This window comes from Salmo salar, chromosome ssa18 (assembly GCF_905237065.1).
Source record: "Salmo salar chromosome ssa18, Ssal_v3.1, whole genome shotgun sequence".
NCBI classification, from domain to species: domain Eukaryota; kingdom Metazoa; phylum Chordata; class Actinopteri; order Salmoniformes; family Salmonidae; genus Salmo; species Salmo salar.
In genome coordinates, this window is record NC_059459.1 from 9,834,155 (window position 1) to 9,978,333 (window position 144,179).

The window sequence follows — 144,179 nt, forward strand, 5'->3', positions numbered from 1 at the left end:
ACACCTTCAAAACTGGAAAGGCATTCCTCATGAAACTGGTTGAGAGAATGCCAAGAGTGTGCAAAGCTGTCATCAAGGCAAAGGGTGGCTATTTTGAAGAATTTAAACTATAAAATATATTTTGATGTGTTTAAGACTTCTTTGGTTAATACATGATTCCATATGTTATTTCATAGTTTTGATGTCTTCACTATTATTCTACAATGTAAAAAAATGTAAAAATAAAGAAAAACCCTTAAATGAGTACTGTACATACAGTAGCTGCCTCAATCACCTCATATCCCTGCACTTCCACTTGGAACTGGTACTCCCTGTAAATAGCCATGTTATTTTTACTTGTTATTGTTATTACACCCTAATCCTAATTCTGTTGTTATTCACTTTGTATTTATTCCCCATGTCAGTCTGCCCAAACAGCTTTGACTTCTAAACACTGAGAGGAAAATCATCCTGTGCTCTTGAAAGTTTACTTTCTGGAGAAAACTCATTAACATGCTAACTTGAGCTGTATATTCCCAATACAGTACTTCCCAAAAATATTTTGATTAAAAACTCTCGCACAATTTTAGGCAGTTTATTTTATTACATTAATCAATATTGAAACATCAAATAAACATGCAAAGTATAACTATCTATTTACAACAATTTCAGCAAACAAAATGTCTACATTCAAATGTTACAGTGTGAACACATTTTACAGGAAGATGTCCCAAGAACGTTGACGTCAATAACACAACATCACCTTGAACATTTTAGGAAAATAGGTTTCTCCAACGTTGGCCAATCAGTCTGTCAGAGGCAAGTGGGTAGGGGAGGGAATGTAGAATAGTACACTCTCATTGGTCAGGTTGGTTGCTTGGACTTGCAGTACCTGGACATGTGTCCTGTGTATCATGTATCCTGCCATTGCGGATATTTATCCAATACTGTGTCCATTCACTGCAGCAAAACAGATCACTAATTATGTAGTTACATCTTGGGAGAGGAGACATTGAGTCTGGAGTCCAAAAAGAGGGGCTCACTTGACAACATTATTAAATAGCAAACACATTTGTTGCAAATCCACAGTAAAGGGAAATTGGGAATGGGAATTTGTGGGATTCTCGTGAAACAAAGGGAATATTTCCTTAGTGGTTTGATTTAGTGGATTATTTTGCTCCATTTTGGCACTGGCTACAGTAGCGTAGGGGATATCAGGGGACCCAACACAATGACCATGTAACATACACTGTAAGTTGACCGTCATGATTTAGCACTGATCTACATATATTAGTTCAGTGCATTTTTCTTCTTTACCATAGACCAGATTCTAAGAGATCAAACTTTACTTATAAAGTTGCTCTAGCAACATAGAGAAGCATTTTGTATCAAAACTGTAGTAAGTTCAATATAAGTGTACATTCAATGTAAGTAACATCTAAGTTTGGTCCCCAGTGACAGTATAATTGAGGGCAGTTCTCTATAATATTAGATTTTTAGATAGCCTCCGTTTGTATTGCATTACAATCAATACTTATCTTCCCTAGTCTAGCAAACAACCCAATGAAAACCCAAAACAAGCAAAGAAACAGAAAGCAAAATAAAGTTATTGGTAACCGTGCAAAACAAAACCGAAATAATTGTCTTTCTATTTTCATCAGTAGTTAGCTCATTATCAAAGATATTTGATATTTCATTCTATTGCACTGAACAAGACCATGTTTGGCAGAGCAAATGCATTGGATTGCATTTTAGAAAAAGAGAAGGCTAGAAGAAAACCCTTATGGCGAAAATGAGATTAACACAAATGTTAATGTTGCATTCTGGCGAATTATTTCAAATATAAACTTCCATTATGTACATTAATTAAGAGAATGCATTACGATGATCAATATCATCATCATGAAACAAATCATTATGTTGTTATTCTATGCTCTGGACAACCTACTTGTCAATGGCTTTACGGAAATGGGTGAAAGCATTGTAACAGAAAAATGCACTTAATATTTAGGATATAAACAAACATGCATAGATTGTGAGACTGTGTCTGTCTGCACAGGACTATGGAATGTTGCAGTGTTCCTTTTGCATGCTGATATAGCATGCTATTACCTTCGATGTAGGATTTTTCACGCAGCAATGGGAACTAAGAATTAATCATTTCAAAATGTACGCAACAAAGTCAAAAGAGAACCATGAAGGATTACAAATCAAATTGAAATCTTTGGTCCTTTGGTTACTTAAATGTGAAAACATTATCGGGAATATATGACATTCGTCATCACACACAACACTCACACGACAGAGAACAAGGACATTGACAAAAGATTGAGGAAGCTTTGCATGTTAGTTCAACATGCAAAGCTTCCTGGATGATGAAACGATGATTGATGATGACATCCTGTTAAAATACAGTAGAGGTTTCACCTCTATTTAAAATGTCCTAAAACATCTAATACAAGGTACTAGCTTAACGATTAAGATGGCATGTATCACAAAGCACAGTGGAAAATACTATTTACCAGCTCCAATGAAACAATACGGCATATATCACTGTTACTCGCGTGTCCAGTAGGAGCTGTGTATCCACACCATTCTATTGCATTATTCCAGTTAAGGTGCTGGCAGTTGTGTCCCTTGTAAAACATACTGGAAACAGAATAGTATGATGAAAAATTAAATAAAATAGTTTATAGGTGCCTTTGAGAGTAAATTTCCATAATGTGGTGGAGAGAGGAAATGGTAGCGAGGGGGGTGAGAAAGAAAGAGAGTGGATGAGAGAGAGAAAAAGAGAGAGAGTGAAATGTCTTTATTCTTTTGAACTTTTGTGAGTGTAATGTTTACTGGTAATTTTGGTATGTTTATTTCACTTTTGTTTATTATCTATTTCACTTTCTTTGGCAATGTAAACACAATGTTTCTCATGCCAGTAAAGCAACTTAAATTGTTTTGAGAGAGTATTCAAGGTTTAAAAAGGCTTCTAAAGTTTGACATTTGTACTTTAAAATGTCACACTTGATTTGCAATAATGAAAAATGTATCAACCCCTACAAAAAAAGTAATTATAGTCCATATAATAATTCACATTTCATGTTGCTGCAGGATAATTTTCCTGCTGTAGAAAACTGGCTCATATTAAGATCCTACATCTGTAGGTCGTCTATGACCATCAGCAGGCGAGAATAAAATAACAACATGGAAATCAATCAATTATGAAAGCTGTAATGAGCTAAATAAGGTATAATAAATGTGGCATGGTTGACTGTACACTATGCCTCACTCATAACATGAATGTAAAAATGTGCATTGTTTAAAAAAAAATAAAAAAAACACATGTATGAATCACAGACAGAAACATACCCAAACACACTCCCACACCCCTGTGATTACAAGTACAGGTAGTATGTCCAATAGAGGAGGTTGACGAATACAAAGGAGAGGGGGAAGGTCATCCTGGAGTAATTGTCTATTAAGTGGGGATTCTCCACATGGCAACAGTTTGCAGCTTTGCGTAGGACCTTGCGGAGGAGGACCAGGACAATGAGGCATCGGTTGGGGGGCTCCTCAGGGGCCTCAGGCTTGGCACTGCCAGTGGGGCTGGAGGGGCAAAGTACCAGCTCAGCTGTGGCCGCTAAGGCCGCTTCATCTACAGCAGCTTTCTCCTTACGCCTCTTGGCCCTGTTGTTTTCAGCGGCGATGGTGGTGACCATGCCATTCATCTCCTCGTCAAAGCCTCCCATCTGGTGACCGTACTGGAGGAGAGGAGGGAGAGAGAGAGAGAGAGACAGTGAGAAGAGGACTGAAGAGTCGCCCCAATCAACTGATGTTCTCATCTGAAATAAACAGAAAAATGGTGGAGATACTTACATCCATACAGTACGAGCAGATGAAACATGGCAAAGGTGATGAAGATGATGATTCTGATAATGATGGGGATGACGATGACGATAATAATAATGCTGATGATGACAATGATCAAGATCATGTAAATTATTGCAATGCTAATGATGATGAACATGACAATAATAACCGCATGACTGACGTTAACAACACTGAAGGCCTCACCATGACAATGTTGGCGTCGGGATGGTTAAGGGTGCAGAAGTGGGCCACGGCGTACTCGATCAGGGCTCCAAAGATGAAGCTGAAGCAGATGCCCAGGTACACGTCGATGGCTTTGATGAAACAGTTGGCGTTAGGCAGGGACGTCCTGGCACCCATCATTAATGTGGTCATGGTCAGAACTGTGGTCACTCCTGTCACAGTACACAACACAATGGTTGGATGATTCATTAAATTTTTGAAATCATCAAGATGTCCAGTGTCCTGAAGTTTTCATTTCAATTCACATATAACAACACAAACCCTAAGGCTTAATGACGGACTACATCTGTAGTCACTCCACACATGAGGAATTCAGCTTGAGTTGACTTACCTGACATTAATACATTGAACAAAAATATAAACGCAACATGCAGCAATTTCAAAGATTTTACTGCATTACAGTTTGTAAGGAAAATCAGTCAATTGAAATGAATTAATTCGGCTCTAATCTGTGTAACCCTCTCACCAGGCTCGAATATGACTCTCACAATATTAACTTATGCAGAGTATCTCAGCAGCATGGGATGTTAGGTGAGAAGGACATCTCCAATAAGAATTCCTATTGTAAACTATCTTGGGTTATGACAATAGGGTATTAATTTCAGATTAAAAGATTATAGGTTTCTGTTATTGAATCAGGATAAACCATCCCATGCATTAAATTAAATTGAAACAATCAATGACTCCACCAAGGCAATATACATAACGTTCCATATGTGTATTAAAACCTTTTCAAACACAAATACATTTTCAGACACAACATCAAAAGAAATAAAAAATAATCCCCAATGAGTCGTGCACAACCCGTGTCCAAATTATTTCAAGTTTGCTTGAATAAACCGTTGGCGCGCGTTTGAGCTAAAATAAAATGAAGACACCCAAAAATATCCTGAAGCACCTCACGTTGTGGTTACTCACTACTTGGTCGATATTCCCTCAGCGAAGTATGGCAGTTCCATGCAGGTTTCCTCACAAAGTCCAAGGCAAGCACAGCTACCCATGCAGACAGTACTCCTTAGCCGTAACCGATATCCCATGGGAACACGAACTCGTTAAGCTTCCCAAGCCATTATCTCCCGATGTCACTCGATGCTAGGCTAACCTCAAGGCAAATACCTCCACGACGAGACGGTAGCTTCAGTCTTTACTAAGTTTTAACAAAATTATAACAACTCTTTTATAAAATAAAACATGTATTTCCCTTCATACCTTAGTAGGTATGGGTTTTGTTCTAGTTCTGTCGTCTTCTTTTATAATTTTTCTTCACCAACCTTCCTAAGGTAAAACGTCCATCCTTTCATCAAGGTCTTTTTCCCTCTCTTTTTTCCCAGGCCTCCCGTTAACCAGATCAACTCCCATTGGCCACAACTTAACAAGCGACCGTATTGGTCAAAACTTAAACTTCAAAATAAAACAAACTATTCATTTATACATTAAATAAATATTTCTTCAAAAAGCATAATGCATTAACAACATTACAGTTTAGGAGCAATTCAATCATCTTTTAAATATAATACCAATTAATTATAACAAATAAACTCAATACCTGGTTCAAACAAGGGTATTACATATGGATTTCACATTACTGGGAATACAGATATGCATCTGTTGGTCACAGATGCAGTACCTTAAAAAAAAGTAGGGGCGTGTTGTTTGACAAAACTGCACACTTTAGAGTGGCCTTTTATTTTCCCCAGCACAAGTGCACCTGTGTAATGATAATGCTGTTTAATCAGCTTCTTGATATGCCACACCTGTCAGGTAGATGGATTATCTTGGCAAAGGAAAAATGCTCACTAACAGGGATGTAAACCAATTTGTGCACAACATTTGAGAGAAATATGTTTATTGTGTATATGGAAAATATCTGGGATCTTTTATTTTAGCTCATGAAACATGGGACCAACACTTTACATGTTGCGATTCTATATTTTTCAATGTACATCAGGCTAGATGTATAAGTAATATTACAGTTATGTGAAGGTAAGCTAACAGGAGTATGAGTCACTTGTGGAACAGTCTGTTTTCTCTAACCGCCTGCATTCTACAGATGAAGGATCTCAATTTGATCACCCTTTTGCAGGATAACCTTCCTGCAATGCAGGAACATTTTTTACTTATAGTATATTTTAGGTTCAAAACAACAAGCTCTCACAGTCTCACGTCAGAATTAGACATTCTTCCATGTTTCTCAAACGTCAAATTTCAAAATTGTTTCAAGTGTTTGGTTACTTCTCTGTATCATTCCAAGTTTAAGTTAAGGCATTAACTCCGAATTCTTAAGGTTAGGAATGAACTCCGAATGGTTAACCTGTCTGGGCTAGGGGGCAGTATTTTCACGGCCGGATGAAAAACGTACCCAATTTAAACAGGTTACTACTCTGGCCCAGAAACGAGAATATGCATATTATTAGTAGATTTGGATAGAAAACACTCAGAAGATTCTAAAACTGTTTGAATGGTGCCTGTGAGTATAACAGAACTCATATGGCAGGCAAAAACCTGAGAAAAATCCAAGCAGGAAGTGAAAAGTCTGAGAATTGTAGTTCTTTTTATTCTCTATCGAAGCTACAGTGTCTGTGGGGTGACGTTGCACTTCCTAAGGCTTCCATTGGCTGTCTAAAGCCTTCAGAAAGTGGTTTGAGCATTTTCCTGTCACTGGGCAGATAATAGGAGCTCAGTTACTGAGTGGTCTGCCTGGCAACAAAGGGATTGGATATGCTCGGTCCCGCGAGCGCGCCCCTCCTTCTTTTTCTTCTTGAATGAATATGCTATTGTCCGATTGGAATATTATCGCAATTTTACGTAAAAAATACCATAAAGATTGATTTTAAACAGCGTTTGACATGCTTCTAAGTACGGTAATGGAACATTTTGACTTTTCGTCTCTCGTTCCGCACTCGCGCGTTATTATGCCTTTGGATAAGTGATCTGTACGCATGAACAAAACGGAGGTATTTGTACATAAATATGGATTATTTCGAACAAAAACAACATTTCTTGTGGAAGTAGCAGTCCTGGGAGTGCATTCTGATGAAGATCAGCAAAGGTAAGAGCATATTTCTAATACTAATTCTGAGTTTAGGTTGCCCCGAACTTGGCGGGTGTCTGAATAGCTCACTGTGATGGCTGAGCTATGTACTCAGAATATTGAAAAATGTGCTTTCTCCGTAAAGCTATTTTAAAATCTGACACAGCGGTTGCATCCAGGGGTAGTCTATCTATAATTCTTAAAATAATTGTTATATATTTTGTCAATGTTTATGATGAGTATTTTTGTAAATTGATGTGCACATTCACCGGAAGTTTTGGTGGGAATACATTTTCTGAACATCACGCGCCAATGTAAAGTGCTGTTTTTGGATATAAATATGAACTTTATCAAACAAAACATACATGTATTGTGTAACATAATGTCCTAGGAGTGTCATCTGATGAAGATCGTCAAAGGTTAGTGCTTCATTTAGCTGTGTTTTGGGTTTTATTGACACATGTCCTTGCTTGGAAAATGGCTATGTGATTATTTTTGTCTATGTACTCTCCTAACACAATCTAATGTTTTGTTTTCGCTGTAAAGCCTTTTTGAAATCGGACAATGTGGTTAGATTAACGAGAAGTCTATCTTTAAAATGGTGTAAAATAGTTGTATGTTTGAAAAAAGTTGAATAATGACATTTTGTTGTTTTTTTCCCACGTAACCCATAGAAGTTAACCTGTTAGGGCTAGGGGGCAGCATTTGCACGTCTGGATAAAAAAAATGTACCCGATTTAATCTGGTTACTAATCCTACCCAGTAACTAGAATATGCATATACTTATTATATATGGATAGAAAACACTCTAAAGTTTCTAAAACTGTTTGAATGGTGTCTGTGAGTATAACAGAACTCATTTGGCAGGCAAAACCCTGAGACATTTTCTGACAGGAAGTGGATACCTGATGTGTTGTATTACCTTTAAACCTATCCCATTGAAAAACACAGGGGCTGGGGAATATTTTGGCACTTCCTATTGCTTCCACTAGATGTCACCAGCCTTTACAAAGTGTTTTGAGTCTTCTGGAGGGAGATCTGACCGAACAAGAGCCATGGAACGATGATGTCCCATTAGACACCTGGCGCGCGAGTTCATGTTGGGTACCCTCGTTCCAATACGTTATAAAAGAGTATGCATTCGTCCACCTTGAATATTATTCATGTTCTGGTTAAAAAAGGCCCTAATGATTTATGCTATACAACGTTTGACATGTTTGAACGAACGTAAATATATTTTTTCCCCTCGTTCATGACGAGAAGTCCGGCTGGCTTAGATCATGTGCTAACAAGACGGAGATTTTTGGACATAAATGATGAGCTTTTTTGAACAAAACTACATTCGTTATGGACCTGTGATACCTGGAAGTGACATCTGATGAAGAGAATCAAAGGTAATGGATTATTTACATAGTATTTTCGATTTTAGATCTTCCCAACATGACGTCTAGTCTGTATCGCAACGCGTATTTTTCTGGGCGCAGTGCTCAGATTATTGCAAAGTGTGATTTCCCAGTAAGGTTATTTTTAAATCTGGCAAGTTGATTGCGTTCAAGAGATGTAAATCTATAATTCTTTAAATGACAATATAATATTTTACCAATGTTTTCTAATTTTAATTATTTAATTTGTGACGCTGACTTGACTGCCGGTTATTGGAGGGAAACGATTTCCTCAACATCAATGCCATAGTAAAACGCTGTTTTTGGATATAAATATGAACTTGATAGAACTAAAAATGCATGCATTGTCTAACATAATGTCCTAGGAGTGTCATCTGATGGAGATTGTAAAAGGTTAGTGCATCATTTTAGCTGGTTTTATGGTTTTGGTTACCCTGTCTTCGAATTGACAAAACATTACACACAACTCTTGTAAATGTACTGTCCTAACATACTCTAAATTTATGCTTTCGCCGTAAAACCTTTTTGAAATCGTAAAACGTGGTTAGATTAAGGAGATGTTTATCTTTCAAAGGGTGTAAAATAGTTGTATGTTTGAAAAATTTGAATTTTGACATTTATTTGGATTCAAATTTGCCGCTCTTGAAATGCACCTGCTGTTGATGGAGTGCACCACGGGTGGCACGCTAGCGTCCCACCTAGCCCATAGAGGTTAAGGTAAGGCATCTGCCTGGTGGGTGTGCTTCCTGGTTTGAGAAGCAGTGGTTTACCGATACAGATCCTTGCGGGGACAGAAGACTGGCTGATCCAGAAAGAGACCCAGGAGAGGACCACCAGCAGGCTGGAGGGAACGTACGTCTCCAGGATGAAGTACAGGATGCTTCTCTTCAGCTCAAAGTGGAAGATCAGCTTGGGGTAGTGGCCTGTGAGAGAGAGACAGAGTGAGATGACAGCACAGAGACATGAGAACAAGTGTGCAAGTAGAACCCAAAGGTTCCTGAAGGTTTCAATTTACTACCAACCATCAATTTAAAAGATGAACGTGGCTAACATTTATTGGTAGATTATAATTTATGTTGAGTTGCTTGTCATGCCCATAATTGCCAAAAGCTTCTTGCTGCTAAATATAATTTTAGGCACCCCTAACTAAATGTGTCACGCACGCTAGTGTTTCATCTGTCACAAGAGACTAAAACTAAACAGTAGCCAAACGGTAGTATATGTGTGAAAGGATAATGTTAGAGGTAGGACGTGAAAGTTGAACCTGTTTCATAGATGGCCTCAGACGCAGAGGTGTAGTGGTCCTCTACTGTGTACTGAGCCAGACGCAGAGTATCCAAACCACTGACCGACTCATTCCCTCTGGTCCAGTAGAACATCACATCATTGATGTTGTAGCCCCCTGTATAGAGAGAGAGGGAGAGAGAGAGAGAGAGAGAGAAGAGAAGAAAGATGATGTCAAGTCAAAAACAGCAAGATAGGTAATGGGGATCTATTGCACTAAGTGGCTATATGTTTTGAAATAGCACTTTATCACACATACCAATGTACTACTTATGCATCTAAAATACAAACTACCATCCATAAAATTATTAATAAAGGTTAGCTGGTCACTGAGCTGTAAGTGTGCGACAGCCACAAGCAAGCTTTACAATGTTAATGTTTTATTCAAACTACTTTTTATTAAATATGTTTATTTAAGTAACGTACAGCAACAGCCCTCCATTGCACATTGTGAAGAACTGTGACAGTAAGACTGAATAGGAAATGCTAATTCAAATGCAGGGCAAAAGAAGGGGGAAAAAAGAAGGCCCGAAGGAAAGAACGGCAATGAGGACATCACTGCTTTAACAGTTTCCTTCCTGCCTAACACGACAGCGGGTGATTCATACATATTTCACGTCTTATATATATCAGGTGGAAAAAGTACTCAATTGTCATACTTGAGTAGAAGTAAAGATACCTTAATAGAAAATGACTCAAGTAAAAGTGAAAGTTACCCAATGAAATACTACTTGAGTAAAAGTCTAAAATGTACTTAAGTATCTGTCACACCCTGATCTGTTTCACCTGTCTTGTGATTGTCTCCACCCCCTCCAGGTGTCGCTTATTTCCCTGGTGTATATATCCCTCTGTTTCCTGTCTTTCTGTGCCAGTTCGTCTTGTATGACTTTCAAGTCAAGAAGCTGTTTTCCTGTACTCCTGCTTCTATTATCTTTTGCTAGTCCTCATGGTTTTTTACCCTTGCCTGTTTTCTGGACTGTGTACTCGCCTGCCTGACAATTCTGCCTGCCCTGACCTCGAGCCTGCCTGCCACTCTGTACCTCCTGGACTCTGAACTGGTTTTGACCTTTTGCCTGTCCATGACCATTCCCTTGCCTACCCCTTTTGGATTGTTTAATAAATATCAGGAGTCAAACCATCTGCCTCCCGTGTCTGCATCTGTGTCTCGCCTTGTGCCCTTATAGTATCAAAAGAAAAAGTCTAAACCATTTAAAATTCCTTATATTAAGCAAATCCGATTGCACAATTTTCTTTTCTTTTTTTATTGATGGAAGCCAGGGGCACACTCCAACACTCAGACATGATTTACAAACAAAGCATTTGTGTCTAGTGAGTCTGCCAGATCAGAGGCAGTAGGGATGACCAGGGATGTTCTCTTGATAAGTGTTTTCAATTTTCCTGTCAAAATGTAATGAGTACTTTTGGGTGTCAGGGAAAATGTATGGAGTAAAAAATACATCATTTTCTTTAGGAATGTAATGAAGTAAAAGTTGTCAAAAGGATAAGTAGTAAAGTACAGATACCCCCAAAAACTACGTAAGTAGTACTTTAAATTAATTTTACTTGAGTACTTTGCCCAACTGCATAATCCTACAGTCCAGCTTACATAGGATTTAGAAGAGCTCACAGTGACACTTTATAACAGTGCACATAAACATTTGTTGTAAAGTGCTTACTCAATGTATACTGAAATCTGGACAGAAGGTTCAGGAGGGCAACTTAATTCCCTTCAATATTATTTATTGCTGACACGTTTTAGAGCAAGCTGTTTACTTTAATTGGCCTACATTTATAAGGAATAAAGTCATAAGCTACATAGGATCAACATTTCTTCCTGATAATATAGCTACAGCGCCGAAACAGAAAAGTCTCAAAAGTTCAAAGCCCAACCACCTGGCACTTCAGGCGGGCTAAAGCAAACACTCAAATGATTTTAAATAGCATTTGAACCCAGGTCTGCTCCGAAATACACGTTTTCTATCCCCACGTCAACCTTGTCTTTAGAGATTCATTATGAGACGTAGTTTAGTAATTGACCTGCAGAGGGAGACGTAGAATAAGAAGCCCTACGACACGGCTGTGACTGGAGGAGAAGAAATCTCCATTAAAACGGGACACACAGAATCCCCATTTCCTGTGTGCTTCATTACATTAAATACTCATTATCTTATGGCTCTTACTCTACCCTCTCACCATCTCCCGAGAGACAAAACATGTGTGAAAATCCAGGGAGTCATAAGTTATTGAGGAAAGTGTGTTTAATGTAATGCAGAGCACCCCGATGAAAAGTAACAGAGACATTGAAGCCGCTGAGGATCTCTTGTTGTAACTTTTTCAGTGTTATGTTTTCCCTATTACCAACGGATTGCAGAACTCATGATATTGTGACTGCCGGGTCAGGGCAATGTGCAAATTTGGTATGAAGCATGTGCCGGCGCCGTGGTCCTGTGCAATAGCGCGGAAATGGTTACATTAGGAAATTAGGGGCTGTCTTAAAGTGCTCTGAAGCCTGAAAAGTGTACTGCACTGCAGCCTGGAGAGATGAAAGCTTTTGCCTCTTAAAATATCCTGCTCACTGAGACACTGAGATGAGGGCATCTTAAAAAATGTCTGCATACAGACTTTTAAAATCTTCAAAACCAAATCTCGCTACAGTGTCCTCCACTGTGGTGAGCGTGGTCTCCTCATTAAGCAACAATCAAACATGGCTGTGAATGTCTTCCGACTCCAGGCCTTTTCTGCTGTCAGTAGCCACTAAAATATGTCACCGCCATATCTATCTAAACACCTGGTGCTCGTCTTGTCTTTAAACTTCCTTGTTGGAAGTAAAGTGTGGGCTGTGGAGAGAGGAGGAGCGGGGTGCAATGTTACATTTTTGGCAGCACATTAAAAAGAATGAAACCTCACAGTCTGGCTCTTTTCAGTGTGCTGCTGAAGCAAGGCTGTGGAAGTCTGGGATGCACAGTATACGTTTAACCTGGCAGTAATGTAAAGGGGAAAATCCTTGACTTACCTCGACATGTATTGAGTGGGATGAGTGGGACAGGAGCTCCCTCTGGTTGAGTTTGTTGTTGACATGATGTTCGAAGTGTTGCTTTGGCAGCGATTTGGCTATAGCTTAGCACGACTTGCTGTCATTAAAGAGTGTGGAGGTGAGCGAAGAAGAGGGAGGGAGAGATAGTGGGAGAGAAGGATGAAGAGAGAGAGAGAAAGAAAGAGAGAGAGCGAGGAAGAGAGAAATGAAGGGAAAAAGAGAGACTTCTGCTCTAAACCCTTTGCGTTCCTCCCTTGCTAGCTCCCTGCTGTTTTGAGCTTATGTAACACAGAGCTACAGCTAGAGCTGAGGCTGTATCAGAGACAAGACAGGCGTGATCCCAATATGTGGATGGCTGGTGAGGGCTGGTGACTAGTGTGAAGAGGGTTTTGGGGCCAGCCAAGGATAAGAAGCTGGGCCGACGGGGGCAGACACTGTCCCTGTTTCCATGAGTTACAGGCAGCTTTGGGTATGACCCAGTTTTGCCTTATGTATAATAAAATAAATGGGGAAAGTACACCTACACATGAACACACCCCTGCTCGCTTTCTCTCTTTTTCGCACACACACACTCTCTCTCTCCCTCTCTGTTTTCAACAAAACCATCAAACCTAATCAAGCCCAACAGCTCCTTTCCTTAGTATTACAGTTGCCAAGGCACCCTAGTAGCAGCTTAGGCAGAGAGCTCTGTACATTTTCTTACTATTTATTCACTTTCAAGTGTTTTTCTGTTTGAAGTCTAAGTCTATTTGTTTCCTGCCCGTGAATTCATGGCAAATCAGCTTTCTTAAAATAATAAACAACAAAAAATAGGCGTATTCCAACCGAATGAAAACACACTAGCTAGCCAACTAGCCAACTAGCTAGCTTGGTAGCATTACTAGCTAGCTAGTGTGTTTTGATTTGATTCTAATACACCAGTCTATTTTTTGTTGTTTCTACACTCTCCTCGCTGACAGTGATGATTTCATTGCTCAGGAGATTTCCTCTAAAGTTATGTAGTAAGCTGACTTTCATCATTATCCTGAGTGTATGGAGAGCTCAAAAACGTAATCTCGTTTTAAAAGACCAGAGAGAGTCAACGGCTACAGAGAAGTCGCAGTCAGACGGCGGGGACGGCGAGGCACCGGTGAGACACCTTGAATGGAGAGGGAACTGTTTTGACCATATACTCCCTCTGCTCAAGCTATGTGGTTCCCTCTTGACTGTTGCTCCATCTGATGGAGGCTTCAAACACTCAAAACGTTCAACTGTTGGCTGACAATCATAGTCCAGACCTACTCTGTCATGTAGCTGTTTATTTTTTCAATGTTTTAATTTTGCTTTTTCAAGGGCTTTGAGATTCTTTCTGTAATGAAAAGCACTTTAGAAGATGAATAAATTATTATTATTATTACTATTATTAGACAGCCACATGTTTAGCTGTAGAAGTTCATCTGAAGTGAAATCTTACAGCTCTCCAGTTGCAGAGTGCAGGTCTGCTTGTCCATGGGGTACTTGGTCAGGTCCATGTTGCAGGCCACAGTGGTGGTGATCCTGGAGAGATGAGAGAAAAACGCAGGTCAACAGTTGTCAACCTCAAAGGTTTCTTTCCCCCTGGCCGAACCACCTCATTGTTTACCCATGTATTCCTTCTGGCCTACCTCTGAAAGAACTACTACAACTGTTTCTGTCCCTGGTCTCTCCTCAATCCTAACCTTCGTTTTCAGGTATCTAATTTAACCTGTTGGGGGTAGGGGGCAGTATTGACACGGCCGGATAAAAAACGTACCCGATTTAATCTGGTTACTACTCTTGCCCAGTAACTAGAATATGCATATAATTATTGGCTTTGGATAGAAAACACCCTAAAGTTTCTAAAACTGTTTGAATGGTGTCTGTGAGTATAACAGAACTCATTTGGCAGGCCAAAACCTGAGAAGATTCTGTACAGGAAGTACCCTGTCTGACCATTTCTTGGCCTTCTTGATCATCTCTATCCAAAACAGGGGATCTCTGCTGTTACGTGACACTTCCTACGGCTCCCATAGGCTCTCAGAAGGCGGCAAAAAGCTGAATGGTGGCTTTGCAGGCCCTGGCTGAAAAACATTAGCGCATTTTGATAGTGGTCGATCAGAGAACAGAGACTGGAGGCGCGTGCACGAGGCGACCCCATGTTTTTATTCTTTCGTCTTTGAACGAAAACAACGACTCCCGGGCGGAATATTATCGCTTTTTTACGAGAAAAATAGCATAAAAATTGATTTTAAACAGCGGTTGACATGCTTCGAAGTACGGTAATGGAATATTGACAAATGTTTTGTCACGAAACGCGTCCGGCGCGTAACCCTTCGTCACCCTTGGATAGTGTCTTGAACGCACGAACAAAACGCCGCTATTTGGATATAACTATGGATTATTTTGAACCAAACCAACATTTGTTATTGAAGTAGAAGTCCTGGGAGTGCATTCTGACAAAGAACAGTAAAGGTAATCAAATTTTTCTTATAGTAAATCTGAGTTTGGTGAGGGTCAAACTTGGTGGGTGTCAAAATAGCTAGCCTGTGATGGCGTGCTATCTACTCAGAATATTACAAAATGTGCTTTCACCGAAAAGCTATTTTAAAATCGGACACCTCGATTGCATAAAGGAGTTCTGTATCTATAATTCTTAAAATAATTGTTATGTTTTTTGTGAACGTTTATTGTGAGTAATTTAGTAAATTCACTGGAAGTGTTCGGTGGGAATGCTAGTTCTGAACGTCACATGCTAATGTAAAAAGCTGTTTTTTGATATAAATATGAACTTGATTGAACAAAACATGCATGTATTGTATAACATAATGTCCTAGGCGTGTCATCTGATGAAGATCATCAAAGGTTAGTGCTGCATTTAGCTGTGGTTTTGTTTTTTGTGACATTATATGCTAGCTTGAAAAATGGGTGTCTGATTATTTCTGGCTGGGTACTCTGCTGACATAATCTAATGAAATCGGACAGTGTGGTTAGATAAAGGAGAGTCTTGTCTTTAAAATGGTGTAAAATAGTCATATGTTTGAAAAATTGACGTTTTTGGATTTTTGAGGAATTTGTAATTCGCGCCACGCCTATCATTGGATATAGGAACAGGTGTTCCGCTAGTGGAACGTCTAGATGTAAATTAAACAAATTTTAGATTCTTCAAAGTAGCCACCCTTTGCCTTGATGACAGCTTTGCACACTCTTGTCATTCCCTCAACCAGCTTCATGAGGTAGTCACCTCGGATGCGTTTCAATTAACAGGTGTGCGTTGTTAAATGTTAATTTGTGGAATTTCTTTCCTTCTTAATGCGTTTGAGCCAATAAGTTGTGTTGTGACAAGGTAGTAGTTGTATACAGATATCCCTATTTGGTAAAAGACAAAGTCCATACTATGGCAAGAACAGCTCAAACAAGCAAAGAGAAACGACAGTCCATCATTACTTTAAGACATGAAGGTCAGTCAATCTGGAAAATTTCAAGAACTTTCAAAGTTTCTTCAAGTGCAGTCGCAAAAACCATCAAGCGCTATGATGAAGCTGGCTCTCATGAGTGCCGCCACAGGAAAGGAAGACCCAGAATGACCTCTGCTGCAGAGGATAAGTTCATTAGAGTTAACTGTACCTCAGATTGCAGACGAAATAAATCCTTCACAGAGTTCAAGTAAAAGACACATCTCAACATCAACTGTTCAGGGGAGACTGCGTGAATCAGGCCTTCATGGTCAAATTGTTGCAAAGAAACCACTAACTAAAGGACACCAATAAGAAGAAGAGACTTCCTTGGGCCAAGAAACATGAGCAATGGACATAGATTTTTTATTTAACCTGGCAAGTCAGTTAAGAACACATTTTTATTTACAACGACAGCCTAGGAACAGTGGGTTAACAGTCTTTTTCACCTTAGCAGCTTGGGGATTCGATCTAGCAACCTTTCGGTTACTGGCCCAATGCTCTAACCACTAGGCTACCTACCGCCCCATTAGACTGGTGGAAATCTGTCATTTTTTCTGATGAGTCCAAATGTGAGATTTTTGGTTCCAACTGCCGTGTCTGTGTGAGACGCAGAGAATGTGAACGGATGATCTCTGCATGTGTGGTTTCCACCGTGAAGCATGGAGGAGGAGGTGTGATGGTGTGGGGGTGCGTTGCTGGTGACACTGTCTTTTAATTATTTAGAATTCAAGGCAGACTTAACCAGCATGGCTACCACAACATTCTGCAGCGATACGCCATCCCATCTGGTTTGGGCTTAGTAGGACTATCATTTGTTTTTCAACAGGACAATAACCCAAAACACACCTCCAGGCTGTGTAAGGGCTATTTTACCAAGACGGAGAGTGATGGAGTGCTGCATTAGATGACCTGGCCTCCACAATCACCCGACCTCAACCCAATTGAGATGGTTTGGGATGAGTTGGACTGCAGAGTGAAAGAAAAGCATCCAACATGTGCTCAGCATATGTGGGAACTCCTTCAAGACTGTTGGAAAAGCATTCCAGGTGAAGTTGGTTGAAAGAATGCCAAGACTGTGCAAATCTGTCATCAAGGCAAAGGGTGGCTACCTTGAAGAATCTAAAATATATTTTGTACAATTTAGAAAATAGTAAAATGAAAAAACTTGAATTAGTAGGTGTGTCCAAACGTTGGATTGGTACGGTATGTGCTCACTCACATGATACAGAACAATGCAGTTTATCATTGATGGGGGTTGTGAATCAATTAACCTGTTTGGGCTAGGGGGCAGTATTGAGAATGTTGGAAAAAATATGTGCCCATTTTTAACTGCCTCCTACACCAACTCAGAAGCTAGAATATGCATATTATTGTTCAGGTTTGGATAGAAAACACCCTAAAGTTTCTAAAACTGTTTGAATGGTGTCTGTGAGTATAACAGAACTCCTATGGCAGGCAAAAACCTGACAAGGTTTCATGCAGGAAGTGGCCTGTCTGACAAGGAGTCGTGCGTCTTGCATCTGTTTATTGAAGAGTAAGGATCTTAGCTGTAACGTGACAATTCCCAGGGCTCCAATAGGCTCTCAGAACCCGGGAAAAACCTGAACGATGACGAGGCAGCCTCTGGCTGAAACAGATTATCGCCTTATCCAAGTGGCCGATCAGAGGACCATTGAATGAGGCGCATGCACGATTCGCCCCCGTGGAGAAATTTCATTCGGCTGTTTAGCTTATTGCAGATTCCCGGTCGGAATATTATCGCTTTTCTACGAGATAAATGGCATAAAAATTTGTTTTAAACAGCGGTTGACATGCTTCGAAGTACGGTAATGGAATATTTAGACATTTTTTGTCACGCCATGCGCCATGCGCACGACCGTTATTTACCATTCGTATAGTGTCTAGAACGCACGAACAAAACAGAGGATATTTGGATATAACGATGGATTATTTGGGACCAAACCTACATTTGTTATTGAAGTAGAAGTCCTGGGAGTGCATTCTGACGAAGAACAGGAAAGGTAAGAACATTTTTCTTATAGGAAATAGGATTTTGGTGAAGGCTAATCTTGCCGGGTGTCTAAATAGCTAGCCGTGATGGCTGGACTATGTACTTAGAATATTGCAAAATGTGCTTCATCCGAAAAGCTATTTTAAAATCGGACATATCGAGTGCATAGAGGAGTAATGTATCTATAATTCTTAAAATAATTGTTATGCTTTTTGTGAACGTTTATCGTGAGTAATTTAGCAAACTGTTAGTAAATTCCCCGGAAGTTTGCGGGCGGTATGCTTTTTCTGAACGTCACATGCTAATGTAAAAAGCTGTTTTTTGATATAAATATGAACTTGATTGAACAGACATGCATGTATTGTATAACATAATGTCCTAGGTGTGTCATCTGATGAAGATCATAAAAGGTTAGTGCTGCATTTAGCTGTGGTTTGGGTTTTTGTGACATTATATGCTAGCTTGAAAAATGGGTGTCTGATTATTTCTGGCTGGGCACTCTCCTGACATAATCTAATGTTTTGCTTTCGTTGTAAAGCCTTTTTGAAATCGGACAGTGTGGTTAGATTAAGGAGAGTCTTGTCTTTAAATAGCTGTAAAATAGTCATATGTTTGAGAAATTGAAGTAATAGTATTTCAAACGATTCAAAAATCGCGCCACTGAATTCAGGTGGCTGTTACGTAGGTGGGACGAATTCGTCCCGCTTTGCCCATAGAGGTTAACAGAAGCCTTGGGCTACTGTCCGTTCAGCACCAGCATACCAGTCTAAACAAGTCATCACCACAGACAGCACCTACAGTGGGGGGAAAAAAGTATTTGATCCCCTGCTGATTTTGTACGTTTGCCCACTGACAAAGAAAGGATCAGTCTATAATTTTAATGGTAGGTTTATTTGAACAGTGAGAGACAGAATAACAACAAAAATATCCAGAAAAACGCATGTCAAAAATGTTATAAATTGATTTGCATTTTAATGAGGGAAATAAGTATTTGACCCCCCTCAATCAGAAAGATTTCTGGCTCCCAGGTGTCTTTTATACAGGTAACGAGCTGAGATTAGAAGCACACTCTTAAAGGGAGGGCTCCTAACCGCAGCTTGTTACCTTTAAAAAAGACACCTGTCCACAGAAGCAATCAATCAATCAGATTCCAAACTCTCCACCATGGCCAAGACCAAAGAGCTCTCCAAGGATGTCAGGGACAAGATTGTAGACCTACACAAGGCTGGAATTGGCTACAAGACCATCGCCAAGCAGCTTGGTGAGAAGGAGACAACATTTGGTGTGATTATTCGCAAATGGAAGAAACACAAAATAACTGTCAATATCCCTCGGCCTGGGGCTCCATGCAAGATCTCACCTCGTGGAGTTGCAATGATCATGAGAACGGTGAGGAATCAGCCCAGAACTACACGGGAGGATCTTGTCAAAGATTTCAAGGCAACTGGGACCATAGTCACCAAGAAAACAATTGGTAACACACTATGCCGTGAAGGACTGAAATCCTGCAGCGCCCGCAAGGTCCCCCTGCTCAAGAATACATATACATGCCCATCTGAAGTTTGCCAATGAACATCTGAATGACTCAGAGGACAACTGGTGAAAGTGTTGTGGTCAGATGAGACCAAAATGGAGCTCTTTGGCATCAACTCAACTCGTCGTGTTTGGAGGAGGAATGCTGCCTATGACCCCAAGAACACCATCTCCACCGTCAAACATGGAGGTGGAAACATTATGCTTTGGGGGTGTTTTTCTGCTAAGGGGACTGTACAACTTCACCGCATCAAAGGGACGATGGACGGGGCCATGTACCATCAAATCTTGGGTGAGAACCTCCTTCCCTCAGCCAGGGCATTGAAAATGGGTCGTGGATGGGAATTCCAGCATGACAATGACCCAAAACACACGGCCAAGGCAACAAAGGTGTGGCTCAAGAAGAAGCATATTAAGGTCCTGGAGTGGCCTAGCCAGGCTCCAGGCCTTAATCCCATAGAAAATCTGTGGAGGGAGCTGAAGGTTCGAGTTGCCAAACGTCAGCCTCGAAACCTTAATGACTTGGAGAAGATCTGCAAAGAGGAGTGGGACAAAATCCCTCCTGAGATGTGTGCAAACCTGGTGGCCAACTACAAGAAACATCTGACCTCTGTGATTGCCAACAAGGGTTTTGCCACCAAGTACTAAGTCATGTTTTGCAGAGGGGTCAAATACTTATTTCCCTCATTAAAATGTAAATCTTTTTATAAAATTTTTGACATGCATTTTTCTGGATATTTTTGTTGTTATTCTGTCTCTCACTGTTCAAATAAACCTACCATTAAAATTATAGACTGATCATTTATTTGTAAGTGGGCAAACGTACAAAATCAGCAGGGGATCAAATACTTTTTTCCCCCACTGTATACCCCTATAGAAAATTCAAGGTGTGTCAATAAGCAGAAGCAGAGACATGCTGTTCGTTCAGCACCACCCCATCTGGGGTGCGTTCAGTTCGCTTCAACGTTTGCCTTGTTGCGTGACGGTTTGTACTGAACAACACATTTAATTTGAGGTACATTTGCTCCTGCTTGGTTGGTATGGTGAGGCGTGGCCTGATCAATAATGGTTTGACCATCTGAAATCACAAAACTGCTGACTGTATCTGCCATCTGGGCCACCATAATCACGTTTTTCAACTGATCGTTCAGTACAGTGCTGTTTCCGTTGAATTCAATGTTGTACACCGCTCTGTCGTACTGAACGCAACCCAGTGTAAACAAATCTTTGTAAATAAACATTTGTTGTTAATTTCCCTGCCTAGTAAAAAAATTGAATAAATGAAAAGGGGACCTATCTAATTCCAATAGTTCAAGGACTTTGCATTGTTGGATCCATCTGTGTGTGTGTGTGTGTGTGTGTGTGTGTGTGTGTGTGTGTGTGTGTGTGTGTGTGTGTGTGTGTGTGTGTGTGTGTGTATGTGTGTGTGTGTGTGTGTTTCTCCCACCTCAGGGCGTAGAGCACCGTTCCATTGGGGAAGATCCTGATCAGCCTGTTCTCCACAGTGATGTCATGGAGGAAGGACTTTTTGGAGTCTACGATGAAGGTGTCTGGTACCCAGAGCAGCTCCACCAGCCTGCCGTCCAGACTCAGGCTCTTGTTACCCTCAAACACCAGGCGCTCGTCTGTCCAGCGCTGACGCAGGAAGATAGTGGCCGTGTAGTCCTAAAGTTCAATTCCAAAGGTCACCATAGTGCAGTGGTACTGCAATAACATTACAGCTTCAAGTCTAAACACTGATTATGTAACATAATAAACATACTGGAATGTAATATGTATTTTATTATCACAATGTATAATGTGTCATATGACACAGGAAGTTGTCTCACCATGTTGATCTCTGATATGGTGTCAATGCTGGCAATGTCCAAACTCATGCCCACAGTCACTGGCCCATCTACAGAGATGAGAGATCGACACACAGAGAAAGGGTGAGAGGGGAAGGAGAGAGAGGAATAACAGACAGAAAGAGAATAGAGAGAGAGATGTCCTTGCTTTACTTTCCGTGTCAATAAAGTATACTGAATTGTACTCAACACAGAGAGGGAGGGACAGAAAGAGAGAAAGAAAGAACAAGGGAAACTGAACAAGACATGAAAGAGAGGATTCAAAACACCGTGAGGAATCATAAAAGCAGTAAAATGAAAGTACTGTTATTCAAAATGCCTCAAGACAAAAAAATAATCATGTTTAAGAAACTTATTGCTGAATACTTGACATCAGTGGCAACAGCAAGAGTGTCGCATGCAGCCCCACACATATATGAATGCTCCTCTTTTCCCCCTCTCTCGTTCCCTCTTTTTCTTTCACTTACCCACTCACATTCTTGTACTGTATAACACTGTAGTATTCCTGCTTTTGCTTGCCAAAAATACGGTTGCCTAACCTTTGCGCATGTGTAATCCTGTATGTATGTATGCATGCATGAATGGGTAAGTCTGGACCCCAGGAAGAGAAGTGGGTGCGATTGTAACAGCTAATTGGAATCCAAATAAACAAATACTTGCGTGCATACCAAGCTCACCTACACTGAGGACTCTGTAGAGAGAGAGAGAGAGAGTATGTGTACGTGTGTTTGTATTTATGTGTGTGCATTTCTATCCTTTCCAGGAAGCTGCCCTCTTGTGTGGGGTTCATGGCAATCAGGAGTGCACTCATCTCTGCTAATTACGTTTGCTCTGATTCGGTTCAGTCTCAGCGATCACTAATCAAACGGTAGGCACATTTAGAGGGATTCTCTGAAGCAGCAACAATGACAAGGGATTTGTGAGAACTACAAACACTGTGCGGAGGATCAAAGGCTACAATACCTTTATGTCACTGTCTCGAGGTTACACTGTATGTAAGGGATTCCGTAATAGGAAGTCACACTGAGTATGCATGGGAATTGTGTCTGCTCAGACAAATAACATACTTTGTCAGCTGCTTACTCTTGATATTAATAGCTTAGCCCTATGAATCAAATCACCATCTGTGTTTTGTATCATGTATTTATTAGTATTTAGTAAAAGCGAATGTTCGTCATTCACATACTGTGCATTGGGAATGAGATTGCTTCCATCTGCCAGGTAAAAGCTCAGGGAGATTTATGCTTAGCCAAAATATGGTAATATTGAAATTAATATTGGAATATGGTAAGCCACACAATCACACAGACAAAAAAAACACGCACGCACGCGCACACACACACACACACACACACACACACACACACACACACACACACACACACACACACACACACACACACACACACACACACACACAGCTCCTTTGAGCCTCATCTCATTTTCCAGGGATGTGTGCAATTTCCCTTACTGTCAAAAAAAGGCCTGAGGTACTTGTTGTATCCTTTCATCAGCTTCTGAATGGTGGGAGGCAGAATCTCTCCCTCTTTCACTTCAGCGCTGAGCAGCGAGTTCTCCAACATCCTGAGGAGAAGAAAAGAACGGCAAAAGAACAAATTCAATAATTTTGTGTCCTTCCCCTCAGTGCATTTATCCTCAGTGCATATCAAATGGTTCCTGCTATTCAGCCTGACTATCCTATCTCTGTGCTTTGCCAGTTGAGCTCAACGGTACTTTCTGAATAACTTAAGCTGTGGTAAGAGAAGCACCAGATTAAAAGGCCTCCAAACAACTTGGAATGAAAAGGGAGAAAAGAACAAAACCTCTTTTTCATAATTGGTTTACTTCGATCCCAAATGGGTCAGAATACTTGAAACATTCCATCATCAGCAATCTTCAACTCCCCCCTCTTCCTCTACACGCTTGAATCTGCTCATCTCCTGAGCTCAGATCAGCTTCCATATGCAGTTCCACTGATTGTTCTCCTTAAAGGCATGTAGCGTTGTAGGGAGATGATTATTTCACCAGGGATTGAGGGGAGAAGAACACTGTAGAACACATTCATGCACCTTCCCCCGTGGTGGTGCTGTCCGTTTGTGCATAACAATCTGGAATCAAAAAATGCTCGCAAATGGATGAAGCCCTGGAGCTTAGTTAGCGATGTAAGCAGATTAGGCCAAGTGTAGTAGGCAGACACAGTACATTCATCTTCATACGCTAGCAGGCATGTATGTGCCCTAATTGTGCTCACAGTCAACAGCCACTCATTTTCAGTCACTTGAGTTAATTATCTGTTCAAACAAGGTTAAAGGATTTTACTCATGAGTCCAAAGAGCATTCGTTGCTGTGTTGAATTTAAAGTCTATTTGTAGACTTTTCAACACTGCCACAGTTTCAGAAGTTCACATAAAACTTGATGAACGCATACAGACAGTGACTTGTAACGGCAGTAGCGTTTGACACTATCTGAGAAAACTGGACTGTTTATAAGTTAAAAGGGATCTTAACTAGCTTTAAAAGCCTCTAGTAAGTGACTTTTTTAAGTGTGCTTTAGCTTCTAGTAATCAAATTCCCTACACAACTCTCAGACTCAACCATATTCTAACAATGCAAAGACACGTCATGAATCCAGATGAACTTAAATGCATTCAGGACAGTCTTTAAATAAGAATGACTTTAAGAGTGACTTTTTTTTAAATTGGCAAGACAGGAGCACATTCACTCATAACACCCGAGACTTGTTCTACCTGACCATGTCAAAATCGTTTACAGGATTCCGTGAGCAAAGTATTGATGAAACCCTTCCAGGAATGTGTATGACAGGCAGGCTTCACTCCAGCCCTGGAAAGGAAAAGTCATATTTGTGACAGGGCCCTTCATTATGAAACTGGGTCACCTCGAATGACCCATACCTACACACACACAGTGTAAATGAAGGGGAGGAGATGGGTTAAAGAAGGATTTTTAAGCATTGAAACAGTTGAGACAAGGATTGTGTATGTGTGCTATTCAGAGGGTGAATGGGCAAGACACAATATTTACAGTAAGGGCCTTTGAACAGGGTATGGTAGTAGGTGCCAGGCTCACCAGTTTGTGTCAAGAACTGCAACGCTCAAGTTTCCTGTGTGTATCAAGAATGGTCCACCATCAAAGTACATCCAGCCAACATGACTCAACTGTCACACCCTGATCTGTTTCACCTATCTTGTGCTTGTCTCCACTCCCTCCAGGTGTCACCCATTTTCCCCATTATCCCCTGTGCATTTATACTGTGTTTTCTGTTTGTCTGTTGCCAGTTCGTCTTGTCTCGTCAAGCCTACCAGCGTTTTTCCTGTACTCCTGTTTTTATTTCTAGTCCCTGTCTTCTAGTTTAGCCAGTTTTGACCATTCTGCCTGCCCTGACCCTGAGCCTGCCTGCCGTTCTGTACCTTTCGGACTCTGCTCTGGATTACTGACCTCTGCCTGCCCTTGACCTACTGTTTGCCTGCCCCCTGTTTTTGTAATAAACTTTTGTTACTTCGAACTGTCTGCATCTGGGTCTTACCCTGAGGTCTGATATCAACTGTCGGAAGCTTTGGAGTGAACATGGGCCAGCATCCCTGTGGAATGCTTTCGACAACATGTAGAGTCCATGCCCCAATGAATTGAGGCTTTTCTGAGGGCAAAAGGGCTGGAGGTACAACTGAATATTAGGAAGGTGTTCTTAATGGTTTGTACACTCATTGTAGTCTGCTGGGATCTATTATTTTGGAGTGAGATGGGGAGAGAAAGAAAAACAGGATGACAAAAAGAGAAAGCGCACAGTTACGTGAAAGGTTCTGTCTGTACAATGAGAAAAATGCTCATGATGATTAATCCTAGAAATCCTCTAGAGTCCACATCAACATTATGAGATAATAGATCATAAAATCATAAGATTGTTCTCCCATTAGATTTATTCCCCACCAAACCTATAACCTATTTCAGACCCAATTTCAACCCCTTTGAGGGGACGAAGGTGTGAAAGAATCCCACTACTGCCCAAATGTCTACACTATAGAAACACTGGAGGAAGCATTCTCTCTCCTACCTGCCAAACAGTCTTTAGCTTCATCCTGTGAGCTCTGACATTGTATACAGAGAAGTGGACCTTTGAAGGCCCCCAAGGGATAGTCTGGAGAATCAAAGGTTAATATTCCAAAAGGATTCTTCGGCTGTCAATATACAATAACCTTTTCTGGTTCCAAGTAGGGTTCTACATGGAACCAAAAATAGTTATTCAAAGGGTCCTCCTATGGGGAAAGCTGAAGAATCCTTTTAGGTTCTAGAAACTAGCTTTTTTTCTGACTGTGTACCAACACATACCCGCAGCATACTATGGTACTAGTGGGCATTTTATCTACTCAATCATTCGCTATATTGTTAGTGTGTAATGTGTGTGTACTGCCGGCAGAGAAGTCAGGCGCAGGAGAGCAAAGACTATGTACAACGGTGCAGTTTAATAATAAAACCACCGTGAACAAACACAATAAATAAATACAATGGGACAAAACCCTTCGCACGCCAGACATAACATGCACAAACTCTTACAATCAACAATACCGGACAAGGGCATGTGGGGAACAGAGGGTTAAATACGCAACATGTAATTGATGGGATTGAAACCAGGTGTGTGGGAAGACAAGACAAAACAAATGGAAAATGAAAAGTGGATCGGCGATGGCTAGAAGACCGGTGACGTCGACCGCCGAACGTCGCCCGAACAAGGAGAGGGACCGACTTCGGAGGAAGTCGTGACAGTAGCGTGCCGACACTGGCCCCGGGGACGACCCTAACCCTAACTCTCGTGTGGTGGGAGGGCGGTGGAACTCCTGCAGCATTGAAGGGTTCAACACGTCCTCGACCAGAACCCAGCACCACTCCTCCGAACCGTAACCCTCCCACCACACGAGATACTGAAGGCCCCTCGCCCGGCGCCTCAAATCCAGTATGGAGCGAATGGAGTACGCCGGGGCCCCCCCGATGTCCAGAGGGGGCGGAGAAATCTCCCGCACCTCAGACTCCTGGAGCGGACCAGCCACCACCGGCCTGAGGAGAGACACATGGAACGAGGGGCTAATATGGTAATCGGGTGGAAGTTGTAACCTATAACAAACCTCGTTCACTCTCCTCAGGACTTTAAATGGCCCCACAAACCGTGGACCCAGCTCCCGGCAGGGCAGGAGGAGGGGCAGGTTTCTGGTCGAGAGCCAGACCCGGTCCCCCGGTGCGAACAACGGGGCCTCACTGCAGTGGCGATCTGCGTTCTCCTTTTGGCGCGTCACAGGGGAGTATGGGAGTGGGATCCATGGGCCGCTCCTCTGTGTCATACAGCCGAGACAATGCGTCTGCCTTCACATTCTGGGAGCCTGGTCTGTAGGAAAGGGTAAGGGTAAACACAAAACGGGTGAAAAACATGGCCCACCTTGCCTGGCGAGGGTTCAGTCTCCTCGCTGGCCGGATGTACTCCAGATTACGGTGGTCAGTCCAGATGAGAAAAGGGTGTCAAGCCCCCTCAAGCCAATGTCTCCACGCCTTCAGGGCCTTGACAACAGCCAACAGCTCCCATTCCCCCACGTCATAGTTTCACTCCGCCGGGCTGAGCTTCTTCGAGAAGAAGGCACAGGGGCTGAGCTTCGGTGGCGTACCCGAGCGCTGAGAGAGCACAGCTCCTATCCCAGTCTCGGACGCGTCCACCTCCACTATGAACGCCAAAGAGGGATCCGGATGGGCCAGCACGGGAGCCGAGGTAAACAGAGCCCTCAAGTGACTAAAAGCCCTGTCCGCCTCAGCTGACCACTGCAAGCGTACCGGGCCCCCCTTCAGCAGTGAGGTAATGGGTGCCGCTACCTGACCAAAACACTGGATAAATCTCTGGAAAACCCTAAGAACCGCTGCACCTCCTTTACCGTGGTGGGAGTCGGCCAATTACGCACGGCTGAAATGTGATCACTCTCCATCTCCACACCTGAGGTGGAAATGCGATACCCTAGGACGGAGACGGACTGCTGGAAGAACAGGCATTTCTCAGCCTTGACGTACAGGTCATGCTCCAGCAGGCGACCAAGCACCCTGCGCACCAGGGACACATGCTTGGCGCGTGTAGCGGAGCATATCAAAAATGTCATCAATATACACCACTACACCCTGCTTGTGCAGGTCCCTGAAAATCTTGTCAACAAAGGCTTGGACGGGGTACTCATAGTGCCCTGAGGTGGTACTGAAAGCAGTCTTCCACTCGTCTCCCTCCCAGATACGCACTAGGTTGCAAGCGCTTATGAGATCTAGTTTGGTGAAGAAGCTTGCCCCGTGCATTGACTCAATCGCTGTGGCTATGAGCGGTAGCGGGTAACTATACCTCACAGTGATCTGGTTCAGACCCCAATAGTCAATACACGGGCGCAGACCTCCCTCCTTCTTCACAAAAAAGAAACTCGAGGAGGCGGGTGAAGTGGAAGACCGAATGTACCCCTGATGCAGGGATTCGGAGACATATGTTTACATAGCCTCCATCTCCGCCTGTGAGAGGGAATAGATGTGACTCCTGGGAAGTGCAGCGTCTACTAGGAGATTTATCACACAATCGCCCCCTCGATGGGGTGGTAATTGAGTCGCCTTCTTTTTAGAGAAGGCAAGAGCCATATTCAGGGGGAATGCACACGGTAGAGACCTGGTCTGGACTCTCCACCGTAGTAGCACCAACGGAATCCCCTAAACACCTCCCTGAGCACTCTCGCGACCACCCCATGAGAGCCCTCTGTGGCCAAGAAACAGTGGGGTTATGAAAAGCTAACCAGGGTAGGCCTAGCACCACAGGAAACACAGGAGAGTCAATAAGGAAGAGACTAATTCTCTCCTTGTGACCCCCCTGCGTCACCATGCCCAGAGGAGCGGTGACCTCCCTAATCAACCCTGACCCTAATGGTCGACTATCTAATGCATGAACGGGGAAGGGCATAGCCACAGGAACAATGGGGATCCCTAAACTATGGGCGAACGCTCTATCAATAAAATTCCCAGCCGCGCCTGAATCGACAAGCGCCTTATGCTGGGAATGCAGGGAAAACTCAGGGAAAGTGACATACACAAACATATGTGCAACAGAGGGCTCTGGGTGAGAATGGTGCCGGCTCACCTGGGGTGATGCCAGAGCGCCCTGCCTGCTGCCTCGATACCTAGACAAACCAACCGGCACCGACCGGCAGTGTGACCTGCGGCCACAGATGGTGCACGAGCTGGAACCCCCTCCGGTCTCCCTGTGCACCGCCCCTCCCAGCTCCATGAGTATAGGAGAGGGGGTGCGTGGGGATGGAACTAACAGACACCGATCTGAACGTCCGCGGGTAGCCAGCAGGTTGTCCAGCCGGATAGACAGGTCCACCAGCTGGTCAAACTTGAGGGTGGTGTCTCTGCAGGCCAACTCCCGACGGTCGTCCTCGCGCAGACTGCAACGATAATGGTCGATCAGGGCCCTGTCGCTCCATCCCGCGTCGGCAGCCAGGGTCCGAAACTCCAGGGCGAACTCCTGGGTGCTCCTCATCCCCTGCCTCAGATGGAAGAGGCGCTCACCCGCTGCTCTACCCTCGGGCGGGTGGTCGAAGACGGTGGGTGAACTCCACAACAAACTGGTCCAACGCCGCATCTCCCTCTCTCCACACGGCATTGGCCCACTCCAGGGCTTTCCCGGTGAGGCACGAGACGAGGGCGGACACCCTCTCACAGCCCGAAGGAGCCGGGTGGACGGTTGCCAGGTATAGGTCCAGTTGTAGTAGGAACCCCTGTCAGTTCGCAGCCGTCCCCTCATATTCCTGGGGAAGGGAGAGACGAATCCCACTAGGCCCCGGAGAAGGAGGGGCGTGTAGTGGAGACACCGGTTGTGCTGGTGGAGGCGCTGGGAGAACTCCCCGCAGGAGAGCAAAGACTATGTTGCAACGGTGCAGTTTAATAATAAAAATCACCGTGAACAAACACAATAAATAAATACAATGGGACAAAAACCTTCGCACGCCAGACATAACGTGCACAAAGTCTTACAATCAACAATACCGGACAAGGACATGTGGGGAACAGAGGGTTAAATACACAACATGTAATTGATGGAATTGAAACCAGGTGTGTGGGAAGACAAGACAAAACAAATTGAAAATGAACGTCGTCCAAACAAGGAGAGGGACCGACTTCGGAGGAAGTCGTGACAGTAGCCCCCCGTGGAGCCGCGCGCTGACACCGGCCTCGGGGACAACCCGGAGGGCGAGGCGCAGGGCGATCCGGACTAAGATGGTGGAACTCCTGCAGCATTGAAGGGTCCAACACGTCCTCAACCGGAACCCAGCACCTCTCCTCCGGACCGTACCCCTCCCACTCCACGAGATACTGTAGGCCCCTCGCCCGGCGCGAACAAGGAGAGGGACCGACTTCGGAGGAAGTCATGACATTGTGAAAAAGGTCAATAAAAATACAATATTAATATACACCAGTCAAGCACTTTTCCCTAGATGAAAGCCTTGCCTCTGTGTAGTGAGAAATCCCAGCATGCACTCTGACAGACCTGGTACACCTGCCTGCCTACTGCTTCATCAGCTGACACAGTAAGGCAATAGTCATGCTGCATTCATAACCAAGTGGCAAGTGTGAATTTCCCAGTTGTGAAGTCATAAATACCAGTTGGATACATTCATGTGCTTTGAACTCGCTGAGAAATGCATATTGGCTGATGGCCAACAAGCTGCGTCAACCATAATCTAAAAGTACAGCTTTCATGCTTGTAAAAATGTAACAGTTCAAAAACCAAATTATAGATAGAATTTTATAAATAATATTTCGTTGTTACATTTAAAGGACAATTTTGCTACTTTTCAAACTCATATTCATTTTCTCCAGCACCATACCAGTGTGCATATACAGTGGTTCCTTAATTAAAAGTTACGAGCTTATGCATTGACTGTTTGTGGTAGATGGTGGCATTCTGTCATTGCACCACACTATCACAAGGGGGAGTTAGAACGCTGATCTATCAGTAGTCTAAACTGTGGCAATTAATGGAGGCGTTTTCGGTCTGAGTATCTCCTTTGGCACTAGAGTCCTGCATCAGGCAACAACAACAAAAACTGTTGGTGGTCCTGGAGTTAAGAGAGAACGTGGGTAAATACAATGGGGGAATTTCACTTGACATGTGGACTGACAATTTTCCAAAAAATAGGCACGGTGGGCTTTTGGTTTCTCTCCCTCTAAAAACAGAAATAAATAATAAACTGGCTTTATTTACAAATTAGTAAGAATGTCTCAACCCATGTTCAAGAATGGCCTTTTTCCATATTTTCAGATTACAATCGCTTACTATCGATTATTTGAAATGAAATAATCTCCAAAATATCGTTATTTTTTTAACAAAGTGATTATTATTATTATTAACCCTGCATTCTAATTATATAAAAGCCCCTTAAATATTCTCACAGATCAGATTTGCCCTAACAAAAAATGCCCCTTAGATATTCATTTAGAATCCTCCAATCCTCTAAATTTTATAATTGGCGGAGTCACATTTTTAGATATACTGTAGGTGACATGAGTCTCACTAGTGTTGAGTAATGTGCTGTTAAAAGTGTTGTAGGTCTTATTTATTTCTTTTTATTTTACCTTTATTTTACTACATAAATGTCTACTTAGTCTGCTGTTGTCTTGACCCAGTTTATGCCCTCATTTGCAATGCAAACCATAACGAATTACTATGGGAATAAATGGATAGGCAAGTGGAAGGGGGGAAAAGTAAGGAACTTCTCTGTCGGCCCAGGAGGCCTTCTGAAAATGTTTTGTCATTGTTTCTGTGACCAAAATGTTTATTGACATTTAAATTACATTCTTTAAGAGTCTTGTTTAAGTAGTATTTTAGTATTTTGATACTTTGTGCAAGGCAATTGATAAGCATGAAAAACTTTGGTGATGGGGCCTCCCGAGTGATCACTGCACCTGTACATAGCCCATCTATAATTTAGCCCAAACTACTACCTCTTCCCCTACTGTATTTATTTATTTTATTTATTATTTTGCTCCTTTGCACCATATTATTTATATTTTAACTTTGAACTTTCTTCAAATTATAATTCTACAATTCCAGTGTTTTACTTGCTATACTTTATTTACTTTGCCACCATGGCCTTTTTTTGCCTTTACCTCCCTTATCGCACATCATTTGCTCACATTGTATATAGTCTTATTTTTGTCTATTGTATCATTGATTGTATGTTGTTTTACTCCATGTGTAACTCTGTGTTTTTGTATGTTGTCGAACTGCTTTGCTTTATCTTGGCCAGGTCGCAAATGTAAATGAGAACTTGTTCTCAACTTGCCTACCTGGTTAAATAAAGGTGAAATAAATAAATATAGAAATAAAATAAAAGTGGGGCAGTTGTCTAAGACACTGCATCACATTGCTACAGATGCTGGTTCGATACCCGTGCCGGCCGCGACCGGGCGACCCATGAGGTGATGCACAATTGTTCCAGCATCGTCCGGATTAGGGGAGGGTTTGGCCGGCCGTGCAGTGGGCTTTTGGTTTCTCTCCCTCTAAAAAACAGGGAGAGAAAACAAGCATAGCAGGCTGAGAATTCTGCAAACAACATTTCTAGGATGGGCTACCAGCAGAACAATTCGATTTTTTCCTTTTATTCAGATTACAACCGCTCACTTTCGGGTTATTTGAAAACAAAATAATCTCCAAAATATCATTATTTTTTAAACAAGGACTTGAAAATGAGATCTGCAAACAACATTTCTAGGCCGTGAATGACAATGGTAAATGACTGTAATTAATACATTCGTTCAATACATTGGAATACAAAATAAGCCGTCCATCCACCCATTATGGGCTATTAGCAGGACAATAGACTCTTGCCAAGAAGGAGGGTAGGGGGAGAATTGTATCGTTAAGGATGAATGTTTTCAGTTTATGTCAAAAAAGTTTGATCGGGTTTAAATCAGGAGACCTACATGTAGAGATGAAAAAAACATTTGTTTAGATATACTGTAGGCCTTCCGTAGGTGTTGTAGGTCTTTAATTTATTTTGATTTTTATTTTGATGCTACCCGTTCGAGGGTAGGGACTGTAACCACCAGAGGACTTGAAAATGAGCCGGAGCTGAGAGGATCACCAAAACTAAAGGTATTTTGGTATTAGTACATTTTCTTTAAAAAAATGTATATAGCCTATCAATGTGTATGCATACTGTGTAATAAAATCGATAATTGTGTACTAAAAATGTGAATATGTTTTTGCAGAGCATACAATTATGCCGACAACCATCCGTGGAGATCAGTGGACGAAGGGCTGGACAACAGGCCGCACAGAAAAAAAGGCATGGTTCCACAGAATACCAACTGGGATGGATCCCGAGGCAAATGTGGCTTCTTCATCAACATCTTTATGCTTTCGTTAATAAAATAATTATAAAAATACTCTCGCCAGCTTTGATCCATGCCTGGGCCTGCAGGACGCACATTTCTTTTTTTGTCAGACGAATCATTGGGTAGAAACTACAGAACAGTACAAACAAGAGAACACGCATGGTTATGTAATGTTCTGAAAAAAAATAAGATATATTGGTCATATTGGGCATGGCTCCCAAGTGGCGCAGCAGTCTAAGACACTGCATCTCAGTGGTTCAGTCCCTGGTTCAAATCTAGGCTGTATCACATCTGTCTGTGATTGGGAGTCCCATAGGGTAGAGCACAATTGGCCCAGCATCATCGGGGTAGGCTGTCATTCTAAATAAGAATTTTTTCTTAACTGACTTGCCTAGCTAAAAAAAATTGTAATGTGTTTCGTTTCGTAAATATGAATTCACATTTGTGGTGCCACTAAATAAACAATGAATTATTTAAATCAATATTGTCAATATTTTTATTATCATTCAAAAAATATATATAATGGAGGGAGGTGGGACAGGGAGTTAAAACCTGTTACGGCTAGACGGTAGCGGAACGTTTCGACAACATCCGGTGAAATTGCAGAGCGCGAAAATCAAATTAAATTATTCAAAATATTTAACTTTCATAAAATCACAAGTGCAATACACCAAAATAAAGCTTAACTTCTTGTCAATCCAGCCACCATGTCAGATTTCAAAAAGGCTTTACGGCGAAAGCAAACCATGCGATTATCTGAGGACAGCACCCCACCATACAAACACATGAAAATCATATTTCAACCAAGCAGGTGCGACACGGAAGTCAGAAATAACGATATAATTCATGCCTTACCTTTGAAGATCTTCTTCTGTTGGCAATCCAATATGTCCCAGAAACATCACAAATGATCCTTTTGTTCGATAAACTCCTTTTTTTATATCCCCAAAATGTCCATTTATTTGGCGCGTTTGATTCAGAAAAACACCAGTTCCAACTCGCCCAACATGACTACAAATTATCTAATAAATTACCTGTAAACTTTGTTCAAACATTTCGAACACCTGGGAGGGTGGCTTCGGCTCTCGTCCAAGCTCGGATCCCCGCATCGCCATGTCGCCTGGGTTGCGCCCAACCGGCTCCATCCCCCCCTTTCCCCGTTAGGCACGGCCGCATGGCACACCCCCTTTCCCCAATTAAATAGAGACTATTTCCCACTGGCCTACACACAATACGCCATAATGTCAAAGTGGAATTATGTTTTTGTAATATTTTACAAATTAATAAAAAATGAAAAGCTGAAATGTGGAAAGCCTAAATAATTTCAGGAGTAAAAATGTCTAAAACCATTTTTCACTGTTTTCATTTTGCGGTATTATGTGTAGATGGATGGGAAAAAAATATATTTAATCAATTTTGAATTCAGGCTGTAAAACAAAATGTGGAATAAGTCAAGGGGTATGAATGCTTTCTGAAGGCACTGTATGTTAAAACTGCATGTTTCAATGATCTGCGGTTATAAATATAAGGTCCTAAAAATTGATTCTCTGTGACATCACATGGTAGGATTAAACGTAAGGGAGGATATTTTCTTGCTCCCTACGTGGACGTGAATCTCAATGTTTGAAAATCAGTTTTTTTATATGTTTTAACTTTTCATAATGTTATCGGGTAGAACTTTTTAACGTAATATTTTTTATACAAAACCTATAAATGTGTCATTTTCACATATGTAATACACTGGTATTGTGCTGGAGACAATGAAAATGATTGGAATTGCCCTATAACTGCCGAAAATGCTGTTATCAAGGTATTTCCGTAGTAGGTGACGTCAGAGGTCTGCATGTGGGAGAAGTCGGGGTTCAGGGATGATAGATGAGTTTCCCACTAGTAATTATCAATTGGTGGGCCGTCCAAGTGGATTTTTCCCAGTCATATGTGGTAAATACCCACTTCCCACTTGGTTACGAATGCAGCATGACTGATATAATAGTGCTGGGCAGCTGGTCCTTTCCAGCATTATTGGAACATACAGTGATCCCAATAACTGAAACAATGACAACACTGCTGTTAGGAATTGGGGATATTGGTTGATTACTCACTCTCTCTTGCTCTGGCTTTTGTGATCTCTAATCTCTCCCCCACTTCCCCCTCTCGCTCACTTTCCTTATCTCTCTCAATGCTTCTGCGGCATTGAGAGAGGCATCCTCCACAAAACATCTCTGCAGAGAAAATTATTTATCTGTAAAATACCAAATCACACTTATGGCCAGTGAAATGGTTCTCAAAGACCAGTGCCACAGTGGGACTGGTCATTGAGTGGGGCCGGTTCTAGGACTTTAACGACCGTCATAAACTTTCTCTCTCTCTTGCCTTTGCAGTTTCCAAGAATGGAATGTCTGAGTGGTATAGAGAGACTCTTGCCCAAAGAACTTCAACATCCAAAAGTGGATAATGAAACAATATTTCTAAACATAAAGAATGTGGGAAATGGTCAGTGGGGATCCAAATAATGATTATGTCGTATCATTTGTGATGTCATTAAAGATGGTATAACGGAAACATTGTAACTTTAACCTCTACGGGATCGGTCACCCCGTATTGTATTATCTTTTACTAGATCTTTTACTAGATCTAATGTGTTATATTCTCCTACAATGATTTCACATGTCCACAAACTCCAAAGAGTTTCCTTTCAAATGGTATCAAGAACATGCATATCCTTGTTTCAGGTCCTGAGCTACAGGCAGTTAGATTTGGGTGTGTCATTTTAGGCAAAAATAGAAAAAAAGGGTTACAATCCTGTTAAGAGCTTTCACAATGTATATGTCAGAATTACATCTAAATGTTGTAAAACGAACGTGATTAAATATGAAACTATTTGTGAGAAGATGTAATGTGATTTTAGATTTTAGAGATAATTGTTTTTCATGTAAAGTTTTACCCAGTCAGTAACCACGCCCATGTGAGCACAGACATTATGCCAAAAGGATGGAATGCCCCTTTTACCAGTTTGCTTATAAAGGACTCCAAAGAATTAACACATTTGACCAGAATATGCTGGGTTGCTGCCGGTGTGGAAAGTGGTTATAGCAGTACCCTGAATAATCAACCATTGAGACCAGAAAATGTGGAGGGTGGCTATGCGTTGAAATGGTTGCAATTTAAATATAGACCAGTACATTCACGGGTTGCTACTGGCGTGTAAAATTGTTTAAAACTACTAGACAGTAATACAGGCAGCGCGAGCTGAATATTTAACAAATGGTCTAAAATTACAAGACCCTCTGAAACTCGACGAGTGAAGAAGACTAAGACATGCACTGCTTGCAACTCTGCATTATTTTGTTAGTTAGTAATAAATAATTAAGCCAATTTGTGTAAACCGAGTCATCATGTAGACTAGGGTTCGTGCAGATTTATAGAATATTGCGACATTCAGAATGAGACTGATATGAGGTAAAAATACATTAATAAGTGACTGTTATCTATAGATATGAATATATCTTACAGGAGTTTAATTTGGGAGAGTGTAACTCGTTAAATACGTTTTCCCATGGTGCCCCAAGTTACTGTAGAGAGGGGATGGGGGGTTGAGGGGATGGTGATGCAGTGTGTTGGGGTGGGGGAGTCAACCCCATGTGGAAGCCTCCTTTTCAGATCTTGTTTCAGTGTAATAGCGCTTCCCGGGGTCCCTGCTCACACAGAGATGAGGCCGGTGTCAGCCGAGGCAGTGCTCACGCATTTCACAACAGATTAATTCAGTCCAGCACAGCCCCTGCAGAGATCTGAGTAACACTTTCCACAGCCCCTCTCCCTCCTCCCTCACTCCTCATCCCGCCCACTCGACACCTGCACACTTCCATCAAAACCGCTCTCTACCTCTTCCATCTTTTAATGGCAATCCCACTCCCCCACTCTCCTGTCTTCTCCCGTAGGAACAATCCCTCTGGCGTATGGCACGACATTCCAATCCCGCTCTACAGCAAGAGGAATGGGATACATCTAGATCACTGTAGATCTCTGTATAATTTATTTAAACTATTCTTTTTCCAATCATGCCAAATATGGCGAGGGTTTGGTGCCCAGAAGATGTTATGTGAAGCAGTGTTGGTGTAACTGCAATCATTGTACATATCAGAATACACAAGTCAGAATCGGGATACAAATTAGACCACGGAAGTTAATGTTTCAAGTTTTATTAGTGGCATGTATGGGATACACATGGTACACACCATCCAACAAAATGTAATCTATATTCAAGGCCATAGTGCCTAGTAGACTGAGTAGACTGTTATGCATGAAGGATCCTTGCACCTCAAGGTAAAAATGTAATCATGCAACTTAATTTCTCAAATGCCAACTAATGACTTTTGAAATTCGATGAACTGTTTCAATGTGCCCTTTTGAGTGTACACTTTTGACCTCCTCCCCCAGCCCAAGGCTAAGTCAGAAGAAGCATTCATTCCCCAGTGACAGGCAGGAAGGGAGAACAGGTGAAAACAAATGGCATCAGCCACATCCTCAGTGTGCAGTTGAAATGTTAGTTGGCTGCGCACTGGATGCTTCGCCTGTCAGGTCAAATTAAAAGACATGTTTTTTTTCATACTCCTGAGAATATAAATGTTTCTGCTGTGAAATGGGATTTGACGAAAGACTGTGCTGTTCTCTTACGAGATTATTCATCCCCGCTCTGTTGGGACTTAAGCAATGTCCTCAGACCTTCACCCACTCGAAGACATTGAGGATGGCACAGCAAAAAAAGTCTGTGTCTGAGGCGTTCAGATAAAGAAACTGATGTTTCTTTCTTCCCTGCTATCCTAGCTCCCAAAGCTCTTTGACTTATGGTTGGAGAGGAAAACTCTCTTGCCGAATACTTCATACTTCCTCTCCCAGGCTACTGTGTTTTGAATTCTAAACATGAGTCCCCTAAGTACCCTGAGCGTCAAACTTATTCTCCAAATGTGCACCTTCAGCTGTTTTACCCAACTTAGCAATAAAGTTAGAAAAGTTATTTTAAATAAATTCATATTGGTCAGCATAAAATCAGCACCAGATAATGCATGGGTATTCTTTGGCAGCCATGTATTTCATGCGCAGTGTGCAACCTTTTATTGGCACCTATTGCACCTATCTCTGTCTACCTGTCATCTTGGGCTTACTAGCACATGACATACAATGGAATCTTACATGCCAAATATAATATTTCAGATACATTTCTGCTATTTATTTCTACCTGCAGGCTGCAATGTTTTATTCATTGGCTTTATTTATTTTACCATTATTTATCTAGGCAAGTCAGTTAAGAACAAATTCTTATTTTCAATGATGGCCTAGGAACAGTGGGTTAACTGCCTTGTTCAGGGGCAGAACAACAGATTTTTACCTTGTCAGCTTGGGATTCAATCTTGCAACCTTTCGGTTACTGGCCCAACGCTCTAACCACTAGGCTATATGCTGCCTAGCCAGCATACAGCATTGGGATTTTATGACCAGTTTTTTTGTAAAAGAGCCACTAAAGCCTACTGTATCTCTGTGTGTGTGTGTGTGTGTGTGGCTTGCTGATTGTCTGGGAGTCTTTTCTATGTGATTTTCCAGCCTATTACCCATAGATAATTAAGCTGACGTATTGCTAACTTGGCAGCTACAACTGTCATGGCCTCTGCAAACTCTACAATGACGTACAATGAAATATTCAAGCACGGTTGAGCCACCCTCAATCAACTGGCTTTTTCCTTTATTTTGTTAATGTTTTTACAAGATTTTTTAACATGGTGGTTTGATCATGTAGGATCTCATGTTTATAATACAATATGTATACATTACACTACTCCCTCTCCAGAGCAAATGTTCACCGTTCAAGTCAAGAACTTACTACATACAGCGAAGTTGTAATACTTGTGAAAGTCAATACATGGTCGATACTAGCTTTGTGTGCAAAAACACAACATGCTACTGTAAGGATTTTAATGACACATTTTACATTTTAGTCATTTAGCAGACACTCTTGTCCAGAGCAACTTACAGTAGTGAATGCATTCATTTCATACATTTTTTTCTCCGTACTGGTCCCCCGTGGGAATCGAACTCACAACCCTGCCGTTGCAAACACCATGCTCTACCAACTGACCTACACGGGACAATGATGGCAAAATGATGGCAAAATGATGGCAAAAGCTATATCTTCCGCCCCTGCTCAACAGGCCACCAAACAGCATACAATGCTACCCACAACAAAAATAGATTGTTCTTGAGTTACCCAAGACAGAATCCCATTGACATTCAAAGGGAAACTTAGTGATTAACCTGTCTGGGCGAGGTGGCCACCCTAGTCAACAGCCAGTGGAATCGCGTGGCGCGAAATACAAATACCTCAAAAATGCTATAACTTCAATTTCTCAAACATATGACTATTTTACATCATTTTAAAGACAAGACTCTTGTTAATCTAACCACATTGTCCGATTTCAAAAAGGCTTTACAGCGAAAGCAAAACATTAAATTATGTCAGGAGAGTACCCTGCCAAAAATAATCACACAGCCATTCTCAAAGCAAGCATATATGTCACAAAAACCAAAACCACAGCTAAATGCAGCACTAACCTTTGATGATCTTCATCAGATGACACTGCTAGGACATTATGTTATACAATACATGCATGTTTTGTTCAATCAAGTTCATATTTATATCAAAAACCAGCTTTTTATATTAGCATGTGATGTTCAGAACAAGCATACCCACCACAAACTTCCGGTGAATTTACTATATTACTCATGATAAACGTTCACAAAAAACATAACAATTATTTTAAGAATTATAGATACAGAACTCCTTCATGCAATCGCGGTGTCAGATTTTAAAATAGCTTTTCGGCGAAAGCACATTTTGCAATATTCTGAGTACATAGCTCGGCCATCACGGCTAGCTATTTTGACACCCACCAAGTTTGGGGCTCACTAAACTCAGAATTACTATTAGAAAAATTGGATTACCTTTGCTGTTCTTCGTCAGAATGCACTCTCAGGACTTCTACTTCAACAACAAATGTTGTTTTGGTTCCAAATAATCCATAGTTACATTCAAATAGCTCCATTTTGCTCGTGCGTTGAGGTCACTATCCGAAGGGTGACGCGCGAGCGCATTTCGTGACAAAAAAATCTAAATATTCCATTAACGTACTTAGAAGCATGTCAAACGCTGTTTAACCTGTTGGGGCTAGGGGGCAGTATTTTCACGGCTGGATAAAAAAACGTACCCGATTTAATCTGGTTACTAATCCTACCCAGTAACTAGAATATGCATATACTTATTATATATGGATAGAAAACACCCTAAAGTTTCTAAAACTGTTTGAATGGTGTCTGTGAGTATAACAGAACTCATTTGGCAGGCAAAACCCTGAGACATTTTCTGACAGGAAGTGGATACCTGATTTGTTGAATTACCTTTAAGCCTATGCCATTGAAACACACAGGGGTTGATTAATGTTTTGGCACTTCCTATTGCTTCCACTAGATGTCACCAGCCTTTACAAAGTGTTTTGAGTCTTTTACTGTGAGATCTGACCGAACAAGAGCCATGGAACGGTGATGGCCGATTAGACTCTGGCGCGCGAGTTCATGTTGGGTACCCTCGTTCCAATACGTTATAAAAGAGAATGCATTCGTCCACCTTGAATATTATTCATGTTCTGGTTAAAAAAGGCACTAATGATTTATGCTATACAACGTTTGACATGTTTGAACGAACGTAAATATATTTTTTCCCCTCGTTCATGACGAGAAGTCCGGCTGGCTTAGATCATGTGCTAACAACACGGATCTTTTTGGATATAAATGATGAGCTTTTTTGAACAAAACTACATTCGTTATGGACCTGGGATTCCTGGAAGTGACATCTGATGAAGAGAATCAAAGGTAATGGATTATTTACATAGTATTTTCGATTTTAGATCTCTCCAACATGGCCGTTTGTCTGTATAGCAAAGCATATTTTTCTGGGCGCAGTGCTCAGATTATTGCAAAGTGTGATTTCCCAGTAAGGTTATTTTTAAATCTGGCAAGTTGATTGCGTTCAAGAGATGTAAATCTATAATTCTTTAAATGACAATATAATATTTTACCAATGTTTTCTAATTTTAATTATTTAATTTGTGGTGCTGACTTGACTGCCGGTTATTGGAGGGAAACGATTTCCTCAACATCAATGCCATAGTAAAACGCAGTTTTTGGATATAAATATGAACTTGATAGAACTAAAAATGCATGCATTGTCTAACATAATGTCCTAGGAGTGTCATCTGATGGAGATTGTAAAAGGTTAGTGCATCATTTTAGCTGGTTTTATGGTTTTGGTGACCCTGTCTTTGAATTGACAAAACATTACACACAGCTATTGTCAATGTACTCTCCTAACATAATCTAACTTTATGCTTTCGCCGTAAAACCTTTTTGAAATCGGACAACGTGGTTAGATTAAGGAGATGTTTATCTTTCAAAGGGTGTAAGATAGTTGTATGTTTGAAAAATTTGAATTTTTACATTTATTTGGTTTCAAATTTGCCGCTCTTGAAATGCACCTGCTGTTGATAGGGTGCACCACGGGTGGCACGCTAGCGTCCCACATAGCCCCAAGAAGTTAAAATAAATTTTTATGCTATTTTTCTCGTAAAATAGCGCTAATATTCCAACCGGGCGACGTTGTATTCATTCAAAGTCTGAAAGAAAAAAATGGAGTAGTCTCGTTACCGCGCATCTCAGTCTCACTGTCCCCAGGCTGACCACTTACAAACTCTGCTGTCTCTGGGCGAAGAACAGCAGGAGACACCCCATTCCACTTTCTGGTGGCTTTAGAGAGCCAATGGAAGCCTTAGAAAATGTCACGTAACAGCACAGATGCTGTAGCTTCGATAGAGATGCAACAGAAGGACAACAAATTGTCAGACAGGGCACTTCCTGTATGGAATCTTCTCAGGTTTTGGCCTGCCATATGAGTTCTGTTATACTCACAGACACCATTCGAACAGTTTTAGAAACTTTAGAGTGTTTTCTATCCAAATCTACTAATTATATGCATATTTTCGTTTCTGAGCAAGAGTAGTAACCAGTTTAAATCGGGTACATTTTTTATCCGCCCTAGCCCCAACAGGTAGGGCCGAGCAGTGAGAAAAAGAAAATCTCTGTGGTTGAGCCATTCTCTGTCTGATGGATCCATCGTTCACAGTTATCCTGTTAGGGCTAGGGGGCAGTATTGACACGGCTGGATAAAGAACGTACCCAATTTAATCTGGTTACTACTCCTGCCCAGTAACTAGAATATGCATATAATTATTGGCTTTGGATAGAAAACACCCTAAAGTTTCTAAAACTGTTTGAATGGTGTCTGTGAGTATAACAGAACTCATATGGCAGGCCAAAACCTGAAAAGATTCCATGCAGGAAGTGGCCTGTCTGACAATTTCTTTCCCTTCTTGATTATCTCTATCCATTACAGAGGATCTCTGCTGTTACGTGACACTTCCTACGGCTCCCATGGGCTCTCAGAAGGCGGCAAAAAGCTGAATCGTGGCTTTGCAGGCTCTGGTTGAAAAAAAGTAGCGCGTTTGGGTAGTGGCTGGTTACAGTACTGTGAGACTCAGGCGCGTGCCCGCGTCGACCGAATGCTTTGTTTTCTTTTGTCTGTTTACCTAAACGCAGATTCCCGGTGGGAATATTATCACTTTTTTATGAGAAAAATGGCATAAAAATGGATTTTAAACAGCAGTTGACATGCTTCGAAGTACGGTAATGGAATATTTAGATATTTCTTTTCACGAATTGCGCCATGCTCGTGACCCTTATTTACACTTCGGATACTGTCTTGAACGCACGAACAAAACGCCGCTATTTGGATATAACGATGGATTATTTTGGACCAAACCAACATTTGTTATTAAAGTAGCAGTCCTGGGAGTGCATTCTGACGAAGAACATCAAAGGTAATCAAACTTTTCTAATAGTAAATCGGAGTTTGGTCAGGGCTAAACTTGGTGGGTGTCTAAATAGCTAGCCGTGACGGCTGGGCTATGTACTCAGAATATTGCAAAATGTGCTTTCACCGAAAAGCTATTTTAAAATCGGACACCTCGATTGCACAAAGGAGTTCTGTATCTATAATTCTTAAAATAATTGTTATGTTTTTTGTGAACGTTTATCGTGAGTAATTTAGTAAATTCACCGGAGGTTTGCGGGGGGTATGCTAGTTCTGAACGTCACATGCTAATGTAAAAAGCTGTTTTTTTTATATAAATATGAACTTGATTGAACAAAACATGCATGTATTGTATAACATAATGTCCTAGGTGTGTCATCTGATGAAGATCATCAAAGGTTAGTGCTGCATTTAGCTGTCTTCTGGGTTTTTGTGACATTATATGCTAGCTTGAAAAATGGGTGTCTGATTATTTCTGGCTGGGTACTCTGCTGACATAATCTAATGTTTTGCTTTCGTTGTAAAGCCTTTTTGAAATCGGACAGTGTGGTTAGATTAACGAGAGTCTTGTCTTTAAAATGGTGTAAAATAGTCATAAGTTTGAGAAATTGAAGTAATAGCATTTCTAAGGTATTTGAAAATCGCGCCACGGGATTACACTGGCTGTTGCGTAGGTGGGACGATTTCGTCCCGCCTAGCCCAGAGAGGTTATCTGGGCGCTCATATCGCCTAGTCACTGCTCAGAGAATCAGGCATGAGTAATTGATTGGATATGTGCAAAGACTTCTTCATGGGTTCAGCTGGGGAGTACTTGATGCTGTGTAGGCCAAGAGAGAGTAGTGCCCCATGTTTCGCTCCTCTCCTCTCTCAAACAATGACCGAAATAATGTCCTGTGCAATAATGCAATTCCCATGGAGTGCAAACAGTGATGCAAATTTGAATGCCTCCAGTCCTGAAGAAAGGAAGCAATTGACAGGAAGTATCTTGATACATCCCTGACCCTTCCAGCAGCCATTAAAGGCACTGCAGACACAACTCGACAACCTCAAGAAAAACCTATTGACAGGATTCATACATAAAATATATGCTTTTAATTGTTGGAATATGTCTGCTTTTGTCAGACAGTACTCCATTTAATGCCTAGGAATCTTTAGGGACACAAGATATGGAATTCACAGGAAGCTAAGCAATGTCTCCCAAACCTAAATCGGGTCTGGCCAAGTGTGTCTCTTCAAATAGGTCTGGAATTGTATGTCTGGCAAATGCCCATGTGTCTATATCTACAACTTTTGGTTCAGCCACTGTAAGTAAATTGGAAGGGTAACACTTTACTTGAACACCCAGCGTCATAACACGTTATGACATGGTCATAACCAGCTGACATTACTTGTCAAAACCTGTCATAATATGGTGATAACACTGTCATGACCCATATATTTACACCTGTTGTGACATATATTGTGTTATTTTAAGGCTGGTTATGACACCTGTAATAGAGTCACAAAACCCACATTTATTCAAATGTATTTTTTCCTTCCAAAGAAGATTCCTTTCATTGGAACATTTTTTCTTAATTCTTAATTCATTCTTTACAGTCATGTTTTTTTCCCATCATATTTGAAATAACTAACATTAGGCTCTAACTAGAAAAGCAAACGGCTCTGGGAAACAAATAATAACATCAGCTAGGGAGCCAGGCAGCTAACATTAGCTAGCTAGCTAACAGTACACTTTAGCTTGAAATAAAACCACTTTCTTTCAAAATTAGAAATGTGTAATATATGAAAATGCAGCTAGCTAACGCTAGACTAACTTACCTATATACATCAACATGCATCATGGTCGCATCTCCCTATCAGGAATGCCATACCATGGTTGCCCTTAGTTTGATGATGTAATCCGGAGACAGGTGTTTTCTCCATCTCTTTAGCTAACATACTCTAATTCCACTGATTTCAATACGTGATCCTCCAGAAAATGGAGAGCAACACTTATGCAGCTCCACTACATTAAAAAGTCGCGTTTGACAGGATTACCAATGCCTTCAATATGGCAGACCAATCCGAACTCCTCTCTCGGCATGTCCGCCCACTCATTATTTCAGCCAATCATGGCTAGTGGGAAGGTTGCTAACTTTTTCTGTGGCTTAACCGTCAAGGATCGTAATTTAACAATTTTATTCGTATGTACAGATGGCATACAAGTTTGTTATTAAGGCGGATGAAAGTTCACATGTTCGAGAAGGCATTTCTGCCAAAAAATGCATTTTGATTAAAAAAAACATCTCTCCTGTGAAGTCGTGACTAGCGACATACGCCTAGTTTCCTGAATTGGTCACAAATGTACATTTTGTGTTTCCTTGGGAGCAGCAGAGCCTGAGGAGGATATGAGAGGAAGCGAGACAGTAATTAGGTAAGTGGCTTTGGCTATATGGAAGATGACTCAGGGGAGGAACAGAATACAGAGGACGTGAGGTGCTTGTTAGAATCTAAGGTTCAGTCCAAACCCTGCATTCCCCTGTCTCCAGGCTGGTCTAATTGCTGATGCAGACAGTAGAATGTGCTGCTTTGCTGAAAATGTTTTTTTCCTCAGCAAAGGAAAATAATTTAAGGGACAATCATCAATTTTTGGATTGAGACAAAGCTGGAACTACCAAATAGATGACCTGGGACTTGAACTTATCTCAACAGAACACTACTTTAGAGATGTATAAAAAAACATCTGATTTTGGAGTGTAATGTACCTTTAAAACTAAACTAAACATCTAAAACAGAACCATCAAATATAGATGTTTATTAACGCAATCTATAATTACTCTTTACAAACTTTCCATCCCATTAGTGCACTAATTGACTTGTTGGGGGGAATGGTTGACCACCCAGAAAAAGACACTCAATAGGAGAATTACTTTGGTTTCTTCCACAACACTGGATAAGACATAACAGGCATGTTAATGAGAACCTGTATAAAAAATAAAGATATACAAACAACTTTGTCTTCCTGAGGGGTACACCATGAAGGAAGCGAGATCTACTCAAGGTTTTCTAAAGCTAGCCAGCTTCACTTAGCTTCACATTCCAGCTCAGGCTTCATTCGCACTATGACAGTGGATATTGCTCGTCCGCCTGCCGCCAGTGGTGTAAAGTACTTAAGTACAAATACTCTAAAGTACTACTTAAGTCGTTTTTTGGGGTATCTGTACTTTAATATTTATATTTTTGACAACTTTTACTTGTAGTCGACTACATTCTTAAACAAAATATTTATGTATACATACATTTCCCACTGACACCCAAAAGTATTTGTTTCATTTCGAATGCTCAGGCAGGACAGCAAAATGGTCTAATTCACTCACCTATCAATATAACGTGTTGTCATCCCTACTGTCTCTGATCTGGCGGACTCAATAAACACAAATACTGTGTTTGTAAATTATGTCTGAGTGTTGGAGTGTGCCCCTGGCTATCCGTAAATTACAAAAAACAAGAAAATTGTGCCACCTGGTTTGCTTAATGTAAGGAATTTGATATAGAGCATTTGCTTTTACTCAAATATGACAATTTACTTTTTCCACCACTGTACTTACAGTAAGTGCATTTAAAACCAGACACATTTAGACTTTTACTCAAGTAGTATTTTACTGGGTGACTTTACATTTTTCTTCAGTCATTTTCTATTCAGGTATCTTTTTTTACTCAAGTAGTACAATTGAGTAACTCTAGCAGGCTTGTAACTGTACATGCTTGTCACAGGTTTTCATTGAAAGCAATGAAAGAAAAGTTATCTTGGAAATTCAGCAGGCTACGGTGGGCAAATAGTCTTTTAGAAGTGGCGCCTTTATGATATTGCTTATCGTTAATGGCATCTTTGGTGCGTTTTGGTGTGCTGATCATTGCATAAGCACCTTTTTTTCCCACTCCCATCGATAAAATAATTGTATTAAGTCATACAAAGCTGTACTGTGCATTAAGTTTCGAATGCATTCTGTCACTACTAAATGTGTAATATAATAGGTATTTTAACGTTACTATTTTTAAACACACAAAAAACATTTGATAAAAATATTTAATCAGTCATCTTCATCAAATTAAGGGGATGATGATGCAACCTTTGCAAGAGGGAGGGAATCTGATAGCATTGTTCATCAACTCGAGACTCAGACACTTCATTCAGGGTAAATGGAGTTAACCCTGAGTTAGCCTGCCCAGGAGCAGGTTAGTTTTGAAGGTTTCGTTTCCATTGAAATGTACCTGGCTAAAAGGTGAGCCACTTTTGTGGTACCGGTTATCCCAAGTTCAACTCAGTTGACCAAAGTTACCTTGGTACCTCCTCAAACCTGATTCATAGTATAGGGCTCTGGTTTTGACTAGCCAAGCAAAATGAAAACAACTGTGAAACAGTAGGCCTGCACACCAGAGATTTAAACAATTTGGGCAGTACATTTCACTATGAAAATTACCACTTTTTGGTCTGTCTAGCAGACAGGAGTATACAGTGCGTTCGGTAAATATTCAGACACCTTGACTTTTTCCACATTTTGTTACCTTAAAGCCTTATTCTAAAATGGATTTTAAAAAAATCTCATCAATCTACACACAATACCCCATAATAACAAAGTGAAAACAGGTTTTTAGAAATGTTTGGGAAATTATTCAAATTATAAACATAAATACCTTATTTACATAAGTATTCAGACCCTTTGCTATGACACTTGAAATGCTGTTACCATTGATCATGCTTGAGATGTTCTACAACTCTATTGTGGTAAATTCAATTGATTGGACATGATTTGAAAAGACACACGTCTATTTAAGTTCCCACAGTTGACAGTGCATGTCAGAGAAAAAAACAAGGCATGAGGTCGAAGGAATTGTCCGTAGAGCTCCGAGACAGGATTGTGTCGAGGCACAGATCTGGGGAAGGGTACAAAAAAAAAATCGGCAACATTGAAGGTCCCCAAGAACACAGTGGCCTCCATCACTCTTAAATGGAAGAAGTCTGGAACCACTAAGATTCTTTCTAGAGACGGCCGCCTGGCCAAACTGAGCAATCGGGGGAGAAGGGCCTTGGTCAGGGAGGTGACCAAAAACCCGATGGTCACTCTGACAGAGCTCCTCTGTGGAGATGGGAGAACCTTCCAGAAGGACAGCCATCTCTGCGGCACTACACCTATCAGGCTGTTATGGTAGTGGCCAGACGGAAGCCACTCCTCAGTAAAAGGCACATGACAGCCCGCTTGGAGTTTGCCAAAAGGCACCTAAAGACTCTCAGACCATGAGAAACAAGATTCTCTGGTCTGATGCAGCAAGATTGAATTCTTTGGCCTGAATGTCAAGCGTCACGTCTGGAGGAAACCTGGCACCATCCATACGGTAAATCATAGTGGTAGCAGCATCATGCTGTGGGGATGTTTTTCAGTGGCAGGGACTGGGAGACTAGACAGGATTGAGGCAAAGATAAACAGAGCAAAGTACAGAGAGATCCTCAATGGAAACCTGCTCCAGAGTGTTCAGGAACTCAGACTGGGGTGAAGGGTCACCTTCCAACAGGACAACGACTCTAAGCACACAGCTAATACAACTCAGGAGTGGCTTCGAGACAGGTCCCTGAATATCCTTGAGTGGCCCAGTCAGAACCCGGACTTAAACCCAATCGAACATCTCTGGAGAGACCTGAAAATAGCTATGCAGCAACGCTCTCCATCCAACCTTAGAGAGCTTGAGAGGATCTGTAGAGAAGAATGGGAGAAGCTCCCCAAATACAGGTTTGCCAAGCTTGTAGCTTCATACTAATGAAGACTATGCTGCAATTGCTGCCAAAGGTGCTTCAACAATGTACTAGAGTAAAGGATCTGAATACTTTCGTAAATGTGATATTTCAGTTTTTGGAATTAGCAAACATTTCTAAAAACCTGTTTTGGCTTTTGTTGGGGTTCCTTGTTCCTTGTCAATCATTGGCTTATTGGTGAAATCAGCAATCAGACAATATCTTTAATTAAATCAATCAAACCTTTATTAATGCAATTGCAGACAGAAGTTGACAACGGGAACATAGCATGCATGTTTCCGAGGAAGTTCTGCAAAATAGGAAAGGTCCAAGTTACTTCCAATATGTTTGCAGTCAACCCCTAGTGATTTAACTGCCTACGTCAACACCTTCTACTCATGAGACCAAGCCCATGCATATACAGTTATACAAACTTGCAGAAGAGAACAATAGTCCAGTGTTTTCTAAGGGCTCAGCAGTAATTTTCCACTCCCGTGTGGCTTACAGTGGTATGTCTGACTTGTCTCTTATCTCTTTCACTCCCCTGCAGGGTTCTGTCTATGAATCTCTTTTAGCCTTGAGGCGCTTTCTCACAGACACCCTGTTTTGACTGCAATAACTCACACATCTCTCAGACCATTTCTTATAAGAGAGACTAGAAAATAACTGTGGAACAATATTAAACCTTATAATGCATATATATATATAGCTAATCTGTGGTCCAGGACCCTATAAATGTATTTGGGGAGGGGTCTTACAGCACTTCCCCTTCTATTAATACAACATAAGCATAATCAATTATTATAATACATCAATCATTTGGTGCAACCCCTATCATGACCCCAAGGTGACCCCATCCCTTTGTCATTATGGGGTATTGTGTGTAGATTGACGAGGAAATAAACACAACAAAATGTGGAGAAATTCAAGCGGTCTGAATACTTTCCGAAGGCAATGTAATCTTGAATCTGCTTTTTTACGTGTCTTCTCAAACTCAACCCCACCTAGTTGCTTCTTTTCTCTTGTGAAGGCAGCTATCAACAGATGCGCCCATCTTGAGGTGTAATACCACTGTGTTATCGTGTTTGTAGGAGTATAAAGACTGTGCATTAGCTTTCAGATTTGATAGACATTCTATAAATATCTCAAAGCAATCTATTATGACTGTGACTGATATGCGAATGTTCCTTCTAAAACCCATAGGCATGGTGTTCCGTAGCTGTTCCCTATTTGGCCAGTAGATTAGAGATTTCAAGTAAAAAAAGAGCACATCGACATTACAGGAGAATGTTTGGGACACAGTGGATACAGATACTCTAAACATGTGGCTTAAAAGTTGGACAGGTGTATTTAGCCTGTGGCGCATAAAGAGCAACATGAGTCCCTGGAAGGCAGTGAGGTATGACCTTGCTCGGGGTAGACCTGGCCACACAATAATTAGTCAAACCTGTGAAGTAGAGTACTTTCACATCAGAATCCTGAAAAGACTGACGTAAACATGAAGTAATTTACAGTAGACTGTAGTGTATGGTTTTTCATTTCATTCATTGTCTCAATGTCTGATGCTGTCAAGTTTGTCCAACATCACCATCCCTCTCCACAGCATATAAAGCCTGTGCCAAGGCCACATCTGCTTCTTCACATCTCTTCTTTTCTCCTCAGCCCTCATCTGGGTCCTTTCATATCTGGAAAAGGACGAAGTAGTAGAAGCAGAAATTGATGCTGCTGCAGCATTGCTCATCTTCACAGTGGGAATCCAGTCGACATGGATGTCTTGATAAGAGGTCAGCTGGTGAACCTACAGTACATAGACAAATAATAAGCACACCTGGAGCTCTATTTTAACAAACCTATCGCAATAGTAAATCTTAGTGCTGGCGATAGCATTATAGGTTTGGGGGTGTGTCAAAAATATTTTTGTTATTTTCACAACCGGAATAATGAGCGCAATAGCTGGCGGTGGTGCGAAAGGGCTGGGTTCTGATGAATAAACATAGGCTGTAGCATTCGCACTGATTTAAGGGCTAGGTCTATTGTAAATTGCAGTCTCGACATGCCAAATGCCACGTTTTGACAATAAGAAAGATTAAATTCACTAGGCTATTGATAAGGCCTGAAAAGACAGTATAACATTTGAATACAATTCTAATAAAAATGAAACAACTTGTTTTAAATAAGCTGTGTTTATATACAGTTACAGGCACCATGATTGATCCCCATGGGCGTATAATACAGACAAGGCAACTTAGAGTATGGAGGGTTACACGCAAATAAAACTTTTCACGGGAGCTGGATAAAAATCCAATATAAAGAGAAAAGAGGAATGCCCACTCACCGTTACATTTCTGCCAAATGTAATGTTTTATGTACATCATGGAACCATCTTACAGGTCATATTTGTACTTCTCCAGAAACAGCAGACAAAATTGTACTGCATTCGAGCCATGTACAATCTCACCATAAACCCATGGATGGTGAATCTTTCAAATAAGTTTAGTTTTTTAAATTAAATGAACCTAAAAACAATCATTTTTTAAACTAATATTACTAAAAAGGTTTGGGTTAAGAAGCAAGATATCATAAATCACTTGTCTAGTTCCATGGCACTGTGTTCACACAGTGAACACATACATGTCTTAATACGCATAACATTCACACGTACAAAATACTAGGCTCCTATAAATTGTATCGTTGCCTTAGAGCAAGGCAAAAAAAAGAATAAATCTGCCTTTGTTATGGCATTATAGGAGGACTGAATAGTTCGCAGAAGCATGTCTTTGGTAATCAGATGAGGGACACTCTGAAAATGGATCTGGATCGCCTACTTGAACAAGATAAATGCAGGTATGTGAATTGTGAATAATGAAAATGCATGAAAGCAAAAACCTCAAATATTTCAAAGCACTCTCAGTTGACCAATTAAAACTATTTTATTCATAGGCTACTTTTGTCTGATGGCCAGGATAAAAATATGCACTTATCCAAGCTGCTAAACCAGCCTTGATTAAGGGGAGGGTAGGCAATGCTTGGTTTTTAATTAAATGAGGGGAAGCCAATTGATTTTTAATGCTTCTAAATACGAGATTCACTAGCACAAAAGGCACATCTCTCCTTCAGTGGGCACTGTGCATCATGGCTGGATGGGCTGCGTTTCCCCTCTCCAAATTCATTCCATTATCAACTGCATTACAGTTAAGACCTGCTTTTTGTGGGTCTTAAAACTTCCCATTAGCTCTTGATTGTTTGGTTGTTTAATTCATTCAGGTGTTTTAGTGTCATATAAAGATTACATCTATTGTTGGGCTGGAAAAAACAGCAGGTTATCCTATCCCATTGAGGCATTTGTCCTATGCTGTAAAGTCCATCCATTATCCTTCCTCTTATAAAGTTCTCAACCAATTATTTCCATTGACTTACCCGTGATGAAATGATCAGAGCAGACCCTGCACTGACTGCTGTCTGAGTTCAGGTGTCTTCGCTTATCTGACAGTTCTTGCATCTTATCTCTTTACATATTTTGCATTACTCATCTCATATGCATATACTGTATTCTATTCCACTGTATCTTAGTCTATGCCCATCTGACATTGCTCATCTAAATATTTATGTATTCTTAATTCCATTCCTTTACTTAGATTTGTGTGCATTGTGTGTATTGCTGTTAGATATTACTTGTTAGATAATACTGCACTGTTGGAGCTAGAAACACAAGCATTTCGCTACACCCGCAATAACATCTGCTAAACAATACAATTTGACCAATACAATTTGATTTGATCTCCTTGGTGTTTCATGATTGTGGGTAACCTGTTTTTTCCTGTTGTCTTCCCTGCCTTGTTCGAGCAGCCAAATACGGTACAGAAATTGACCATAGTGATGAACCATTTCGTTTTAGTCATGGTGTAAGGGGTGCGTAACTGGTGGCAGGGAAGTCAAACGCAGGAGAGCAGAACTTGGTGAATAGCCGGAGCAGTTTAATATATAAAACTAACGGCATACAAAAACAACAAACACATGGGTACAAAATCCGTAGCGCATCAGTAACACATAGCACAAGTACTTACAAATAAACAATTCCTGACAAGAACATGGGGGAAACAGAGGGAAAATATACAACATGTAATTAGGGAATTGAAACCAGGTGTGTGTGAAAACAAGACAAAACAAATTGAACATGAAAAATGGATCGGTGACGGCGACTGCCGAACACCGCCCGAACAAGGAGAGGAACCGACTTCGGCAGAAGTCGTGACACATGGTTACCATACAGCTTGGGATTGCTACTCAGCTGTTGTTGTTGGAAGAACTGATTTAGTGGTCTTCCACCATGGCCGCCAGGAGGTGTCGTACATCACTTGGCAACTCTCTATAGTGGGCTACAGCAGTCATATTTTTATAGTACAGTAAAGTGGTCTCTTAACACCCCACATAAACAATACTACAGTTTACAATAGAATACTATAGTACTTACTATACAATTCTGTAGTAAACTTAGCCTGGTTGCCATCTCTATTCAGCTATTATGTTCCTCTCCTTGCCACTCCTCTCATTTGCCAAAGAAGACTGTCCTTTCAGCAATCTTCAAATGTGAACATTCTATCATTAATGAGCTTGAGATCAGAGGATTTGATCCTGATTCGATAACCCTCACAGCTATCATCCAATCACAATGTTTATGCAAATTAGACTGATAGGAAAACGTTCTAATTTAATTCATAAATTTGATTGGAAGCATTCTAACATTGGGCATTCTGATGTAATACATTTCGTTGTAAACATAAACATTGGGCACAAGGAGAACAGAGGATTCCCGTTTATTGCATTTTTACCAACAACCAATGTGATCACATTACACCAGAGCTCTCACCATTCAAACTTCTCAGTCAGTTCATTGTGAATGCTGTAGCCTATTTTATATCCTGCAAGCAAGAGTAAGATGCTTCTGTCCTCGAAAATACTCTATATATTTTAATTGCTCAAAATAAGTGAGCAAACTATACTGCTACTTCTGGGACATGCATTGGACTAGGCTGGTTCAAGAGCTATACAAGGAATAGAGAGAGGATGGAAGCGAGAGAGGCCAGTGGAGATGCCAGCGGAGATTAATGAATTGCACAAGAAGGGAACAGCGAAGACAGAGATGTGTAAGTTAGAAATGAATTCAAAGGATGGGCTATTAATCCACCATTTGTAGGCTAGCCTACAGTATATATTAGGCCTACAGTGAATTTAGGTGACCACCACCTGTGCTATACAAGCCAGGGACAAAAAATATATATTTATCTGACGCACATTTTGTGAATTGAAGTTAAACATTGACAAATGCTTCAGTTTAATTAAATGTGCAATACAAAAGTACAGTGCCAAGGCCTATTTAATAAAACCCTGACTTTTATAGCATTATGCTATAACACTTTAATATGCAGCTCAACTGGGTGGTTGAGCAAATTTTGACAACCAATTTTAAATTAAATCAAACATATGAGTTTTGTTTGGTATATTTTATCATCTCAACCAATGTCAATTAGTAAAACGATCATGTGGTTTTAATTATCGGACTCCTGTATTTTTGGGTAAAAACCAGGAAGTGAATGTTAGCAAAACCGAAACTCATTAATTGCACATTTTTAGTACTAATTGTGTATAAAATGGGATATTACAAGAATGTAAAATGTTGTTGACTTCTAAAACATCATTTCGGAATGATGAAATTATTAAAATGTTGTTTTAAAAAAAAATTTTTAGGAACTCTTGAAAAATATATGTTCTACCAGCCAGTTGATTTGCCCATTTAAAGGAATGCTATTTAGTCAAAGGTAGCTATTATGGACAAATATTATTCAGGGGTTTTTATTTTTCTGTGCAAATATAAAAATCTTTTCATATTCATTTCAGTATTTACTGTCTCAGGCCCTGAAGCAAGGATATGCATATTCTTGGTACCATTTGAAAGGAAACACTTTGAAGTTTGTGGAAATGTGAATTGAATGTAGGAGAATATAACACAATAGATCTGGTAGAAGAAAATACAAAGAAAAAAAACAACTGGTGTTTTTTAACCACCATCTTTGAAATGCAAGAGAAAGGTCACTGTTAAAGGAATGCTATTTAGTCAAAGCTAGCTATTATGGACAAACATTATTCTGGATTTTTTTTGTCTGCGCAAATATAAAAATATTTTCATATTCATATCAGTATTTATTGTCTGCCTGTTGTCTTCAATATGTTTCACAATATTATTCAGTACATGTCATTTTACAGAGATTATGAGTATATGAACAGTAAACACGTTCAGTTACATATATTTTTATATGAATAATATTTGGAAACAAAAGTATCATATTTTATATTTCAAATCGTCCTCATTTAACCAGGCCTGTCTGGTTTAACCAGGCCTGTCAAGTAACTGAGGCAGACATAATGTTAACTAATATTTAAAAAATAGATGAGTTTATCCTAACTGGGACACTGAACCAGCTGGTTGAGATGTTTGCGATGCCTTATCTATCAAATTTTAAACATTAATTGATGGCCTATACTAAGGCTATTCTTCTGAAAAATATTTTTCTGATATGCATTTCTAGGTGTGCCAGTTAACCCTTGTGTTGTTTTAAGGGTCAAAATATGACCTGCCACTATGTTTAACAGCAGAGAAAAACCCCTAAATTATATTTTTTCAACTTGAAATTTGATTACTTTTCCTAGAGTGACCACAACATTATAAAAAGTGAAACATTGCCTTTGTTCATATTTCAATGAAAGCTGTACACCACCGGGGTACAAAGATTGTCTTAGGGTCATATCTGAAAAACCCACAGACACACAAACATACACAATGGGAAATTGAGATTATGTGTGCTACTGATTGAACTCAGCCAGCAGCTCCTGAAGAAGATCACCATGGTTTAGGAAGAAGAAGTCTGAGCAACAAGGGGGAGAGAGGCCTTCTCATCAAAGTTTGCCTCCACCCCCACCACCACTCTAGTATCTTACCTCCCAAAGAGGAACAAGAATGTGGTCCTCCTGAGCACACTACACAAAACGGCTGAGATTAGTGATCATGAGGACAGGAAGCCAGCCATCATCCTGGACTACAACCACAACAAAGGACAACCTGGAAAAGGTGATTGGAACTTAAAGCTGCAGGAGGATGACTGCCCGCTGGCCCCTGGTCATCTTCCATAACATCATTGACATGTCCTCATACAATCCCTTCATGATATGGAAGAAGGTCAACCCTACCTGGTTGCCTGAAAAGCAGAACAAGAGGACGGTGTTCCTGGAGCAGCTGGGAAAGGCACTTGTAACCCCACACATTCAAAGAAGGGAGCGCCTCCCCGGCACAGCAGCCTCTGCAGCACTTGTGAAAGCTGTTCAGGGGGATGAATCTTGTCCTGATCCACCTGAGGCTGCAGCTGGGGCAGGCAAGAGGAGGAGATGCCAATTCTGCCCCCCAAAGAAGGACTGTAAAATAAATACATCTGCAAAGTCCATGCACACACACTTGCATACTGTCCTACATGTGCTAATTAGAGTTGAATGATTTATGTTCTTTACATTTATGTTTGTATCTACTTTATTTTATTCTTGTTTATTGTTGTTGTTTATACACCTTGTGGGTGGGGGCAATGGTTAAAAAAATGGGAGAAGACTAGTATTTTGTAGTTGAATTCCTCATTGTACAGTATATAAGAATAAATCACTATGTTGCCAAAAAAGTTCAAGACTGTTATTAATTCCCTTCAATAAAATGCATTCAAAATTACTTTCTTACTTTCTGCACATTTCTGCTACTTTCTTAGGCTTTGCAAGTGCTATCTCTTGCTAAAAAATATGTTTACACCTATGCAGTACCTTTTAGCAATAATAATAAACCTCTACTTTAGTAAAGAAAACAATTATGACAGGTGTGTTGTAATAAAAACGAGTGGTGTCCACTGATTAAATGCAGTCTTTCTGCATTGTGATGAGGGAAAACCCATATATTCACAAAATTTGTGATGAATGACAGGTTGTTTCTTCATGCAAAATAGATTTGGGGTTTAAAATTAAATTAAGCCGTTTTGTTTTAGGGCTTTAGTGAAGGCGGGTCATTTTTTACCCTTGGGACAAGGGGAGTATACAGAATGTTAAGACTGCACAAGGGTTAAAGGATAATGTAGCCTACATTCTGATGGGCTACAGCCAAGATTTGAGCCTAGGTTTTGAACACTTTTTTAGGAAAGGATTTGATTGATGGATCATTTTAGGATGTGTGTGTGTGTGTGAGTTCGGTTATTCTCTCTGTCTATTCAGAACGTTTCCTAAAGTAACCTGTTATATTCCTCGTATAGCTCAAAATTGAAAAAAATGTAAGCAAGTCATGATGACCAGCATATGTGCGAGGAATGACAACATGTGACAATTTTATGTTTATTTCCTCTCATTAATGGGATGCAACTGAAGCAAACGTAGCTCGATTAACTCTTGTAGGTTAATATTTTCTGTATAATTATTTCACTCTCATTAGGGAGTCCTCTCTAGCCGCTTTGCACAACATGATCTTGCATTGACACTGCCTTCTAACAAGGGAATGACCGCAGCAGGACGTAACGAAATTGTTAAATGTTGTTCTTAAAATTCAAATTCTTTATTGCGCAAAATTTGTGCACACCCCTGTTCCACAACGTTGTCATGGAAAATATAAATGTTGTTTCAAACTACCAATCAACAACTGCGCCGTAAATCCGGCTGCATATTGAACGTTGATATTGCTGAAAGGCCAGTCTCTCTGGCAAATGACAGGAGTGGCAAGGAGTGGAATGTTAGCTAAAAAGACTGGTACCCAGACTAGAGTAAACTGCAGTATACTATACTACACATTGTAGTATCCCTCGATCATGTGTAGTACTTACTATATAATTGTGTAGTATACTGTAGAATACGATTCACTGTATTAATATACTAATATAACATGTGCATATGCCCCGCCCAATCCTGGCCCTCATATCCAATATGTGCCAGCCATGACTGAAAAACATACATGCCAAGTATAGACCATATAGTGTTCCCTACAGGTTATACAATTTAGTTGAAGCTCTGAACTAAACAGTTCAGACCACAAACCTACTTACATACAGGTTATGGACAATTTGCTCTTTTAGTGTTTGTCTATTAAGTTCTCAAGGAGAAAGTCCAAAAAAGATACAAAAATCTCATTAAAAAGATAGTAAAACAATCAAATAACACTACAGAAAATAATACAGTATACTACAACAGAAAACACAACAGTGAATACTGTAGTTTAATACATTGCCTTCAGAAAGTATTCACCCCCCTTGACTTTTTCACATTGTTGTGAACAGCTTAACTTTAAAATTGATTAAATTGAGATTTTGTGTCACTGGCCTACACACAATGCCCCATAATGTCAAAGTGGAATTATGTTTTTAGAAATGTTTACAAATTCATTACAAATGAAAAGCTGAAATGTTTTTAGTCAATAAGTATTCAACTCCTTTGTTATGGCCATCCTAAATATGTTCAGGAGTAAGAATGTGCTTAACACGTAACATAATAAGTTGCATGGACTCTGTGTGCAATAATAGTGTTTAACATACATTTTTTTATGACTTCCTCCTTTCTGTACACCACACAAATAATTATCTGTAAGGTCCCTCAGTTGAGCAGTGAATTTCAAAAACAGATTCAACCACAAACACCAGGGAGGTTTGCCAATGCCTCGCAAAGAAGGACACCTATTGGTAGATAGGTAAACATTTAGAGAATCAGACACTGAATATACCTTTGAGCATGGTGAAGTTATTCAATTCACTTTGGATGGTGTATCAATACACCCAGTCACTACAAAGACATAAACATATTTCCTTACTCAGTTACTGGAGAGGCTGTGATTAGAGAAAACTGAGGATGGCTCAAAAACATTGTAGTTGCTCCACAATACTAACCTAAATGACAGAGTGAAAAGAAGGAAGCCTGTACAGAATAAAAATATTCCAAAACATGCATCCTGTTTGCAATAAGGCACTAAAGTAAAATTGCAAAAAAAGTGGCAGAGAAATTAACTTTATGTCCTGAATACAAGTGTTATGCTTGGGACAAATTCAACTCAACACATCACTGAGTACCACTCTTCGTATTTTCAAACATGGTGGTGGCTGCATCATGTTATGGGTATGAATGTCATCGGCAAGGACTAGGGAGTTTTTTGGGGGATAAAAAATAAACGGAATAGAGATAAGCACAGGCAAAATCCTAGAAGAAAAGCTTGTTGAGTCTGCTTTCCAACAAGCACCAGGAGAGAAATTCACCTTTCAGCAGGACAATAACCTTAATCACAAGGCCAAATATACACTGGAGCTGCTTACTAAGAAGACATGGAATGATCCTGAGTGGCCTAGTTACAGTTTTTACTTAAATCTAATTGAAAATCTTTTGCAAGACTTGAAAATGGCTGTTTAGCAATGATGAACAACCAACTTGAAAGAGCTGGAAGATTTTTTTAAAGAATAATGTGTAAATAATGTACAATCTCAGTGCGCAACTCTCATAGAGACTTACCCATAAAGACTCACAGCTGTAATCACCGCCAAAGGTGATTCTAACATGTATTAACACAGGGTTGAATAATTATGTAATCAAGATATATTGTTTTATTTTTTACAAATGTTAGAATTTTTATTCCACTTTGACATCAGAGTAATTTGTGTAGATCGTTGACAAAAAATTACAATTCAATCCATTTTAATTGATTTTTTTCTTTCTTAAAAAAACGTGTCACAAGCAGTAGAACTGCAAATAGGTTCTGATTGACAGTTGGGTTATTTGATGTAATAGATGGATAAATAAAGGGTGTGGGTTCCGTGATAAATGACTCCAACTGGGAAAATAGATAGCCTTTGATCTTTATGTGATTGTCACAGTTCATACACATGTTTAATACATCTGTTAGATATAGGTTTCAGACATTAGACAACTTTAAATCAACAATTGATTTCCCAGTCATAACAAAAGGAATGGCACGGCTACACAGTTACACAGTACCTGTTGCATTATTTGAACATCTTCTCCAAACATGTCTGTTTTTTCAAGTCACCCAGCTGTGATCCAGCCTCTCCCCTTGATTCTCTCGCTCTTCGTTCTTTCCAATAAGAGGATAATAAAACACTGTAGGGAAGTTGCTAGTGCTTTCAAGGGGAGTCACAGGGACATGAGAGGAGGGCAGACTGACTGACACTCAGACATTACCTGTCTTCATCTCCATTGTGAGGTAAGGTTTTGTGGCTCTTACTGTAAATGTACCTCTATGGTTGAGAACTATGACCTCCATAATGCTTGTGTGTCCTATTTCTATTATGATATGACACAGGCCACAGTTAGGGCTGGGCGATATATCGATATAAAAAATATATCGATATATTTTAAATGTGATATGAAATTAGACCATTTCGCATATATCGATATAGTTCAAATTTGCGCTTTGATCCTTGCTCCAAGCAAGCTGCAGACCCGGAGCTCTCTGCGCTGCTCCCCGCGCCTCCTCTTTCATGCACAGAGGGGGGAGGGGCAGGAACAGACACTTCAACAAACATGGAGGAAGCAACAGCGTCTGCGGAGCGTTTTGAGGAGGAATTGGTTAGTAAAAGAAAAAGCATTGGCTCAGTAATTTGGAGATGGTTCGGATTCAAAGTATCATATGAGCAACAAAATCACATTATATGTAGGCAGTGCCATAAAAATGGAGTGGAAGCACTACAAATCTTTTTCACCACCTAAAACAGTGGCACAAACTGCAATACGAAGAGTGTGTGAAACTGCGCGCTGCAGAAGCCCCAGCCGCAAGCCGTCGACAACCCGAAAAAGCTCCAGCCCCGAAACAAAGCTCACTGCAAACTTCATTTTCCCGCAGTGTGCCTAATGTCTACCTCAAGACCGCATTACTGTTTATCAAAGTAAAAAAATAGGGGGGAAATGTTTATTGAGTTGATAGTCTGTTTCTTGTGCAACTGGTTGAGGCTGTTCAGATAAGAATGAGGCTGATGTTTAAAAAACATTTTCTCAAACTGAGCACTTTATTTTGTTCTTTATTTATATATAATTGCTGCCCTTACTAGGGTTTGTCATATTTTATTATTTTGTAATGTTCGTTATTTGCATCTGTGGATTTGTTAGAAAGGATAAGAAATCTGTAATTTGATTTTAATAAGCCATTTAAAGTTGTCAAACTAAAAAAAAGTTGACTTTTCTCATAAATATATATAATATTTATTTCTGAAAAAGATAGGCCTATTTTATTTTATAGGCTATTTTTGTTTAAGATATTTTTATTTATTTAAATGTGCACCTTATGGAGCTTTGATTTCAAAAAAGGTACTCCTGTTGTTATACAGTGTTTATGTTTACATGTTATTGTTATTTGAACAGCTGAGCATTTAATCTGAACCAGGTGAAGAGCCCTGTTTATTATTTATTCATTTGATTTTTCAACTGTTCACTGAAATAGCCGCTTTCAATAAAACTACTTGAGACATGTCATATCTGGCTTTGACTTTGACTGAACATTTGCTCTCACTTTGCGGAAAAAATATCGGGATATATATCTTATATCGATATTCAGCCTAAATAAATTGGGATATGACTTTTGGTCCATATCGCCCAGCCCTAGCCACAGTGTGAAAATGTGTTTGTTTGCTATTGGGAAATGACCTCGGCAGAGTTAACATTGTCAGGGTCAAGGGTCATATTTGTATGGCTGCAGCTCATTCCTTGTCATGGTTGTTGATATGGTTGTTGGTGCCATTATGCTCCGGTGGCCCTTCTATAAATAGCCCTCTTTCAAATCACCTGGGTAACGGTGAGGGTGACGGTTGTCACTTAGTTAAGTCCATAAAATACACTGGGCTACACTGAGCTGAGCTGCCCTCTCTGCAATGATAGAGATGAAGCCATTGGATCTGTCACTGCGTCATCGAGAAACATGCTACAAGCAGAACTGGAGGTCATGACGCTCAAACAATCTGCTAATTACTGCCCTGCTAGAGCTACCCCGGTCAACTGTAAGTGCTGTTATTGTGAAGTGGAAATGTCTGGGCGCAACAAGGGCTCAGCCGCGAAGTGGTAGGCCTGACAAGCTCACAGTGCTGAAGCGCGTAGCGTGTAAAAAATCATCTGTCCTCGGTTGAAACACTCAGTACCGAGTTCCACACTGCCTCTGAAAGCAACTTCAGCACAATAACTGTTCATTGGGAGCTTCATGAAATGGGTTTCCATGGCCAAACAGCAGCACATAAGCTTAAGATCACCATGCGCAATGCCAAGCATTGGTTGGAGTGGTGTCAAGCTCGCTGCCATTGGACTCTGGAGAAGTGGAAACGTGTTCTCTGGAGTGATGAAATACGCTTCACCATCTGGCAGTCCAATGGACGAATGTAGGTTTGGCGGATGCCAGGAGAACGCTATCTGCCCGAATGCAAAGTGCCAACTGTAAAGTTTGGTGGAGGAATAATGGTCTGGGGCTTGTTAGGGTTTGGGCTAGGCCCCTTAGTTCCAGTGAAGGGAAATCTTAACGCTACAGAATACAATGAGGTCCATACAGAAATGGTTTGTCAAGATCGGTGTGGAAGAACTTGACTGGCCTGCACAGAACCCTGACCGCAACCCCATCGAACACCTTTGGGATGAATTGGAATCCCAACTGTGAGCCAGGCCTTATCACCCAACAGCAGTGCTCAACTTCACTAATGCTCTTGTGGCTGAATAGAAGCAAGTCCCTGCATCAATGTTCCAACATCTAGTGGAAAGCCTTCCCAGAAGAGTGGAGGCTGTTATAGTAGAAAAGGGGGGACCAACTCCATATTAATGCCCATGATTCTAGAATAAAGAAATGTTCGACAAGCAGGTGTCCACATACTTTGGTCATGTAGTGCAATAGAATTGGGGTTACCAATTAGAGTTGTATTTGATACCAATTAAATGTCAATCAAGACACTAATTAGCTACTCTTTAAAGTAACTAATTGAATGGAAAAAAGTATTTATACTGTCCAAAAACTCCTACGGGCAGTAGAACGCTGAAGGGCAGCTGAAGTTGAGCTGAGAAGATCCAATGCCCAAAAACGAATGATCTTTCATTTCATAATTTAAATAATCCCTCCAAAATTTGGCAAGTAGTGAAAGGTTTGGCGTGCAAAAAAAGTTACACAGCTTCCCAAACAATTGTTGGTAGACACACAGATTGTAACTGAGATAACCTCTATTCTGAAAGCCTTAAAATCAGCATTTTCTAGATGCAGGCAGTTTATATGAAAAGGTCAAAGGTATAAATAAAACAGCCCCTTATGAATTTCCCTTACACCCCTGTGCACTCCTCCGCCAGGTTCTCCTTCTCATCCTTCTCCGTTCCAGAAGTGCGTAAAGGCTTGAAAGAATTTGATAGAAAGAAATCCCCTGGCCCTTAAGGTCTAGATCTCCACCTCTACGCCTCGCTGCAGACATCAATGCTCCCCCTTAACATGTATTTTTAACCTCTCGCTTGACGTTAAGGAAATCCTGAAGTTATGGAAATGTGCTTTTGTACTGCCTCTCCTGAAAGGTGGAGATCCTTCGCTACTTGACAACTATCGACCCATGTCAACACCGTCTGTATGTAATGTGGTCTGTGTGTAGCTTGTGTAGAGGAGTCAGGTGCAGGACAGCAGATATGAGTAAATAAATGTAATATACTCAAAATAGACAAATATAATACAATAAAGCGAGCCCACATAACGGACCGTCTTACATACAAACAATTACTCACAAACAAACATGGGGGAACAGAGGGTTAAATAATGAACAAGTAATTGGGGGATTGAAACCAGGTGTGTAAGACAAAGACAAAACAAATGGAAAATGAAAAGTGGATCGGCGATGGCTAGAAGGCTGGTGACGTCGACCGCCGTACGCCGCCTGAACAAGGAGAGGGACCGACTTCGGCGGAAGTCGTGACACTGTACTGTCTAAGGTACTGGAGTCCATAGTTAGTAGGCAGCTGAAGGCCTACCTCCAAGAAAACAACATGTTAAATGGAGTGCAATTAGGTTTAAGGGGTGGCCACTGCACTGTTTCAGAAACATTGAAGGTTTTAAATGACATCCACTGTGCTCTTGACAAGAAGTTACATTGTGTGTCTGTCTTTCCTGATTTGTCGAAGGCATTTGACACCGTGGACCATGCTCTGTTGGTGTAAAGGTTAAAATGTTGTGGAATTACTGTTCAATCTCTAGATTGTTTTATAAATTAGTTAGCAAATCGTGCACAATGTGTAATGGCGGATGGTTGTAAATCTGACTCCATAGAGTTGTGCTCAGGTGTTTCGCAAGCTCCTATTTTGGGCCCACTGTTGTTCATTTTGTATATCAATAACGTTAGGGATCACATTGAAACAGATGTTCATTTTTATGCAGATGATAATGTTCTTTATTCAAATGGTAGCAGTTTATCTTTAGCTTTTGAAAATGTCCAAAGATAATTTAACACCATTCAAAATAATCTGTATGATCTGAAGCTGATTCTGAATTCGGGTAAAACAAAATGCATGGTTTTTCAACTGCCAGGCATGTTACTAATAATGTCATTGCTACATTGGATGAACATACTATACAGCAAGTCAAAGTGTATAAATATTTAGGAGTGTGGGTAGATGACAAGCTGAGCTTCACTGTTCATGTGGAGAACTTGATAAGGAAGCTCAAACTGAGAATGTTTTTATTAATGGCATAAGGCTTGTTTTTCTCATGAGCCCAGGAAGGAGCTGGTACCATATACATTACTGGTGACCTTTAGATTTTAGTTATGTTATCTACAGTACCAGTCAAAAGTTTGGACACCTACTCATTCAAGGATTTTTCTTTATATTTACAATTTTCTACATTATAGAATAATAGTGACGACATAAAAACTATGAAATAACACATATAGAATCATGTAGTAACCAAAAAAGTGTTAAACAAATCAAATATATGTTATGTTCTTCAAAGTAGCCACCCTTTGCCTTGATGACAGCTTTGCACACTCTTGGCGTTCTCTTAACGAGCTTCACCTGGAATGCTTTTCCAACAGTCTTGAAGGACATATGCTGAGCACTTGTTGGCTGCTTTTCCTTCACTCTGCGGTCCAACTCATTCCAAATCATCTGCTCCCGAGTGGCACAGCGGTCTACGGCACTGCATCTCAGTGCTAGAGGCGTCACTTCAAATCCTGGTTCGATTCTGGGCTGTATCACAACCGGCCGTGATTGGGAGTCCCACAGGGTGGCGCACAATTGGCCCAGCGTAGTCCGGGATAGGGTTTGCCCGGGGTAGGCCGCCATTATAAATAAGAATTTGTTCTCAACTGACTTGCCTAGTTAAATAAAGGTTAAATAAAAAAATCTAATAAAAATTGGGTTGAGGTTGGGTGATTGTGATGGCCAGGTCATCTGATGCAGCACTCCATCACTCTGTGTTGGGTCATTGTCCTCTTGAAAAACAAATTATAGTCCCACTAAGAGCAAACCAGATGTGATGGCATATTGCTGCAGAGTGCTGTGGTAACCATGCTGGTTAAGTGTACCTTGAATTCTAAATAAATCAGACAGTGTCACCAGAAAAGCACCTCCACACCTCCTCTTCCATGCTTCACGGTTGGAACCACACATGCGGAGATCATCTGTTCACCTACTTTGCATCTCACAAAGACACCGCGGTTGGAACCAAAAATCTCAAATTTGGACTCATCAGACCAAAGGACAGATTTCCTCTGCAGCAGAGGTAGCTCTGGGTCTTCCTTTCCTGTGGCGGTCGTCATGAGACCCAGTTTCATCATAGCGCTTGATGGGCTATCTTCTGTATACCACCCCTACCTTGTCACAACACAACTGATTGGCTCAAACACATTAAGAACGAAAGAAATTCCACAAATTAACTTTTAAAAAGACACCTGTTAATTGAAAGGCATTCCAGGTGACTATCTCATGAAGCTGGTTGAGAGAACTCCAAGAGTGTGCAAAACTGTCATCGAGGCAAATGGTGGCTACTTTGAAGAATCTCAAATATATTTGTTTAACAGTTTTCTGGTTACTACATGATCCCATATGTGTTATTTCATAGTTTTGATGTCTTCACTATTATTCTACAATGTAGAAAATAGTAAAAATAAATAAAAACCCTGGAATGAGTAGGTGTGTCCAAACTTTTGACTGCTACTGTATATGCAGGCCTCGATCACTACCCTGAGAGCATTTGATTCAGTATATCATGCGGCCCTCCAGTTCATTACAAATCAAAAACGTCCAACACATCATTGTGATCTCTACAGCACCGTTGACTCGTCGTCATTGATCTAGCGTAGGCTTAAACACTGGTATACACTGATTTATATGGCCATATTGGGTTAAATGCCACTTTATCTTAATCAGGTCAGTAAATAAATATAATTTACGATTCCATTCTCATTTGCTTTTAACAGTAGCAAGAATTAGAACATGTCATGGTGGAAATAGTTTGAGTTAGTCAAGTCCGTGGTCCTGGACATTAAAACATTTGATGATCTAGTCACGTTGGTGGAGTTTAAACACTTGGTCGATGTAAATATCAGAGAAGAGTGTAATTGTCTTTAGGACAGCAGTTTTTTAGTTATGACACTTGTGTTTCTTCACGTAATATGTAATTGTTGTATTGTATGTGTGTCTATAGTTTTGTTCAATGTTGTGTCAGTGTATGTCAGTTGTTTTGTCTGAATCTGTTCCCCCTGTGGCTGTTGGACCAGGTCTCTCTTGAAAAATAGATTTTATCTCAATGAGAAAAACCTGTATAAATAAAGCTTAAATAAACAATTAAAACAATTATCTGTGTGCATGAATGGACAAAGACTGTGTGGGATGGGACACTGGACCAAAGCATCTGTACCCAAAGCATATAACACTCGACACCACTGACTTCCAGGCCTCCTGCTGTTATGCTAATCTCAGAGGGGATGGGGCCAGAGCTAGTGTGCCATGGGCCAACATTTTATGGCAGAATAAGGTGGTACCCAGTGGGTTGGACTTTTCGAAGTTGTGCATGGAGGATATTGTGCCTGCAACAAAATGGACTGGCAAGAACAGGATGAGTTCCTGTCACGGTAAGTGTCAAATATGCACCACAACATCCCATCATCCTCTCTGCATGACCCCTGAAGGCATTAGCACAACCGATTTGACTCAGTGCTTGGTGCATGTGGTGCTGAGGGCTGCCTCACTGGTGCTGCACCGTGGCAGTGTCAATATGAATTTCAATGCTTCTGTGGAGAATTCCAATGCTTCTGAGTAATGCGTGGGGAGTCATGATTGAGTGTTGATGTGCCTCAGTAAAACAACAAATGGCGAATTGCTTTGTCACACACACACACACTCAATAAATCCTTCACACTGGTCCCAGTAACACCTCATTTAAAAAGTCTCATACTGTCGTCTGACTTTTGTAAAATCACCATTCATACATACCCACAGGTTCCAGGCAGTCACTGTAACGCTTCTATTGTAAGGTATCTTACCTGCTAATGAGGAGCATGACGAACACTCTCCCTCCAGAGCGGAGCACAGCCATCATTGCTGGAGGTGTGGAGGTGTCTAGTGGAGTCTATCTGAAATAAGAGGATACAGAGAAAACTAAATCCATAAACATAGGTATACTCAGTCTGTTGTGTTTTGACGAGTACAGTTTGTACCAGCATTTTCAACGCACGCACTACTTCACATATGTTCATCTACTGAATAATATTTAGTTCAGAACCAGTGAAAATTACTCCCAAACCCCAGTCTTTTCAGGTGCTGTTTTCAAACTCAAATTAGCTGAGGGGCATCACAGATGTTTCTGAGCCTTCTGTGTTGTTTTTGTAACAGCACACTGTCGACCTCCTTGGTCATCCTATGACTGAACTGACATATATCATCCAGATTCCCCCATTTGTCTTGTGCTGTTATACAGAGAAGTCAGCACATCTTTGGCTGGAAATCATCCTCCCAACAACCAACTCACTAAGCTACTAACATGACCGCAGGGCTTCATTTGAACTGCATAATCACATCACAATAATGACTTATCTGAAACGTCTACTCAAGCATTAAGCTCTCGGTTTAGGTAGAGACAATGAAAGATATTTCATTACTACCTTCCTTAGAAAGCACTCCCTTTAAGGATTTTGAAATGACTGCACATTTAGCTGTTTGGTGAAAAGGAATGTAGCTGCAAAATGATATGCTACTGTAGGTATCATCAACTGCAGCGTTACCTAGTAATGCTTAGTGACAGAAATTTGCTCTCTTTTTACTGGATTTCATTAATAAACAGATTGTTACAAACCCCTTTGGCCCTACAGTCTACGGGGATGGAAACAAGACCCGTAACATATCTCATGCAAATCATAATAGTGAAAAGGAACAGTGAGAACTAAAAGAAATCCACAGACAACTTAAACCTACCGTCAAACACTTCTGGTTTATTTTAAACACACGGTAATGGGGTGTGGGAAAAAGGGGCTGAGCTGGACCCAAGGAAAGAAATAATAAATATCCAAAAACCCCTAAGCTAGTCTTGCTTCAAGCACAGCTAGCTAACTAACCAATAAAATACAGTGGGTGGTCTAACTAGGTTTCTAAGACAAAGTAGGGTACTTAGACAAAGTATTCCAACGGGCGACTTGGCTTTGTACCCCCTTTTCCCACCAACAGTCATGAACCACAACAATACATACTCACATAATTACGGACAAAGTGAGATAGAGAGAGAGAGAGAGCGATAGAGAGAGAGAACAACTGACTGGGTTTTTAAACCAAGGGGATGTGATTGGGTAAGGAAAAGGAGAAGGCGTCTTCAGTGGCGACTGATTGGCGAAACCTGTGACTAGGGCAGATGGAGAGAAAACAAATACACACACAGGATACCTATATCCGTAACACAGATGCATTGTGTTATTTTATACAACGGGTGGGTCTAATCCTGAATGCTGATTGGTTAAAAGCGCATTCCAGCTGGTGGCTATTTCACAAGTTACCACCGGCTAAACCTATGACGTTAAAATGCGTATTTACTGTGTTCCATCTGACTGTGCAATCCAGCCCAGCCAGGCAAGTTATAAACTTCATCTCCACTATAAAAAGCTTTTAGACATTATCTCACATTTCTTTTAGACTTACATTTAGTTTTCAACAGCTGAAATTTGTATAAACCTTTGTCTGGCTCTCCGACAATTGCAACATTGTTTCAATATTCAAATTCGATCTCCAGCTGTCCCATAGTAATGAACGTGTGGGGGTCGGGAGTTGGCAGGGAACAGACAGGCAGGCAGCGTTTCTCAGCCAGTCGAAATCACGAACAGCTGACATCATTTTTATGGATATATACAAAGAAATGTCAACTGAAAAAGGTCAAAACGAAACGAAGTGCGGATAGTTTGCAGTCTTTCCACCTTCAGTTTGAAGTGATTGTGTTAGATGTGTTGTTGGCAAGCCCCTCTTAACATCAGTGTCCTGACGAGTGAGCAAATGTTCGATGACAGGCGAAATCACACCTCATTAGGTTATTGGTATGGATGTACCCAAATAAATGTAACTAGAAAACAGCTTGAACAAATGCAAATGCAGCTACTTTGCTGTTATTCTGGCTGCATCCTTTTTTACATGAATTTAAGTTAGCCGTAGTTGGCTAGCTAGCAAGGGATAAGAAAGTTGCCAGCCAGTATGGCAATGAAACATTTAGAACAAACGACTGGGTCGCTTCTATAGATACAGAAAAAAAAGACTGAACAACTGGGTCGAGTCTCTAGCAACTGAACCGATAAAACGAACGACCAGCCGGCTTGGGTAACAACCCTAGATTTGTGTTGGAACTATATCTTGTGTAAGGATGAAATAGTATGAATACATTTATAGAAATAATGTTTTTAATGAAAATATGGCAATCATTATTTGAATATGTTGGTGACCCGTTATACAGTTTGGAGGTTGATTGGAGTCATTAATACTTGTTTTTCAACCACTCCACAAATTTCTTGTTAACAAACTATAATTTTAGCATGTCGGTTAGGACATCTACTTTGTGCATGACACAAGTAATTTTTCCGACAATTGTTTCCAGACAGATTATTTCACTTATAATCCACTATATCACAATTCCAGTGGGTCAGAAGTTTACATACACTAAGTTGACTGTGCCTTTAAACTGCTTGGAAAATTCCAGAAATTATGTCATGGCTTTAGAAGCTTCTGATAGGCTAATTGACATAATTTGAGTCAATTGGAGGTGTACCTATGGATGTATTTCAAGGCCTACCTTCAAACACAGTCCCTCTTTGCTAGACATCATGGGAAAATCAAAAGAAATCAGCCAATTGTAGACCTCCACAAGTCTGGTTCATCCTTGGGAGCAATTTCCAAACACCACGTTAATCTGTACAAACAATAGTATGCAAGTATAAACACCATGGGACCACGCAGCCATCATACCACTCAGGAAGGAGACACATTCTGTCTCCTAGAGATGAACCAACTTTGGTGCGAAAAGTACTAATCAAACCCAGCAAAGGACCTTGTGAAGATGCTGGAGGAAACAGGTACAAAAGTATCTATATCCACAGTAAAACGACTCTTATATCGACATAACCTGAAAGGCCACACAGCAAGGAAGAAGCCACTGCTCCAAAACTGCCATAAAAAAGCCAGGCTACGGTTTGCAACTGCACATGGGGACAAAGATCATACTTTTTGGAGAAATGTCCTCTGGTCTGATGAAACAAAAATAGAACTGTTTGGCCATTATGACCATTGTTATGTTTGGAGGAAAAAGTGGGATGCTTGCAAGCTGAAGAACACCATCCCAACCATGAAGCACGGGGGTGGCAGCATCAGGTTGTGGGGGTGCTTTGCTGCAGGATGGACTGGTGCACTTCACAAAATAGATGGCATCTAGAGGAGGAAAACTATGTGGATATATTGAAGCAACATCTCAAGACATCAGTCAGGAAGTTAAAGCTTGGTCGCAAATGGGTCTTCCAAATGGACAATGACCCCAAGCATACTTCCAAAGTTGTGGCAATATGGCTTTAGGAAAACAAAGTTAAGGTATTGGAGTGGCCATCACAATGCCCTGACCACAATCTTATAGAACATTTGTGGGCAGAACTGAAAATGCGTGTGAGAGCAAGGAGGCCTACAAACCTGATTCAGTTACGCCATCTCTGTCAGGAGGAAAACAATTCACCCAACTTATTGTGGGAAGCTTGTGGAAGGCTACCTGAAATGTTTGACCCAAATTAAACAACTTAAAGGCAATGCTTTATGTAAACGTCTGACCCACTGGGAATGTGATGAAAGAAATAAAAGCTGAAATAAATCATTCTCGCTATTATTATTCTAACATTTCACATTCTTAAAATGAAGTGGTGATCCTAACTGACCTAAGACAGGGAATTTTACTAGGATTAAATGTCAGGAATTGTGAAAAACTGAGTTTAAATGTATTTGGCTAAGGTGTATGTAAATTTACGACTTCAACTGTATAAAAGTGATAATGCCCTCGACTTCGTCTTGGACCTAACAACATCCATGCCAATATATCCTCCAAACTCACTTAAATAATCACAGATGATGAAGACCTAATATTTGCATCTCATGAAATTTATTTTGATTGGTTTATTGGACAGTCCTTGGTCTTCACTCAGCAAGTACGAAAATAAGATTAAATTAAATGTCAAATAAACCCATTAACGAGAGACAAATGGTTCGAAACACGCAGCCGAGGACGGATTCTGGAAATTATGCAGTCTTTATCAATAAAACAGAGATGTTAAAATTTGAAAAAGTCCACGATAATCATTCCTCATCTATGGTCAAATTTTGCTTTATTGGAATTCTTTGTCAGTTCATGTGTAAAGAAGCACTGGACTGATCTGAGGTTTACTGGACTAATCTGTGGGCTGAACACAGCTGAACACATCAATAAATGTACATGAACGTAACATAACCCTTTTAATCAATTTCTCAGACAGCTGTCAATCATCCAGCCCGCAATGCTAGTGTCACCCTGCCACCAGAGGGTAAACGTCACCCCAATATTACAAAACATCCAATCAATGCAAATGAAGGCACACAACCTCACGAACACTGTACATCCTAAGATTGCACACTTAAATTCAGATAATCACACTCTTGCATACACTGAACAGACTAGCATACAGCACCTTCATTAAATGTGTTGAAGTCAAAAGTCAATAAAGCTTTTCAGTCATCTCCAAACCACAAAGCTCTAGCTATTTTAAGATATGAGGCCATACATATTTATGTCACTGTCTCAATCATTTTCAGTGTAGGGGCCTGTTGCCTAATCTGCCCTGTCCAGCTGTGCTTAATCCAGGGTGGTCAGCTGTACATTATGTCTGTCAGCTAAAATTCTACTTGTCACCCACAAATCCACTGACCACCCTCAAACAGACAGCAGTGTCTAATTAAACCTCTCAAGAGAAACCTCTTTCAGCCATATTTCAGAATCCTGTCATCTTGTCTACCATTTGATTTTAAGCTGACTTGAAAAGGGCAAAAGTGTGTGGAAAAAATATATATGTTTGAGTTACTGAGCACATGATCAAATGTTCTGCCCTTTTCTGTGTTTTCTCGCTTCCCGCCTGGTGTGCTTGGTGAGTCACCTCTTTGTCAGACCCCCTCGTGGTCTTGATTTTTAATTTTTTTCCCTGTCCTGTATCCTGACTTGTTCCCTGACCTCTTAAGGCAACTGGGACTGAGACCCTGACCACTGACTTATACCATTTATGCACTACCGGCCAAGCGCAACCAAGTCAAGCCGGGCTGTACTGAGCTGGCCAGTTTACGCATCCACCACAGTTGCTGAAAAGGACAGTGTGGAAAAATATCAGAGTCAGCAGAGTTTGTTTTGGGTCGGTGTAACGAACGTGAGTAGGGTTCACGGTCTCGTGATAAGATAACCCTGCCTGCGACATCAAAAACAGTGTCACTCTCAGCCCAAGACTGATATACAGTACCTCTTGGTGTAATGGTCAAACGTTGCTTTCTCCCATGGGAAACAGGTATTATAGTACGCACTACATCCCACACTGCTGTAGCATTTAGAGCTGAGCTGATTTTATAAATATGTTCCACCAGCCCAGCTCGCCTCTTACAGGCACAGCAGGCCCTGAGGACTTTGTCTGAGCAGTCGGCTAACCACAGCGGATCCCTCTCCTATGCAACACTCTGTTTCGTCTGCGAGTTCTGATGTTTTGATTTGGGCTCTAATTGACTTATCCTCCTCATCATTCCAGACAAGTTTCTGGCTCCAGTTGCCCTGCATCAGCGTAGGGATGCTTGTGACCTTGCCTTCGCCTCCTAAAACATTACAGGAAATCTGCAGGCTTTGAGTGGATATGAATGTGGTTGGAAAGGAGCTTGCATTTTGAGATGGTGGTGCAGGTGTAGGCGGTACTGATGAATAAGATGATGATAATAATAATAATGATGATGAAGATGATAACGATCAAAGAAGAAGAAAATGAAGAAGACAATCAAATATTTTTTGTTGAATAAAATATCACTCTAAAAACAGTTGATCTGAATGTACATCTGGACACTCTGACAGCTTGAGGGACTGGTTGGCTACATCAGGACAATTTTTGGCATCAGACCTCATCCCAGATGAGTGATGACAGTGCCACTGCAACATCCCAAGTCAGACAGGGCACAAAGGGCCACACGGATGGGACAGCCAGGTCAGTCCAAACCCAAATGTCCCTGGCCCTCACTCCCATGATGCACCTGGGCCAGAGAGTGGGTGGTTGGGAGATGAGGCCCATCAATCTGAATCAGGAAGGAGGGATGAGCCACCTGGTGCTCTGTGCCACCCTCCAGGTCCCAGCTGCACCCATACCTCATCATCTCATAGCACTGCCTGTCTGCCCAACCACCAATTCTGCAGAGTAATGTTTGCACAGGGCATAGTCTCTACCCACACAGCATGTAACGAGCACAGCAGGGAAGAAAAAGGGGAGATATACAGATAGAAAGGAGTTTCTTACCACTGTGCATCATCCAATACATGTTTGTTGCCTTTGGATTACTTTTTAAAATGTGTTAAATCTGCTATGTTGTCACTGGGTGGGAAGAGGAAATGACATTCTGAACTCTGGAGTTTCCTTGCTTGGAAAATGGCTGTGTGGTTTTTCTTGTCTAGGCGCTGTCCTAACATAATCTAATGTTATGCTTTCACCGTAAAGCCTTTTTGAAATCGGACAATGTGGTTGGATTAACGAGAAGTGTATCTTTAAAATGGGATATAATAGTTGTATGTTTGAGAAATTTGAATTATGAGATTTTTGTTGTTTTGAATTTGGCGCCCTGCTATTTCACTGGCTGTTGAATAGTGTGTCCCGCGCATCCCACATACCCCAGAGAGGTTAATCACATTGACTTCTGGTCCCTACTTCCTCTTTTAATATCATGCTTGACTGGGAGCTAAATCTGCTGTGCAAATGGTTTAAGCATACTGCGGTGAGATTTGTTGAAACACAAAAATATAACAAAATAAATAAGTAACATTGTGTTTTTTTACAGAGCTGCACCAGAACAGAGACAGTTGTCTTGGCTGTTTCTCAAATCACACAAATATACACATACACTGCTCAAAAAAATAAAGGGAACACTTAAACAACACAATGTAACTCCAAGTCAAACACACTTCTGTGAAATCAAACTGTCCACTTAGGAAGCAACACTGATTGACAAATTTCACATGCTGTTGTGCAAATGGAATAGACAACAGGTGGAAATTATAAGCAATTAGCAAGACACCCCCAATAAAGGAGTGGTTCGGCAGGTGGGGACCACAGACCACTTCTCAGTTCTTATGCTTACTGGCTGATGTTTTGGTCACTTTTGAATGCTGGCGGTGCTTTCACTCTACTGGTAGCATGAGACGGTGTCTACAACCCACATAAGTGGCTCAGGTAGTGCAGCTCATCCAGTATGGCACATCAATGCGAGCTGTGGTAAGAAGGTTTGCTGTGTCTGTCAGCGTGTCCAGAGCATGGAGGCCCTACCAGGAGACAGGCCAGTACATCAGGAGACGTGGAGGAGGCCGTAGGAGGGCAACAACCCAGCAGCAGGACCGCTACCTCCGCCTTTGTGCTAGGAGGAGCAGGAGGAGCACTGCCAGAGCCCTGCAAAATGACCTCCAGCAGGCCACAAATGTGCATGTGTCTGCTCAAACGGTCAGAAACAGACTCCATGAGGGTGGTATGAGGGCCCGACGTCCACAGGTGGGGGTTGTGATTACAGCCAAACACCGTGCAGGACATTTGGCATTTGCCAGAGAACACCAAGATTGGCAAATTCGCCACTGGCGTCCTGTGCTCTTCACAGATGAAAGCAGGTTCACACTGAGCACATGTGACAGACGTGACAGAGTCTGGAGACGCCGTGGAGAACGTTCTGCTGCCTGCAACACCCTCCAGCATGACCGGTTTGGCAGTGGGTCAGTCATGGTGTGGGGTGGCATTTCTTTGGGGGGCCGCACAGCCCTCCATGTGCTCGCCAGAGGTAGCTTGACTGCCATTAGGTATCGAGATGAGATCCTCAGACCCCTTGTGAGACCATATGCTGGTGCGGTTGGCCCTGGGTTCCTCCTAATGCAAGACAATGCTAGACCTCATGTGGCTGGAGTGTGTCAGCAGTTCCTGCAAGAGGAAGGCATTGATGCTATGGACTGGCCCGCCCGTTCCCCGGACCTGAATCCAATTGAGCACATCTGGGACATCATGTCTCGCTCCATCCACCAACGCCATGTTGCACCACAGACTGTCCAGGAGTTGGCGGATGCTTTAGTCCAAGTCTGGGAGGAGATCCTTCAGGAGACCATCCGCCACCTCATCAGGAGCATGCCCAGGTGTTGTAGGGAGGTCATACAGGCACGTGGAGGCCACACACACTACTGAGCATCATTTTGACTTGTTTTAAGGACATTGCATCAAAGTTGGATCAGCCTGTAGTGTGGTTTTCCACTCCAAATCTAGACATCCATGGGTTGATAAATTGGATTTCCATTGATTATTTTTGTGTGAAATTGTTGTCAGCACATTCAACTATGTAAAGAAAAAAGTATTTAATAAGATTATTTAATTCATTCAGATCTAGGATGTGTTATTTTAGTGTTCCCTTTATTTTTGAGCAGTGTATTTGGGAGAGAGGGACATTTCAAAACCTCCAGCCTCCATGAACAGGTCAAGTGTTTCTATTTTCTTTCGAGATAAGATCAGACCTGACTCCTCATTTGTATACACTACTTGATTACATGAAACAACATCAATGTACTCTAGAGCTGTTTGGTGCTTCAGAACTCTTGCCAACCGCTGATAGCTATCTTTAATCTGATAGGCTTCATAGCCTGAGGGTAGCAATAGGCAATGTGCATCTCTCCTTTCACAAACAGTTCGATACGCATCTAGATACATTGGGTCCTATATGGTGCGTTTCGGTTTGATTAGGGGAACGAATTGATACGATTCAGTTTGATTCGATACACTAACATTTTTTGCATGAACATATTCATTTTCCATTTTAAATGAATATCTGCTGCTGGATCTGTCTGAGATGACTTCTCTAAGATGAGTGTGTGTGTGTGTGTGTGTGTGTGTGTGTGTGTGTGTGTGTGTGTGTGTGTGTGTGTGTGTGTGTGTTTGCACCTAAGCTTTGTCATGGCAAGAAGGGATTCATCTTTTGTCAGATTACTGTCAAAAATCGCATTTTAAAACCCTAACCATTATTTCGACAAAAGCTGGTTCCCTTCCAGCCATTGACCCTGAGCTGAGCCATAGGGCAGGCTGAGCATCTACCACCCCACTATCAATTTATGCCCCCCCCCTATGCCAACATTTATCTTTTGAAATTAGCATGACATTTAGCCAATTAATATAATGCAACTTTATAATTTTACACCCATCTCAAAAGCCAATAGTTTAGACATTCGGGAATTTTACTGGAGAACTTATCCGGCTTTTTCTAATAAATGCCAGCACGCACAACTCGCAGAAATGATTGATGTACTTTATGAAATTACCTGTTATTTTAAAAATAACCAAATATAAATACTGACTGTTTAAAGCAAAATTATCAAAATATGTTTTATTGCGAACCTGAAAAATCTAAATAAAATCGGAATAATTGAAAACCCCAATCAACAGTTGGATATGAGTTGCGTCCACTCCGATTAGCTATGGTAAAACATAATTTTCTACAGCGCATTTGGTAATGGTAACAAATGTCCCTGCAAATTACATTGGTTGTCATTCAACTAATAAAGCCTATGATTTGATATTGCAAAAGCCATTTCCTAATCTGAATGCTGACGGTGCCGAGCAGATGTACGAATAGCCTAGAACAGAGATAGACCTACCTTGTTGGCGTGATTAGCTGTCTACCGCACTGTGCGACGTGCGCACGCACAGTTATCAGACAGTCACACGCAGATACATGCGTACAAGTTCAGTGGGCTACTGAACTGAAGGAGGACACATCAATTGTCACAACAGATAAGAAGAATTTTCGGAATAAAAAAATATGAGTGAAAAACATTAGTGAACCGGAGATTCGTAATGTTTTAATCGTTTTTCTGACCAATATATGCTTCATTTGGATGGGTTTGGGCTCCAGCGGACAGATGAACACGGACCGATGAGTTTCGGTGAATCGTTACATATCTTGAAATTACCCCATGATAAGAACAATCAATGAATTGTATGCATCAAATAATGATTAGCCTGCATTACATAATAATGAATAACCATATTAATCCTCCACTCCATCAGCACATGAACACCCACTTCCACTATAACGCGCACACATCCACACATGGATGCAGGTCTACATATATCATGTGGGGCTGTATGAAATGTGTATATGACCTTCACCTGGTGTGAGCGCTGCCATTCCTTGACACTTTAAAATGCCCGTTCCCAAAAATAATTCAAGTGCATAAAAGGTGATGGCAATTTGTCGAGGTCTTGACCCCAACTAGAATGTTCTAATTAACCGCAATGGCAAAGTGAATATTGCACTCGGTAAGAGTCAATCAAGCATTCAACATAAAGCATGGCTACCCATACAGTAAATTATAGTTTAACCACACAGCATCCTTTCTTTAAGTGGAACATGTACACACGACCTCCAATCTTTAGGAGCGCAACAGTCACACAGCCTTGATATCCACAAAACTGGATGAATATGACACGTTCACTCAATCCCTATAAAGTTGTTTTCACCCTATACACAAGATTATAATTACATTATTATCGGATAGGCTATTGTTCAGTGCTTCACTTTTATATGACACAATGTGATATTGGAGATATTTGTATAATTTTTTTTTTTTTTTTAAAACATGAACCTACATATGTTATTGAACAATTGTTTATTAGGCTACTTTTCATATTCAAAACATAAATTAGCAAACCATTTAAAAACCATTGGAAGTCTACGAGGCTTCAAGTCTACGAAGCTTCAGCGTACTGACTGCTGAAAACAAACCAATATGCCCAACAAACGAAACATGTTCCTTTGATTGAAGGTAGGTTTACTCAACCATATTAAAACATGTAAAACGTAAATACAAACCATAGAATCATTCATTGTACATGCCAAACTTCATGGGTGGTTGTATCATATTGCAAAACAGGCTACTACAAAGTTAAAAGCACGTAGGCACATTCTTACCTGTAGTGATTGGTGGCCGAGCGCATACCATACATTTCAGCTTATACTAGCGATAAGAGTACGTGTCATCGAATTTTCCTTAGCATTAAAATTAAAGTTGTAACCGGTAGCCCACTTCAGTCGCCAACATCTGCCTGCGAAAACAACTGGTGCTCTGTCAGCGAATTTCCGTCAACAAGGAGAAGCCGCTTGCCTTGTGCACAATGAATCGCAATGGTCCAACCAACCAACCCTACCGCCGCTTTGGGGTCTCTAAAGACAACGCACGAGATGAATGTCACCAACAATGACTTGGCCCACTCAGAACAAATTAATTTATTTACACTATTTATATAATTCCCTTGATGGAAAAACTATTAACATTAAGAACACCATTGGATGATGTGATACATTTTGTTTAAAAAAAAAATTCATTGGGAAGCTACATTGACAGTGGCAAAATCACCTCCCATTTAACACTGGGACAAAGTCGTTGTAGAACAAAGCATAGTAGCCTGTCAATTATTGAAGCCCAAAGGAACCAATCGCAGAGGAAATTAATGTCATTTCTGGGATGGCAACATCCAAACGTATTGGAAGACATCCTATTCTTAAATTAGCCACCCCTTTACATAACAGCTTATAAAATGTATGTATTCCATTAACTTTTTAAGGTATAGGGGGAAGTATTTTCATTTTCAGATGAAAAGCGTGCCCAGAGTAAATTGCCTAATACTCGTGCCCAGAGTCAAATATTTGCATATTATTAGTATATTTTGATAGAAAACACTCTGAAATTTCTAAAACTGTTTGAATGATGTCTGTGAGTATAACAGAACTCATATGGCAGGCAAAAACCGCCTTTAGAAACGTGTTTCATCCTTCTCCTGTTACTGGGCAGAAAATAGGAGCTCAGTCAATGAGTGGACTGCCTGGAACCAGTGAATTGTTTATTGCGCGGGCCCGCCGCTCCTACTTTTTCCACTGTAATGAAAAAGCTATTGTCCGGTTGGAATATTATCGATGTTTTATGTTAAAAAATACCCTAAGGATTGATTGTAAACAACATTTGACATGTTTCTACGAACGGTAATGGAACTATTTGACTTTTCGTGTCTGGATTTCCGCTCGCGCGTTATGCCTTTGGATAGTGATCTGAGCACGAACAAAACGGAGGTATTTGGACATAAATATGGAGTATTTCTAACAAAAATAACATTTCTTGTGGAAGTAGGAGTCCTGGGAGTGCATTCTGATGAAGATCAGCAAAGGTAAGAGAATATTTATAATACTAATTCTGAGTTTAGTTGACCCCAGAACTTGGCGGGTATCTGTATAGCTTGCTTTGATGGCTGAGCTATGTACTCAGAATATTGAAAAATGTGCTTTCTCCGTAATGCTATTTTAAAATCTAACACAGCGGTTGCATTAAGGAGAAGTATATCTATAATTCTTTCAATAACTGTTGTACATTTTATCAACGTGTGCTCATTCACCAGATGTTATGGTGGGAATACATTTTCTGAACATCATGCGCCAATGTAAAATGGGTTTTTTGGATATAAATATAAACTTTATCGAGCAAAACATGCATGTATTGTGTAACATGAAGTCCTATGAGTGCCATCTGATGAAGATCATCAAAGGTTAGTGAATATTTTAGCTGTATTTTTGTTTTTTGTGATGCATGTCCTTGCTTGGAAAATGGCTGTGTGGTTTTTCTTGTGAAGTTTAGTTCCTAACATAATCTAATTTTATGCTTTCGCCGTAAAGTCTTTTTGAAATCGGACAATGTGGTTAGATTAACGAGAAGTTTATCTTTAAAATGGTGTAAAATAGTTGATTGTTTGAGAAAATGAAATTATGAGATTTTTGCTGTTTTGTATTTCGCGCCATGCTATTTCACTGGCTGTTGAATAGTGTGTCCCGCAGGTGGGCTAGCGTCCCACGTAGCCCATAGAAGTTAAATGTAGTCCTAACTAAACTTTGAAACTCGACAAAAAAATATGATTTGTGGCATATTCTCATAGTTATAATTGGACCTTTGACACAGCCTGTAATGTGCCTTTGCTGATTTATTGGTACTCTGAAGTAATGAAGTGAAAATAATCCTGGCAGTGCTAGTTTAAAAACGGTTCGCCTCACTACAGAGAAGTAGCTACACACATTGAGTGAGTCAGTGACATAGCTTTCACCTGTATTCTCCTGGTCAGTCTATGATCCCTTATTGATGTCATGTGTTAAATCCACTTCAATCAGTGTAGATCAAGCCGAGGAGACAGGTTAAAGAAGGAATTTTAAGCCTTAAGGACCATGAGACATGGATTGTGTATGTGTGCCATTCAGAGGGTGAATGGGCAAGACAAACTATTTAAGTGCCTTTGAACCAGGTATGGTAGTGGGTGCCAGGCACACCGGTTTGAATGTGTCAAGAACTGCAACTCTGCTGGGTTTTTCACACTCAAAGGTTTCTGGTGTGTAGGGCTGTGGCGGTCATGACATTTTGTCAGCCAGTGAATGTCAAGCAAATAACTGCCAGTCTCACAGTAATTGACCAATAATTAACATAAACAAGTTTAGCATCTCCTGGCTTCCATGCATAGTCTATAAGCCACTGATGCAGACCTGTTAAAAAGTCTAATAAATCCATGATTTATTTTAGACAGGTCTAAAGAAACATGATATGAAGAAAATGTAGTCTATTTCAGAAGAACATAATAGCATTCTCTGAGTTGTCCTTATGTTAAGCCCTGATATGGCTATGACATATGGCTGTGGGCTACACTCAATCAATCACATATATTTTTAGCACTTTTTACATCAGCAGATGTCACAAAGTGCTATACAGAAACCAAGCCTAAAACGCATTATCAGAGCTTCTATAACGTTTCGGTTAGCGTTTAGATCGCTATTAAACACTTTGTTGCCCTCGTTACGCTTGTTACCCTTGTCTCCTGACCCTTTGTGAGGGTTAGGTGGAGGGACGTAGCGGCCAGGTCGATCTCTACGGGACCTGTTAGGTTGGGGACATTCATCATAGCTATTGTCACTGCGGTGGTTACTTGGTAGCCACCCCCTTTGTGCGTAATCTTTTACTGCACCTGCACCTGATGCCGCACCTTCCAATTGGAGTAATGGTTCCCGCCCAAGCTCGAAAATCGAGCTGTCCCAGCTCTTAGCCCAGCTGTCTTTTTGATGCTTCAAAAGCGGTGCATGCAAGCTCTCGGAGTGTCGAGGTCGGCAAACTAACGTGGACAGTAGGGCCCAAGTAGTTGAAGTTGGGAGACTTGTTTGACAGAAACAGTTGTTTGAATGGTAATAGGTCTTCCATTCCTGTTTCAGTGAGCATGCCAAAGTAAACTGAACGACACCTACGATAGTAGGCTTGTGGCTGTTCATTTCGAGCTTGTTTGATATTGTTAGCCAATGAGCTAACAGAGAGTAGCAGTGGCGTAAAAGAGGGGTTGGTGGGTGGTGGGTGGTGGGACACAAGGCAGATAGCCCGGTTAGCCAATGTGCGGGAGCACTGGTTGGTCGGCCCAATTGAGGTAGTATGTACATGAATGTATAGTTAAAGTGACTATGCATATTTGATAAACAGAGAGTAGCAGCAGCTTAAAAAGAGGGTTGGGGGGGCACACAATGCAAATAATCCGGGTAGCCATAGCCACAGGAGTCTTATGGCTTGGGGGTAAAAACTGTTGAGAAGCCTTTTTGTCCTAGACTTGGCGCTCCGATACCGCTTGCCATGCAGTAGTAGAGAGAACAGTCTACGACTGGGGTGGCTGCGATCTTTGACAATTTTTAGGGCCTTCCTCTGACACCGCCTGGTGTAGAGGTCCTGGATGGCAGGCAGCTTAGCCCCAGTGATGTACTGGGCCGTACACACTATCCTCTGTAGTGCCTTGCGGTCAGAGGCCGAGCAATTGCCGTACAAGGCAGTGATGCAACCAGTCAGGATGCTCTCGATGTTGCAGCTGTAGAACCTTTTGAGGATCTCAGGACCCATGCCAAATCTTTTTAGTTTCCTGAGGGAGAATAGGCTTTGTCGTGCCCTCTTCACGACTGTCTTGGTGTGTTTGGACCATTCTAGTTTGTTGTTGATGTGGACACCGAGGAACTTGAAGTTCTCAACCTGCTCCACTACAGCTCCATCGATGAGAATGGGGGCATGCTCGGTCCTCCTTCTCCTGTAGTCCACAATCATCTCCTTAGACTTGGTTACGTTGAGGGATAGGTTGTTATTCTGGCACCACACGGCCAGGTCTCTGACCTCCTCCCTATACGCTGTCTCGTCGTTGTCGGTGATCAGGCTTACCACTGTTGTGTCATCTTGCAACTTAATGATGGTGTTGGAGTCAGGCCTGGCCATGCAGTCGTGGGTGAACAGGGAGTACAGGAGGGGACTGAGCACGCACCCCTTGGGAGCTCCAGTGTTGAGGATCAGCGTGGCAGATGTGTTGCTACCTACCCTCACCACCTGGGGGTGGCCCGTCAGGAAGTCCAGGATCCAGTTGCAGAGGGAGGTGTTTAGTCCCAGGATCCTTAGCTTAGTGATGAGCGTTGAGGGTACTATGGTGTTGAACGCTGAGCTGTAGTCAATGAATAGCATTCTCACATAAGTGTTCCTTTTGTCCAGGTGGGAAAGGGCAGTGTGGAGTGCAATAGAGATTGCATCATTTGTGGATCTGTTTGGGTGGTATGCAAATTGGACTGGGTCTAGGGTTTCTGGGATAATGGTGTTGTGAGCCATTACCAACCTTTCAAAGCACTTCATGGCTACGGATGTGAGTGCTACGGGTCTGTAGTCATTTAGGCAGGTTGCCTTTGTATTCTTGGGCACAGGGACTATGGTGGTCTGCTTGAGCTTTGCACACTCTTGGCATTCTCGCAACCAGCTTCATAAGGTAGTCACCTGGAATGCATTTCAATTAACAGGTGTGCCTTGTTAAAAGGTAATTTGTGTAATTTCTTTCCTTCTTTTTGCGTTTGAGCCAACCATTTGTGTTGTGACAAGATAGGGGTGGTATACAGAAGATATACATATTTAGTAAATGGCCAAGTCCATATTATGGCAACAACAGCTCAACTAAGCAAAGAGAAACGACAGTCCATCATTACTTTAAGACATGAAGATCTGTCGCACTTGAAAGTAGTCAAGTGGTTAGAGTGTTTGGCCAGTATCCGAAAGGTTGCTGGATCAAATCCCTGAGCGGACAGATTAAAAATCTGTCATTTTGGCCCTGAACAAGGCAGTTAACCCACTGGTCCACTGTAGGCCATCATTGTATATAAGAATTTGTTTTTAACTGACTTGCCTAGTTAAATAAAAAATGGAAGATAAAAAACATCAAGCGCTATGATGAAACTGGTTTCATTAGGACCGCCACAGGAAAGGAAGACCCAGAGTTACCTCTGCTGCAGAGGATAAGTTCATTAGAGTTAACTCCACCTCAGAAATTGCAACCCCAATAAATGCTTCACAGAGTTCAAGTAACAGACACATCTCAACATCAACTGTTCAGAGGAGACTGTGTGAATCAGTCCTTCATGGTCAAATTGCTGTAAAGAAACCACTACTAAAGGACACCAATAATAACAAGAGACTTGCTTGGGCCAAGAAACACCAGCAATGGACATTAGACTGGTGGAAATTTGTCCTTTGGTCTGGAGTCCAAATTGTTGGTTCCAACTGCTGTGTCTTTGTGAGACGCAGTGTGGGTGAACGGATGATCTCTGCATGTGTATTTCCCACCGTAAAGCATGGAGGAGTTGGTGTTATGGTGTGGTAGTGCTTTGCTGGTGATACTGTCAGTGATTTATTTAGAATTCAAAGAACACTTAACCAGCATGCCAAACACAGCATTCTGCAGCGATACGCCACCCCTCTAGTTTGGGCATAGTGGGACTATCATATCACTATCACAGGACAATGACGCAACACCCCTCCAGGCTGTTTAAGGTCTATTTTACCAAGGAGAGTGATGGAGTGCTGCATCAGATGACCTGGCCTCCACAATTCCCCGACTTCAACCAAATTGAGATGGTTTCGGGATGAGTCGGACCGCAGAGTCAAGGAAAAGCAGCCAACGAGTGCTCAGCATATGTGGGAACTCCTTCAAGACTGTTGCAAAAGCTTTCCAGGTGAAGCTGGTTGAGAGAATGCTAAGAGTGTGAAAAGCTAGCATCTAGGCAATGGGTGGCTACTTTGAAGACTTTCCAAATGTGTTATTTCCATATGTGTTATTTCATAGTTTAGATGTCTTCACAATTATTCTACAATGTAGAATATAGTAAAAATAAAGACAAACTCTTCAATGAGAAGGTGTTCTAAAACTTTTGACCGGTAGTTTAGCTCATTAATAAGTGTGGAGAGAGCACTTTGCTATGAAACGGGTGCTTGTTGGTTTCATATTTGATGAACAGATAAGTGCTAGCGCAAGATGCGACTGAAATTTGACGAGTGGAGAGAGAGCGAGAGAGAGGGTTGGAAATCTGGAAAGCTTGGCTTGAAGCACTTAGCATCATGACATTATGGTTCTGTTCCGGAACACTAGATCACTTTCGTTCCCGGTTTTGGTTCCGTTCCTTGAAAAATGACGGGTTCTTAACCGGTTCCACACAGACGCAGAGGCATAAAAATGGTATCCATGAGTTCATCTGGCTCTGGGTAAGTAGAAAATATTGCAGTATCCCTTTAACACTCATGCTATCTCTATCTGAATCATGAGTATAGTATCTTCATCTATTCATCTCAATATGTTTTGGGGAAGCATAAATACAGTATGTGTGCACATAGATGCCTTAAAATATCTTGCATATAGCCTCAATCAAAACCAATGAGTTGGCACATATCAACTTCAGAGCTCAACGATCACCCTGCTCTATTCAGAACAAACTCAAGACCATGGACAGCTCAGAATGCCCCTTTACAAAATTCTGCACCATGGAAAAGGCTACAATAGTGCTAAGGCATCTGTGTCACAATGGATAGTAATTTTATTTCACCTTTATTTAACCAGGTAGGCAAGTTGAGAACAAGTTCTCATTTACAATTGCGACCTGGCCAAGATAAAGCAAAGCAGTTTGACACATACAACAACACAGAGTTACACATGGAGTAAAACAAACATGCAGTCAATAATACAGTAGAAAAATAAGTCTATATACAATGTGAGCAAATGAGGTGAGATAAGGGAGGTAAAGGCAAAAAAAGGCCATGGTGGCGAAGTACATACAATATAGCAAGTAAAACACTGGAATGGTAGATTTGCAGTGGAAGAAAGTGCAAAGTAGAAATAGAAATAATGGGGTGCAAAGGAGCAAAAAAATAAATAAATAAATAAATACAGTAGGGGAAGAGGTAGTTGTTTGGGCTAAATTATAGATGGGCTATGTACAGGTGCAGTGATCTGTGAGCTGCTCTGACAGCTGGTGCTTAAAGCTAGTGAGGGAGATAAGTGTTTCCAGTTTCAGAGATTTTTGTAGTTCGTTCCAGTCATTGGCAGCAGAGAACTGGAAGGAGAGACGGCCAAAGGAGGAATTGGCTTTGGGGGTGACCAGAGAGATATACCTGTTGGAGCGCGTGCTACAGGTGGGTGCTGCTATGGTGACCAGTGAGCTGAGATAAGGGGGGACTTTACCTAGCAGGGTCTTGTAGATGACCTGGAGCTAGTGGATTTGGCGACGAGTATGAAGCGAGGGCCAGCCAACGAGAGCGTACAGGTCGCAGTGGTGGGTAGTATATGGGGCTTTGGTGACAAAACGGATGGCACTGTGATAGACTGCATCCAGTTTATTGAATAGGGTATTGGAGGCTATTTTGTAAATGACATCACCGAAGTCGAGGATCGGTAGGATGGTCAGTTTTACGAGGGTATGTTTGGCAGCATGAGTGAAAGATGCTTTGTTGCGAAATAGGAAGCCAATTCTAGATTTAACTTTGGATTGGAGATGTTTGATGTGAGTCTGGAAGGAGAGTTTACAGTATAACCAGACACCTAGGTATATTCTAAGTCAGAACAGTCCAGAGTAGTGATGCTGGACGGGCGGGCAGGTGCAGGCAGCAATCGGTTGAAGAGCATGCATTTAGTTTTACTTGTAATTAAAAGTAGTTGGAGGCCACGGAAGGAGTGTTGTATGCCGTTGAAGCTCGTTTGGAGGTTTGTTAGCACAGTGTCCAAAGAAGGGCCAGATGTATACAGAATGGTGTCGTCTGCGTAGAGGTGGATCAAAGATTCACCAGCAGCAAGGGCGACATCATTGATGTATTCAAAGAAAAGAGTCGGCCCAAGAATTGAACCCTGTGGCACCCCCATAGAGAGTGCCAGAAGTCTGGACAACAGGCCCTCCGATTTGACACACTGAACTCTATCTGAGAAGAAGTTGGTGAACCAGGCGAGGCAGTCATTTGAGAAGCCATGGCTATTGAGTCTGCCGATAAGAATGTTGTGATTGACAGAGTCGAAAGCCTTGGCCAGGTCAATTAAGATGGCTGCACAGTACTGTCTTTTATCGATGGTGGTTATGATATAGATTAGGACCTTGAGCGTAGCTGAGGTGCACCCATGACCAGCTCGGAAACCAGATTGTATAGTGGAGAAGGTATGGTGGGATTGAAAATGGTTGGTAATCTTTTGAAGGTTTAAGAAAAGGCAGGGCAGGATGGATATAGGTCTATAACAGTTTGGGTCTAGAGTGTCTCCCCCTTTGAAGAGTGGGATGACCGTAGCGGCGTTCCAATCTTTGGGGATCTCAGACAATACGAAACAGAGTTTGAATAGGCTATTAATAGGGGTTGCAACAATTTTGGAGGATAATTTTAGAAAGAGAGGATCCAGATTGTCTAGTGATTGGTAAAGAACATAAAATTAAACTTTAACTGCCCGGAATGAATCACCAAGAGACTGCTATGTTATATACTGGAGTAAGCATATTATCATTGTTTACATTTGTTATGTTGCCTGTATTATTCGATTGGGCCAAAATGCAACATCTCATTTGTCTAAGCCAAATTTGCAACAATAAACATGTCACTATAGATGATGCGTCCATGTTTCCAGTTTATTGGTGCCTTGGTGAAAAATGGTAGTATGACAGTATTACTGTAACGGCTGCCGTGAGAGAGAGTAGACCAAGGTGCAGCGGAGTTAGTGTTCATCATTGAATATTTAATAGACGAAAGAACACTATACAAAAATAAGAAAACCGACAGCCAAACAGTCCTGTCAGGTGCAAAACACTAACAGAAACAATTACCCACAAAACCCAAAGGAAAAACATGCTCCTTATGTGTGACTCCCAATCAGCAACAACGAACTTCAGCTGTGCCTGATTGGGAGCCACACACGGCCCAAAACAAAGAAATACAAAAAACCTAGAAAACGAACATAGAATGCCCACCCAATGTAACACCCTGGCCTAACCAAAATAAAGAACAAAAAACCCCTCTCTATGGCCAGGGCGTTACAATTACAGTATGACATTATTACAGTGTGGCAAACATAAAAACGACAGTGTGTTGAACATAGTTGTTAGGTTGTGGGCTACTTCTGTACTTATTCGAGCATTACTGCAAACCTCATGATATCACCGTTGGATTATCATGTCCCCTGTATGAGTGCTGCTATAAACACTCATTAGGCAGATTTTGCCAAAGGGGACTTTGGTATCTGGGGTAAATTGTTTGGAGTTTTTTTCTTCTTCTCCAGAGCAGCTGTGTGGATTAGAGATGAGACTGAAAACAATATAGTCATTCCACCTGAGGTTTTAAACCTTGCCGTTTCCTTTTCCAGTGTGTTGAAATGAGGAGAGTTTTTGTGTTAATTGTACCCAAGCAATGGGCTGAGCAGTGACGTGCAAATTAACCGTGGGAAACCATAGAGTGATTACTGGCAAAATGTAATGAAACAATGTAGACATGAATTTGGGTTGGGTTGTAAAGGTTTGAGCATAGCCTGGAGGTAGGGAGGAGCAGTTCCTCTTCCTGCTGTGTAAGCAAGCACCATAGTCTTGTAGTGGATGCGAGCTTCGACTGGAAGCCAGTGGAGTGTGCGGAGGAGCGGGGTGACATGGGTGAACTTGGGAAGGTTGAATACCAAGCAGGCTGCGGCGTTCTGGATAAGTTGCAGGGGTTTGATGGCACAAGTTGCGAGCCCATCCAACAGCGAATTGCAGTAGTCCAGATGGGAGATAACAAGTGCCTGGATTAGGACCTGTGCTGCTTCCTGTGTGAGGTAGGGTTGTAATCTATGAATATTGTAGAGCATGACCCTGCAGGAGCAAGTCACTGATTTGATGTTTGCAGAGAACGACAGTGTTGTCCAGGGTCACGTCAAGATACTTAGTACTGGGAGGGGCACACCATGGAGTTGTCAACCATGATGGAGAGGTCTTGGAGCAGGCACGCCTTCCCCGGGAGGAAGAGCAGCTCCATCTTGTCGAGGTTGAGGTGGTGGGGCGACATCCAAACTGAGATACTGTATCTGCCAGGCACGCAGATATGCATGTTGCCACCTGGGTGTCAGAAGGGGGGGAAGGAGAAAAGTAGTTGAATGCTATAAATCCATTAAAGAAAAGGATTTCATGAAGCATTGAAACAATCCAGGACTAAAATAAGCGATGTCCAGAAACAAAATCATCAGCTTGATATAGAGTGCCACTCGGTCCAAGTGCAGGCTTAATCTGCATCTGTGCATCTGACCCTTTATTGGCACCGGTCACATCTGATGAGTAAAATGTACTGGGAGATTTTATGATCTTTCTAAGGCTCTACTCTAATTTACTAGTATCAGTGTCTTTCTTCACACTGTGAGCCTACTGCAGTGAGTCATTATACCACTTGCTTGTTCAATTGCACATCTAGACCTTCAACAAGCCCCTAGACATTTCATGTGGCTTCACCCAAAACATTTTTATTTGTTTTGCTGAAAGAACAGTTGGGCGGGAGAAAAGCTTTTCTTCCTTTTTTCAAAAGTTTCTCAAAGACAGCTGCATTGCCTGCATAGCCAAATCTGAACATCATTAATTTTGAGGAGCTGTGAGCACACAGTATAATTGGTTCCCACACCACTAGTTCCCTTTTTTCTTCCTACTTTACAATTTTCTTCCTCTCTCTATGTTTTGGCCATGCTGTTTCCCTGTCTTGTTTGTCCTTTCTCTTTGTGTTTGTGGCTTCCTCTCTTTCAACATTTTTCCACCGCCCATGTTTCTAATACAAACAAGGCTTAGACTTTAGCTACAGTAAGTGCGGATTATCCTTTTTTCCCCTCACACATCAGCAAACTCACACCCTGGCATCACAACGCACGGCCAAAGATTCTCAAGAACATTGAAACTGGCATGCCTCATTTCTGGTGCTTATTCCCCCATAATTTGGGAAAGACACACTTCCGGAAAACTGACAAACACTCCTTTTAACAAGGATGAGCAACACTACAAAACCATCTCTAACACCTCACAGCAGTGCGCTAACTTTTTTCGCACCTCACAGGAGTGTGCTAAATTCACAGTTATAACCACAAATGAGACTGCCCTACAGACCAACTTGAAGAAATGTGTACCATAAAAACCAGCCTTTTCCATTGGACCATTTGTATAATAAAGTCTTAAATGTGGTATAATAATGTTGTTCACAAAGCTACATGCACGTAGGCCACATTTGAGTGGAGATGTGTCACAAACTGTTTGCTTTATACAGGATAACAGAGCTAATTCGTTAGAGATGCATGCCAACATGAGTGCAAATTTAATTGGGTCTCATCTGAAGTCGGTAATGCTAATATGCCAACTTCTGTCTGAAGCGTCTGAACTGTTTGGGCTACAAACTAATATGTGGAAAGGGGAGACTCTCACGAACACAATGTTTTTTCCTCCGTTTTGCTCTATGACCCCCACAAGTGTCATGGTCAGTAGACCATGTTCAACATTCTATGAAAAAACATTACAGTTGAAAATCCCTCAAAACAGAGTCTTTGGAGACTATCTATAGCACCTTTCAAATCTTGAGCGTATCACACTCAAGAAAGTGACAATTAACCCTTTTACTAGACATGAAAAAAGGGACACCACACTTAGAGGTTTATAGGGTTCTACTATAAATATGACCCGTTATTGGAAGCTGGGCGTATGATGCAGCACGTCACTACTTCACAGGAGAAGCATTTGAACTTACATGTGCCTTAATAACAAACTTGTATGTAATCTGTAAATAGAATTAAAATGTGAAATCACCAAGCTGTTTAGACACGGAATACCAGTGTTGTCCTGAATCCAGCTGCTGGTATCGACACAGCTGTCTTCTGTGACTAAAGCAGTCTGAACTAGTTGAAGCCGAGTGGGAATGATAGCTACATGTAATGCCACTTTAATAATGTTTACATATCTTGCATTACTCATCTCATACAGTTGAAGTCGGAAGTTTACATACACTTAGGTTGGAGTCATTAAAACTTGTTTTTCAACCACTCCACAAATTTCTTGTTAACAAACTATAGTTTTGGCAAGTCGGTTAGGACATCTACTTTGTGCATGACACAAGTCATTTTTCCAACAATTGTTTACAGACAGATTATTTCACTTATAATTCACTGTATCACAATTCCAGTGGGTCAGAAGTTTACATACACTAACTAAGTTGACTGTGCCTTTAAACAGCTTGGAAAATTCCAGAAAATGATGTCATGGCTTTAGAAGCTTCTGATAGGCTAATTGACATAATTTGAGTCAATTGGAGGTGGACCTGTGGATGTATTTCAAGGCCTACCTTCAAACTCAGTGTCTCTTTGCTTGACATCATGGTGAAATCAAAAGAAATCAGCCAAGACCTCAGAAAAAAAATGGACCTCCACAAGTCTGGTTCATCCTTGGGAGCAATTTCCAAACGCCTGAAGGTTCCACGTTCATCCGTACAAACAATAGCACGCGAGTATGAACACCATGGGGACACCAGGCGTCATACTGCTCAGGAAGGAGACGCGTTCTGTCTCCTAGAGATGAACGTACTTTGGTGCGAAAAGTGCAAATCAATCCCAGAACAACAGCAAAGGACCTTGTGAAGATGCTGGAGGAAACAGGTACAAAAGTATCTATATCCACAGTAAAACGAGTCCTATATCGACATAACCTGAAAGGCAGCTCAGCAAGGAAGAAGCCACTGCTCCAAAACCTCCATAAAAAAGCCAGACTATGGAAAATTATGTGGATATATTGAAGCAACATCTCAAGACATCAGTCAGGAAGTTAAAACTTGGTCGCAAATGGGTCTTCCAAATGTACAATGACCCCAAGCATACTTCCAAAGTTGTGGCAATATGGCTTAACCTCTACCTTTATAAAGTCAAGGTATTGGAGTGGCCATCACAAAGCCCTGACCTCAATCCTATAGAACATTTGTGGGTAGAACTGAAAAAGCATGTGTGAGCAAGGAGGCCTGCAAACCTGACTCAGTTACACTAGCTCTGTCAGGAGGAATGGGCCAAAATCACGCAACTTATTGTGGGAAGCTTGTGGAAGGCTACCCAAAACGTTTGACCCAAGTTAAACAATTTTAAGGCAATGCTACCACATACTAATTGAGTGTATGTAAACTTCTGACCCACTGGGAATGTGATGAAAGAAATAAAAGCTGAAATAAATCATTCTCTCTACTATTATTCTGACATTTCACATTCTTAAAATAAAGTGGTCATCCTAATTGACCTAAAACAGGGAATTTTTACTAGGATTAAATGTCAGGAATTGTGAAAAATGAGTTTAAATGTATTTTTCTAAGGTGTATATAAACTGCCGACTTCAACTGTATGTATTATATACTGTCCATTGCATTTTGCCGCTCTGACATTGCTCATTCATATATTTATGTTTATATTTTCTTATTCCAGTCCTTACTTACGGTATATTTGTGTGTATTAGGTATTTGTTGTGGAATTGTTAGATATTAATTGTTAGATATTGGTGCAGATATTGGTCAGAATTAGAAGCACAAACATTTCGCTACACTCGCAATAACATCTGCTAACCATGTGTATGTGACCAATAAAATTTGATTTGATGTACATATGTTATTGTCTCAACTGTATCAAAAGTTATTTTCATTGCTAGCAAATTTTTTTTAGCTATATAGCTAGCTAGCTAGAGAGTTGCATACAGGTACCATTATAGCTTGCTTCATCCCGCAAAAAGCCGTTGTTTACAGATGGCTCGTTGCGGGATGAAGCAACATTAAGCCAACTAGCTGAGCTGGCTTGTTCCATTCTACTGTTAATGTTGATTGCTGATATGCTAAGGCATGCATGACATGACAATCATCTTTTTAATGTTTGCTAGTTTGTCGTGTTTAACTAGCTAGCTACTGAATATAGCCTCTGTGATGTGAATGGCAAACAATTAGCAAGCTAATCAAACCCCATTTTGCATAATCGGCACACATGCTAAGTTGGCTAGCTAGCCACAATGAAATGATAGCTAAATATCTAGCTAGCTATTGGATTATAGATTTTGAGGTTGTTTTCTTGCATGTTCAACTAGCTGGCTAGCTAGATGAATACAATTTACATCTAACCAACTGGTAATTGTGAGGTTAAATGTTTGCTAAATCTAGCTAGTTATCTTGTGTCTGCATTGCCATTGTTGGGCTGGAAGCAATTTAAGTGTGTACATGGCATTTTAGTACAGCTGTAGCAGTCAACAGGAAATAACAAGCTATAGGACATTAATGAATGTTTTAAGAATTTTTTCTTTCTGGATTTAGTCTTTCAGTATAAACCTGCTCTCTGACACCAGAACAAGGAGATGATCGAGGGTGAACAAGCAACACTTCAAGTATTTTTTTCTTTGTACTTTGAGCTTAATACTTGAATTTGGGGGTCAATGAGTGTTATTGCTGGTATGCAGGTTTCAATATCTTGTCTATTTTTTGTCTTATTTCCTCCTTTACAGCTTTAATTGTCTTGAGCCCGGTGCTGTTGTGGCCAAGGAGCTTCCACTCAGATGGAACCTGGTTTCAGTTCCTGTGCTATGTTGACATCCTTCCTCCCAGAGATGTGAAAGCATCACCCGGACGGGACACAACCCGGCCCAATTTTTTTTTTGTTGAGAAGATCAGGACTTTGCAATGAAAAGGACTTGAACATTACATGTCCTGCTCCAAAGGGCAGGACAGAAATATGGGCTCAGGCTAAATTCCTTTGTTCCTAACATAACATGACCTGAACCAAGTTACTGAAATAATTACATTTACGTCATTTAGCAGACGCTCTTATCCAGAGCGACTTACAAATTGGTGCATTCACCTTATGATATCCAGTGGAACAACCACTTTACAATAGTACATCTATATCTTTTTTTTGGGGGGGGTTAAAAGGATTACTATATCCTATCCCAGGTATTCCTTAAAGAGGCCTATAATCTTACGATATAGGCCTTGGTCTAGATTTCGTTTTTACCTAAGCCTTTATGTGTTTGTGTGTTTTAAGTTGTTCCTAATTGTAGGCTACTACCGTTAGCGCTTGAAGTTGATAAAGAAAGATTTCAACAATATAATACTTAGTTTTTTAAGCACTACCTCACTGCTTTAGCACTTCGCCACAGTTGCATGTGTTCCAATGTGAATTATTTAAGAGATGGTTGGGTCTATGGCTTTAGAGGGTCTGAATGATGCTAAATGGGCGTAAACAAAGAACAGCACTGTAGCCATTCAATGTGAGGTTATCTTTATTATACAACAATAGGCAATTTAATACTCTAAATTGTTTTCCTATTGGGGTAAGTTGGTGAGATAATGTTCAGAAAATCAATTTTGGCAATTTGGTGAAAGTATTCAATTTCTAAATGTATGTCTCCCAAGGATTAATGTAGATTAAGTGTGAAAATCCCAGCAAAATGTTTGAATGCCTTTTTCTTCTAAATACTGTAGGATTATAAGTGTATCAACTTTGAAAGCAACATTACTTCACCATGTTTCCTCTAACCACAGTGTATGATATGCCATTTTGAAGCTCTGAGTCTGTACTTTCATCCAATGTAAAATTCAACATTTAACATTTTGGAACATAAGACTGAAAAGAGATTGTGGGTCACAAATGGCATCTTCTACTTTTACAGTGCCATCTCCAATCTTATACCCTGAATATGACCTATTCCTTCACACATCACTAATCTGTGAAAATCATCAAACACAAATTTACACACAAGGTCAAGCATTCTGTAAAAAATACCTTATTCTCAGTAAACAGGGGTCACTAGTTATCTCACATTCTGAGAAGATTGCATGAGGGATGTGGGTTGGGATGTAAGTTTGCTGAAAATAAACGCAGTTGACAGTGAGAGGACGTTTGTTTTTTTGCTGAGTTTAGTTGCAAAGTAGCTTAAAAAAAGTAAGTAAGTAGCTCAAATGCTAAAGTTTTCCGTGATGAGATTTGAACACACAACTTTCGGGTTGCTAGACATTCACGTTATACGCCTACCCATCCACCCTGACCAACCAACCTACCTTCTTTTTTTTACCTTAAGTAACCTACTATCTTATGTAACCATACCAAATGTAAAATATACTAATTTGAGTGTCCTGGATTTATGTTTACCATGTTACATTAGTCTATGAGACTTGGCTGAATAAGGTGCCTCTTCCACCTGAGCAGAGAAACAGCAACTTATACTCATATTGTACTGTATTCACCATGCACTCATACATACAGTATAAACAACTGTACATGTATACAGCACTCTTGGGTAATATGTATAGTACATCTGTGTGAATATTAGACAAATATACAGTAAACATCTGAGTCAATGTGAGTGTAGCCATACAGTTGCCACATGTACTGCAACTCTAACATGCTGACCACACTGCTCACGTGGGTGCAATGTTATTCAATCATTGCACCCACACTGCTTGTGCACGTCAAAGAGCGTATGCGTAGCCAGGCGCTAAACTAGAACTTGGTTCTATTTGTAACGCTTGAAGCACTGCAAGTCCCGCCTCTCCCATCTTCTCATTGATTTTTAGGAGCATATACCCACGTGCCATCTCCTCATTGTGGGTGATTGAAAGATGAACTGAGGTCCACACTCTAGTCCAGTTGGTAGTGGTAATGCACCTAAAAGTTGGTTGCCAACCGCCATATAAAGTCCAAAGAAGAAGAAAAAGCCTGAAGGAGGAGAGATTACTAGAAACAAACTTTTACCATTTTATCTGTGAACTAATTGTCGGAGTAGAGGACCTTGTGCATTTCAGGTAAAATAACAACCCAATGTTTATATCCCAAGACAAACTAGCAAGCAACAGCAAGCTAGCTAGCTAAATTGCCATAAATGTTTAATGCTCTTCGACCTGTCCCCAAATACATATAGTTGGTTCAGAGTTTGTTTTGATATTTCAACCTGCGTGTCCTAATCGCATCTGGTGTTGGTGGAATAAATCAGCATGGGCTCGATAGCACACGCGCGAGCCGTCTGGTTAGCATGTTACTTTCTCTGCACCGCATCTCTTCTTGCACAGCATCTTTCCTGTATCTCTGCTGCAGTTTCCACCACTCTTTTCTCTGAGTTACTGTCATTTGGGTTCCAGAATCATCCTAACAGATCAAGTGACAGGGGTGTACTCCATGTCTGATGAGCAGGTCTGCCAGATCGCTGAGTAATGTGAGGGACTACAAAACCCTGTCAAGCATGATATCTGCACTGTGTAATCTCTCAGAACTAACTTTGCCTCAGGACACAGCAGCTGTTTTTCTGCTCTTCTACCAAGCGTAAACTTGTTCCTTCATCCTTTTAAAGGATATCGCTAAAGCAAGTTAAATCCTCCCCTCCCTGGTTTTCAGTTTGAGTAATGGTTTGTATCTGAAGTTTTTTTTATTTCACCTTTATTTATCCAGGTAGGCAAGTTGAGAACAAGTTCTCATTTACAATTGCGACCTGGCCAAGATAAAGCAAAGCAGTTTGACACATACAACAGCACAGAGTTACACATGGAGCAAAACAAACATACAGTCAATAATACAGTAGAAAAATAAGTCTATATACAATGTGAGCAAATGAGGTGAGATAAGGGAGGTAAAAGCAAAAAAAGGCCATGGTGGCGAAGTACATACAATATAGCAAGTAAAACACTGGAATGATAGATTTGCAGTGGAAGAATGTGGAAAGTAGAAATATAAATAATGGGGTGCAAAGGAGCAAAATAAATAAATACAGTAGGGGAAGAGGTAGTTGTTTGGGCTAAATTATAGATGGGATATGTTCAGGTGCAGTGATCTGTGAGCTGTTCTGACAGCTGGTGCTTAAAGCTAGTGAGGGAGATAAGTGTTTCCAGTTTCAGAGATTTTTGTAGTTCGTTCCAGTCATTGGCAGCAGAGAACTGGAAGGAGAGGCGGCCAAAGGAGGAATTGGCCCTGGGGGTGACACCTGCTGGAGCGAGTCCTACAGGTGGGTGCTGCTATGGTGACCAGCGAGCTGAGATAAGGCGGGACTTTACCTAGCAGGGTCTTGTAGATGACCTGGAGCCAGTGGGTCTGGCGACGAATATGAAGCGAGGGCCAGCCAACGAGAGTGTACAGGTCGTAGTTGTGGGTAGTATATGGGGCTTTAGTGACAAAACGGATGGCACTGTGATAGACTGCATCCAATTTGTTGAGTAGGGTGTTGGAGGCTATTTTGTAAATGATATTACCGAAGTCTTAGAGGGACTATCATTTGTTTTTCAACAGGACAATGACCTAACACACGTCCAGGCTGTGTAATGGCTATTTTACCAAGAAGGAGAGTGATGGAGTGCTGCATCTGATGATCTGACTTCCACAATCCCCCGACCTCAACCACATTGAGATGGTTTGGGATGAGTTAGACCGCAGAGTGAAGGAAAAGCAGCCAACAAGTGCTCAGCATATGTGGGAACTCCTTCAAGACTGTTGGAAATGCATTCCAGGTGAAGCTGGTTGACAGAATGCCAAGAGTGTGCAACGCTGTCATCAAGGCAAAGGGTTGCTATTTGAAGAATCTCAAATATTGATTGTTCCACACTTATTTGGTTACTACATGATTCCATATGTGTTATTTCATAGTTTTGATGTCTTCACTATTATTCTACAATGTAGGAAATAGTAAAAGTAAAGAAAAACCCTTGCATGAGTTGGAGTTCTAAAACCTTTGACCGGTAGTGTATGTAAACTCAGCAAAAAAAGAAACGTCCTCTCACTGTCAACTGCGTTTATTTTCAGCAAACTTAACATGGGTAAACATTTGTATGAACATAACAAGATTCAACAACTGAGACATAAACTGAACAAGTTCCACAGACATGTGACTAACAAAAATGGAATAATGTGTCTCTGAACAAACTGGAGGGTCATGTCAGGATGAGCCTGTAGGAAGGGTACCACATGAGAGAGGAGGATGTCTTCCATGTAATGCACAGCGTTGAGATTGCCTGCAATGACAACAAACTTAGTCTGATTATGCTGTGACACACCGCCCCAGACCATGACACACCCTCCACCTCCAAATTGATCCCGCTCCAGAGTACAGGCCTCGGTGTAACGCTCATTCCTTCGACGATAAATGCGAATCTGACCATCACCCCTGGTGAGACAAAACCGCGACTTGTCAGAGAAGAGCACTTTTTGCCAGTCCTGTCTGATCCAGCGACGGTGGGTTTGTGCCCATAGGCGATGTTATTGCCAGTGATGTCTGGTGAGGACCTGCCTTACAACAGGCCTACAAGCCCTCAGTCCAGCCTCTCTCAGCCTATTGCAGACATTCTGAGCACTGATGGAGGGATTGTGCATTCCTGGTATAACTCGGGCAGTTGTTGTTGCCATCCTGTACCTGTCCCGCAGGTGTGAGGTTCCGATGTTCCCGATCCTGTGCAGGTGTTGTTACACGTTGTCTGCCACTGCGAGGACAATCAGCTGTCCGTCCCGTCTCCCTGTAACTCTGTCTTAGGCGTCTCACAGTACGGACATTTCTATTTATTGCCCTGGCCACATCTGCTGTCCTCATGCAACCTTGCAGCATGCCTAAGGCATGTTCACACAGATGAGCAGGGACCCTGGGCATCTTTATTTTGGTGTTTTTCAGAGTCAGTAGAAAGGCCTCTTTAGTGTCCTAAGTTTTCATAACTGTGACCTTAATTGCCTACCGTCTGTAAGCTGTTCGTGTCGTAATGACCGTTCCACAGGTGCATGTTCATTAATTGTTTATGGTTCATTGAACATGGGAAACAGTGTTTAAACCCATTACAATGAAGATCTGTGACGTTATTTAGATTTTTACGAATTATCTTTCAAAGACAGGGTCCTGAAAAAGGGATGTTTCTTTTTTTGCTGAGTTTATATATATATAGATTGTTTTAAATGCTCGTAAGAGTGCTGTAAATGTGCACATTTTCCTATTTCAAAAATATATTTTGTTCAAAACAAGCTGTTCAGTTACTTACTACTCTACCCCTCAGTGACTCTGCCTGCAGTAGAAGCTCCGCGGGCGCACAGGCCGTGCGAACATTGCTTGGATTGTTTTTCCAGCTATTTGCTATGCGGGGATCTGCCCCAATGAAATCGCAGGATTTCATAGCATAAATTATAACAGCACAAAGTAAATGGACCGTCCTGGGGTGCTCAAATGTGCGTTGAGTCAGAACTTCTGTTTCTGCTCTAGTCTCCCTCCCAATCAATCTGTTGTGCCAGAAGGCTTACTTCCGCACGTTAGACTAGATCTTCTCTATCAGGTACAGATGGCGCTAAAGCAAATTCGAATTCACTTGTAAATAAATAATCCTATCAGGGAGCCTCGGATCTGATAAAAATCTACATCCAAAAAGAATAGAAGGACAGAGGGATACACTAGCTATAACCTCATTGTGGATCTGGTCGTACAAAAAAAGCATGATTGTGGCTCCCCATGGTGTTCATCAGGTTTTACTGTAGGTGACATAAAACCGGGTGTATCACAAAGCATTATTAAATTAATTAGCCAGTTATTGTCACGCCCTGACCTGAGAGAGACGGTTTATTTCTCTATTTTGTTAGGTCAGGGTGTGGGGTGGGCATTCTATGTTTTTGTATTTCTTTGTTTTGGGCCGAGTACGGTTCCTAATCAGAGGCAGCTGTCTATTGTTGTCTCTGATTAGGAATCATACTTAGGCAGCCTTTTCCCCACCTGTGTTTGTGGGTTATTATTATTTCTCTGTGTGTACGCCACAGTTGCGTTACGTTTCTTGCTGTTTACCTGTTTATTGTTTTGGTTCGGTTTTCTTGTAATAAAGATGTGGAATTACCGGCACGCTGCGCCTTGGCTCATATATGACAGGGAATTTGAAGATAGAGAACGTGACAGAATAACCCACCACAAGAAGGCCAAGCAGCATGTGCTGACTGGGAAGACGAGCTGGACCGGGGAGAATCAACAACAGAAGCCCGAGAGGCAGCGTCCCCAAAACATTTTTTGGGGGGGCACACGGGGAGATTGGCGAAGTCGGGGTTGAGACCTGAGCCAACTCCCCGTGCTTACCGCGGGGAGCGAGTGACCGAGCAAGCACCGTATTAGGCGGTGATGCGCACTGTGTCGCCAGTGCGCAGTCACAGCCCGGCGTGCTCGGTGCAACCTCCTCACAGTTGCCATGCTAGAGTTGGCCGTGAGCCAGGAAGAAGTGTGCTGGCTCAGCGTTCCTGGTCTCCAGTGCGTCTCTTTGGTCCAGGTTATCCTGCGCCAGCTCTACGCACGGTATCCCCCATTCATCAGCCCAAACCAGTTCGTCCAGTGCCAGCGCTCCGCCCTTGCTGGGCTAAAATAAACATCCAGCCAGCCCTAAGCTCCAGACCTGCAGTGCGCCTCCACGGCCCAGTATACCCTGTGCCTGCTCTGCGCACCCAGTCTCCTGTGCGTCTCCCCAGTCCGGTGAGACCGGTTCCAGCTCCACGTACGAAGCCTCCAGTGATGATCTATGGTCCGAAGCCTCCAGTGATGATCCATGGCACGAAGCCTCCAGTGATGATCCATGGCCCGGAGCCTGTAGTGATGATCCATGGCATGAAGCCTCCAGTGATGATCCATGGCCCGGAGCCTGTAGTGATGATCCATGGCACGAAGCCTCCAGTGATGATCCATGGCCCGGAGCCTGTAGGGAAGATCCATGGCACGAAGCCTCCAGTGATAATCCATGGCCCGGATGCTGTAGAGATAATCCATGGCAAGAAGCCTGTAGGGATGATCCATGTCCCGGAGCCTGTAGAGATGATCCATGACACGAAGCCTCCAGTGATAATCCATGGCCCGGAGCCTCCAGTGATGATCCATGGCACAAAGCCTCCAGTGATGATCCATGGCGCGGAACCTGTAGTGATGATCCATGGCACGGAGCATGCAGCGACGGTCCCCAGTCCGGAACCTACAGCGACGCTCTCCAGTCCGGAGCCTCCAGCGATGCTCTCCAGTCCGGAGCCTCCAGCGACGCTCCCCAGTCCGGAGCCTCCAGCGACGCTCCCCAGTACGGAGCCTCCAGCGACACTCCCCAGTCCGGAGCCTCCAGCGACGCTCCCCAGTACGGAGCCTCCTGAGACGGCCTGCCCGGAACCTCCTGAGACGGCCTGCAGCCCGGAACCTCCTGAGACGGCCTGCAGCCCAGAGTCTTCAGCGGCGGTCTGCAGCCCAGAGTCTTCAGTGGCGGTCTGCAGCCCAGAGTCGTCAGCGGCGGCCGGCAGCCCAGAGTCTTCAGTGGCGGTTGGCAGTTCAGAGCCTCCGGCGATGATCAACGGTCTGGTTCCTCCGGCGACACAGAAGTGGGGGGATCAGTGGGCGGTGTGGGGGCTACGCCCCGAACCAGAGCCGCCGCCAAGTATAGATGCCCACCTGGACCCTCCCCTACAGGTTCAGGTTTGCGGCCGGGAGTCCGCACCTTTGGGGGGGTACTGTCACGCCCTGACCTATTTTGTTAGGTCAGGGTGTGGGGTGGGCATTCTATGTTTTGTATTTCTTTGTTTTGGGCCGAGTATGGTTCCTAATCAGAGGCAGCTGTCTATTGTTGTCTCTGATTAGGAATCATACTTAGGCAGCCTTTTCCCACCTGTGTTTTGTGGGTAGTTATTTTCTGTTTTGTACTCGTTACCTGACGGAACTGTTTGGCTTTTCGTTTTGTTTCTTTGTTCTAGTGTTTCATTGTTTAATAAATATAATGAACACTTACCACGCTGCGCTTTGGTCCCCTCTCTACGACAGCCGTAACACCCTCGGGTAAAAAGGCTGTTTTCATCAGGCTGACACGGGGGCGTGGCTAGTTACGAGGCAAAGTATCATCATCATATCATCTCGTTAGAGAACTAAAATCACATTACTATCGTCACAAAAATATTCTCTTCATCCTTGATATTTTCTACACAACATAAAGGATGTAAACCTGATATACACAGTGGAAAAACTCTTCAAGTTACAATTTTTTTCATTATAACGTCTTTATACCATTTTTAATGACATCACAAAATAGACATTCATTTTCCATATTCCATCTCTCATCCTTCCCCCCCATTCGGATGTTGAAATATATTGTCCCAGTGTTCAATGTTGGATGATGAGGTTTTTGGGTGGTAAAACCTTCTGTAACAAAGGGATAGTTATTTCCCAATACTGAGGAGAAAAGGGAGAGATTCCCCTCCTGCCTAAATCACGACCCAGTGTTATGGTGTCAAAACCGGCCCACACCCCCTTCCCCAGGGTCTGGTAGTTGTCAGCTATTTACCCAGCTGATGTGAGGGCTTTGATCCTCACCCATGACAGAAGTAAAAGTCAAATGAGCATTGCGTGAGGTGTGGTCAACATAAAAAAATAAATGTACACACAGGTTATTCAATCATTGCACCCACCATGCCCGCGCGTACCAACGACCGTCTGCGTGGCCAAGCGCTAAAATAGAAGTCAGTTCTATTTGTGACGCTGAACGCGGTGCAAGTCCTGCCTCTCCCATCTCCTCATTGGTTTATAGAAGCATATACCCACGTGCCATCTCTTCATTGGTTATACCCACGTGGGTGATTGAAAGATGAACTGATGTCGGTCGGTCAGTTGTGGTAATACACCTTATTATGAAAGTTAGATGCCAGTCGCCATATAAAGTCCAAAGAAGAAAACGCCTGGAAGGAGGAGTGATGACTAGGAGCGATTCAGTTGACCGTTTTATGTGTTGATTAATTGTTGGATTAGAGGACCATTTCAGGTGTCACGTCCTGACCCTTGTAAGATGTCATTTTCTATAGTAGAGTGGTCAGGGCGTGACAGGGGGTGTTTTTGGGTGGTTTTCGTGTTTTCTGTTTCTATGTTGTTTTTCTAGGTTTCTATTTCTATGTTGGGGTTGTTGGGATGATCTCCAATTAGAGGCAGCCGGTTCTCATTGTCTCTAATTGGAGATCATATTTATGTAGGGGGTTTTGCCATTTGGTTTTGTGGGTTGTTAATTTTGAGTAGTGTGTTTTCTCTCTGCGTCACGGATTGTTGTTTTTGTTATTTTAAGTATTTGGTGTATTGTATTTAGTTTCACGGTTTAATAAAGATGTGGAACTACAAACACGCTGCGCCTTGGTCTACTCCTTTTGACAATCGTGACAGAACAACCCACCAAAAAAGGACCAAGCAGCGTGGTGGGGATCAGCTGGAGGAATGGACTTGGGAGGAGATTTTGGAGGGGAAAGGACCCTGGAGGCAGGCTGGGGAGTATCGTCACCGGATGGAGGAAATTGAAGCAGCAAAGAGGGAGTGACAATACTACGAGGCGCTATATCCACCAAGAGGCAAGGTGGAGAGGCAGCCCCCAATTAATTTTTTTTTGGGGGGGCATACGGGGAGTTTGGCAATGTCAGAGGGGAGACCTGAGCCAACTTCCCGTGTTTACCGAGGAGAGGGGTGGAGTGAACTGGAGCCAGTCAGGGTGTCAAGCGCGGAGCTCGACGCAAGATTCCGGAGAGAGGTACTGGCGTTAAGAGCGCTGTGGAGCGGGCGTGCTGAGGAGCGAGTGGATGAACGAGCAATGGGTTATGGTGTGATGCGCACTATATTGCCCATACGCACTCACAGCCCGGTGCGCTCGGTGCAAGCTCCTCACCGGTGTAGGGCGAAGATGGTCATTCAGCCAGGAAGGAGTAGGCCTGATCAGCATGCCTGGTCTCCAGTTCGCCTCCATAGCCCAGTACGTCCTGTGCCTCCTTCCCGCACTCACCCTGAGGTGCGTGTTACCAGTCTGGCGCCACCTAGGCCAGTTCCACGCATCAGACCTCCAGTGCTCATGCCCAGTCTGGAGTGCCCTGTTCCTGCTCCCTGCACTCGTCCTGAGGTGGGGGTTATCAGTCTGGCGCCACCCATGACAGTACCACGCATCAGGATTCCAGTGCACATTCCCAGTCCAGAGCTTCCGGCGACAGTTCCCCGTCCGGAGCATCCAGCGACGCTCCCCAGTCCGGAGTCTCCAGCGACGCTCCCCAGTCCGGAGTCTCCAGCGACGCTCCCCAGTCCGGAGTCTCCAGCGACACTCTCCAGTCTGGAGCCTCCAGCGACGCTCTCCAGTCTGGAGCCTCCAGCGACGCTCCCCAGTCTGGAGCCTCCAGTGACGCTCCCCAGTCTGGAGCCTCCAGCGACGCTCCTCAGTTCGGAGCCTCCAGCGACGCTTCCCAGTCCGGAGCCTCCAGCGATACTCCTCAGCCCGGAGCCTTCAGCGGTGGCCCGGAGCCTTCAGCGGCGGCCTGCAGCCCGGATCCTCTAGCGGCGGCCTGCAGCCCGGATCCTACAGCAGCGGCCTGCAGCCCGATTTTTTTCAAAGATTTTTCAAATAAGCTACATTGAGGAACTATCGTCATTCTCAATGGATGCAAAAACAGACTTTGTTAACATGCTGTTTGAGGTGAAGAAAAAATTACTTTGAGAAGCTGCACAGTGATGGTGAGTTAAGACAATCAGACAGTGTCAGATGGGCACATTTATAAGCCTACATAGGGGCGCAGACCAAGTAGCATAGGCCTACTTCTATGCATAATCAGATGTGTGTTCTTACTCAAGATTGCTCATAATAAAAGACAACGAATGAATTGGCAACTCATAAATGGAATGAAATAAACCCAAACTTTTTTTTCACAAGTGTAGCCTAGGTTGTGCGCTCTACAGACAATGTGTCCACTCCTACAATGACAACGCTAAGACTTTGATGTGATAATAATATATTGAATGCATTAACAGAAATCACCATAACCAAACAAACATTGTAGATTAGAAATTATGGTAATTAATGTTGAATGTAGTCTACTACTGGTGTGCCATCCTTGTGGCCTATGCAATGGATTAGTCCACTCAGACAGGCATGAATCAGACAGGTGTCTCGTGTGCCATACATGTTTTGTATATATGTATTTGCTACTGCTCGACTAAAAAAATCATGGTCAACCAACAGCCTATCACCAAACAATCGACCAGTTGACTAAATGGGGTCAGCCCTACACCGAACATTTGTCAATATTGACAAGGCGTGGATATTTAGGCACTGTTAGGAGAGAAAGACAGAATGAAGGAAAAGGGAAAGGAAAAGACAATGTCAAAGTCAATGGAGTCTATGCTGGATTGAATTAGACTGGAATGAGCCGTTATTGAGAGAGAGAACTGGGCTGTGAGTGTGTGTGTGTGTGTGTAGTGCGACCTGACTGGGCTGGAACTACGTGATATAATAACGATAACCATGACAAACAAAGAAGAGGACAGTGTCTCGCTTGCGGAGGTGAAATATATTTTAAACCAACAAAAATCATTCTACAAGGTTCTAACATACATGGAAATAATGTATCTGTAGTATTACAGTTGAAGACTGAAATTTACATACACAGGTTGGAGTCATTAAAACTCGTTTTTCAACCACTCCCAAATTTCTTGTTAACAAACTATAGTTTTGGCAAGTCGGTTAGGACATCTACTTTGTGCATGACACAAGTAATTTTTCCAACAATTGTTTACAGACAGATTATTTAACTTATAATTCACTGTAACACAATTCCAGTGGGTCAGAAGTTTATATACACTAACACAGAACCCAAACCGTCCGGGCGCGTGCGCCATCGTGCGCAAAATGATTTTGTCCACCCACACTACACGCGATCACCACACGCAGGTTAAAATATCAAAACAAACTCTGAACCTATTATATTGTCTTGGGGGCGGAACAATGTTTTTAGCGCATTTTCTTGCTTGCATTTTTCAGTGACCCTGTTGAAATGTATTTTGATTCTTCTGATTTCACCGGGATTGAGGAGTGATAACATGGGTAAGTACATGATTGCATATTGTACAATAGTGATGCCAGGACAGAAGTTAATACATTTAATAAATGCTAATTGTTTTACACATTTAGGCACTTTCCTCTCAAAGACTCCATTATGCCAATAATATACATGATGGCAGGCTGATTACTATAATTAGCCAGTCTGTTTCACCTTACAACCAAACCACTCTGGGATGAGATATAAACAATGCATTTACTGAATAAAAGCCCTTGAAATAAGAAACTGTAATATTATAAAACTAAAAATAAACCATGCTTTTCTAAACAGCATGGATTAACAGACACCACCTGCTAAAACAGAAGTTGGTCGCCCTTGTATTATTGAGGCGCAGACAGGGAAGGAGGAGTTTATGGGTGCATCCCATAAATGTGCTGAGAAGGGAGCATGGGCAATATTACCACCTTGTCCAGGAGCTGCTCTTGGACCCTGCCCGACATCACCGATACTTCCGGATGAGTGCAGAAGAGATGGAGACTCTTCTGTCTGTTGTTGGCCCAGACCACACCAAGCAGACGACCAACTACAGGACCCCAATAGAGCCTAAGCAAAGACTAGCTGTCACTCTAAGATTAGTTATTGGAAAAGGTTGTATTGTGTAAGCAGGTGCATGGATGTGAAGAAACTCCAGCAAACTTGTGATCATGATGCTCCACAGATGTAGATGTAGGAAGCAGATTACCAGTTATAGTGTCTTCATTATACTCAAGGTAAGTAAGACACACTGTTCTTTAAGTCTTATTTATTATTATTCAAGGTGACATTAACAGTCACAACAAGGCATGGTGCACCTGTTGTAGGTGACATTAACATCAAGGCATGGTTAACCTGTTGTAGGTGACATTAACATCAAGGCATGGTGAACCTGTTGTAGGTGACATTAACGGTCACATCAAGGCATGTAAACAAATACGGCATATCCCTCCCAATAACAATACCCACTGAATAGCAAAAAAACGATTTAAAAAGTTAAATGCAAGGTGCAATGCATATATAACTGCAACAACAAAGTGCAAATAGTGCTTCCCTTTTTAAAACACTTAAACAGAACATGAGCCTAAGTATGCGCAGGGCTGGGTTCTGCCTTTTCGGAGGTGATTATTGATGTGACTGGGAGTCTCTATCCTAGCTCTCTTGAGAGAATGTACTGTCATCCCAGCTATATGTTGGAGACCTAGGTTCTGGTGAGTATTGATCCCTCGGCTCATCGTACATGATTGGCTGCAGTCCATCTCTTCCGTGCGTAGTACTTGCGGGCGGTGGTGGTGGCAGTGGTGTTGCCTGCTGGTCATCCCAGTTATGTGTTGGAGACCTAGATCCTGGTGAGTAGGAATATTGATGCCTGGGCTGGCTGTGCATCATAGGCAGCAGTCCAGCTCTTCCATGTGGAGCATCAAAGAGCCATTGTGGTGGTGGAGGTGGTAGCAGAGGTGTTGCATGCTGGTCATCCCAGTTTACAATCAATGACAGTAGTTGCACTTTCAGACGTCCCTTGTTTCCTCCTATTTTCTTCAGCTCTGGCACAAGGCTGAGCACAAATGCCTCATCCTCTGAGGTAACAGCAGAAGGGATTGGCTTCCTGACAAATGCAAGCAGCTCTTCATCCACATCTTGATAGTTGACTTTCTGTTTTCTTTTTCTTGGCTGCCAGTCTTGAGATGTGCCTGTAGTGGTTGGTCTTGACTGTTGTTCAGGCATCTGAAGCACAGGGTCATGGCTCAGGGACACCACGTCGTCTTCAGCGTCATCGGGCACCATAGGTTGTGGCGGAGGCGAATCAGCATTTTCAAGGCTGAGGTTGCCTCTTGAGCTTTAAAAAGGTCAACATAAATGAAAAGTTAAACGTGTTTTAACCTCTATGGGCCCACCTACTCAACAGCCAGTGTAATCCCGTGGCGCGTTATTCAAATTCATCAAAAATGCAAAAACTTCAATTTTTCAAACATGACTATTTTACACCATTTTAAAGACAAGACTCTCGTTAACCTCTTACATCTAGACGTTCTGCTAGCGGAACACCTGCTCCAATATCCAATGATAGGCGTGGCGCGAATTACAAATTCCTCAAAAATACAAAAACTTCAATTTTTCAAACATATGACTATTTCACAGCATTTTAAAGACAAGACTCTCCTTTATCTAACCACACTGTCCGATTTCAAAAAGGCTTTACAGCGAAAGCAAAACATTAGATTATGTCAGCAGAGTACCAAGCCAGAAATAATCAGACACCCATTTTTCAAGCTAGCACATAATGTCACAAAAACCCAGAAGACAGCTAAATGCAGCACTAACCTTTGATGATCTTCATCAGATGACAACCCTAGGACATTATGTTATACAATACATGCATGTTTTGTTCAATCAAGTTCATATTTATATCAAAAAACAGCTTTTACATTAGCATGTGACGTTCAGAACTAGCATACCCCCCGCAAACTTCCGGAGGAATTTGCTAATAATTTACTAAATTACTCACGATAAACGTTCACAAAAAGCATAACAATTATTTTAAGAATTATAGATACAGAACTCCTCTTTGCACTCGATATGTCCGATTTTAAAATAGCTTTTCGGTGAAAGCACATTTTGCAATATTCTCAGTAGATAGCCCGGCATCACAGGGCTAGCTATTTAGACACCCAGCATGTTTAGCACTCACCAAAGTCAGATTTACTCTAAGAAAAATGTTATTACCTTTGCTGTCTTCGTCAGAATGCACTCCCAGGACTTCTACTTCAATAACAAATGTTGGTTTGGTTCAAAATAATCCATAGTTATATCCAAACAGCGGCGTTTTGTTCGTGCGTTCAAGACACTATCCGAAAGGGTAAATAAGGGTGACGAGCATGGCGCAATTCGTGACAAAAAAATTCGAAATATTCCATTACCGTACTTCGAAGCATGTCAACCGCTGTTTAAAATAAATTTTTATGCCATTTTTCTCGTAAAAAAAGCGATAATATTCCGACCGGGAATCTGCATTTAGGTAAACAGACGAAAGAAAAAAAAGCATTCGGTCGACTCGGGCACGCGCCTAAGCCCATAGTACTCTGATCGGCCACTTGCCAAACGCGATAAAGTGTTTCAGCCAGAGCCTGCCTCGATATCGTTCAGCTTTTTCCCGGGCTCTGAGAGCCTATGGGAGCCGTAGGAAGTGTCACGTTATTGCAAAGATCCTCAGTCTTCAATAAAAAGAGCCAAGATGAAACACAACTTTTCAGACAGGCCACTTCCTGCATGGAATCTTCACAGTTTTTGGCCTGCCATATGAGTTCTGTTATACTCACAGACACCATTCAAACAGTTTTAGAAACTTTAGGGTGTTTTCTATCCAAATCAAACAATTATATGCATATTCTAGTTACTGGGCAGGAGTAGTAACCAGATTCGGAGATTCAGGTTTGTTTTCTGATACACGTAAAAACGTTTTTTTTTTCTCTCTCTTTTTTCTCCCCAATTTCGCGGTATCCAATTGGTAGTAGTTACAGTGTTCTCATCGCTGCAACTCCCGTACGGACTCGGGAGAGGGGAAGTTCGAGAGCACTGCGCCCTCCGAAACACAACCGAACCAGGCCGCACTGCTTCTTGACACAATGCCCATCCAACCCGGAAGCCAGCCGCACCAATGTGTTGGAGGAAACACTGTACACCTAGTGACTGTGTCAGCGTGCACTGTGCCCAGCCCGCCACAGGAGTCGCTAGTGCACGATGAGACAAGGATATCCCTGCCGGCCAAATCCTCCCAAACCTGGACGACGCTGGGCCAATTGTGCGCCGCCCCATGGGCCTCCCGGTCATGGCCGGCTGCGACACTACACGTACAACCTTAATAGAACATGATCGTGACATTGGAGAAGCAGTTCTATAGAGTTTCTTCAGAGAAACTGCGTGGTCTGGATGCTGAGGTCAGGTACATGCTGGAAAGTAAGATAGCAGAGCCTTCTTTCTCCAGTTGGGCTTCTCCCTGTATCTTGGTCAGTAAACCGGATGTGATAAACAGATTTTGTATGGACTACCGTAAGGTAAACAGTGTCACTAAACCAGATTAACTTCCTCTTCCTCGGATAGAGGACTGTGAAGTAGGCGCAGCTAAGTTTGTGCAAATTTGACCTGTTAACCTCTATGGGCTAGGTGGGACGCTAGCGTGCCACCCGTGGTGCACTCCATCAACAGCAGGTGCATTTCAAGAGCGGCAAATTTGAATCCAAATAAATGTCAAAATTCAAATTTTTCAAAAATACAACTATTTTACACCATTTGAAAGATAAACATCTCCTTAATCTAACCACGTTTTACGATTTCAAAAAGGTTTTACGGCGAAAGCATAAATTTAGAGTATGTTAGGACAGTACATTTACAAGAGTTGTGTGTAATGTTTTGTCAAGTCAAAGACAGGGTCACCAAAACCATAAAACCAGCTAAAATGATGCACTAACCTTTTACAATCTCCATCAGATGACACTCCTAGGACATTATGTTAGACAATGCATGCATTTTTAGTTCTATCAAGTACATATTTATATCCAAAAACAGCGTTTTACTATGGCATTGATGTTGAGGAAATCGTTTCCCTCCAATAACCGGCAGTCAAGTCAGCGTCACAAATTAAATAATTAAAATTAGAAAACATTGGTAAAATATTATATTGTCATTTAAAGAATTATAGATTTACATCTCTTGAACGCAATCAACTTGCCAGATTAAAAAATAACCTTACTGGGAAATCACACTTTGCAATAATCTGAGCACTGCGCCCAGAAAAATACGCGTTGCGATACAGACTAGACGTCATGTTGGGGAGATCTAAAATCGAAAATACTATGTAAATAATCCATTACCTTTGATTCTCTTCATCAGATGTCACTTCCAGGTATCACAGGTCCATAACGAATGTAGTTTTGTTCAAAAAAGCTCATCATTTATGTCCAAAAATCTCCGTCTTGTTAGCACATTATCTAAGCCAGCCGGACTTCTCGTCATGAACGAGGGGGAAAAAATATATTTCCGTTCGTTCAAACATGTCAAACGTTGTATAGCATAAATCATTAGGGCCTTTTTTAACCAGAACATGAATAATATTCAAGGTGGACGAATGCATACTCTTTTATAACGTATTGGAACGAGGGTACCCAACATGAACTCGCGCGCCAGGTGTCTAATGGGACATCATCGTTCCATGGCTCTTGTTCGGTCAGATCTCCCTCCAGAAGACTCAAAACACTTTGTAAAGGCTGGTGACATCTAGTGGAAGCAATAGGAAGTGCCAAAATATTCCTAAGCCCCTGTGTTTTTCAATGGGATAGGTTTAAAGTCAATACAACACATCAGGTATCCACTTCCTGTCAGAAAATGTCTCAGGGTTTTGCCTGCCAAATGAGTTCTGTTATACTCACAGACACCATTCAAACAGTTTTAGAAACTTTAGAGTGTTTTCTATCCATATATAATAAGTATATGCATATTCTAGTTACTGGGTAGGATTAGTAACCAGATTAAATCGGGTACATTTTTTTTATCCAGACGTGCAAATGCTGCCCCCTAGCCCTAACAGGTTAAAGGGCTATTGGCAGGTGCCACTGACGAGTAGGGCACGTGAAATCTATGCATTTATTACACCCTCTGGTCTGTACTCGTATTCGGTTATGCGTTTAGGCATGCGTAATGCACCTGCCACTTTTCAGCGACTTATGAACAGGGTTGTCTCCTGTCTGGTCGGGTGCGCTGTTTATCTGGACGATGTAGTGATATATGCAGACACTTGGGAGGAACATCTGTCCCGTATTCAAACATTGTTCGAACGCCTGTCAGGAATCCCGCTTCCTGAGTCTGTATTCCGCATGAGCTGACTGTTTTTTGTTTTGGAGTCTTTTGTCTGAGGGTCCTGAACACACCCTGTCTGGTTGCCAGGCGACAAAGCTAGGCGGCAGAACTTTTGATTACCCACACCTGCATCTCATCAACCATCTGCACACCTGGTCCTGATCATCACCTCTTCATAAGCCCTGACCTGACATCCATTCCCTGCCGGATCGTTAGCAATGAACATCATTCTCCCGGAACATTCAACTCCCTTGCCTGGCCGTCGGTGGATTCAGTGACTTCATTGGATCAACCCATTCACTCTCATCAACTCACCTCCGCTGCCGTTCCGTCTCCTGGATTATTCAATTTACACATCAAGACTACCAATAAATGCTCACCTTCATTTTACTCACCTTGTCTTGGTCTGCTTCTGGGTTCTGTCTTAGAGAATCGTGACACCGCCTAGCTGTGAGTCGCCTCACGATCAATCTGGCTAAATGTGAGTTTGCTCAGGCGACCATTAAATACCTTGGAAAGGTGGTTGGGCAGGGTGAAGTGCATCCAGTTCGAGCTAAAGTGGTAGCTATTGATGCTTTTCCTCCACTAACTACTAAAAAGGAACTGATGCGTTTCTTGGGAATGATTGGTTATTGCCATAGTTTTTGTAGGAACTTCTCTACTATGGTCGCTCCCTTGACAGATTTGCTGAAAGCTAAGGCTGTTTACATATGGTCTTCTCGTTGTCAACAGGCTTTTTGAAGATGCAAAGAGGTTGCTTACCTCAACTCCGGTGCTGGCTGCTCCTCGCGTGGATTTGCCATTTACCTTGCAGGTGGATGCTAGTCATGTGGATGCAGGTGCAGTTTTGCTGCAAGCAGATGTGTCTGGGGTTGAGAGGCCTGTTTATTTTTCAAAAAGTTTATCCATTATCAGTTGAACTACTCGGTCATTGAAAAAGTGCTAGCACTCATATGGGCGCTACAACACTTCGAGGTGTCTGTCGGGTCTGGAGTAGTATCTATTGTCGTCTACACCGACCATAACCCTCTAACATTTTTGAGGTCCATGATGTTTCCTAATCAGAGGATAATGAGATGTTTATTTTTACAAGCATTCAATCTTGATGTGTGGCACATCTGGGGGACTGAATGTCATTGCTGACGCACCCTCTCGTGCACCCAGTTCCGGAATGTCCACGTGACTGACCAGTTATTTTGTGTGTGGTATTGTCCTGTTCTGTTGCTCCTGTCTGTTCCCTTCTGGTCTCGTTTTCTTTCCTCTTAACTTCTTTGGGATCTGGGGGCAGTATTGAGTAGCTTGTCTGAATAAGGTGCCGTTTCTATGACTTTATTTTTTTTTTCAAATATACTAAATAATTAAAATATCCTGGTACTGGGTAAAGACAAGTTCATGATGCCGTTGATCTTAACAAGGGCCCCAGGACCAGTGGAAGCAAAACAGCCCCATAACATCAAAGATCCATCACCATATTTACACTAGGAATGAGGTGCTTCTCTGAATATGCATTTTTCTTTCAACACCAAACCCACCATTGGTGTGTGTGGCTAAAGAGCTCTACTTTCATGACATCCAACAAATGTAAACACCTAGAGTTTGCTTAACGGCACTGACATTTGGATTGGAACTAGTTCTGTGGTTAGATTACATGAAAATAGAGCTCTTTGGACACGCACAACCGTGGTGGGTTTGGCCAACACAGTATTTTACATTGCGGGTCTCAGCAAACTAAACTCTCTTGTGTGAACAGCTCAGCTATATGCGTTACAAAGGCAAACTTCAATATTTCAGATCACTAAACATTGTTTTTCAAATTCAACTCTAATTGAGCAAAGATCATTGGGTTAGTGGAGTATTTCATGTCAGCTCAACAATTTCCCAATTTGAAGTCCAGTCCAGTCAATTTCATTAACATGGACTTTTTATTAGTTGCATTTTTGTACATACAATCAGAAATGTAGCTCAAGAGACAATCTCCTTAAAACTCAAAAACTACTGCAATGTAATTGGCATGAGTCCCCAGAAAACACACAGACACAGGCTGCAGAACAAATGGAAAATGTATGGGGCGAATCGACTCCAGAAGACTCATCAACAGTGAAGAGTATGCGGAGCTCAAGCCAAGGGGGCTTTGAAAACCCCATTATCATTCAGACCCCTGAAGACAGAATTAAAATAGAAGTGTGGATGGAATCCACGATCCATGTGCTGATGCAAGTCACAATTGGTAAGCACGAGGAGATGTTGAGCTGATCCCCATCCCTGTGCTTCTCACACCATGCCTTTAACGCAAACAATCACCACCATCTCACAACAAGAGTTTATTTATTTCTGGAACGCTCTTCTTCTTAGCCAAGCACTCAAGCTGTCCAGTCTGCTTAATATCCTGTCATTGTGTTCCCTACTATCCTTCAGTCTGTGGGTTTCAGCCTCTGTTTCTACCCCTGTCACCCGAGAAACAGACCTAATGACTTGCAGGCCCAGCCATGGAGGTTTGTAGGGAGAGGTTTGTTAGGGATATAATGCAGTGAGGGCCTCCCATGCACCATTAAGCACAGAAAGCCTCAATGCAAGCCTAAGCACAGCCAGCCAAGGCATTTGGTGTGTGGAGCTACTGTTGTTCTCACTGACTGGAGGGAAGACAGAGGGAGGAATATGCCAGGGATGCTCTTGGCTCAGAAATAATCACCCTGTCCCACTCAAACTAGATCTTGGAAAAACACAAGCCCAGGAGCAAGATTGAAATTAAATTTCAGTCAGTTTACGAACTTGTTGGGTAGGCTTAGCCTGTGGGTTCAAGCCTTTAGGAAACAGCAACTGTATCAAAATATTGATGAAGCAATAAGGCTGTTGGAATTGTGTGAGTCATGCATTAAAGCTTTATACAGGTTTCTATTTCCATTGTCTTATTCAGCGAGCAACCGAGCGAGAGAGACAGAAAAATACAAAAAGTGCAGAGAGCCAGGCAGCATGAACTGAGATTCACAGTGATCAAGTAGGGATGCACCATGGGAGGACAGAGGGTAAAATGGAGTGGAGAGGAATGACAGATGCACTACTTTTTTTCAGCCAGAGCCTGCAAAGCCACGATTCAGCATTTTACCGCCTTCTGAGAGCCCATGGCAGCCGTATGAAGTGTCACGGGACAGCTAAGATCCTCACTCTTCAATAAACAGAGACAAGAAGAACGACACCTTGTCAGACAGGCCACTTCCTGCATGAAATCTTCTCAGGTTTTTGCCTGCCATATGAGTTCTGTTATACTCACAGACACCATTCAAACAGTTTTAGAAACTTTAGGGTGTTTCCTATCCAAAGCCAATAATTATATGCATATTCTAGTTACTGGGCAGGAGTAGTAATCAGATTAAATCGGGTACGTTTTTTATCCAGCCGTGAAAATACTGCCCCCTAGCCATAACAGGTTAAATATTTACGGCTTGGTCTGGTAAAGAATTTTACATGTACAAGATATGATATGCTGCTTTTCCATAGCTTGAACCCGCCCTCATCTACTAATGTGTACAGGATTGTGTCTAAAGTTACTGTGACACATTTTTATCTCCACACCTACAGTACCAGTCAAATAGTTTGACACAACTACTAATTCAATGGGTTTTTATTTTTACTATTTTCTACATTGTAAAATAATAGTGAAGACATCAAAACTGAAATAACACTTATGGATCCATGTAGTAAGCAAAAAAAGTGTTAAACAAATCCAAATATATTTTATTTTAGAGATTCTTCAAAGTAGCCAGCCTTTGCCTTGATGACAGCTTTGCAGACTCTTGGTATTCTCTCAACCAGCTTCATAAAGTAGTCACCTGGAATGCATTTCAATTAACAGGTGTGCCTTGTTAAAAGTTCCATTTTTGGAATTCCTTTCCTTCTTAATGTGTTTGAGCCAATCAGTTGTGTTGTGATAAGGTAGGGGTGGTATACAGAAGATAGCCTTATTTGGTAAAAGACCAAGTCCATATTATGGCAAGAACAGCTAAAATAAGCAAATAGTAATGACAGTCCATCATTACTTTAAGACATGAAGGTCAGTCAATACGGAACATTTCAAGAATGTTCCATAATGCTATGATGAAACTGGCTCTCATGAGGCCGCCACAGGAAATGAAGACCCAGAGTTACCTCTGCTGTAGAGTATAAGTTCAATAGAGTTACCAGACTCAGAAATCAGCAATTAACTGCAGCTCAGATTGCAGCCCAAATAAATGCTTCACAGAGTTCAAGTAACAGACACATCTCAACATCAACTGTTCAGAGGAGACTGCTCTGAACAGTTGAATTGCTGCAAAGAAACCACTACTAAAGGACACCAATAAGAAGACACTTTTTTTATACATACATGTACATACCCATACATACATATACACATATATACATACTTTTTTTTAGAATATACCTTTATTATTCCCCGCAAACCCTACCACCCTTCCCCCAATTGGAGTAAACTAATAAACAGTAACACTTAGGATTCTCCCTTCAGTTTATACATATTATACACATTTTACAGACTATCTATTTTACAATATATATATTTTGTTTGTTTTTAGCCCTTCCTCTATTTCTGATGTCCATCCAGTTTGATTTCTATTTGTAACTGTGCTATTTCACAACATTTCTGATCCTATATACATTTTACAGACCCCGTATGTTTTACATTGTTTATCTTCTTATTAGTCCCACCCTTCAGCTCCATTCAACCCCTCCCGTCTATCTGTTAACCCCATCCACTTTGGATTTCTATTTGCCATATATTTTTCAACTGTGCTGTGATGCTTCACAAAAGTACTGAACCTTTCTATTCACATAGCTTCTACAGATTGTAAATTAAAGAAACATTTTGCTAAAATAATGATTATGTTATTGATTGATTAACTATGGCTTTTCAAATCAACCAGTATTGCTATCTGCAGTATTAGTTCTAGGCAAATGTTGCAATTCTTCAGCCATTCCTGGACCTGTGATGAAAAACGAGCTACATATGGACAATACCAAAATAAATGATCTATTGACTCTGCCTCCTCACAGCAAGATCTGCAGAGCTGGGAAGATTGTATCCCCCATATATATAACATTCTATTGTTTGCAAGAATTTTGTATAGTAATTTAAATTGAAAAATGTGAAGTTTTGAATCAAGCGTTTTGTGTGTCAGTTCATAAACCATGTGCCATGGAATGGGTACATCTAAAATCTCTTCCCAACTATTTTGCAATTTATATGGCACAGCTGTCAATTTTTTTGTCCTTAAATGGAATTGGTATATGTTTTTATTTATCACACTTTTCTTTTACCATTTATGTTCTTTAATGCAGGGCCGACATACAAGTTCCTTACTGCCACATACGTCTTGTGTCTGAGCCATTGAATTGCGACTCCACTTTGTCTCTATACTGACAGTTTGCTTATTTTAATGCCTTGCAGAGAGAATAACTACACTGTTTGTATTCGGCCATATTCCCAGTCACCTTTTCATGGTTAAATGTGGTTCGCACTTTTAGTTTTGTGCAAATTCCGCCATCTATCTATGGTTTCTGGTTAGGGTAAGTTTTAATAGTCACAGTGGGTACAACATATCCAATACACTTCCTTCTAAACTCACTCACCGAATCAGTGTATACACTGATATAATCCTCTGAGGCTACCCGGAACATATAACAGTCCACGTGACCAAAACAATCTTGAAGCATGGATTCGGATTGGTCAGACCAGCACTGAATAGTCCTTAGCATGAAGACTTCCTGTTTGAGTTTCTGCCTATAGGACTGTAGGAGCAAAATGGAGTCGTGGTCAGATTTTCCGAAAGGAGGGCGGGGGAGGGCCTTGTACGCATCGCGGAAGTTAGAGTAACAATGGCTCAGTGTTTTCCAGCATGAGTGCTAGTTGATATCCTGATAGAATTTAGGTAACCTTGTTCTCAAATTTGCTTGGTCAGGTGAACATAAGGACTTGAGTTCCTGTATGTTGTTACAATTACACCATGAGTTGTTAATCATGAAACATACACCCCCAGCCCTTCTTCTTCCCGGAGAGATGTTTATTCCTGTCTGCACTGAGAATCCAGGTGGCTTTACCGACTGACAGCAAATCCCGAGGGAGCCATGTTTTTGTGAAACAAAGTATGTTACAATCCCTGATGTGTCTCTGGAAAACCACCCTTGCCCTAATTTTTGTCTACCTTATTATCTAGGGACCGGACATTAGCGAGTAATATATTCGGAAGCGGTGGGTGGTGTGCGAGCCTCCGAAGTCTGACCAGAAGACCACTTCATCTCTCACTTCTCCGGCGCCGTTGTTTTGGGTCGACCTCTGGAATCAGTTCAAATGCCCTAGGTGGTGCGGACAAAGTATGTGCTTTGGGAATGTCGTATTCCTGGTTGCAGTGCTGGTAAGTTGACGTTGCTCTGAAATCCAATAGTTCTTCCCAGCTGTATGTAATAACACAACATTATTTGGGCTAACAATGTAAGAAATAATGCATAAAAAACAGAATACTGCAACGTTTCCTAAGGACTAGAAGCGAGGCAGCACTCTCTGTCAGCGCCATCTTGAACTACCGGGGATTTATTTAGAATTAAAGGCACACTTAACCAGCTTAACCAGCACGGCTACCACAGCATTCTGCAGCGACATGCCATCCCATTTGGTTTGCACTTAGTGGTACTATCAAACACACCTCCAAGCTGTGTAAGGGCTATTTGACCAAGAAGGAGAGTGATAGAGTGCTGCATCAGATGACCTTGCCTCCACAATCACCCGACCTCAACCCAATTGAGATGGTTTTGGATGAGTTGAACCACAGAGTGAAGGAAAAGAGTCAAATTGCAGGTCAAATTGACCCAGAACATTAACAGTGTAAATTTGCTTGTACAGAGTAGTGTTTTTTTTTGCAGTAAATGGCATAAAATACAGTATATACATGTGATGTGAGTAATGTAAGATATGTAAACATTATTAAAGTGGCATTATTTAAAGTGTCCTTGTTTAAAGTGACTAGTGACCCATTAATTAAAGTGTCCAGTGATTGGGGCTCAATGTAGGCAGCAGCCTCTCTGAGTTAGTGATTGCTGTTTAGCAGTCTGATGGCCTTGAGATAGAAGCTGTTTTTCAATCTCTCGGTCCTAGCTTTGACGCACCTGTACCTGTACTGATCTCGCCTTCTGGATGATAGCGGTGTGAACAGGCAGTGGTTCGGGTGGTTATTGTCCTTGATGATCTTTTTGGCCTTCCTGTAGGTGTCATGGAGGGCAGGTAGTTTGCCCCCGGTGATGCATTGTGCAGAGTGCAAAGAAAAAGGATGTGTGTAAGAGAGAAATGCATGTGTGCATGTGTGCATGAGAGAGGAGAGGGGTAGTGAACAAGCCAGGGAGAGAAATATACCCAGAAAGAAGTCTCAGATGTCTTTCCTCACAGAGGAAAGATCTACAAAGTGCAAGAGTAAAAGAGAAATGCATGAGAGTGAAAGAGATACTCTGAGTTAGATGTCTTGCCTCAGGAGCATAATGGCCCATCTGTGCCCTTACATAAAGTGTTTCCCTCAAGTGGGATTAGGAATGGAGGAAAAAACATGCTAATCTGTGCCACTCAGTCTGCTGAAAGGAAAGCCATGTGAACCGTAAACAGCTGGGGCTATCCTAAAGGGTGACAGATGAGAGAGAGCGAGAGGTACAGTATCACGTCCTTCCACTCTCTCTCTACCCCTCTCTCTATTCCCGCTATAAGCAAGCTCTATCCCTCCCTACTGTATTTCTCTTTGGCATGCAGTGCCATGCTATGCGCATGTCGGTCTCTATACATCACACTTTTATCAGAAGTGAGGGAGAAGAGAATATAGACTTTTCAGATTTACCATGTTCAGTAATTTCGTAAAGCAAGATTGTCAAAGGGGCAATCTACATCGATTTCTGGACTCAATGATATATGCCTAATGATTCTTGAAGAATATAATTTACTGTATAAATGCCTGATTAGCTTAATTCAACTGTCACACCCAGTCAGAACCCAATAAATGAAATTGTTTTACTCCAATGTTTGTGAGCATTGCAAATGTAAACAAACACTGTATAGCCTCAAAACATGGTTATATCATATATGGTCAGTGCTTGCATCCATAGCTCTGTCTATGAATTTGAGAGTGGTAAAACATGTCCAGGCCTATTCCTTAGCTTTTTAACCAAAACAGAGGCGGGGTGTCAACTTTGTGCGGATTAGTCCTTTTAAGCCAATTGATCTTCTAAGCATTTTATAGAAATAATACAATGTATAGTTATAAACTCGTTGTAAACCTTTTACTCAATAGGAGCATACATTTCTACATTTCCAGAAGTTGAATGTATTTATGTTTGCACTGTTTGATGCATAATACAAATTAAGTGCACTGTAAAATAAAGCAAATATGTTGATTCAACACACAATTGTAAGGAAACCAGCTGCAATAGGATTGGAAGTTTGCTCAACAACATTTTCACACAAACTATATGTTGTGAGTTTGTTCAACAACATTTTTGTTGAGCAAACTCACAATCCTATTGCAGCTGATTGCATAACAATTGTACTGTACGTTTAATCAACTTTTTTTTACATTGTGGTTTCTATTCAATAATTCAGGAAGATAATTAAAACATTTTTTGTTTGTGTTTTTGGAAGACATTAGTGAGACACTAGCATTACGTGTTTAATAGGACTGATTGGCCAAGCTAAGTAAGAGACATTCTCTGAGGGAAAAGAACCCAACAAATCCTGCAATAAAGGACACTATATAAGAAACACCACCTAAATATTGCCCGTTAGATATATTAAAAGCATTAATTTCTGGAACACATTTTAATTTTGTTATCCTGTTAGGGCTAGGGGGCAGTATTGACACGGCTGGATAAAAAACGTACCCAATTTAATATGGTTACTACTCCTGCCCAGTAACTAGAATATGCACATAATTATTGGCTTTGGATAGAAAACACCCTAAAGTTTCTAAAACTGTTTGAATGGTGTCTGTGAGTATAACAGAACTCATATGGCAGGCCAAAACCTGAGAAGATTCCATGCAGGAAGTGGCCTGTCTGACAATTTCTTGCCCTTCTTGATTATCTCTATCCATTACAGAGGATCTCTGCTGTTACGTGACACTTCCTACGGCTCCCATGGGCTCTCAGAAGGCGGCAAAAAGCTGAATCGTGGCTTTGCAGGCTCTGGTTGAAAAAAAGTAGCGCGTTTGGGTAGTGGCTGGTTACAGTACTGTGAGACTCAGGCTCGTGCCCGCGTCGACCCCATGCCTTGTTTTCTTTCGTCTGTTTACCTAAACGCAGATTCCCGGTCAGAATATTATCGCTTTTTTACGAGAAAATGGCATAAAAATGGATTTTAAACAGCGGTTGACATGCTTCGAAGTACGGTAATGGAATATTTAGATTTTTTTTGTCACGAATTGCGCCATGCTCGTGACCCTTATTTACACTTCGGATAGTGTCTTGAACGCACGAACAAAACGCCGCTATTTGGATATAACGATGGATTATTTTGGACCAAACCAACATTTGTTATTGAAGTAGCAGTCCTGGGAGTGCATTCTGACGAAGAACACCAAAGGTAATCAAACTTTTGTAATAGTAAATCGGAGTTTGGTCAGGGCTAAACTTGGTGGGTGTCTAAATAGCTAGCCGTGATGGCTGGGCTATGTACTCAGAATATTGCAAAATGTGCTTTCACCGAAAAGCTATTTTAAAATCGGACACCTCGATTACACAAAGGAGTTCTGTATCTATAATTCTTAAAATAATTATGTTTTTTGTGAACGTTTATCGTGAGTAATTTAGTAAATTCACCGGAGGTTTGCGGGGGGTATGCTAGTTCTGAACGTCACATGCTAATGTAAAAAGCTGTTTTTTGATATAAATATGAACTTGATTGAACAAAACATGCATGTATTGTATAACATAATGTCCTAGGGTTGTCATCTGATGAAGATCATCAAAGGTTAGTGCTGCATTTAGCTGTCTTCTGGGTTTTTGTGACATTATATGCTAGCTTGAAAAATGGGTGTCTGATTATTTCTGGCTGGGTACTCTGCTGACATAATCTAATGTTTTGCTTTCGTTGTAAAGCCTTTTTGAAATCGGACAGTGTGGTTAGATTAACGAGAGTCTTGTCTTTAAAATGGTGTAAAATAGTCATATGTTTGAGAAATTGAAGTAATAGCATTTCTAAGGTATTTGAAAATCACGCCACGGGATTACACTGGCTGTTGCGTAGGTGGGACGATTTCGTCCCGCCTAGCCCAAAGAGGTTAAATAAGTATTTCAAATCCCCTTACATGTTTTAAGTGCCCATTCATTAAAATATCTTGTATCAAGCATATTTAGGGTTGCAACATTCTGGGAAATGTTGATCAATTCCCTGGTTTCAAGGAAATCCTGGTTAGAGGACTCAGTATTTCCTGCTTATTCTCTTCTGTTTGAGAAAAGAAAGCGAGCATGCTTTCAGATATTGCTCTGATAATGTGACTGAAGAGTGAACTTTTAGTAGACGCGTGTTGAATGTTGACATGATAGTGCATTTTCCCTTCTAATACTATTTGAAATAATTTCAAATACTTTAGCTCGGCTTGTTTGCAATGGGAACAATAGTGCAAATAGTATTTGAATCCAGGTCTGCTGTACATACAGTAACACAGAGAGCAGAGGGGTAGAGAGGAAAGAACAAAGAGAGATATTACAGTATGTGGGCAAGGCAAATTTGTGGTAATTGGCAGCTAATGTAGAGGTATTTGTCAGTGCTAAAATCCTACATTATGCACTTGAGGTGAAAATAGCTATTTGATTGTGATTAAAATGATCTGACAATCCTTGTCAGTTTTGACAAGGCTGAGTAAGAGGCTTACATAAACAAAGCATTTAACCGCTACACTATAGCCTAGCTATTGTTTGACAGTGTGCAGTAATATGAACATATGATGTGGCTTATGGACAGGCCAATCTAAGAGAAGAGGAGCCAGAGGAGCCAGAGGAGCCAGAGGAGCCAGAGGAGCCAGAGGAGCCAGAGGAGCCAGAGGAGCCAGAGGAGCCAGAGGAGCCAGAGGAGCCAGAGGAGCCAGAGGAGCCAGAGGAGCCAGAGGAGGTGGTGAATGCATGGGTAGATGCTGCAGCACCTTGCGTCCCAGTCCTTCCTGATGACTCCCACTAAGCATTTGGCTCCCACTAAGCATCTTTTTTTTTAGTCTTTTTTTTTTAATGCAGTCCAGACCGGTCTTGATTTTATTTGGTCCGCACCAGCCTTTATTTGGCTCTAACATAGACTTATATATTTGGTTCAGGTTTTGTCCGAATCCTGACCGGCCTTGATATGGCCCAAACATAGACGTCATAAATTGGTTCAGATTTGTACCGACCAAATGTGTACTTGTTTGGAGGTGGAGCTAATTAAAATAATACCCAGCATGCTTTGCAAGTGTTTGCTTTTACATGTACATTTTGGTCATTCAGCAGGTGCTCTTATCCAGAGCGAATTACAGTCTCTGCATTCAACTAGGGTAGATAAACAACAACATATCACAGTCATAGCAACAACCAAAAACATAAGTGCATGTGACAGATGGGAGCAGTAATAAATATTCTAATACAATCTTCAGTTTAGTAATGGGAAAACGAGGCTTTCTGAAACCTTTGGGTGTTTCACCAAATTTTGGCCGTAAAACAGTTCATTACTAGAAGCTTTTAACACAATGCACATTGTGACATCTGCTTGTGTACAAAAAGGCTCTCATTTTTCTTACACTTTTTAGTTAACTGTTCCTTTAATTGCACTTTTTTGTTAACTGTCCCTTTTAATTGTAAGCACATCTGAGCCGTAGAGGTGTTATATAGGCTTTTGGGCACAAGAGATCTCTAAACAGCTCTATGCTCTGAGCACACCTGCAACTCATTTCCCTTGTTAACACCTGTTACCAATCTTTCACAGATTGACAAAATTTAGCACGGGCCAGGGGGGGACAGATGACTCCTCCAACAAACCATCACGGGGATGGAGAGGCCATCGTGACGGAAGTGGGGGGCAAGACTCTACATTTTCAGTAAGACACTGCACCTGGAGATCTACAACACCACCCTTTGTAATGTGATGCACATGTCCACGTGCAAGGTAAAGCTAGACTAAAGGTTCGCCAACTCCATTCCTGGAGAGCTATTGGGTGTGCAGGCTTTTGTCTAACCCATCACATCAAATTAATCAAAATAATCAACTAATCAAGCTCTTGGTCTTGTGTTATTATAGTGCTGGAACAAATGTTAGAGGAAGCTTGAACCAAAAACCTGCACACCTTATGTCTCTTTTGTGGAGTCAATGCATTGTCTGACTTTCTGTCATGTCCCTTTCCAGGTCGCCATGATACCGGACTGCAGCCAGCTACTGCGGGCACTGCTGGTTAGGGACCTTTTTGGTTTAAATTATAGTAAGTTGTTTCTGCATTTTTCAACAAGAAAATTAAGAGTTTATTTTCTAAATGCTATGGAGTACCACAGTATGAGTCATAATACCTATAAAACCTAACGATTTAAAAACCGTAAATGGCTCCAATAATTTTTCGACCATTCAATGTTCCGTAGGGGATTTTGGAACTCCAGTACCAGTCAAAAGTTTGGATACACCTACTCATTCAAGGGTTTTTCTTTATTTTTACGATTTTCTATATTGTAGAATAATAGTGAAGACATCAACACTATGAAATAACACGTATGGAATCATGTAGTAACCAAAAAGCATTTCTCCACAGAACAAAGCAACAGGATGTAATTCATAACCCCCCGCCCTAGCCTGTGGTTGACCAAGTCCTTGCAGTACAACTGAGCCAAAGGCCAAATAACAAGTATCCTGCTCCAGACTCAAAGTATAGAACATAGCAAACGTAGCACACGTAGCTCTGAGTTCAGGACTGACATTCCACAGATTCTAAACAGCTGTTGAACTGAAAGCCAACTCCTATTTACATTGATAATTCCCTATTGGCCATTAGTGCTCTCGTCCTCTCATACTATAATAAAACTGGTTCTCATGAGGACTGCCACAGGAAAGGAAGACCCAGAGTTACCTTGGCTGCAGAGGATACACTCATTAGAGTTACCAGCCTCAGAAATTGCAGCCCAAATAAATGCTTCAGAGTTCAAGTAACAGACACATCTCAACATCAGCTGTTCAGAGGAGACTGCGTGAATCAAGCCTTTGTGGTCGAATTGCTGCAAAGAAACCACTACTAAAGGACACCAATAAGAAGAAGAGACTTGCTTGTGCCAAGAACCACGAGCAATGGACATAAGACCGGTGGAAATCTGTCCTTTGGTCTGATGAGTCAAATTTGAAATTTTTGGTTACAACTGCTGTGTCTTTATGAGACGCAGAGTAGGTGAACGGATGATCTTTGCATGTGTGGTTCCCACCTTGAAGCATGGAGGAGGAGGTGTGATGGTGTGTTATGTTTTTTGCTGGTGACACTGATTTATTTAGAATTCAAGGCACACTTAACCAGCTTCACTACTAGAGGTCGGCCGATTAATCGGCATAATCGGTAATTGGCATTTTTGGGCGCCGATTATGGCCGATTACATTGCACTCCACGAGGAGACTGTGTGGCAGGCTGACCACCTGTTACGTGAGTGCAGCAAGGAGCCAAGATAAGTTGCTAGCTAGCATTAACCTCTCTGACCACCGTACTGCACAACCACTGAAGTACGAGGCACCAAACAGTCACCTCCATTGTAATGATTTGTCAATACTGTTACATCAGACAGGAAAAAAACACAAGTCTACATACACATCAAACATACCCAGATATGAATGTGCTGTGTGTTACCAATAATTAAAACGTCTCTGGGCTAGGCGGGACGAATTCGTCCCACCTACGTAACAGCCACTTTAAGCCTGTGGCGCGATTTTCAAAACCTTAAAAATCCTATTACTTCAATTTCTCAAACATATGACTATTTTACAGCTATTTAAAGACAAGACTCTCGTTAATCTAACCACACTGTCCGATTTCAAAAAGGCTTTACAACGAAAGCAAAACATTAGATTATGTCAGCAGAGTACCAAGCCAGAAATAATCAGACACCCATTTTTCAAACCAGCATATAATGTCACCAAAACCCAGAAGACAGCTAAATGCAGCACTCACCTTTGATGATCTTCATCAGATGACAAGAGAAAAAAAAAAAAAAAAATATAAGAAAAGGTCAAAAAACTAACTTATACATTATCGTTACAAATGTTATTGCTAGATTATAGAAGAAACATAGCTAGCTACTTTTTGTCCATCCACCGGATGATTCGACATGGCTACAGTAGCTAGCTAGTTATATGTAACGTTACACTGTATCCTGCAGGGAAGAGCGTGTTCCACGACGTGCAGAAAGGATTGTGGAAAGTTGATTGATGAGCGCAAGCTGCATCTGTTCAACAGTTTCTACACTGTCCCATACGAGAAACAACCAGCAAAACCATTCAAGGTGATGAGGATGCAATGTGAAGACTTCAGTCACCTCCCAGATTCTGTTCTCAAGCGACCAGCTGGACTACAGATCACTTCAGTGAGGTGGTTAAAAGTCACATGTATTGCACAGAGAATAGTTTACTAACATCCCATCAACATGCAACATGTTGTTCTAACAATAAAATATCCTAATGATTCCCTTTTTTTATTCATTACAATATACATCTCTGTCACCACATTTAGCATCAACTCTAAGCAGTTAATACTTATTTACTGCTGTCACCTCAGTACAGGACGTTTCTTGCCTTTAGCATGGGTTTAACGCAATTCAAAACTTAATTGCAGATCATAGTGTTAAACGCAAAGAGAATGGTTTTCTGAACGTTTTGTAATATTGACCTTAGGGACCTGCATAATGGACATGCATATTGGCACATCACATTGATCCATATTTGATATGTAGAAGTTGTACTTCTTTTGATTGAATTAATTTAATTGTATTCTATTTTTGTAGTTATTCTATGGTATGTTCACATTGAGGGCTTCATTTTAAATGAGACTAAGATTTCATGACTCAACTTTTAAGAAAAGTCATCGGTGCTAAAGTTGATAGACCACCTTTAAATGAACCTCCATTAAATGAATTAACTACATATTGCATTTAAGTTATTTACATGAAGGGCATCTGTACTTGAAAGTACTTAAAACATCATATCAGGTATTAAAAAAGGACATCTTACAAGTGTCATGCAAAATGTCACATATAGTGTTCTTCCACAAACTGAAATCATCACTGGAGATATACTGTTCTTCCACATTCTAAAAATTAAAACGGCAATAAAAAAAAGTATTTTTTGAAATAACAAAAAAATATCAATTGTTGTTGGAAGATATGAGTATGGTGAAATATTTGTCAACCATAAAACACCCAATGTGGTACACACAATGAATAATATAAAAATAACTGATTATCTTAAAATGGAAAAATTGTCACATATATGGTTCTTCGTCTGTAGGATTCAGATGACAACCCTAGGACATTATGTTATACAATACATGCATGTTTTGTTCAATCAAGTTCATATTTATATCAAAAACCAGCTTTTTACATTAGCATGTGACGTTCAGAACTAGCATACCCCCCGCAAACTTCCGGGGAATTCGCTAACATTTTACTAAATTACTCACGATAAACGTTCACAAAAAGCATAACAATTATTTTAAGAATTATAAATACAGACCTCCTCTATGCACTCGATATGTCCGATTTTAAAATAGCTTTTTGGTGAAAGCACATTTTGCAATATTCTAAGTACATAGCCCAGGCATCACGGGCTCGCTATTTAGACACCCGGCAAGTTTAGCACTCACCATAATCATATTTACTATTATAAAAGTTTGATTACCTTTTGTTGTCTTCGTCAGAATGCACACCCAGGACTGCTACTTCAATAACAAATGTTGGTTTGGTCCAAAATAATCCATCGTTATATCCGAATAGCGGCGTTTTGTTCGTGCGTTCCAGACACTATCCGAAATGGTAAAGAAGTGTCGCGCGCATGGCGCAATTCGTGACAATAAAATTCTAAATATTCCATTACCGTACTTCGAAGCATGTCAACTGCTGTTTAAAATCAATTTTTACGACATTTTTCTCGCAAGCGTCCCACCTAGCCCATAGAGGTTAATTTATCATCGAAACACAGCCTACTTCGCCAAACGGGTGATGATTTAACAAACGCATTCGTGAAAAAAGCACTGTCGTTGCACCAATGTACCTAAACCTCAATGCCTTAAAATCAATAAACAAGTATATATTTTTAAACCTGCATATTTAGTTAAAAGAAATTAATTTTAGTAGGCAATATTAACTAGGGAAATTGTGTGTCATAAATGTTGCCGTGTTGAATAGACCAAATCGCAGCCGGGATATGAATGCTCATCTTTTAATTACTTTAGAATAAAGCATACACGGGAAAACAAAAATAAACACAAACGACTCCAGACAGGCTAACAGGCTACTTACAAAATCATAGCAGTGTTAACACAACCACCCACAAACCCAAGTGACAAACATACTCCTAAATATATGACTCCCAATCAGGAACAATGATAACCAGCTGTCCCTGATCGGGAGCCACACAGACCAACATAGAAACACAACGCCCAGAACAAATATACACAGACATCTTCTGCCACGTCCTGACCAAAATACTACACAACTACACCCTCTGCTGGTCAGGACGTGACATTGTGTCACTTCTCTTGCGTTCTGTGCAAGCAGAGTCAGGGTATATGCAGCAGTTTGGTCTGCCTGGCTCGTTGCTGTGTGAAGACCATTTCTTCCTAACAAAGGCTGTAATTAATTTGCCAGAATTTTACATAATTATGACATAACATTGAAGGTTGTGCAATGTAACAGCAATATTTAGACTTATGGATGTCACCCGTTCGATTAAAATAGAGCGGTTCCGTATTTCACTGAAAGAATAAAAGTTTTGTTTTCGAAATTATAGTTTCCAGATTTGATCATATTAATGACCTAAGGCTCGTATTTCTGTATGTTTATTATATTATAATTAACTCTATGATTTGATAGAGCAGTCTGACTGAGCAGTGATAGACAGCAGCAGGCTTGTAAGCATTCATTGTAGCGCTTGGACATCGTGGGTGTGGAGTCAGGCGCAGGAGGCAGAAAAATGTTTGGTACAATATATATTTAATATGTACCACAAAAGAGAAAAATGCCCAAATACAACAGGGCGTAACAAAACCAAAGTCCAACAACATGATTCACTACACGAACACAGTGAAAACACGTAACAAGCCCGCACACAGAACAGGTGGAGAGGCGGGCTTAAATAACACCATTAATTACCTAAATGAACACAGGTGCAACTAATAAAGACATAACTAACAGAAAAACGAAAAGGGGATCGATGGCAGCTAGTAGGCCGGTGACGACGACCGCCGAGCGCCACCCAAACAGGGAGAGGAACCACCCTCGGCAGTAGTCGTGACATTCATTCAAAGCACTTTCCTGTGTTTGCCAGCAGCTCTTCGCAATGCTTGAAGCACAGAGCTGTTTATGACTCCAAGCCTATCAACTCCCGAGATTAGGCTGGCAATACTATAGTGCCTATTTGAACATCCAATAGTCAAAGGTATATGAAATACAAATGATAGAGAGAAATAGTCCTATAATAACAACAACTTAAAACTTCTTAACTGGGAATATTGAAGACTCATGTTAAAAGGAACCATCAGCTTTCATATGTTCTCATGTTCTGAGTAAGGAACTTAAACATGAGCTTTTTTACATGGCACATATTTCACTTTTACTTTCTTCTCCAACAGTATGTGTTTTTGCATTATTTAAAGCAAATTGAACATGTTTCATTATTTATTTGAGACTAAATTGATTTTAATATATGTATTATATTAAGTTAAAATAAGTGTTCATTCAGTATTGTTGTAATTGTCATTATTACACATATATAATTATATATATATAAATATATATATAAAATCGGCTGATTAATCGGTATCGTTTTTTTTGGTCCTTCAATAATTGGTATCGGCGTTGAAAAATCATAATCGGTCGACAATCCCATTCTGGTTTGCGCTTCTGGTTTGCGCTTAGTGGGACTATCATTTGTTTTTCAATCGGACAGGTATGACGCTACAAGCCTGTATTTGTGGAGTTTCTCCCATTCTTCTCTGCAGATCCTCTCAAGATCTGTCAGGTTGGTTTGGGAGCGTTGCTGCACAGCTATTTTTAGGTCTCTCCAGAGATGTTCGATCGGGTTTAAGTCCGGGCTCTGGCTAGGCTAATGAAGGACATTCAGAGACTTGAGCCACTCCTGCGTTGTCTTGGCTGTGTGCCTAGGGTCATTGTCTGTTGGAAGGTGAATCTTCGCCCTAGTCTGAGGTCCTGAGTGCTCTGGAGCAGGTTTTCATCAAGGATCTCTCTGTACTTTGCTCCGTTCATCTTTCCCTCAGTCTTGCCTAGTCTCCCAGTCCCTGTCACTGAAAAACATCCCCACACCATGATGCTGCCACCCCCATGCTTAACCATACAGATGGTGTCAGGTTTCCTCCAGCCGTGACACTTGGCATTCAGGCCAAAGTGTTCAATCTTGGTTTCATCAGACCAGAGAATCTTGTTTTTCATGGTCTGAGAGTCCTTGAAGTGCCCATCGACAAACTCCAAGCAGGCTGTCATATGTCTTTTACTGAGGAGTGGCTTGCAATCCTGTCTCGGAGCTCTTCGACCTCATGGCTTGGTTTTTGCTCTGACATGCTCTGTCAACTGTGGGATCGGGTAAACTGTGTGCCTTCCAAATCATGTACAATCAATTGAATTTACCACAGGTTGACTCAAATCAAGTTGCATAACATCTCAAGGATGATCAATGGAATCAGGATGCACCTGAGCTCAATTTCGAGTCTCGTAGCAAAGGATTTAAATACTTATGTAAATAAGGTATTTCTGTTTATTTTTAATAAATGTGCAATTTTTTTAACTGTTTTCACTTTGTCATTATGGGGTTTTGTGTGTAGATTAATGAGGGGAAAAAATATTTTTATCAATTTTAGAATAATGCTGTAACGTAACAAAATGTGGAAAAAGTCCAGGCATCTGAAAACTATCTGAATGCACTGTACGTCTCCATCGCCTCCTCACCATGACGTAGGATGACTCTAACCACTTTTAACATCACTTCTGGTGAGCGGTGTAGGTAGAGGGCACCCGTCTCGGCTTTGTCGGTGATGACCATGAGGTCCTGTGCTTCTGTGGTATGGATTCATGTAGCACGGTGATGTGTAACTCCTTACAGGTGTTGCATGGCTTTTTTAGGGTACATTCCTTTGGGGAGTGTTTTCTCCCGCACACCTCCAGCAGCAGCCTTTAACTGAGATCCAATCCCTGACCTCCCTTGAGAGCTGCTTGAACTCAGGACATGAGCCTAGGAAGTGTTCTTCCCCTTCACAGTAAGGACAATCGAATTGAAACTTGGGCTTGTTCTGGTTTGCTTGTTGCTGCTTACCACGAGGAGAGTTGTAACTTGCTTATTTGTGGTCCCGTTCACTGATCAGGAACATGTTGGTGGTACCCAGGTGCTGTGGTTCTTTCCATTTAACCTCCCTCTTGTCCTGGTAGAGAACAGAGTCTGTCTGGAGAGTCTTTTGGTGCTTGCATTCACCTGCAACCAATCAGACAGGTTCTGGAGGTTATAGGTTTGGCCTAGTCCATCTCCTAAGATGCCATGAGTCAAGCAGTTCTCAATAAACCCATCACGGTATGCCAGTTCACCCAGCAAAATGTCCATATGTGAACCACACTTGAGCTCAGCGCCCTGGTCACCTTCCAATGTCCGCAGCATGCTTATCAAGGATTGGATGGGGAGTACGAATCCCTCATATGTGCCGCATTGAGGATGTTGCCAATTTCACTCTATACGAGCTGACGGGTTTGTCCATACTTGGCATTCAGGGCATTGAGAGCCGAGGTGAATAGACTGGTGTCGTACATGTATGACGTCGCCAGTTCCTCTGCACTTGGCAGTTTCAGACGTTCCAGGGGCGCTTGAAACTTGTACTGCTCTGAGAGGTGACCTTGGTTAACTAGTAGGCCATCTTCAAGAGGATGAAAGCACGGTCTTTCCCACTTTTGAGGAAAGGCAGCTTAGGTAGGGGTATACCATGAAACCATTTATTTAATTCATAATATTTAGTACATAATATTTAAAACAGCTTATAATCACTTAAACAATTTTTACTATTCCTTTCTTACAGATAAAGGGCCCTGTTATAGGGTTGTCCCTGACCCCCCCGTCAGTTTCCAATTCCCTCTCGTCAAGACAGACTCTCTTGCTCGCAAGATATCCCACACACGCTCCGTCAAGGCTCCGTAAGTTTTCACTCCACGGATAGATCAAACGTCTTGCATGTAGACTCTGTATGTCTTAAGGATAGAAGCGGCCAGCGACGTAATTGTTCACGATTTTGGAAAAGACTGTCCAGCTTATTCATCAGGGTTATGAATATAGGGTAATCAATCCATTTAAAGCTAAACACCGGCATAAAAAAGTTCACATCCTTGCAGGCTTTGGAAAATACATATGAACTGACAGACTTCGTCGCATTTGTACTATCAAAATGTTCACATGCTAAAATTGTCACTTTGGAGTCGGGGCTATACGCCATTGAAGAGATCCTTATGGCTTTCAAATCATTGCGCCCACATGTTTGTACCACTCTGGGCATGTTCAATTTTACAGAGTGCTATCCGTATCTTAAGCCATTCTCTCATACGCAGCGCAGGAGAAAAACTCCCGGGTTTTGCATGATAAAGGGGTTTGGGACCGCTGTCTGTGAAAATCTTCACAGTTGAATCCTCAGGTTGGAATATGTAAGTCATATGGCCATCACTCGTATCCAAAACTCCTTTAAAACATTCAGGTGCCTCACACAAAAGGTCCTCGATGCTTTTATCATTGGGTTCGCGACAAGAGACGCATAGTACCCCGAGAATTGGCCTAGGAGACATATTTTTCTGTTTAATGTTCAGGGTTTTATTTTTTAAATCTTGTTTAGTGTTCTGGGGCCGCATGTGTTGTTCTGGGTATTATTTATAAGGCGTCTGATGCCAACACAATCCCCCCCGGACATTCCTACTTCATAGACAACAACTGTAAGAGCAATAAAAATAGGTGGGGTGATGGGCTCTTTCAGTTCAACGAGGTCCCTACACATCAATCATCATGACAACTTCAAAGGAATAGATGCAATATAGATATAAAATAACACACACTCTAACATGTGACAGAACAGGATGCAACTATATGGCCCTAACCACGTGACACCCTTCGCCAGGATGTCCTGACCGGATGCCCTTATTTGGGCATGTACGCGTCATCCGGACATAGGGTCATAAATCACAATTTTGACCGATGCCGTGTACTTTATTCTCTCTGATATCAGTGAATGATTCACTAAAACATCTTAGTTTTAAATACAGCCTATAGCCAATTTCCGGTCAATCAGAAACTCTTTCTCCATCGAGGCTTCCAGAATGTTCTTGCATGCTATGGTTTTCTCCCATCTCTCCTACTGCAACACCAGCTGGTCACAAGCAGGAGGAGAGGAAATTCATCACTTGATTTGCCATTGCAAACAAAGTAGATAGTAATTATTGTCATTAAAGACTTTTCTAATGTTATCAAAATAGAATAGCAAGTTACAATATCTAGTTTAATGTTAGAAATTGGATATTAAAAGTTATATCATGTAGTTGTATCAAACATTTTTAAACTGCAGTTACTGTTTGTAGCTAAATAGCTAGCTAGGCTAAGAGTAGGTTATTGTTAGCTTATTTTAACATCGGTGTCAATACTGAAGACTGTCAAATATAGCGTGACAGTATCCAACAACTCACACACACGTCAATAAGTGTCACGTCCTGACCATAGAAAGATGTTATTTTCTATGGTAGAGTAGGTCAGGGCTTGACAGGTTTTTTTCTCTCTATGTTTTGTATTTCTATGTTGTCAGGTTCTAGTTTTGTATTTCTATGTTGGGGTTTTGTTTGGGATGATCTCCAATTAGAGGCAGCTGTTCCTCGTTGTCTCTAATTGGAGATCATACTTAAGTAGGGTTTTTTTCCACCTGGGTTTGTGGGAGACTGTTTTTTGAGTAGTCTATATTTCAACTCTGCGTCACGGTTTGTTCTTTAGTTTATGTTTATGTATCGCATAGTTTCACAGTGTAAATAAAATGTGGAACGACACACACACTGCACTTTGGTCCGCTTCTCCTTACGACAACCGTGACAATAAGGGAATTGAATGGAATTATGATTGAAAGAAGAAAATAACCAGCCTAGATTCTCTAAAAGGCAAATTCAAGTCTCTCTCCCTGTCCTCTAACCGGGGCACCTGCACCTGTATCAGCTCCTACCTCAGCCAGTGCATTCAAAATAGGCAACCTGCTTTAACAAGTTTTCCTTCTGCCAGATATGGAGTGGGATACAGGTGGTTCCTATGGAGGAGGACCTCAACTACTCCACCCTCAATTGCAAACCTCAGCCTTACTCCGCCATAACTGGGCCCGGCAAGTGAGATGCAAGCAAGTGGAAACTTCACTGTTTCACATCCAAGTGCAGTAAGCACACATCCAGCAGGAGCTAGGCCTAAAGAGGAGCCTGTTTTGGGTGGGAAGAGCCGGAAGGGTGAAACAGCCCCCAACCCATTTGAGAGACAATGAGGTTTAGCCCCACATAACCCGATCACAGAAGAGATTATTCACACAACCACAGCAGCTATCTGTGGCAGCCTACCTGCCTCAACCCTCTCCAACCAAGCTCTCCTCCTCAGAGCCTATGTAGGCCCCAACACAAGAAGGCCTGCCATTTCACCAGTCTCTGGAAGACACCTCACGGAGGCGGCAAGCTGTGGGATCAGAGCAACGTTCTGTTAAATCTCTCAGATCCACAAAATAATCTAATTTAATGAGAAGAGGGCTGCTCGTCATACCGGTCATCTCGGAGCCATGGGAGTGGATGGATTGGAGTCCTATTAGAGGCCCTGAGTGACTCACAAGCTGCTGCTCTCATGTAGCGTATGAAGCTCCTTAAACTACAGAAGGTTAAACACCAAATCATAGAGGACAGTCAAGCTGACGAGGAGTGTAGGGGCTTGGACATCCAAACACGATCAAACCTTTGGTTATGGTTTCACATGCTTCAAAAGGCTTGAAAAACAGCGGTATCTACGGCAAACTGAAAGGGATCTGGAGGAGGCCCAGATGATGGCAGCCTTCTTAGAAAAGAACCAACAGAAAACCTGACCCAGAGCAACAACAAAGGGTTGAGCCAAACCCCTACCATAGAGATCATGGCACTCTTCAACTGTGGGAGGAGGAGCTTACAGGAGCAGGCAGAGCACCACATGTTGTCATTCTCCTCTGCCAGTGTGTAGTCAGAGGGGGAGTCACAGGTTCAAGATCCAGGTCCGGGTCAGGAGGAGTTGTCGGTTCAAGATGAGGAGTCAGACAATTGGAGGTTCAAGATCCGGATCCATCACAGGATCAGTCAACTTCACAACGAACTCCTTCACCATCACCTTCTTGGCCTCTTCCATCTCGTCCACAGACTAGTGAGGTTCAAACCCAAACCCCACCTTCCCTTGCGCCATGCCCGGCTCCAAAACCTCCTCAGCCCTCGCAGACCATTGGAGTCCAAAGTCAAACTCCATGTCTGCCATCACCTCCCAGCAAGTTTCCGAACCAACCTCCGTGTCAGCCGACTGGCCTTGGGTTCCAAACCCAAACCCCACCTCAACCAGAGCTTACAAGCAGGGTTTTGGACTCACCTCAGACTCCAATGAAAATTAGTGGGGTCCAAATGGGTGAGCTACCATTGACTTCCCTGTTTAGCTGGGTTGCAAACCCACCTCAACCTTCTGGGCCACACCCACCAGAAGAATGCCCGGGGGCCCAATCTGGCCCTGGCTCTGAACCACCAACACAGCTACCCTCCCGGCCTTCCACTCAGCAACTGACAGGGGTTTAGAACCCTAGTCCCTTTCTCTCACTATCTCTACCACAGCCAGACAATGGTTCAAACATGATGGAGCTCCTTGTTGCCTCCGCTTATAGACCCCGAAGAATTTTTGGAATTTGTTTTTTCGGACCAATATGAAATTTCACATTTTTCATTCTTGAGTCAAGACATTGCCCTGGTGCAATGGAGACGTAACAAGAAGTGGGTTCTACCCCCGGGTAATGTAAATGTGTTTCTTGCAGCATTTACCACGGCCTATGGCCGACTTGAACTGTACGCCCTCATGGAGCAGCTTCAGAGGCGGGTTCTTTACCATGACACAGACTCTGTGGTCTATGTAAGCAAACAGGGTGATTGGAGCCCCCCACTTAGCAACTATCTGGGTGGTTTAACGAGTGAACTCAAAGATGGTGACCATATCACAGAATGGTCCTTCTGTGGTCCCAAAAGCTATGCTTTTAGGACTAAAGACAATCACGTGGTGTTGAAAGCCAAAGGCGTGACTCAAAACTACAAAAATGCCCCACGTGTAAATTTGGAATCAATCACACGCTTGGTCGAGGGGTTCATAAACAACCGGAATAGTGACTTGGAGATTTTGAGCTCCTACAAAAAAATTGTTATGGATAAAAAGGGCTTCCATCTAAGGAATGCCCAACTTACTAAAAGATTCAGGGTAGTCTATGACAAGAGACTGCTTTTACCGGACGGGACCACATTGCCCTTCGGCTACTGACTTATGCTACAAGCCCCAGTGTGACTTAAAGCTTAAGATATAATGGCTGCTGTAGAAGGTTTTGACCCCCGGTTGCAACTACCATTTTCGGCCTTAATCGCAGGCCCCTCCAATAGTGGTAAAACTTGTTTTGTAAAAAGTATTTTAGAAAATTCTGAACATGTGTTATCTCAGAAGCCTGACAATATTGTGTGGTGTTATTCGTGTTATCAACCTTTGTATGATGAACTGTTGAAGAAAATAAAAATCAAGTTTGTTGAAGGAATACCTGAATCCCTGTCTGATGATGAACTTTTACCTCCTCATAAAAACAATCTGCTGGTTTTGGACGATATGCTATTTGCAGGTAGCGAACATCCTGAAATTGCACAAGCTTTTACCCAATATACTCATCATAGAAACCTGTCCGTGCTTTACTTCGTGCAGAATGTGTTTCACCAAGATAAAAATAGCAGTACCATTAGTTTGAACGCCAATTACATGGTTTTGTTCAAAAACCCTAGAGACAAACTACAAATTAACACTCTAGCTCAGCAGATGTACCCGGGAAGGAAATCCTACTTCATGGAGAGCTATGAGGACACTACCAAAGCACCATTTTCTTATTTAATCATGGATTTAAAAGCAAATACTCCAGAACACCTGAGGCTCCGAACCTGCCTGTTCCCGTGGGAGTGGCCGGCTGCGTACATTCCTAAAAAGTAACCGCTATGTCTTTGCGTTTAAAAAGAAACCTGCCCCTCTTGAGATGCCTAGTTGGGGCTACAGCTAAAGAACGTAAGGCCATCTTAGGTCACTGTTCTTCAGATCTCATATTATCCCTATGTGAGATTGCTTTGAATCTTCTCAAAGGACGCATTCCACTCACCCTGACCCAATGAAAAAAATTTGAGACAAAAGACGCGATCAAACTTTGCCATTAAAAGAGGCAGTCTTCAAAAGAAAAGACATAGCCAACAACAGTCTGGGGGTTTTCTTCTGCCTTTGCTAACTATAGCTGTGCCCTTCATCACCAGCCTTATTGCTGCCAGACGGGGGGGTTGAACACAGAGTGTGATGGCAAATAAAATGTACTTGGTGCCTCAACAAGAGTTGGATAGACTTAAAAAACAAATGCAGGGTCCTGAAAATATCAGACAAACAACCTCTTGCAAAGGTATTTGGCCTTGGTAAAACAAGGTGAGAGAGAGACCAACCATTTAACGCTTTCCCTACCGGAACCTTTAAAAGATGACGCGCCTAGAGAGAGCCAAGCCCCTTTAACGCCTGTACCTGCGATCTTACCGGCTGAAGATCAAATGCCTGTTGAAGATAATGTTATGCATGACATGTTGACACATGTTCCGGCACGTAACAGGAAAAATGTTAGATACATTATGAACAAGATAAAAGACTCAAAGGGGACCGCTACTTGGAATGACAACGGAGAGGTTATCCTTCAGGGCGCTGTTGTCAAGGGTTCACATATGCTTGACTTGCTTAAAAGTACCACAGAGCCCACAAGGTTGCTGATGACAGAAGACCTCCAGGGTGGCGTCAGTTTCTAAAGGCCCTGGCAATCCTCAACATTCCCCTCTCGGGGGTACCCAACTATAAGCTTCGTCAACAGATTCAAGCTTTAAAACAAAAACCTTCAACGAGCTACAGCACCCCTAAAGATGTCCCAACAACCCCTCCCCCCTATGAAAGGGATGATGATGATAACTCATTTACACCCCTGAACGTCTCCGGACCTTTTCCGAATCCCAATCTCTCGGGGTGGTTAGACTTTTGAATTACTTTTGAATGACTATGATTAAATTCAATAAATGTTATTTGAATATTAAGCAATTTAACATTTGTGGCATTCTTGAAACATTTGACGTGAGCATGCGCCTTGATTACACGGTCTTAAAGGACACATATTTGAACACTTTTGATATTTTCTAACAAAACAAGCTACAACGGTATCATTACTTATTAAATCATCATTATAAAGAGACATAACATCTTCAAAAGAAACTCCACGGGCTCTTTGGCATAGGTAGAATACACAGTGTTGACCACATGTAGTGGAAAGGTTATCTTGCACTTGTTTGATGAAGTAGTAGATCTTTGATCCGTGTATGGTCAAAAATTCTTTAATAGATTTGAGGAAATGGGAAAAACCGGGGGGAAAGCCGTTAGGAATCAAAAAAGTTGTATTCACTTACCTTTGATGGTCTTCATCAGAATGCACTCCCAGGAATCCCAGGTCCACAATACATGTTTGTTTTGTTCGATAAAGTCCATCATTTATGTCCAAATACCTCATTTTTGTTCACGTGTTCAGTCCACTACTCCAAATGTAGGAAGCGCGCGCAAAATGTCACAACGAAAAGTAAAAAAAATTACGTTCTATTTACGTTCGTGGAAATATGTCAAACGATGTATAGCATCAATCTTTAGGACGTTTTTAACATAAATCTTCAGTAAAATTCCAACCGGACAATTCCAATGTCTTCAGAAAAGAAAAGGAGCACAGCTAACGCTCACGTGAGAGTGCGCCTCTGAGCTCATGTCATTTTCTCACTCATCAACTTCCAGGCCCTCTTGTTCGCTCCATATTCACAGTAGAAGCATGAAACAACATTCTAAAGACTGTTGACATCTAGTGGAAGCCTTGGGAAGTGCAAAATGAACCCTAAGTCACTGTATACTGTATAGGCAATCACTTGAAAAACTACAAACCTCAGATTTCCACACTTCCTGGTTGGATTTTTCTCAGGTTTTCGCCTGCCATATGAGTTCTGTTATACTCACAGACATCATTCAAACAGTTTTACAGTTTTACAAACATCAGCGTGTTTTCTATCCAAATACTAATAATATGCATATCCTACCTTCTGAGCCTGAGTAGCAGGCAGTTTAATTTGGGCAAGCCTTTCATCCGGACGTCAAAATACTGCCCCCTACCCTAGAGAAGTTAACGGTTAACCTCCACTTTTTAGGGGCAGGCCTGCGCCTTATACCCGGAGGTCTCTTTTTTGGTCTTCGAGCCTTCTTGATGCTCGGCATCTGGTGACGCCCTTCGGGTCATAGCATTGGCTACAACCTCACTATATTTTTAACCGCTGATTTTAAATGGGGTTTGGCTATGCTGAGGTCTCTCTTCATAAACGGTAAAACCATCCTAAAGAGGTTATGAAATATACCTCCTATCCCACGAACCGTACATGGTCGGGGATCCATGATAGCCGGGTAACCCATTACCCACTTGAACAACATAGTATGAGACATAGCAGTTAGGGTCGAGATGGTGGTTGTGTTCCATAACCATTTTAATTTATTTGTATTATGTTTATATAAAAAAAATAGATATATAATAATAATAATAATAATATACTGCTCAAAACAATAAAGGGAACACTTAAACAACACAATGTAACTCCAAGTCAATCACACTTCTGTGAAATCAAACTGTCCACTTAGGAAGCAACACTGATTGACAATAAATGTCATATGCTGTTGTGCAAATGGAATAGACAACAGGTGGAAATTAAAGGCAATTAGCAAGACACCCCCAATAAAGGAGTGGTTCTGCAGGTGGTGACCACAGACCACTTCTCAGTTCCAATGCTTCCTGGCTGATGTTTTGGTCACTTTTGAATGCTGGCGGTGCTTTCACTCTAGTGGTAGCATGAGATGGAGTCTACAACCCACACAAGTGGCTCAGGTAGTGCAGCTCATCCAGGATGGCACATCAATGCGAGCTGTGGCAAGAAGGTTTGCTATGTCTGTCAGCGTAGTGTCCAGAGCATGGAGGCGCTACCAGGAGACAGGCCAGTACATCAGGAGACGTGGAGGAGGCCGTAGGAGGGCAACAACCCAGCAGCAGGACCGCTACCTCCGCCTTTGTGCAAGGAGGAGCACTGCCAGAGCCCTGCAAAATGACCTCCAGCAGGCCACAAATGTGCATGTGTCTGCTCAAACGGTCAGAAACAGACTCCATGAGGGTGGTATGAGGGCCCGATGTCCACAGGTGGGGGTTGTGCTTACAGCCCAACACCGTGCAGGACGTTTGGCATTTCCCAGAGAACACCAAGATTGGCAAATTCGCCACTGGCGCCCTGTGCTCTTCACAGATGAAAGCAGGTTCACACTGAGCACATGTGACAGACGTGACAGAGTCTGGAGACGCCGTGGAGAACGTTCTGCTGCCTGCAACATCCTCCAGCATGACCGGTTTGGCGGAGGGTCAGTGATGGTGTGGGGTGGCATTTCTTTGGGGGGCCGCACAGCCCTCCATGTGCTCGCCAGAGGTAGCCTGACTGCCATTAGGTACCGAGATGAGATCCTCAGACCCCTTGTGAGACCATATGCTGGTGTGGTTGGCTCTGGGTTCCTCCTAATGCAAGACAATGCTAGACCTCAAGTGGCTGGAGTGTGTCAGCAGTTCCTGCAAGAGGAAGGCATTGATGCTATGGACTGGCCCGCCCATTCCCCAGACCTGAATCCAATTGAGCACATCTGGGACATCATGTCTCACTCCATCCACCAACGCCACGTTGCACCACAGACTGTCCAAGAGTTGGTGGATGCTTTAGTCCAGGTCTGGGAGGAGATCCCTCAGGAGACCATCCGCCACCTCATCAGGAGCATGCCCAGGCGTTGTAGGGAGGTCATACAGGCACGTAGAAGCCACACACACTACTGAGCCTCATTTTGACTTGTTCTAAGGACATTACATCAACGTTGGATCAGCCTGTAGTGTGGTTTTCCACTTTAATTTTGAGTGTGACTCCAAATCCAGACCTCCATGGGTTGATAAATTGGGTTTCCATTGATTCTTTTTGTGTGATTTTGTTGTCAGCACATTCAACTATGTAAAGAAAAAAGTATTTAATAAGATTATTTCATTCATTCAGATCTAGGATGTGTTATTTTAGTGTTCCCTTTATTTTTTTGAGCAGTATATATATATATATATATATTAATAATATTATATATGTAGAGAGGCTTTGGAGGGCCTAAAGTGGAGTTTTACAATCGTTTTCCCATAAGTAAATTCAATGTTTTCGTTCTGATCCGTTTTAAGCTCAACCAGAATGTTTTCAATATATTTCTTGCTTACAGGTATGTAGTGTGGCTTGTTGTAGGTGACAGTGACTATCCCTCCATTCTTTCCCTCTATATGAACTGTTCTCAGGAGGGGCACACAACTGTCTCCTACCCTTTGATAGGATATGATGTCGGTATACACAAATATGTTGTAAAACCCTGCTTGTATATCCGCAGGGAATGGGACTAATTTATCTTTCACATACATCCATTTATTGGGAACCATCCCCAACATGTATGCTAAATTACCGGTGGTCTTTATACCCCTATCCGCAGCCCCTGAGATTTGTACACGTTTATGAATAGGGTTGTAGATCAAGAGTATTTCCGTATTGTTCTGGGTTAGGAGTTCATTCAACTCTGAGACGATCCTGTCGACGGTTCTATAGAACCCTTCTTTAATCTTTATAAGTTTCGCAGGTTCCGATATCCTTTTGCAATAAAAATCCCGGTCCTTATCCTTGATATTATACCAACTATGTGTGTATGTAATCTCGCTGAGACCTACTTCCCAGGCCTCGGATAACTCTATAGGCTTTGGAAAATTGGTTGTATAATTCGAACTTTGGTTATTGCGATATATATGTGCTGACGCATTACTGGGGAGGGTCAGGTAGAAGCCGTTGTGTTCCATGATGCACTCCTGTGTACACGCGAATTATGTTGTTCGCTGCTCTGGCACCCCAATGGTGGAACAAGCTCCCTCACGACGCCAGGACAGCGGAGTCAATCACCACCTTCCGGAGACACCTGAAACCCCACCTCTTTAAGGAATACCTAGGATAGGATAAAGTAATCCTTCTAACCCCCCCCCCCCCTTAAAAGATTTAGATGCACTATTGTAAAGTGGTTGTTCCACTGGATATCATAAGGTGAATGCACCATTTTGTAAGTCGCTCTGGATAAGAGCGTCTGCTAAATGACTTAAATGTAAATGTAAATGTAATGTTGTATTTATCATGCATGAGGGTTTAAGTTAACCCCAGATGCCTCCACCACATCGTGCTCTAAAACCCATCTGTTGAACCTTTGGGGCCAGTTTTTCCAATGGACCAACACCCATTTTTGACCCTTTTCTCTCTTATGATCTAGAATCTCCTCCACGTGAAAGACTTTGTCTTTACCCATCTGTACCTTCTGTAGTTCCTTCTCATAAAACGATCCCTCTATAAGCTCCCCGTCATAATCTTTTAACTTGTAGACGGGGTATGCGCGGTAGACATTCGGTAACGGTGAACACCTCAACACCTTATCGCTGTAACCTTGCTCATATTTTTGGTCGAAAACACCCCTCAACTTGGATATACGTACTATGAATTTAAAATCTATTTTTTGGTTACGGTGGCGGGGGAACAAACCATACAGATTTTTAAAGACTTGAAAAGAGTTTTCAGAAGAGACCTCTCAGGGCTTCATCCTTATACTCTTATGGTAGCTATAGTTGTAACCCTTTACTAAATCTTGAACTATATCTATATATCTATGCGTTTTGTGAGCTGTAAAATATCTTCACATCCGCTCCTTCAGAGTTCTGTTAAAGCGTTCAACAACTGAAGCTTTCAAATCCGAGGCTGTAGCAAAATGTACTATATTGTGCTTCTTCATGAGTTCTGAAAAGTATTATTAAAAAATGATTTTCAGCCATCAGTCTGCACTTTTTGGGGACTCCTACTTCCTTCAAGATAGCGTCAAAGGCCCTGGTCACCTCTGACCCGCTCTTATTTTTGAAGACCCTTACAAATGCTATTTTAGAGAAAATATCTATAACCGTTAGCATGTATCGATTTCCATCATTTTGTTCTGCAAGGGCCTGCATGTCACATAGATCCGCCTGAAACTGGGACAAGGGATGAGTAGAAAAAACTATATTTCTTGGATATTGTTTTCGTACAGGTTTATGCAGAGTATAAGCATCCTGCTCTGCTAACCACTCATTCACTTGAGCAACGCCTAACCGGCTACCTGTTTCTTCAGCTATAGCTCTCTGTAAACTCTCCTTACCCCCATAAGACCGAGGGTTAGAGGGGGTATAATACATGTTTTTCAACATCTGCTCCACCATCCTTCTTGCCTCTCTGAGGTACAATAACGTTAATGAGCCACTTTCAAATAACGAGAACATTTCATTTTCATTTAGAATTTTTATTTTTGCAAACACCAAGTATTACGTATACAGACAATTCAGGATTTGTTGCAGATACTTTTACCCATTTTCTTAACGATCCAAGAATGCAACACCCTGTATATTTGGTTTAGATTTACAGGCTTGTGTCGCTGAATTTTTAAAACACACACATCCGCTATATAAGTATATACATTACAAATATGATACATGTTACTATTAAACGGTGTTTCAAACAAATAAAGTAAAATCTTAGACAAGGTTGTTTCTAGTTCTTCAGAATCATCCACAAGACGGGAGACCAGTTGTGTCCATTGTAGACTCTCGCCCATATGTCGTACATGATTCATGACTTGCTCCATTTTTAGCACACGCTCTACATTAGCCCATGTATTGTGGGTTGTGAAGAACGATACATTGTTCACTTTATTTTCAATAATTTGATGCATCACATTTGTAAGTTCTCTCAAAAGAAAAAATGTATTTATTCTCTCTAACATCGT

At 41.6% G+C, this 144,179-nt stretch overlaps 1 protein-coding gene across 2 annotated transcripts; it reads right to left on the reverse strand.

Moving 5' to 3' along the window:
* Window positions 1-560: 560 nt before the first annotated feature.
* On the reverse strand, window positions 561-78,882 carry LOC106576778 (gamma-aminobutyric acid receptor subunit pi). 2 transcript variants are annotated; one of them, XM_014154177.2, is made up of 11 exons: window positions 78,594-78,882; window positions 67,379-67,468; window positions 23,150-23,262; window positions 21,661-21,728; window positions 21,279-21,496; window positions 14,289-14,371; window positions 9,782-9,919; window positions 9,288-9,440; window positions 4,045-4,235; window positions 3,847-3,938; window positions 3,411-3,731 (listed from the first exon to the last, which is right to left on the reverse strand). In XM_014154177.2, exons 2-11 carry the CDS (start codon window positions 67,432-67,434, stop codon window positions 3,695-3,697), a joined length of 1,149 nt encoding a protein of 382 aa, XP_014009652.1. In that variant the 5' UTR covers window positions 67,435-67,468; window positions 78,594-78,882; the 3' UTR covers window positions 3,411-3,694. The 2 variants fall into 2 exon arrangements, with proteins under 2 accessions (XP_014009650.1, XP_014009652.1); XM_014154175.2 differs by lacking the exon at window positions 3,847-3,938 and having other exon boundaries at window positions 561-3,731; window positions 78,594-78,874.
* Between the last annotated feature and the right edge of the window lie 65,297 nt (window positions 78,883-144,179).

What these genes read in the sequence shown, in the direction of transcription:
- LOC106576778 (XM_014154175.2), bottom strand. Translation starts at nt 67,434, where the DNA reads ATGATGGCTGTGCTCCGCTCTGGAGGGAGAGTGTTCGTCATGCTCCTC. An exon ending in ACGGTGCTCTACGCCCTGAG is followed by an intron (nt 14,372 to 21,278) that starts GTGGGAGAAACA and finishes TCATCTCTCCAG; the next exon opens with GATCACCACCACTGTGGCCT. An exon ending in CACTCTGCAACTGGAGAGCT is followed by an intron (nt 9,920 to 14,288) that starts GTAAGATTTCAC and finishes CTCTCTATACAG; the next exon opens with GGGGCTACAACATCAATGAT.